The sequence below is a fragment of the Carcharhinus amblyrhynchos genome, chromosome 11, assembly GCF_965287045.1.
Source record: "Carcharhinus amblyrhynchos chromosome 11, sCarAmb.v2.hapA, whole genome shotgun sequence".
Taxonomy (NCBI): domain Eukaryota; kingdom Metazoa; phylum Chordata; class Chondrichthyes; order Carcharhiniformes; family Carcharhinidae; genus Carcharhinus; species Carcharhinus amblyrhynchos.
Genome location: NC_137334.1, coordinates 33,908,300 through 34,052,478, shown reverse-complemented (window position 1 = coordinate 34,052,478; position 144,179 = coordinate 33,908,300). Strand labels below are relative to the sequence as shown.

Genomic DNA, 144,179 nt, shown 5'->3' with positions numbered 1-144,179 from the left:
GATCTCTTTGTTCTTTAACTCTCCCCAACGCTCTACCATTAACTGAATAAGTCCAATCTATCAAAATGCATTACCTAGCATTTATCTAAATTAAACTCCATCTACCATTCATCTGCCCACTGCCCAATTGATCAAGTTCTCGTTGCAATTGGAGATAACTTTCTTCACAGTCCACTGTGCCACCAATCTTGGTGTCATCTGCAAACTTAGTAACCATGCTTCCTATATTCTCATCCAAATCATTAATATGAATGACAAATAACGGTGGACCTAGCACTGATCCCTGAGGCACACTGCTGGTTACAGGCCTTAAAGCTGTTGTTTATCATTTTAGAACATTGTGGATTGTCTCAGTTACTGTAGTGCAATTTTTCACAGCTGTCACAATGTGCACAGAATTTTCAGAGCAGGTTGTTGGATGTAGTTTGGCCAGAATTCTCGTCAGTGTGATGGAAGCTCATGTTAAAAAGATTTTTTTTCTCAGATTTTTAATTACAGGGCCTCAAAAAGGAGTTTCATTATTGTAATAATCTTGAGTTAAAACAGTGCAGCAAAGGCAGGCACTCTTCATGTTTGTGCATTACTCCACATTGCGTGCCTTCACCAAAGGCAGTAATTTGAGAGTGTCCATGTGCAGATGACCACATCCCAGCCTCCCACAAACAGAGAGACATCCAGACATATGGCAAACATATCCTGTTCAAACTTTTTGGTTTAAAAATCAGTATCTCCAAAAACAAATATAATGAGGTACTTCTGGAGACTTCATTAGCAGAAGATAAAGGGATTTGTTTACAAGCCAGTTGCAGGATCCATGTGCTCACAACTAATCCAACTTGCCTCTGCACAAGGTAAATTCCTCTCCCTGGAGAGATTCTCCACACTGAGTCCTGATTGGTCACCCAGACGATGTGACCCTCACTCAGTTGTGTAGTTTTTAAAGGGGCAATCACCACATCCCTCCTCCTTTAATTCCTTGAAATCATCTTCGGTGACTAATTTACTTAGTTCTAAATTCTGACCATGCATTATATAAATGAGTCAGACAATCTTAAATCACGTCTTTATGGGGTTTACTGACTCTTGTTGAGTGGCACAATTCTATTATCTGAAATGCTTCTCCAGTATTGATGTTGAGTACAGTAACAGGCACCTCTTTCTGGTACAGGTAGTTCATCACTAGTTGTTGCCAAGGAGACATCAGCTATGTCTGTAATGGGTCAATCAGAAACTTTGGTGTTTACAGGCTTGAAAACCCTTCTTGATGGCAACACTGACATCTCTCCACTCCTCAAGTCGTCCTCATGTTCATGGACGATCCATCCCTCCATGTCCACTTTGTATGAAAGGCGTCCAGTCCTGGAGATAATAATTCTGGGGATCCAAATGATCCACGAGTGAACTTTCTCGCACATATGGCTTCAATAACCATAAATGTTCATGCTGTACCCATCTGAGTCATGGTTTGCTTTCTGATTACTTTGACTGTCCTCTATCCTCCTCAACAAGCTTGGAAACAGGAGACTCAGCCTTGTTCATTAGCAGATCTGCTAGTGGAAATCTGTTGCATGTGGAGAGGTACAATAGCTGTGGAGCAGTCATGAGACTCTGATTTCCAAGGTTCTTCCTGACATTTTCTTTCGGTCAGACTTGAAAGTTTGGATGTTCTCTCAGCTCCTCTGGTGCTGGGTGGTAAGGTGCCATTCTAATGTGTTTCATGCCATTGAGAGCAGTGAAGTTTTGCAATTCAGTTCTAGTGAATCCATTCTCTGATACAATGACTTCAAGAAATCTGTGAATTACAAATCATTGTGCAATCTTTCGATGGTAGCAGTCGATAAAGGTGACCTCACCTCAAAAATCTCCATCCACTTGGCGTATGCATCAATCATGAACAAAAGCCATGTACCAGGAATGGACCAACATAGTCAGTATGGATCTGTACCCATGGCTGGCCAGCCTATTCCCAAGAGTGCAGTGGGGCTGTAGCAGACACCTTTTGTTGCAGTTGGTGCTGTTGACAGTGCTTGACTAGCTTCTTGATATCAGCATCAATACCAGGCCACACATACAATTCTTAGCAAGCAGCTTCATCTTCAAGATGCCAGTATAAGCGCTGTGTAATTCAGTTATAAGTAACGCTCTGCCTGGTACAGGAATATCTTGCTCCCTCGAGTATGATGCCATCTTCACAGCTCACTTCACTTCTGCGGGTAGAGAATAGTTTCATTTCCTCGAAAACTGGCTCATTTACCCATCCTAGAATCCCTACAGTGCTGAAGGAGGCCATTCGGCCCATCAAGTCTGCACCGAGCACAATGCCACCCAGGCTCCATTCCCATAACCCTGACATTAGGGTCAATTTAGCATGGCCAATCCACCTAACCCGCACATCTTTGGAGTGTGGGAGGAAACTGGAGCACCCAGAGGAAACCTACGCAGATATGGGGAGAAGGTAGTGACCCAAGGTCCTAAATGAACCCAGTTCTTTGGTGCTGTGAGTCAGCAGTGCTAATCAGTGTGCCACCGCGCTGCCCAAATCCTATAAGTATCCTCTCCCTCACACTGGGTGGAAGTAAATCTGAATTCTCCAGTTCCTGACTTGCTTCACACAAACTCTCGAAGTGTCTAAAATATTTGATGTCAAGACGATTTCCTACGCTAATGGAGTACGTGATATTTTCTTGCAAGGGTAGGTGGTAAGTGCATGCACACTTGCTTTGTGGTTGGTGCTTGAAAGTACATTCGTAGGTGGACAGAATTAATACCCATTGTCAAATTCTTGCCAAGATTTTCAACGGGATAGCTTTATTCTCTTTAAAAAGGCCCGTGTAGTAATTGAGCTAAATGCCATTTTCCCATTACCAACACTCTTTACGATGCACTAAAGGAAAGGGCCACGTTTGCGGCCTACAGCAAAGTAGTCTCCAACTCAGGATCTACGACAATGATCCATGTAGAGTAACAGAGTAACAGCATCCCAGCGTCTGTGTCAGGACACCATCTGTGTACCATGGAGCTGGCTTTCTTGCTGCCATCCTCTTGGCTGGATTGTGAGCCAGTCCTGTGGAGCCATTTAATTGATTGATCTGTTCAGCTGACCCTGGGGCATCTGACACTTTGCACGTGGGCACAGCATTAATCCCATGAAAACATTCTCTCCCCCGAGTGACCTTACAATTATGGTCCAGATCATGCCAGTGGGGCTGGTGGCATTCACTCTGTTTTCACACCAAAAATGACACAGCCAAATTTTGGGAAGATTGTGGCCATGGTGTGTGACCTGCAGAGTAGTGGTGTTAGATAAACTCCAGTCTCCTGCCATTCCAGCTGTAAGATTAATGACGTGTCTACCGTTTTAAAATTAATTTTAAAATTGTGGGCTGCATTTTCTGGGTCCTTTGGAGGTGGGCTCCAAGGCAGAAGGGGGTGGAATAGCTGAAATAGAAAACATTCACTGTGCCACTGCCAAATATTTCCAATGGTTGTCGAGATGGCAGGAGGACATTGTGCACGAATACAGGGAAATGTAATTAAGCCAAATTAATTGGTGAATTAATTCCAATATTATGGTGAAGGGGGGTTGAATTTCACAAAGTGTGCAAGGGAACCCATAATCTGGTAAAAGGAGGTGGCAAGCTTGTTGGTTTCCTCTAACACCCATTGAGAAAGAGCCAACATTGCAAGCCAATGGGGATGAGACAACAAGGGCAGAAGCAAACAAAGTTAGGGAGTAGGGTTGGGGGATTCCAGTGCTGTGGGCACTTGATGCCAGTTTCCCATTTGTTCACTGGCACTCACAACAATTTGGAGGAAGGAAAAAGGAAGGTGATTAAATAAGGGGCCCTGGAACTGAGAGAGGCCATCTGCCATGGGCTTCATACACCCACATTGCGGGGGGGGAGCAGCAGTGGAGAGGATCGGAGAGCCTGTTACGAGATATTGTAGATAAGCAACCTCAGCGTTAACAGAAAGACCTGTCTTGAGGTGGGGGACAGAAGAGAAGGGCCATGAAAGGCAAATGAAAGATCTCCTGTGCACAGAAGATATTAATCTCCAAAGAGGCTGTACCTATCCTAGGGCCAACTACCTGCCGTGTTCCATTGACAGTGTCTCCGAAGAATGCTCCTCTCCAGAAGGTATCATTGATCAGTGGGATGTGCTGAAGGATAAATGGAGCCCATGGGAGGTGCTAGCCCCCAAAGCCAGTAGCACTGAAGATCACTATGGTGTTCAGCCTCTATGCCTCCAGATATTTCCAGGGATCTACCAGAAGTATGGGTTAGAGTTCACATCCTGTGACCCACTGATGCATCAAGATGGTGATGGATACTCTTTAACAAGAGGGCCAGTGAGCCTGTGCGTTACCGCCCCATGGGAGTCATTGGGTTTAGCATCTTTACCAAACAGAACAATGAATGTTGGGCTTCACATTTTGACACTCTCTCTTCATGAGAAGTAAGAGCATTTATGAAAAAATATCTGGAATTAAGAGTCTACTGATGGCCGTGAAATTATTGTCTCCTGTTGAAACAACCAAAATGGTTCACTGATGTCCTTTAGGGAAGGAAATTTGCTGTCCTTACCTGGTCTGGCGTACATGTGACTCCAGAGCCACAGCAATGTGGATGACTCTCAGGTACACTCTGAAATGGGCTAGCAAGCCACTCAGTTCAAGGACGACTAAGGATGGATAATAAGTGCTGGTCAGCCAACGACACCCATGTCCCATGAACGAATAAAAAAAATGGAAAAATTGGATTATAACACAATACACATTCCTCCACTCCCCCACTTTATCTGAACAATTACACACAGGTTTTAAGCTTAATATGGATTAATGCCCCTTGACATTTACTAACTTGCTAGCAATACAGCAGCAAAATCAGTTGCAGTTTCAATGCCACTTTTCCTGCCCGCTGTGAAACTCTGCCTCAAAAAGGGGAAAATTCCACTCTCAGGTCCGAACTTTACTGTCCTGTCCGCCACGGGAATTGGAGCGGGCAAGGGGCAGACCATGGCAGGATTTTCCGGTTGTGGGGTGAGCGAGGCTGGAAAATCCCGCTCTTTTTTATTATTTTGATTCTAAGTGCTAAATCTGGCGCAATTCAGATCCGACTTGGAAACCTGTTCTCAGGTGCGCCCATACACATTCAGCCTGATCAGAAATTGCAAGTCGGAATCGCGCCGTGGGCAGGGCTTAGTGCACCCGGAACACTGCTGCTCCAATCGGAGCCTCCAACTGCACATGCGCAGTTAAAGAAAATTTGAAAAGTGCCCACCTGCCACATCACCCCCGGCCACAAAAAGCAAATAAAGTGGCCCAGGAACGATGGCTCCCATGGACATTGCCCCAATCCCACAACATAACTATCCCCCTTATCATTTCAACCTCCCGCTAGCCAGACTGATTGCGACCCTTAGCCCCCTTTCCCCCTGCCAATTGCCCACAGAGTGGCAGTGTACCCCCTGCTCCCTCACTGATTGCCTGCAAAGTGGCAGTGAATCCCCTCGCCTCCCTCCCCGCTGCCACCAGAGAGTGATCTGGCCCTCCCACAATCCCCCACCAGAGAATGATATGCCCCTCCCTCCTTCCCGCCCCACCAGAGAGTGACTGGCCCTCTCTCCTTATCCCCCCCACTAGAAAGCAATCTGGCTCTTCCTCCTTCCTTCCCCCCACCCCGCCCCACCAGAGTGTGATCTGGCCTTCCCTCCTTTTCCCCTCCCCCCTCCACTTCCCGCCAACCAGCGAACGATCTGGCCTCCTCCTCTCCTGCCCCCAACGGCTGAGATGTATCTGACCCTCCTCCTCCTCCTCCTACCTCCCCCTCACCAGAGAATGAGCTGGCACCCTTCCCCTCACACCCCTCTGCCCCAGCACTACATTGCACACCAACCACCCCCCCCCACCCGACCCCTCAACCACGCACCCCCGACCTGAGTTAGAGAGCCGTCGGAAGCTCTGAACATACCTCTTGCCGAGCATGTCTACTTTGCGCTGAATCTGGACAGGCAAACGCAATGGTAAAGGGGGAAATGCCAGTAAGATTGGGTGTCCAGCTCATTAAGACAATTAAACGTTGCGGGTGCGGTTCTGATTGTGGTTATGTTTGAGCCCTGGTAAAGTGGGAATCTGTGCGGACGCAAGCACAGATCATGCCACTTGCCTCACGCCAGGCTTTACCAAGTTTTTGCGCCCAAAAACAGGTGCAACGCAATGGTAAGATCGGGTCCTATGTCTCTATAATTCTGCTGTTTAGCAAGGGATTTATATTTAATCTTGCTTGTGAAAGAGCAATGACCTGTATTGCTTATCATTTCCCTCTGCACAGATGCATAATTAGATGTTAATATTCCACTTTTTATTCATATAAATATATATATTGAAATCAATGTATGCACCATGCTTAAGGATATTATTTTTCAAATATAACTTCACCAACCTGTGTTATTAATTTCATTACCCCCGCTGCCAATTTATGTATATTGGGAATCATCTTTAATCAAACAATCAATCAGAATTATAGATACATTCACATACATTATATATGCAGCTGGTATCTTGGCTTCTTTCATATAGATACTGAATTATATTGCCAAAAATTATGCAGTTATAAGAGATTAGCTCAAGATATTTGGACTCACGCAGATGTTTGTGTAATAATTGTAAATGTTCAGACTTTCCTCCTTATGCAATAATTGTGGATCTGTCGCCATTAATTCTGAAGGTTGTATGAATCACGCAATCCAACCTTCCGTTGGTGTTCTGAGTTTAATGTTTCCATCTTTCCTTTCTAGATTCCTCATGCGTTCAGGATGGCAACGTGTATTATAACCAAGATATTTGGAAACCTGATCCCTGCAAAATCTGCATTTGTGATAATGGAATTGCCATGTGTGATGATATATTTTGTGACGTGGTAGATTGCAGTGACCCTTTCATACCCGATGGGGAATGCTGTCCTGTATGTCCAGCCGCTACTCCTACGCCCAACCCTGTAAGAACTTGGTGTTTTAATTGCCATTTCATTTTGATGCCAAGAGTAATACATTATTGCAATTTACTGTGGGTTATAATGAGTAAATGCTGTCTTATAGTAGTATAGTCAGTAAAGTAGGCCAAGGATTTTGACAATGCAGAGTATGTTCCTCAGGCTTCTTTTTCCCAAAAATATATTTTGTTCATAAAAATCTGTGAGAGCGTTATAAACATTCCAAAATGACCATCACTCAAAAAAGCAACATTATTCTGGTTCTTTATATACATCAAGTAACATTCTGAGATGCTTCAATCCAGTAAAGAAAACATTTCAGACATTTCACAATGGTCTTACGAATGCTGCAGTTATTTTAAAGGTTGTCCACATAGAATAACTTGCACTCTGAGGCACTTTGCTACAACAGAGATACATGGAATATTTACCGTATGCACTCTGTGAGTCATTCGGCCTGAGGAGGCTCTGCTCCCTTTGGTTCACTGTAGCTGAAAGATCTTAAACAGTGACTTTCCCCATTGCATCTGTTCCTCAGGTATTAAGAAGTGTGTGCTTATAACAACCTGCCCATCATATTGATTAAGACCATAACTGTTTATATGTACCGATAATATATACCTTTAACGTACATACTTAAAGTGCTTTGCATTTGCAAACGAAGGGTCTAATGCCTGTCCCCCACTGCAGTATTCCTTTGCCACCAGCTGACCAAACTTCACCTATAATTCTATGAGTCTATGCAAAACAGGACCCAGGTCCAATATTGGAGGCATTTCAATTCTCACTATTCTGATGGATCAATACCTGCATCTACTTTTCCAACCTGTGGCGCCCACTCCCATCCACTCAACATGAGTATCTTCCAGGCAATTGCCTTTTAGCTCTACACATTGGAAAAAGCTCATCAGAACATCCCTGGTTGAATTTCAATTTTATTTCTTAACTTGTACACCTCACAAAGCTGGCTTAAAAAACTGATGATTGGCATAAATCCTTAAGGTTAATTTGAATACTTTTAGTGTTGACTAAGGCACATTATCGTTTGAGGCCACTGAGGTTTAGGAGGATAAAGTTTCTCTTGCTTGTCCTTCATGACTTCAGCAGAGAGCTGCAGGGATCCCAGAAAAATGGCATAAACATGGCTTTGTGAATTTAATGCCATGTTTCCGGGTTTTTTTCTCCAAAGATACACTGGGTGAGGGGGGAGAGGGGCGATTAACCACAGCAATTACTCCCACCCCCACCCACCTTTCTCTATCATTGTATTGTCGGGTATTATAATCCTCTTGTTAACATGGATGTGTGTATTTTGTTTTATAGATTCATTATGTTAAATGTATTTAAATCTATTTGACAGAACACTCAGGGTAGTTTGTAGTTTGGATGGTTTGTTTGAGCCACACCAGACGATTTCAACTCCTACTTTCAAATACCAAGGCTGCTCAAAATAGCTCTCCTTCAGAGTTGGACACCGAATTAATTGACCGAGGCCAAGGAAATTGGGCCTTTTTAGTTTCATTGAACAAAGAAATCCACAATATGCAATGTTGGGCCAATCAGATATTTGCAAATTTGTTCTTTCAATGAAAAGAGTGCTGCACATCCAGAGAAAAATGCTTATTACATGTCTATGAGTGCTAACTGTACCTCACATTATGTATCTTCAGTTTTATTAATGTTTTGACCCACTGGTCTGCTAATTTCCCTTCAGCCTTCAAATTATCAATGGAAATGTGGGCATCATTACGCCTTCAATCTGGGAAAGGGCAGCTGGTCCAATCTAGGCCCTCCCTGTTCCACATAAAATGGTGGGAGATCAGGACATGTGGGAAGGTGGCAGGGTAGCCAGCCAGGATTATTTACAGGCCCCTATGCTGCAAATCTGTAAATTTCTGCCCGATGTTGATTCTGCCACATATTCTAAATGTCCTGCCACTAGCTCGTTCATAATGGATTCTTACATTTTCCCATTGACAGTTGTGAGACATACTGGCCAATAGTTTCCTACATTCTGTCTCCCTCTTTGTTTAGAGTTACATTCACTATTCTCCAATCATATGGGACCTTTTCAGAGCCGTGGGAAGTTTGAAAGATTACAAGCATTGGGGGGAATCTTACCAAAAAATGGCAGTGTGTTGTTTCCATTTAGAAAACTGACATGTTTCTCTCCAGATCTTAGAATAGAACTTATAGAATCCTTACAGTGCAGAAGGAGACTATTAGCCCATCGAGTCTGCACTGACTCTCTGACAAAGCATTCCACCCAGGCCTATGACTGTATTTACGCTGCTAATCGCCTTAACCTGTGCATCTTGGGACACTGAAGGGCAATTTAGCACTGTCAATCCATCTAAGCTACACATATTTGGACCATAGGAGAAAACCAGAGCACCGAGTAGAAACCCACACAGAAACGGGGAGAATACACAAGCTCCACACAAACATCCAAGGTTGGAATTGAACTCGGGTCCCTGGAGCTGTGAGGCAGCAGTGCTAACCACTGTGCCACCTTGCTGGCCTACGTGCCACCCTATCTCCTGATATTCTGCCAAACGAAAGGGAGGTGTTTCAGTTATCATGCAGGGAGTTGGGGGGGGTGAGGCCTCAATATGTCAGCAAAACCCAGCTGTACAGTGATCAGGGTGCTGTCTTTAAAGGCCCCTTCCCCTCCCCTTAAACCTCAACCCAGCCCAATTGGAGTTGGTACTTCTCTGTCCCCCTCTAATGAGGGGAGAGGGAGTTGGGGCAGAGGGAGTGATGGGTTAATGATGTTAAACTCTATTGAACTCAATGTGGATCAGGATAAGGCCATTATAAGTGAGGGGAGCTCGTTAATAATATTGAAGTTTATTTAAATGTGGTTTTTGATGAGGTTTTTGCCCTTTGTGGGCAGAAACCTCGATATATCATTAACGAGGGAAAATTGGGAAATACAATCTTGCCAGTGAGAATCGCGTTTCCTCGCTCTCACATCATTTTGTGCCTGCGTTGCCATTCTCGTTGATGGCTAACGCAAGCACAAAATCACCCCCAGAATTTAATGCTCGAAGAAACTGTCCCGAGTACTTTTAATGAACCCTCCTTCAGGGTATCCTTGCCAATTTTAATAGACGAATCTATGTGAAGATTAAAATCTCCCAAGGTTGACGTCATACCTATCTTACAATCCCCCACTGTTTCTTGATGGTAAAATGTGCATTTATCTCATTACAGAATAATGACAGAAACCAAGGACCTAAAGGAGATCCAGTAAGTGTAAACCTTTTGATTTAAAATAACTGAGTAGCCTTTGATGTACTTAATCTATTTTTCATAGTTTATGCGAATAGAAATGTGAAGAGTCAAACCCTATCATCAAGCCAGTGATATCATTCCCAATTATAAGAGGGCACCTGGGCACTGCCCTTCAGGTATGGGACAGTTCCAAGAGAGCGGTGCCAAAAGGGACATGGCCTAGGGAGTGATTGGTGAGTGTTGGGGGGGGTGTTCCCATTCTGCATTGGGATTGAATACAGACAGGAGGGAGACAAGCGATCAGGGCGGGCTGGGGGTGGGGGGGGTGGGGGTGGGTGGCCTGCCTGAGGGGGTGTCTGCTCTGCGAGGGGTTGGGAGATTGGCACTGTGGGCGGGGTTGGAGATGGAGATGGTGGCAGTCCGGGATGTGGAGGGAAGATCAAGGTTGGCCCGGGAATGATCAAGGGGGCTGCGATCGGGCCATGGAGGGATTCGGAGGATGTGGCAAAGGGTCAAGCTGGCCAGTAAATGGGAGGATGGCAATTCGGGGCTACTGTGCGTGTACAGAGGCCCGCTGGCTTCAGCCTTCTGGGTGGGAATAGGCCCCGCCATCTGAAATCTAATAATATTCACGCTGGTGGCCTCTGCAGTGCATAGAATATGGGAGATTCTAGTGTGAACGCCCACTGAAGAAAACCAACTTGAATTACTCCAGTTTTACCACAAATTCAGCACTTAGAATGTTTCTGGGAGAATTCCACCCAAAATATACACTTGAGCATTACAGGCTGAATTTCAGTTTGTAATCTTGGACAAAAGATGTTCTTGTATTGTTTTTCATTAGGGGCCACCTGGTCGCCCTGGAATCAATGGCATCCCTGGCATCCCTGGACCACCTGGACCACCTGGACCACCTGGGCCGTCTGGTGGTGGGGTAAGTTAAACAGCCCATGTCACATGGTTTGGGTTTGGGCTTATACTGTTTCATCTATAACTAAGTAATCAGATGGTCAAAGATGTTCATTATAAAAGTCATCTTTTCAGGTAGTTATGACCAGATTAAGAGGTATGAACTTTCTCACTCTTGGATTTCAAGTTTGGATATTGCCAATTCAGTATGTACTTAGCTTCGTACAGATTAGAGTGAGGAAATAAATCCACCAGATTCTTTAAGCTAATAAGTAGAGTTAATTTCATAGTTAAAACTCATGCAAGTAAAAATGCAAAAACTATTGACAAAAGATTTCAAATGAACGTTTTTGTCCAACTACCTACTAATGCAACAACACCGCGAACAATCCCACCCCCAAAAGCATGCATAAAAAAAGTAAATCTCAGTGGAGCATTGGGTGTTAAAATTTGGCCAAGCAAAAAGTAAAGTCAGAAAAAAAAACATGTCGGTGGCACAGTGGTTAGAACTGCTGCCTTACAATGTCAGAGACCGGGTTCAATTCCGGCCTCGGGTGACTGTTTGTTTGGAGCTTGCACAATCTCCCTGTGTATGTGTGGGGTTCCTCTGGAAGCTCTGGTTTCCTGCCACACTCCAAAGAAGTGCAGGTTAGGTTGATTGGCCTCACTAAATTGCCCCTTAGTGTCTGGGGATTAGCAGGGTAAATATATATGGGGTTACAGGGAAAGGGCATGGATGGTTTTGTTGTTGGTACAGACTCGATAGGCTGAATGGCATCCTTCTGCACTGCAGGGATTCTATGATTTCCTGATGCTTGTCAACAGCTGAAGGATCACTTTATACAGTAGCTTCTGGTGATTGGGTTTCTCACCACAGTCACGGCCGATGGATTTTCTTTTCTCTTGGAGACTCTGGAGTTATAAGAACATAAGAATAAGAACATAATAAGAAATAGGAGCAGGAGTAGGCCATCTAGCCCTTCGAGCCTGCCCCGCCATTCAATAAGATCATGGCTGATCTGAAGTGGATCAGTTCCACTTTCCTGCTTTCTCCCCATAGCCATTAATTCCCTTGTCTATCAGAAATCTATCTACCTGTGACTTAAATATATTCAACGAGGTAGCCTACACCACTTCAATGGGCAGAGAATTCCAGACATTCACCGCCCTTTGAGTGAAGAAGTTCCTCCTCAACTCCGTTGCACCCCCCCTCACCCCCTTATTTTGAGGCTGTGCCCTCTAGTTCTGTTTTCCTTTCTAAGCAGAAAGAATCTCTCTACCTCTACCCTATCTAGCCCCTTCATTATCTTGTAAGTCTCTGTAAGATCCCCCCTCAGCCTTCTAAACTCCAACGAGTACAGGCCCATTCTATTTAATCCCTCCTCATAAGCTAATCCCCCCTTCTCTGGTATCAGCCTGGTGAACCTTCTCTGTACTCCCTCCAAGGCCAATATATCCTTATGCAAATAAGGGGACCAAAACTGCACACAGTACTCTAGTTGCGGCCTCACCAGTGCCTTGTACAGTTGCAGCAAGACCTCTCTGCTTTTATATTCTATCCCCCTCGCGATAAAGGCCAAAATTCCATTCACCTTCTTGAATATCTGCTGCACCTGCAGACTTGAGTTTTTGCGACTCATGCACAAGGACCCTCAGATCCCTCTGCACAGTAGCATGCTGCAGCTTTTCGCCTTTTAAATAATAATCCCTCTTACTATTATTTCTTCCAAAGTGGATAACCTCACATTTGCTAATGTTATACTCCAACTGCCAGGTCCTCGTCCACTCACTCAGCCTATCCAGATCTTTCTATAGACTTTCCGCGTCCTCCACGCAATTCGCGTTCTCACTCATCTTCGTGTCATCAGCAAATTTTATTCCTCTACACTCAGCCCCTTCCTCCAGATCGTCTATGTACATGGTAAACAGTTGAGGCCCTAGCACCGATCCCTGTGGCACTCCACTAGTCACCAACTGCCAACCAGAAAAGCATCCATTGATTCCAACTCTCTGCTTCCTGTTAGATAACCAATCCTCAAACCACACTAACACTTTACCCCCAACTGCGTGTACCCTAACCTTCTGCAGCAACCTTTTGTGAGGCACCTTATTGAACGCCTTCTGGAAATCTAAAAACACCACATCCACCGGTTCCCCTCTGTCTACCGCACTAGTCATATCTTCATAAAAATCCAGTAAATTCATTAAACATGACGTCCCCTTCACGAATCCGTGCTGTGTCTGCTTGATCAAACCGTTCTTTTCCAGGTGTCCTGCTATTTTTTCTTTAATGATGGATTCTAGCATTTTTCCAACTACGGATGTTAAGCTAACTGGCCTGTAGTTCCCTGCTTTTTGTCTGCTACCTTGTTTAAACAGCGGCGTAACATTAACTGTTTTCCAATCCAATTCACTGGCACTTCCCCAGTGAATTTTGATAAATAATTACGAAGGCATTTGCTATTACTTCTGCCATTTCTTTCAGAAACCTCGGATGCATTCCATCCGGTCCTGGGGACTTGTCTACCTTCAGTCCCATTAGTCTACTAAGCACTACCTCTCTAGTAACAATAATTGCATTAAGGACCTCATTCCCTACCAACCTCTATCTTTAATATTTGGTAAGCTATTTGTGTCCTCCTCCGTGAACACCGACACAAAAAAATTATTTAAAGTCTCAGCCATTTCCTCGTTACCCACCATTAAATCCCCCCTCTCGTCCTCCAAGGGTCCAACATTCACTCTAGCCTGTCTCTTCTGCTTTATATATTTGTAAAGACTTTTACTATCATTTTTTATATTTAGAGCTATTTTAGCTTCATACTCTATCTTTCCTTTCTTTATCGCTTTCTTAGTCATTCTTTGTTTTTTAAAACTTTCCCAATCTTCTAATTCCCCACTATTTTTAGCCACTCTGTACACATCGGTTTTTAATTTTATACTCTCCTTTATTTCCTTCAATATCCACAGCTGGTTATCCCTTTTCTCACAGTCCTTCTTTACCATTGGAATATATTTCTACTGAGTACCGAAAAAGATCTCCTTAAAAAGCCTCCACTGTTCCTCAGCTGTCCTACCAACCAATCTGCGCCCCCAATCTACATTAGCCAATTCTGCCCTCATCCTATCATACTCCCCTCTGTTCAAACAGGTTTGGGACCCTACTTTCTCACCCTCCATCTGCATCAGAAATTCAACTACATTGTGATCACTCGTCCCAAGAGAATCCCTCACAAGAAGATCCCTAACTCTACCTGCCTCATTACACAGTACCAGATCTAAGATAACTCGCTCCCTCGTAGGTTCTGTTACGTACTGTTCAAGGAAACTTTCCTGACAGCATTCCAAGAACTCTTTCTCAAGCCCATTGCGTCTGACTTGAGTCAACCAATCAATATGCAGATTAAAATCCCCCATAATTATCGCCGTTCTGTTTCTGCACGCATCAATTATTTGTTTGTTTATAGCCTGCCTCACCTCAAAATTATTATTTGGGGGCCTATAGACCACGCCTACCAGTGACTTTCTCCCCTTACTATTCCTTATCTCCACCCACGATTCCACGTTTTGCTCTCTGGACCCTATATTTTCTCTTACTACTGCCCTGACATTATCCTTTATTAACTGAGCTACCCCACCTCCTTTTTCCTCCTGTCTATCCTTCCTAAATGTCTGATACCTCCCTGGATTTTCAGTTCCCAGTCCCTGTCACCTTGCAACCACGTTTCCATAATGACCACTAGATCATACCCATTTGTGCTGATTTGTGCCATCAGCTCATTCACCTTGTTTCGAATGCTTCGCGCATTCAGGTAAAGTGTATTTATGCCAGCCTTTATCTGGACCCTATTTGTAGAAACACTACTAACCTCTCCCAAGCCCCTTACTTTTTTAATTAGTGGAATGTCCTCAACATTCGTACCCTCTCCTTTAGGTTTTGTAATTCCTCCTATCCCTGCACCCTCCCCTCCACTAATTAGCTTAAAGCCCTATCTATAGCCCTATCTATAGGACTCTAGTCCCAGCACCGTTCAGACGAAGACCATCCCATCTGAACAGGTCCCATCTGCCCCAATACTCGTGCCAGTGCCCCATAAATTTGAACCCATTCCTCCCACACCAATCCTTGAGCCACGCATTCATTTCCTTAATCCTGTTTACCCTGCGCCAATTTGTGCATGGTTCAGATAGTAATCCAGAGATTACCACCTTGTCGGTTCTGCTTTTTAATTTGGTTCCCAGCTTTTCATACTCCCTCTGCAGATCCTTAGTTCCTGTTTTGCCTACGTCATTGGCACCTACATGAACCACAACAACTAGATTCTTACCTTCCCACTCCAGATTCCACTGCAGCCCAGATGAGACATCCTGGACCTGAGCACCAGGCAGGCATAACCTTCGGGATTCTTTATCCTTGTCACAAAGGACAGTGTTTATACTCCTAACTACACTGTCCCTAATTACTGCTACATTTCTCTTTACTTCTTCCGCTTTGACCTCTCCCTGCACCACTGTACCGTGGGCAGCTTGCTCACCCACCTTGCAGTCCTCGTTCTTGTCCACACTGGGAGCAAGAATCTCAAACCTGTCGTGCAGATTCAGGGGCTGAGGCTTTTGGGTCTCCACCTCCTGTACCTGTCTCCCCTCCTTCTTCCCCCCCACTCCCCTCCTTCCTCCCCTTCTCACCCGCAGCTACCCCCTCTTGTTCCTGACCTCCATCAGAGTTTGTCAGTTTAGGGGGTGTGACTTTCTCTTGAAACACATTATCCAGGTAACACTCCCCCTCTCTGACGTGTCTCAGTGTCTGTAGCTCGGAGTTCAGCTCGTCTACTTTGAGCTGGAGTTCTTCAAGCAACCAGCACTTACTGCAGACATGCTCACAGGGAATGACCTTGGGGTCCACCACCTTCCACATCATGCAGAAACGGCACATCACATGTCTCTCCATCTCAATCACCTCGTTTATGCTAGACCCAGTGAAGAGATTAAACTTACCTTCCCTCTGCCTTTTCTCGCTGAAGCCCTGTGAGCCAAAGCTCTTACAGCTCACACTCTGCTCCCTTGGGTTGCAATTCCAACCCAATTGCAGTTGGGTTGAAATTCTCAGTTAAGGACTTTTGGTTTGCAGCAAGGAGGGCTTCTGGTGAGTTCTGAAATCTCAAACAGGTCAGCTTTGATGAGAGAGGTTTTTAAGGAAGGATAAGGTTGTTGCTCCTCTAACAGTCTCTTTCTGACTGTCAGTTCAAATCCAGAATGATTTTATACTCAAGCGCTGGATCGCTGGCTCTGCTTTCAATTTAGACTTGAAGTAGCCACTGTTTCTGAGAGCTTTGTGGAATCTGTATCTTCATAAAGCACTTTGTGTCCTTTGCAAATGAAACACAGTGGCTTTACTTAGCAAAAGTGTTATCTTTTTAAAAGTTCAATACATTTTTATATGTCCAGTCCATGACATGATAAATTTCCTATGTAACACATCTTCATAACACCTTCACCTCCATCAGAAGGTGTCAAAGAAAAATAAAAGCACGCATACACATCCACTCTTTAAGGTTAACTGATACAGCTTTGAACTTTAGCAATCCAAGGAATTCTGACCAGAGTTAAATTCTTAAAAAGTCATCAGCTATTACATTGTTTCTTCCAGCAATGTGGTATTATTCCATTGAAGTAGCCTGACATTCTAGGGTTTAAATTTTTCCACAAAGTTTAGAGGATTGTGGTCAGTATATCCTAAGGTCCCTCCGCATCCGTGGTGGATATATACTGCGAAGAGCCAGCAGTAGTTCCAGGATTTCCTTCTCTCTAAGGGTGGCATGGTGGCACTGTGATTAGCACTGCTGCCTCACAGTGCCAAAGACCCAGGTTCAATTCCCTCCTCTGTTGACTGTCAATGTGGAGTCCGCATGTTCTCCGTGTGTTTCCTTCGTGTGTTCTGGCTTCCTCCCACAGTCCAAAGATCTGCGGGCTAGGTGGATTAGCCATGCTAAATTGCCCCTTAGTGTCAGGGCCCCTAGCAGGGTAAATACATGGGGTTACAGGGATAGGACCTGGGTGGGATTGTTGTTGGTGCAGACTAGATGGCCTGAATGGCTTACTTCTGAACTGTAGGGATTCTATGATTCCACAGTGGACTATTTCAGTTTCCATTTAATCTTTGTGGAGAAGTATCTCATTGACCTCTCTGAATCTGACCCATCACCTTGAAGCAGGACAGAATCTTTCCCCAGGCCACTAACACCAGTAAATACCTTAAAAAGGCTTGTGGAAGTTTGAGGTGGCCAACATTGATTTGTTGATGAAGATGCTTTTCAGCCTCTCCAAACTTGCTTGTTGCTCCCCTGACAATATGACCTCTGTTTTTTTGCAACCACTTTGTCAGTGGGACAACTGTAGTGCTGAGCCACACATCTCTAAAAACCTCATGATTTACCATTTAGCCTTGAACATGGGGAATGCCTGCATTTGTATTGTTCTTGGCAACACCCATTCCTGACCTACTATCCTTAGCTAGGTTAGGTGTGCTTTTGCAAGCTCGTTCTTTGCTAGATTTACCACTAATTCAGCTGACTGTAGTCAGCTAGCAACGGCTTCCAGCTTTTCTAGATGTCACTGTACATCAGCAGGTCATCAAGTTAAGGAGCTTCTCCAGCTAGCTCCTTGGGATTTAAATTCTCCAAGGAGAACTACTTCTCTGAGGCATTCATAGGTGGTCTCTGATTTAAGTGCCCCACCCAGCAGTTAAAGGCAAGCTGCTTGACCTTCTCAAACTCGACATAAGTTTGCTCACGTGGTTTTCAGAGGGTTTGGAATTTCTGACTATAGGCACTAATTCCTGAGCACTCAGGATAACCTTTTGGCCACCTCATTATCTGTGGCCGTCTCTTCACAAAATATGGCATAAATTGTGTGGGTTCTGCCTGTTAGCCTGCTTTCCATGGGCCATGCTCATTTTGCAATGTTCAAAGTGAAATGAAAAATGCCTCTATATCCTTCCCTCAAGCTTTGAAATTGCTTGGACAAATATAAATATCTCCGCACTCAGCCCTGTGTTGGGGACAGGCCTTTCCCTATCATTGCCTTCCCTGGGTCCAAGGAGAGTCTTCCTTCTAATTTCAATAAATTTTAGTTAAAAATTTCTTCCTTCCCTCTGTTCCTGCCTCTTTTTCTCTTTGAAATCCCTTTCTGTTCTGTTTTCCCCATCCTGCCTCTCTCTCTCTTTCCTTTTCTCTCTCCTGTAATTCAAGCTTTAGCCAATTCTATTTTGGTAAAGTTTATCTGTTTCCGGTTCTACAATTATCTCTTAATTATTCCAATTCAATTTTTATATTTCTAGTATTTGTATTTCTTGTTTCCTGGCTTTCAGTCAAGATTCGTGCTTACACTGTTGATATATACTTTTCAATTTGTTATGGATAGTTTGCCTTTAAACAGTTCCATGTTATTTCAAACCAAAAGAAAAAATGCTGGAAAATCTCATCAGGTCTGGCAGTATCAGTAAGGAGAGAAAAGAGCTGATGTTTCGAGTCCAGATGACCCTTTGTCAAAGCTTTGGCCCTTTGAGCTAAGGAGAGGCATGACCTTTCCACTAGAGAGTTCAGTGAATGCCAAGATCTTGGCAGCAGTGCAGCTGATGGACTACACACTCACCTTATCCTACACTTTGGAAAAAAAACACAAAATTCCACTCAGAATGTTTGGTTCCTCCTGTCATAGGAGCTAATAAATATTATTCCTTCATTCCAAACTTTCCTGTTTCTGCTTCTGGTACGAAATACTTAGCTCATAAAATATGCTGGTTCAGTTCATTCCTTTGTGGTTACTCTTTTCACAAGGTGTTTTGCAATCATTTTCTTAGATAGGGGGACATTAGCTTTCCGTTATCATCAGAATAAATTGCATGTTGATATATATTGTTACAATTTCCAAGATGTTGTGCCAGCCTGCATTTGTTTTTAACACTTCGTTTACTTTGATGTGTGGAATACAATTGCACAGATCCTATGTGCTCAAACATGTATTTGGAATATTTAATGTTAGACCAACAAGGATTTTTGTATGAAGCAGTAAGCATTTTAGAGAGACTTCCAGCAAAAACAGTTACTGTGTTGATTACCACTTTTGAAAGAGATTGATATCCCCACCTGGCTAAAAAAACAAATGAAATTTGTCTTCAAAGTTTAAATAAGGGTGATGAATGAGCTGTGAAGTATAATGATTCTGAAGCCGCAATAGATATGTGACTCCAAGGGAGCTAATCGGTCTATAGTGTGCAATGCCAGGCAAGAATTGAGAAGTGTGCAAGGTTTATCTTTGAAATGCTATGAGAAAGATCTCAGGAAAATTCCACAGAAGATAAGTTGAGCAGAATCCAAGGACAGATTGTATGACGTCTGTGGAAAGAACCAACTGAATAGCTTTCCCTTGTCTCACACTTTTACATTCTTATGAATATTAGTCAGGCTTGAAACCAATGGAGCAATGTGAATTTTGTTAACTCTTTCCATTTCAGAAATGGGGTGTGGGTGGGTGGGGTGGGTGGATTTTTAACCCAAACTCACTGTCAGAGGACGGTGATGCCAGCTGAAAATCCGGAGAAAATCGAGAAAGCGACCCGTTCCGTGATTTTCCTTTCCCTTCATTGGAAAAATCATGAGGTTCACTCCCACAAAGGGAGAAAACCTAACTTTAATATATTTGAATCAATTTTTATATAATTATCAGCTTCCGCTGCCATATTTCCCCCTTTTGCCACATTTTCAAACCTTGGCAACATGAGATTTACGGCAAGTTCACCTATCATGGGGATCCCTCCAGGGGAGCAATGGTGAGTATAGCCCTCGGTGGAGAGGGACATGCCTAGTGCCCCCCCAGCATTGCCCCCTGGCACTGCATCTTGGCACTGCCCATAGCAACTGACTGAAAACTGTTGTGTTTCTCTCCAGAGAAACAGACAGGTTTTCTCTTTAGATCTAATGGCATTTGTCAAAAAGAAACAGCGGGCAGGTGTCATGCCGTCATTTTTAGGGGTGGGATCTAAAATTGTCGACAAAGCCCTGCTCCATAGAGATCTGTGCACTGTTTTTAAGGAGCAAAAGATAACCTTCTCATCCCCCCACCTCAGAAGTGTCAGGGGCTCAGAGGAGAAGGAGAATGGGAAGTCTCAGGTCCGTGAAGGAGCATTCTGATGGAGGCGCCCCACCCCACTTCCCACTTGAGATTGAGGATCAAGATGTTTTTTATTTCCCACATCAGGTGCCCGCCAACCTGAAAATTGAGGCTGGGCAGAGAAAGCCCGTAAGTGGTCATTAAATGGTCGGTAAAGCACTTTAATAGAAGCAAGGTTGGGTTTCCTGTCTGAGGCCCTGTGTGGCTCCAAATAAAATCAAGTCTGGTCAGGATGGGAGAGACTCCAGAGGGAATCTTGTTCATACAATGTCATGTCCCACCCTCCCCATCTCAAAACCCGCCAGGAGAAAGTACAACGTCATTTAAAATGTTAACACGGCTTTTTTATGTGCCAGTTATATTCTGAACTAATTGAGATGTTGAGCAGGGTGGAGGTGGGAGGGGCGGGGTGGGGGGGGGGGAGAGAACTGCCATTCCCATGGGTGTTGGAGGAGCCATGGCAATGGGGCGAGATGTAAGCAGACCCCTCGCTAAACTGGGAGATCGGCGCATGCACAATGACCTCCAGGGCACTCAGCTGCCAACCTCTCGGGCGGGTTTAGGCTCCCTATTGGTGTGAATCACTTGATAGCCTCGGTAGTGAACAAAGTGCCGTAAATAACTGAGAATCAGCTCACTGAAAAAAACAGGCAGGAAAACATCCCGTTTTCCCACCTATTGGACACTTAGAATTGTTCTGGGAAAATTATTACCATCCACTTTTGAAGCGAGTATGATTTTCGAACCAAGTGGAATAACTTGGATAAAAGACATTTATAACTTGGATAAAAGATATTTTCCAACATAGGATAAAAGTGCTGGAGGTAGGTCCCACCATGATGGCAGGGCAGATTTTGGAAAGCCCCACTAGCCAAGTCAGCCTTCTAGAGAGCAGGCACCGTTTTAAAGGGCACTCCGATTTAACAGAACTAAAAATGAAAATAAAGATCCCTCTATACAAACAGAGGTTCCCCCACCTCCCCAAAGCACAGAAGGAACACCTCCCCTCCTTTATACATAGGAAACTTCCCAGCCCCATGGATCTCCTCAAATGAAGTCCACACCCCCAATTCTGCCCCTTGATACTGCCCCCTACTGCCAGGAGGCAGTGCTAGGGCAGTGCTAAGTGGCAGTGCTAAGGGGTACTACCCAGACATGTCCCTGCCCCTGAGGAGCTGTATTTACCTGTTAGACCCCCAACGAGTTCCCTTTGCCTCGTTCATTGTTGTCCCAGACCTGTTCTAAACCTTGCTGATGTGATCTCATGCTTGGTCTCCATAACCACTGCGTTACTTTAAAAGCGCAGTTACTATTGCTATATGAGCAAATTAGTTAATGTCCAGAAGATGAATTTTGCAAGGGTCTTAGTTAAGGGACCAATGTTGATCACTGCTCTTTAGTTAATCCCATTTGGCCTTTTACACTTACTTAAACAAGCAAACGTTATATTTTATTCCATTCTCCACATGCTACAGTGAAATGCCAACCTAAATTATGCATGTGGTTGCATTGAGTTTTGAAGCTGCAATCTTTGGTTAGAGTAGCAAGAATGCAATGAACTGAACCAAGCTGGTAAAGTTCAACTCACCTTTCTTTCAATGATACTCATTAATTCCTAACAGCTAAACATCCATTTCTCATGGCTATCAAAACGTAGGGTCCAATATTTTAGGAGTACTTGCCAAGCTTTTCTGAATATTTTCCATTTGAACTGCCTAATTTTGAAGTGTTCAACCTGCATAGAATTTTTTTAGTATTGCAGCATCAAAGAGCTCTATAAAATTGGAATGAATGCTTCATTTTTATGAAAAGGATCGGAGAGCTCTATTTCTGGAAAACTTTTACATTCATTTAGCTCCAATGATAGACACACATCAAAATACACATGTCAACCTGATGAGAACGATCCAGAATTCTTGCCATTCCTTTCCCTTGCTGAGCGAAATGACTTTTGAATGGATCTATCATATATTAAGCTGATCTTTCTCCTGATGATTTTAAGCTGATGATTCTCTAAGCTGATCACCCTAGCTATGACTGTAACACTGTATTCTGCATGCCTTCCTTTCCTTCTCCCCATTCACTCTGTGAACAGTATGTTTTGTCTGTATCGCGTGCAAGAAACAGTACTTCTTACTGTGTACCAATGTTGTGGGAAAATCGCCACTTGGAGTCACATCTAAGATTCAACATGTAGTTTTATCAGACAAAGCTTTGGGAGAAGTGCTGGGCTGTCCGCAGTTCACGCAGTCACATTCTCAACTTTAAAATGGCAGTTGAGAATCTTTTATACATTTTCAAATAATGGACAAGTTCGGACGTTAGCCGTTAGCACATTGTTATACATAGAGAAGACAAGTACAGACATCGACAATTAGCACATCATTATACATAGACTAGATACACTTATGCATTTATGCCCTCCATCAATGACTGATCTCATTATCAAAACTCATTGTTTTGGCTTTGCTTTATCTCAGGCTAAGGTGTCTCAAGGTCTGATCTACTTCCTGCTGTAATGTAGACAGGTTTTAACTCTTTGTTGTGCAATGTCTATGCCCACGTCAGTACATCTTATCGTCTTTTCCCAGAGTCCATTTTGTGCCAGGTAACCATCTTGTATCCTTTAATTTTGATTTTACTTCAACACCGATACATAAATGGAACTGAATAATGGGCAGCACAGTGGTTAGCACTGCTGCCCACAGCACCAGGACCCAGGTTTGCTTCCCGTCTTGGGTCATTGTCTGTGTGGAGTTTGCACATTCTCCCTGTGTCTGCGTGTGTTTCCTTTGGGCACTCCGGTTTCCTACCACAGTCGAAAGATTTGTGGGTCAGCTTGATTGTCCATGTTAAATTGCCCCTTAGTGTCAGGGGATCTAGCAGGGTAAATACATAGGGCTACGGGAATGGGGGTTGGGTGGGATTGTGGTTTGCGCAGACATAATGGGCTGAATGGTCTCCTTCTGCACTGTAGGATTCTATGTGACAATAATAAATCAAATATCAAAAATTGTTGGTGAAATGAATTTCCATGATGTTATTCCCCCAATAAGTAAAACCTTTCGGGAAAATGATTCTGTCAATTAATGACAGCAACTTTTATAGTTAATTTATTTTGGTTTGTAAATGCTTAAATAAGGATTGAGGTTTGTGATCTAAAACATTCAATTTTTTTCTTCTTTGTAGAGCTATCCTTCTCAAACTGGCTATGAAACACAAGTGAAGTTCAGTGGCAAGAATGGATATTATGGTCCTCGTCCAGACATACCAGCTGTTCAGGTATCGTGATCCTGTTTTGGCGTTCACGTTATATGAATTATGCATGAACAAAAATTAAATTACAGAAACAGATTTGTTTTCATTTTGATATATGTCTCATAATTCTGTAATGTTTTAGGGCCCCCCAGGTCCCAGAGGTCCACCTGGCCCAATTGGACGACCTGTAAGTATCTGCTTCTGTTAGGTATTTGCTTTTATTTTCAAGTTTGCATGTTCTCTCAGTGAGGGGGTTAATTAATTTAAAACAAACGTCTTAGTGGATAGCGTTCAAAATAACCACACGTTATTGTCCAAATATTTTCAAAATGGTTATTGTTCCTCACCTAAAATTCAGGCATGCCATGTGAATGGAAGTAAAGTGATGCATGCTGCAAAACAGAGGCAAAGGTTATTTTGCTTTATTTAAAAATGCGTATTTATTCTGCCTCAGTAAATTGTTAGCAGTGAAAACAAACACCAACAATTAATTAGGCCTATATTCTCTGGAATGTAGAAGAATGAGGGAAGATCAAATTGAGATATATAAGCTGATAAAAGGTATGGACATGGAGCGGATGTTTCCCCCTGATGGGGCATTCAAGGACAAGAAGTCATAACTTAGGATATAGAGTCACAAATTTAAAACAAAGTTGAGGGGAAACTACTTCTCCTAAAGGGTTGTGAATCTGTGGAATTTGTTACCCAATTGTAGTGGAGGTTGGGACAGTGGGTAAATTTAAAGAGGAACTAAACAGATTTTTAATTGGTAATGGATTGAAGAGTTATTTGGAGAAGGCAAGAAAATGGAGATGAGGAGCATATCAGTCATGATCAAATGGCAGAGCAGACTCGATGGGCCAAATGGCCTAATTCTGCTCCTATATCTTACGAACTTATGAAATTTCTCAACCTGCAACAGTGCAGGCTCAGAATCAATGCTTCAAATAGGAACAAATTCAGAAATTTTTAGTTAGGGTGACGTACACATTCTTTTTCAGAATGCACTTTCTCCCCTTCTAAAAGTTGCGTTAGCAAGTACTTGCCACTAATATAAAATTCATATTTTAAAATCAAGCTGGTACCTTACACTGTGGCCGCTACGTGCAGGAGGTTATCGACAAACGTGAGGTCATCCATTTTGGTAGGAATAACAGCAAATTGGACTATTATTTAAATGGTAAAAAATTGCAGTGTGCTGCTGTGCAGAGGGACCTGGGTGTCCTTGTGCAAGAACCTCAAGGAGTTGGTTTGCCGGTGCATCAGATAATTAAGAAGGCAAATGGAATTTTGTCCTTCATTGCTAGAGGGATGGAGCTTAAAAACAGCGAGGTTATTTTGCAGCTGTATACAGTGCTGGTGAGCACATACCTAGAGTATTGTGTACAGTTTGGTCTCTTTACTTGAGAAAGGATATACTGGCACTGGAGATGGTATAGAGGAGATTCACTAGGTTGATTCCAGAGTTGAAAGGGTTGGCTTATGAGGAGAGAATGAGTAGACTGGGGCTATACTCATTGGCATTCAGAAGAATGAGGGGAGATCTTATAGAAACATATAAGATTATGAAGGGAATAGATAAGATAGAATCAAGGAAGTTGTTTCCACTGGCAGGTGAAACTAGAACTCGGGGGCATAGCCTCAAAATAAGGGGAAGCAGATTTAGGACTGATTTGAGGAGGAGCTTCTTCACACAAATGGTTGTCAATCTGTGGAATTCCCTGCCCAGTCAAGCAGTTGAGGCTACCTCATTGAATGTTTTCAAGGCAAGGATAGATAAATTTTTGAACAGTAAAAGAATTAAAGGTTATGGTGAGCAGGTGGGTAAGTGGAGCTGAGTCCACAAAAAGATCAGCCATAATCTTATTGAATGGTGGAGCAGGCTCGAGGGGCCAAATGGCCTACTCCAGCTCCTAGTTCTTATGTTATGTTCTAATGACACCACACTATATGACAATAAATATTAAATGATTTACAATCCAGACATAAGAACATAAGAACATAAGAAATAGGAGCAGGAGTAGGCCATCCAGCCCTTCGAGCCTGCCCCGCCATTCAATAAGATCATGGCTGATCTGTCGCTGCTCAGTTCCACTTTCCCGCCTTCTCCCCATAACCCTTAATCCCCTCTCCTATCAAAAACCCATCAACCCGCGTCTTAAAAATATTTAGCGAGGCAGCCTCCACCACTTCAACAGGCAGAGAATTCCAGAGATTCACCACCCTTTGAGTGAAGAAGTTCCTCCTCAACTCCGTTCTAAACCGCCCCCCTTTTATCTTGAGGCTGTGCCCCCTAGTCCTATTGTCTTTTTTGAGCGGGAAGAGTCTTTCCACCTCTATCCTATCCATCCCATTCATCATCTTATACGTCTCAATGAGATCTCCTCTCATTCTTCTAAACTCTAACGAGTACAAGCCCAGTTTATTCAGCCTCTCCTCATAGCTCAACCCCCTCAACTCCGGTATCAGCCTAGTAAACCTCCTCTGCACTCCCTCCAAGGCCAAAATATCTTTGCGCAGGTGCGGCGCCCAAAAATGCACACAGTACTCCAGTTGCGGCCTCACCAATGCCCTATACAGCTGCAGCAAGACCTCCCTACTTTTATATTCAATCCCCCTCGCTATGAAGGCCAGCATCCCATTCGCCTTCCTGACCACCTGCTGCACCTGCAAGCTGGGTTTTTGCGACTCATGCACAAGGACCCCGAGGTTCCTCTGCACCGTCGCCTGCTGCAGTTTTTCGCCTCCTAAGTAATAGTCCTTCCTCCCATTTTTCCTACCAAAGTGGACCACCTCACACTTGCCAACATTAAATTCCATTTGCCAGTTGGTGCCATCTCTGTTCATGGTATTAGTAGGTACCACATGTTGCTGTGTGACGGTATGAATACATTCTGTCTGATTTATCAAACATTCAAGCCTGTTGTTTCAATGTGTGATTCAAGATCACAAATAAGACATATAGGCCTGCATTTTACTCTCCACTGCTGGCTGGTTTTAGGTAGAGAATGAGTATAAAATAGCATGAGGGTGCATCCCGCTGGGTTTCTGCCCACCCGGATCTCTCAATAAGGCCATCCATCCTTGCCCAAATTGAAGCCCTTACATGGCCAATTATTGACCATTTTAGGGTCATTTCCTGTCTACTCTCAACTGGCAGGTGTAGTTCCCAGGTACTGGGGAAGTCTGAAAATAAGTGGGTCTCGGGTATGAAAAGGAGTAGTTGCCTCTATCAGAATCTCCTTTTTAACCAGGCAACCCCTCCAAGGTCTGGTAACTCTGGACCTCCTCCCCCCACCGCCCTCCCACATCCCTTTCTCCCCATCACCTCATGCATCCAGCCTCTCCCACGACACCCCAAATCATCTGTGTCCAGTGTCCCAGGTCTGCCTGCCTTGGGACCCACAAAACTTACCATTTCCTGGTATCCCAGGGTTTGGCCTCCGGGGGCTGCTGGCAGATCCCAGTCCTGGCCAGTCCATCTTCTGGAACTGTATGGACCAGAGAATTGCCTGCCAATCAGATCGGCCAGCACATCTCAAACGTGGGACTTCCTCCCTGAGTGGGAGGCGGAAGTCCTGCCCGAAGCCAGTTAATGTGGTTTGAGCATTAATTGATTGCAGGACAGGCAGTGATATTGGGATTGTATTCCCTGCCAATTCTCACCATCCAAAAAATCCTGGCCCTCATAAAAACAATAGATTTTAGTTATTAATAAATTATAAAGTAGTACAAAGCATTTACAACAAAGAAACAGGCCAGAAGATATATTCTGATGTTTATGCTGCAGACAAGCCTTGTCTGCTCTTCATCCAACGCCATCAAAATATCAGATAAAAGCAAATTACTACGGATGCTGGAATCTGAAACCAAAAGAAAAATGCTGAAAAAATCTAAGCAGGTCTGACAGCATCTGTAAGGAGAGACAAGAGCTGACATTTTGGATCCAGGTGACCCTTTGTCAAAGCTAAAAGGCATAGACGGTGGGAAATATTTATACTGTAGGGTGAGGGAATGAAAGATGCATCATAGCCACAAAAACAAGTGGAGAGGCTGCTAATGGCAGTCCATGGAGAGAATAAAAGGTGTGATTGGCCAAAAGGCAGAGAAGTTGAAATCAGAGGGTAAGCTGTGAACATGTTGGGGGAGAGGGGAGAAATGGGCAGGACAGGGATAAAATTGAGAAAAAGTGGGAAAGGGGAAACAAAGGGGGAGAAAAGGTAAGGAAAGGGGGATAAAATAGGGGAAAAGAGTGGGAGGGAGAAACAATAAAGAAATAAAAAGTCGAGAACAGTTAAAAATTAAATAAAATGAAAACAAAGGGGTCAAATTGGGGTCGAACTAATCATCCGAACTTGTTGAATTTGATGTTGAGACCGGAAGGCTGTAGAATGCCTAACTGGAAGATAAAATGCTGTTCCTTCTGTTTGCGTTGAGCTTCACTGGAACATTGCAGCAAGCCAAGGACAGATATGTGGGTATGGGAACAAGATCGTGTTAAAATGGCAAGCAATGGAAGGTCAGGTCCTGAATGCGCACAGACTGATGGTGCTCAGCAAAGCGATCACCCAGTCTACACTTCGTTTCTCCGGTATAGAGGAGACCACACTGGGAGAAGCGAATACACCAAATTGAAAGAGGTGCAAGTGAAACACTGCTTAACCTGGAATGAGTGTTTTGGACCTTGAATGATCCCTCTGGGATAACTTAGCCTGCTTCTCCACTATGCCCAACACTTCTCTCATCACCCGTGGCACCTTCCCATGCAATCGCAGAAGGTGTAATACCTGTCCCTTTACCTCTTCAACGCTCACCATCCAAGCAGCATTTCACTTGCATCTCTTCCAGTTTGTTTTCATCAAAATATTCTTCTCTTCCTTTCTCACTCATGTGGTCATCTTGTCTCTCCTTGATGGCATCTCTGGTATTCATCTCAACGACGCCTTGTAGCAACAAGTTCTACATTCTAACTGCTCTCTTGGTCAAAGAGATCACCCCTAAATTACCAATTGGTTAATCTAACCAGAAGTTTAATGGACATAAACCTTGCAAATATTATCAGCAATGTGAAAACTAAAGTTTATAGAGAGGCTTTATATGGCAGCATCAAATTTACTAGTTCTTTTAATGTGTGGTCATTATAAATTAATAGCTATGTAACAAATTTTTGAGTAACTGTTTTGCAGCAATCTTATTCATTTAGAATAGGCTACAGTATGCAGTTATGTTTCTCTGCTTGAAAAAGCAAGCTCAATGATTTTTCAAAAAAGTATTTTTCTTGTGATGTTCTCTGATCAAAATGTTGATTCTTTGTCTATAAAAATCATTATAGTATATTTCAAGTTGTGATTGCCTAGGTGAATGGATCTAGTTATTCAAGAAAATAGCTTCAAGCCTTTAATTGCATTGGACAATGTACTGTGCAACATACTGTTATTCACAAAATATATTGATTTTTTTTTCTGCTGTGATAATATATATCAATTTTGATTGCTCCTAGGGTCCTCAAGGTTATCCTGGTGCAACTGGTGAGACTGGACTGCCTGGCTCCAGTGTGAGTACCTTAATAAAGGTTTACAACTGGTATTGTCAATGTGAAACTGGATTGTATTTTTTTGCTGAAACAAACACTCGGTTCGCCATGGTTTTTAAGATTGCAAACCTTTTGTCTTCTTCTTGAGTTCAACTTAATTTGATATTTGGAGTAATATTTTCTTCAACGTTCTGACTACATTTTCCTGATGTAGTAGTTGTACATATCAACAAACTCGTAAAGAAAAGATCCCTTAAGCATCTTGGCCGGAATCTCATCACTGTTCACGCTGGCAGGATTTTCCTATCTCGTTGTAGCGAGTGGAGATTTGGTTGGCCACCAAATTCTCCAAACTCGCTGCAGCGGGAGTGTGGCATGAATGTAGGTAAAGTCGTGCTCCTAGGGTAAATCTTCCATTTTCTAATGCCCCATTACGTATCTTTACACAAACTATGGCCATCAGTTTTCATATACAATTGTTGCAGCGAGAGCCCGTAAAGTTGTGTTGCCAGCTCAATACCAGGGTTCAGGGCATCGACTGAAAAGGAAACTGCAGTGAGAAGGGGAGCTTCCAGTTGTCACAGTCCATTGTAGGTACCAACAACATAGCTAGGACGAAGTTAGAAAGTCTACTTCAGGAGTATGTGCATGTGGGGCTAAACTGAAAAACAAAAACATAAAGGTGAGTCACAAGAAAATTGGAGAAGGTAAATAAGATTAGAATTTAATGAGCCACTTAATGATGGGCATGGGAGAAATGGGTTTCAATTCATGGGACTCTCACTCCAGTATTGCAGGACATGGGAGCTGTATTATTGGAATGGTATTCACCTGAATTGGGCTGGGACCAATATTTTGGTGAGTTGAATAACAGAGATGGTTTTAAACTAAATAGTGGGGGTACATGATAATATGAGGGAGTTATAGTAAAGGGAAAGAACAAGGCAAGAGAGCAAGGTAGAGATAAAGATAATGATAATAACAGCATAACAGGAAGGGGCAGAATGCACAGACTTAAGAATGCATTAGTAGATAAGGCTGTAGTTTCTAATCATAATAAAAAGATGAAACTAAAGATTCTGGTCAGAACTTTCCTACCGTTCATACTGCTGGCATCTTCAGGTTCCACTGTTGGCATACCTCTGCCACAGGTTTCCAGGCAGCATAGGGTGGATTCAATGGGAAATCTAATTGACAATGTTGGAACCAAACGGTGGTGAATGGTGTGCTGCCTCCTGTCACAAGAAACACGGTGGGGAGGCCAGAAAATCCCATTCTCTGTGTGTGAATGCCTGTAGCATTCTTAGCAAAGCTGATGAATTATCAGCTCAAATTGAAAGAAATGTTTATGTTTTAATAGCCATTACAGAGATATGGATGCAAGGTGACCAAGGTCTGGAGTTGTATATTCAATGGTACTTGACATTTTGGAAAGTCTGGAAGTAAGGGAAAGGCAGTGGCAGTGTTCTGTTAATTAAGGCTGACTTTAATACAATAGAGAGAGAGAGACCTTAGTTCTAAAAATCAAGATAGAGAAATGGTTTGGATAGTGTAAAGAAATAGCAAAGGTAAGAAGTGTGAGTAGTTCATAAGTCCTTGAAAATGATTATGTTGTAGGATAGAATATTGAGGAAGAAATGATGGAGGTTTGTAGGAAAGGTATGGTAGTAATTCGGGTGATTTTCACCTACATATAGATTAGGTGAATCAGATTGGCAAAAATAGCCTGCAAGTTGAGTCTATAATGTGTTTCCAGGACATTTATTTAGAGTAGCACATTTAATAGCCAACCAAAGAACAGGCTATCTGAACCTGATAAAGTGTAATGAGACATGATTAATTAATGGCCTCAAGTGATTTGAGATATCACTGATCATAATATGATTAAATTTCATATTCAGTTTGTGGGAGAGATGAATGGATCTAAGACTAGTGTTTGAAAATTAAATAAGGGCCATTATGAGGGCAGGAAGACAGAGTTGACTGACATGAACAGGTTAATGGATAGTTCAGTTGGGTTGCAATGATAAACATTAGGAGAAAACTCTTGGAGAAGAATGCAACATCCATTATTCACAAAGAAAGTTAAAAATAGCATCAAATTGAAGGAGAAGGCATAAGTCAGAGTTAACACTTAGTGGTAGGTCAGGAGATTGGATAGAATTTAAAACCAGCAAAGCATGAACAGACAATAAAAGAGAGAAATTAGGGTATGCAAGAAAGCTAGCTTGAAAAATAAAAACAGATAGTAAGAATTTTCACATTTAAAAGGGTAAAGAATAACTATAGTGAGGTTTGGCCTTCCAAAGGACATTGTGATCAGGTGAAAAGGAATGAACTGGCTCTCCTCCAATCAACATCCTCACCTGCTTACAACAAAGATTTAAATTTATTTTTTAAGAGCGTATATCTTTTCCAAATCAGAATGTTTAACTGTTTAAGTTGTGAGCAGAAAAGTACCAAGAAAAAGTTTTCTTGTGTTAATACAAGGGCAAATTTATTAAGCATTAACATGACATCAAGCATTTAGCATCACGCAGCTTAGGCTCACACGCTCATGCTCGCTTTCACATGTGCTCTCACACTCGCCCTCACACTCGCCCTCACACTCGCCCTCACACTCACTCTCACACATGCTGTCACATTCACTGTCACATTCACTCTCACATTCACTCTCACAGTCGCTCTCACAGTCGCTCTCACCCATACTTCACACTCGCTCTCGCTGTCACACTCGCTGTCACACTCGCTGTCACACTCGCTCTCACGCATGCTCTCACACTCGCTGTCACACTCGCTCTCACACTAGCTCTCACACTCGTTCTCACACATGCTTCACACTCGCTCTCGCTGTCACACTCGCTCTCACACTCGCTTTCGTATTCGCTCTCGCTCTCGCCCTCACTCTCGCACTCACTCTCACACATGTTCTCACAAGTGTTCTCACACTTGCTCTCACACTTGCTCTCACACATGCTTCACACTCGCTCTCGCTGTCACACTCGCTGTCACACTCGCTCTCGCCCTCGCTCTCGCACTCACTCTCACAAGTGTTCTCACACTTGCTCTCACACATGCTTCACACTCGCTCTCGCTGTCACACTCGTTCTCCCGCTCGCTCTCATACTTGTTCTCACACATGCTCCCACACTCGCACTCACACTCGCTCTCACACTCGCTCTCACGCGTGCTCTCACGCATGCTCTCACACTCGCTCTCACGCGTGCTCTCACGCATGCTCTCACACTCGCTCTCACGCATGCTCTCACGCATGCTCTCACACTCGCTCTCACACTCGCTCTCACACTCACTGTCACACTCACTCTCACACAGTCCAAAGATGTGCGAGTTAGGTTGATTGGCCATGCTAAAATTGCCCCTTAGTCTTCAGATGCATAGATTAGAGGGATTAGTGGGTAAATGTTTAGGGATACGGGAGTAGGGCCTGGGTGGGATTGTGGTCAGTACAAACTTGATGGGCTGGATGGCCTCTTTCTGCACTGTAGGGTTTCTATGAAATTCCCCTAGTCGCCACAGTCTGGCATCTGTTTGGGTCAATGCCCCTAACCAGCATGTCTTTCAGACAGTGGGAGGAAACTGGTGCACCCAAAGGAAACGCATGCAGATACAGGGAGAACATGCAGAGTTCACATAAACAGTGACCCAAGTGGGGAATTGAACCCGGGTCCCTGGCGCTGTGAGGCAGCAGTGCTAACCATCGCGTCGCCCATGTTGCAATTGTTATGAGATCTCAGTTTACTGCAATTAATGACAATCTGCTGTCATTGGACTCAGGTAGGCACAGTAAGTAAGTAGTTTCACCAACACCAGGTTAAAGTCCAACAGGTTTATTTGATAGCACAAGCTTTTTAAACACAAACTCCATTACAATTGTGTTTATGTATGCCCTGTTTGTGAACCCAACTCGTCACTCACCTGATGAAGGGACAGCGCTCCGAAAGCTCGTGCTACGCTGGACTTTAACCTGGTGTTGTGAGACGACTTACTGTGCCATCTCAAATTGGGTGACACACTTAGAGACTGAGGGAGAGACAGCAGCCTTCTTCAGCCTGTTTCCTCTGCTGAAGGCCCACTTGAATCTGCCTGTGTCATTTAAAATCTCTCTCCAATAGCTGGGCAGCCTTCCCTTGAAATAATTCAACCAGTGTGTATTTCAAAGGTATTTGCATGAGTCTGTCTGGTAATCATTGTTTCAAGATGCAGTACTTTGCATTTCTAACGCCTCTTGGACAGTTATGAGTTTGGATAGATATCTGTGATATGTCAAATGGTGCTCTCCATACTCCTCTGAGGGCGATTTGTTTCTGACTTTCCTCTTGGAATAAGGCCTTGCACTTTTATGCAGTTTGCTCTCCCAGTTCAAATTGCAAAATTTACTTTTAGTTTAAAGTCAAAAAAGCATATTTTCGAAAGTGAAGGGTCACAACCTTGTAACAAGAGTGAGTCTAAGGAATTAATAATAAAATGAGGAAAGGGTGAGAGCATTGAACAGATATTTTGTGGTTTGTATTCACTGTAAAAGACACAAATAGCATCCCAGAAATACTTGTAAACTGAGAGGTGAAAGGGACAGAGGAACTGAAAATAATTACAAATGTCAGGGAAAGATTATTGTGAAAACTGTTACAACTAAAGACTGACAAGTCACCAGCAACTTTTGCACTTCATTTCGAGTCTTAAAAGAAGTGGCTGTTGAAATAGTAGATGCAGATGTCCAAAATTCCCTATTTCTAGAAGGTCCCATCATTGGAAAATAGCGAATGTAACTCCTCATTTCAAGATCGGAGGGAGACACACACTAGGAATTATAGGCCAGTTAGCCTAATTATAGCCAGTTATAGGAAAAATATTAGAATCTGTTATTAAGGAACTTATCGCGAGGCATTTAGAAAATCTTAATGCAATCAAGCAGAATCACATGATTTTATGAAAGCCAAATTGTGTTCGACTAATTTATTAGAGTTCTCCGAGGAAGTAACAAGTAATACAGATAAAGGGGAACCTACAGATGTAGTGTACATTAATTTTCAGAAGGCAGTTGTTAAGGTGCCATATCAAAGACTACTATACAAAATAAGAACTCATGGTGTAGGGAGTAACTTATTAGCTTCTATTGTCTTGCCTTTTATACGTTCTCATTCCAAGGCTTGACCCCACTATGAACAATCTTTCTCCACTGATTTTTATTCTCTGCTGACCTCACTGCATGTCCCATTAAGAAGTCAGTCCATTTTCTGAAATTATCCATCCACACCATCTTTGGCCTTCCTTGTACATGTGTTCCACATGTTTTGCCATGTTTTTACATATTACCATGGATAATTGGTTAACTGACAGGAAGCAGAGAGTAGGAATAAATGGATCACGTTTGGGTTCACAAGATATAACCAGTGCCACTGATACCACTGCTGGGGCTTCAATTATTTGTAATCTCTATCAATATGCGGGTTAGGTGGATTGGCCATGTTAAATTGCCACTTTGTATCAGGGGGGCGAGCCATGGTAAATGTATTGAGTTATGGGCATAGGGCCTTGTTGGGATTGTGGTTGATACAGACTCGATGGGCCGAATTGCCTCTTTCTGCACTGTAGAATTCTATGATTCTATAACTTGGATGAAGGGATCAATTGTATAGCTGCTAACGTTGCTGATGACATTATGGTAGGTAAGAGAGTAAGGTATGAAGAGAACTTGTGGAGTCTGCAAATGGATATTGATAGGTTAAACGAGTGGGTAAAAATTTGGCAGGTGGAATATAGTGTGAAAGAATGCAAACATGACTAGGTTGTCAGGAAGAATGGAAAAGCAGCACATCATTTGCATTGAGAGAATTTGTCAAGCTCTGCAGTACAGATCGATCTGCACATTTTGGTACCTGAATCACAGTATGAGGTACAACAGTAAATAAGAATGCAAATGGAATGTTGTGTCATGTGTTGCAAGGAGAATGGAATAGTTGGGATGTTTTGTGACAGTTGTAGGAGCTGTTGGTGCATCTGGAGTTCTGTATACAGTTTTGGTCACCTTGGTTAAGAAAGAAACTAATTGCATTAGAAACAGTTCAGAGAAACTTCACTCGATTGATTCCTGGGGTGAATGGGTTACCTTATGAGGAAAGTTTGGACAGGTTGAGCCTGTATCCATTGGAGTTTAAAAGAATATGAGGTGATCTTATTAAAACATGTAAGATTCTCAGAAGACTTAACAGGGTGGATGCTGAGAAGATGTTTCCCCTTGCATGAGAGATAAGAACCAGGGAATTGGATTTTTTTTCTCTCCGAGTGTCATTAGTCTGTAGAATTCTTCTTTTTGGAGGGCAGGAGAAACAGGGTCATTGAATTTTTTAAGGCAGGGTTGTATTCTTGATTGACAAAGGAATCAAATGGTCTAACTGGTAGACTGGCAAATACAGTTGAGGCCACAATCAGATCAGCTACGATTTTATCAAATGGCGGAACAGGATTGAAGAATCAAATGGCCTGTTCCTACTTTGTATGTTCTTGTGTTCATATACGCTTTCCATAACCTTGTCCATTATATAATAGGACTCCCAAAATTGCACACAACACTCAAATTGTGGCCTAATCAATATTTTGGACAGGTTTACCATATTCATTCTTTACTTTTGTACTAAATGTTCCTATTTATAAAACCAAAATATTGTTGGGATGTTTAATGACTTTATGTGCATATTCCTTTTTTGTAAAATTAATGACTTGTGCCTCTAGTTCTCTCATAAATATACATGTTATTAGAGGATTCACACCCTTGTATTGCGTGTTTATTTCTATTGCTTATTTTTCTCCCAAAAAGGTAGGCCAGAATTTTCTGCACCCTTTAACAGCAAAGCTGGCAAAATGACAAGGCAAGGTGTAAGGGTTGGGGGGGTGGTGGGGGGGGGGGGGTGGTGCGGAGTGGAAGGGGGAGCTCAACATTTTCCCACCACCATATTTGGGAAATTTCACAGCTCAGACACCCATGGGAAGCCAATTGAGCGGTTAAAACAGCCAATTAAGGACCACTTCCTTCCGCTGTGGTCAATTTCCCTACATTAGGAGGGCCCATCACTTTGTGGGGATATGGGCAGGTGAAACCTGACAGCATCCCAGTGGATCTGGGGGGATGCTATTCCTTTAGGAGCAATATATGGCCCATGGAAGGGCCCCTAACAGCAATGACTACGTATGATTGGGCCAGTAGGTCTTAGGGATTGATTGCCATCCTGAATTGGTAGGTAGCCCTTGGTGAAGGCCATACAATTTTTTCTTGGCTCTCCACCAATGGGATTTCTGTTCTCTCTCATGTTAGAGTCTCTTTGTGGGCACAGAGCCTTTCTCCAATGTATTTGTTGTACTGATGTCTGTTAAGTGTTCTGAGCATGTGCAGATTTGGAAGGCTTTTTAGTCTGCAAGACAGTGTTCTACAAGTAAGACCTGTTTTACTAGTGCTCCTGTTTGCATAGTTATTACTGTTTTGTTGAGTTACTGTTACTGTTAAACTTCATTGTTTTGTTATATAAAGAAGATCCTTCTTTTAAACAATGCATTTGACTACTTTATTGTGGTCTCAAATTAGCACAGTCCACAAAAGTTAGTGTGCACTACCTCACATTTACTCTGGTAAGCAGCATCAATCATCTTTTTGTTGATTCCATTAACTGGTGGATATAATTCTGAAGTTTTTACAGTCTTTCTTGCCATTTGCCAAATCTTTTATATTGTGAGATATCAACAAATTCCAAGTCAATATTCAATATACCCAATCCAAATTAACAACATATGCTGAGAACAGAAATGAACTCAGTGCTGATCCTTTAGCTACACAGCTCCTAACTCCTCTCCCATCTGGATTTTTGGAAGGTCATACATGTCATCGATATAGAGATGTAGCTCACATGGGAATATGTGCCACATTCACCGAATCACAGACATGTTTAAGCCAGAAGGAGACCATTCAGTCCATCATGTCTGCACTGGCTCTCTGAATGAGCAATTCACTTAGTGCCATTCTCTTGCTTCCTTGTTGTAATCCTGCTCATTCCTCCTTTTCAGATGACAGTTTAATTCCCCTTTGAATCCCAAGATTGAACCTGACTCCACCACATTCTCAGGCAGTGCTTTCCAATCACTCAGTGTGAAAGAAGTTTCTCCTCATGTCACTTTTGCTCCTTAATGTATGATCATCTCATACATGATCCTTTCATGAGTTGGAACAGTTTCTCCCTATCTATGCTATCCAGACTCTTCATGATATTGAATACTTCCATCAAATTGAATCAGAGAATCCCTACAGTGCAGGAGGAAGCCATTTGGCCCATCGATCCTGCTCAGAAAACGATCCTGCCCAGGCTCTATCCCCATAACCCTACACATTTACCATGCTAATCCCCCTGACATCAAGGGGCAATTTAGCATGGCCACTCCACCTCACCTGCACATCATTGTACTGAGGGAGGAAACCAGAGCACTCAGAGGAAACCCATGCATACACAGGGAGAATGTACAAACTCCACGCAGATAGTCACCCAAAGCTGGGATTGGATCCACATCCCCAGCACTGTGAGGCAGCAGTGCGAACCACAGTGCCCACCCAAATCTCCTGTCAGCCATCTTTTCTCTAAGAAAACAATTCAAACTGCTCCAATTAATCTTCACACCTGATGTTCCTCATCACCATTCTCGTGTACCATTTCTGCAATCTCTCCAATGCCTTCACATCCTCCCTGAAATGTGGTGCCCAGAACTGGATGCAATACTCCAGCTGAGGCTGAAATAGTGTCTCATCCAAGTTCAACAGAAGCTTGTTTTTGTAATCCATGCCTGGATTCGTAAAGCCTAAGATACTGCATGCCTTACCCTCTCAAGGATTTATGTCCCACCACCTTTAAGGATTTATGTACATATACGCCCAGGTCACTCTGGTCTTGTACTCACTTAGGGTTGTAGCCTTTATCATAGAATCATAGAATACCTACAGTGCAGAAGGAGGCCATTCGGCCCATTGAGTACGCACTGACCACAATCCCACCCAGCCCCTATCCCTGTAGCCCCACGTATTTGCCCTGTTAGTCCTCCTGACTAAGTGGCAATTTTAGCATGGCCAATCAACCTGACCCACACACCTTTGGACCAATGGGAGGAAACCGGAGCACCTGGAGGAAACCCATGCAGACACGGGGAGAACATGCATACTCCACACAGACAGTGGCCCAAGCTGGATTTCGAACCCGGGCCCTGGCGCTGTGAGGCAGCTGCGCTAAGCACTGTACCACTGTGCTGCCCTTAGTTTATATGATCTCTCATGTTCTTATTTATGAATGGATCACTTCCCATTTCTCCACATTGAACTTCACCTGCTGCCTGTCCATTCATTCCACCAACTCATCTACGTCCTTCGCAGTTCTACACGTTCCTCCTTTCACAATTTTTCTATATTTTGTATCACCCACAAATGTTGTTTTTGTGCCCTGTGCAGTATATTGCGTAGCACGTTGTTATAACATTATCACCAAATGTATTTTCCTTTTTCATACACTTTGTAGCATGTTCTAGCTCTGAGTGCATAGATGTATTTACTCGCTAGTCTTAAATATGAAGAACCCCGGTTAATCCTGAGAACATTTTTGTGTTACAGGGTTCAGCGGGTCCTCCGGGCAGACCGGGTCCAGCTGGATTACCTGGAAAAGATGTAAGTAACTCGTCTGCTATTCTTCACCAAAATGGTTAAATTCTTTTTGGCAATTTTTGTTTCTGATGGATGGTTCACATCCAAGCTCAAAGAAGCATGACCCATTCCAATGCGATGCAAGTAAATGAACTCATTCATTTCAGTTCACTTTGTCGTCACGTTTTGGTCAACATTTGCATCGGAAAATACATTCAATCATTTAAAAAACATGGTGATAGTCACCATTTATGCTTAAGTTTATACTCTGAAACCACGTTCAGCTCATTTCTAATTCTAGATAACCAATTTGATTAACATGTAATGAGGGAAGCCACTGTTTTGTTCTGAACAGAAGTAAACACTAATCAAAATTATCATAAGCATCGTTTTTATAGAAAATAATTACAAAATTATGGAATTTTGTTCCTAAAATAGTTAAAAACATCCTGGAATGCCATGTAATAAAAATGTAACTTGACTTTGATCAATGATGATAAATTATAACCATAAGATTCACTTAATGCTTACTAACATTTACATCATCAAATTGTGATTTGATTAATGATATTGATCCCTACTTACATCGTTATTTATACACTGTTAAGTATATTTGAATGTAAATGTTACTAATCTCTGTGTGGCATCACAGTGGGTTCAATGAACATCACTCAAGGCTGCAGTTATAGAACAAAATAATAACATCACAGTCACCTGTGTTCAGGTTACAGTTCTGGAACAGCCTAATGCTTCTTTACTTCAAAAATGGTTTGTACCATCTTCTTTCTTTGACAGACAAAGTTCTGTCAACTGTTCTCATGACTGGAGGCTCGGTGGCACAGTTAGCACTGCTGCCTCACGATGCCAGGAATCTGGGTTCAATTCTGCCCTCAGGTAATTAGCACTCCAAAGTTCTGGAGGTTGGCCAAGCTAAATTACCCTTTAGTGTCAGGGGATTAGCAGGGTAAATACACGGAGTTATAAGGATGGGCGTGGGCTAGGAATGTTGTCAGTGCAGGCTCGCCGAGCCTCCTTCTGCATTGTGGGGTTCAATAATTCTCTAACAATGACATCTGCATGTCATTTCTCTCATAACTTCTTTCTCCCTGTTCTGCTTTCCTGATTACTTTCTTATTCATTTTTTTCATCTAATGTAGCTGTATGCCCTACCGCCTGCTTCACACTCAGTCTGTTTACTGAATGTGCTGATTTTACATCAATACATTCAAAATTCAGTGAGGATACCACAGCAAGCTATACCTCAGAAAGCAACAGGTGTCACAGGGAAAGATCAGGCAGGACTAAAAACAGGCAGACTCCTAGATGGCAAAGAAGGTACTGAGCATGTGGATACAATATCCGGGTAACTGTGACAAGCTATGATTGAAGATTGATGCAGGAGTAAGCGCCATTATTTTACCATGGTGGATACTCAAAGACATTTTTAAAAATTATTTATTAATGGGATGTGGGCATCGCTGGTTGGGCCTATATTCATTGTCCATCCTGAACTGCTCTGAACTGAGTTGCTTACCAGGCCATTTCAGAGGGTATTTTTAAGAATCTCTGGATCTGGAATCACATGTAGGCCAGACCAGGTAAGGACAGCAGATTTCCTCCCCTAAAGGTCATTAGTGAACCAAATGGGTTTTTACGACAATCGACAATAGCTTCCTTGGTCATCATTAGACTTTAATTCCAGATTTTTTTATTGAGTTCAAATTTCACCATCTGCTGCAGTGGGATTTGAACCCAGGTCCCCAGAGCATTGCCCAGGATCTTGAGATTACTAGTCCAGCGACAATACAGTGAAGCCATTGCCTCCCCAAATCTGTTGAAGTGGGAGTCTATTTTAGAGCCAACAAGTACGAGACTTATCACATATATCGGTTTCCCAGTCTACTGCATGGGAGTGTTAACACTAAACTGCAGATTTGTAAGTTCATCGATTTGCCACAGTCTTCAACACTTTTGTTACCAACGGATCAGCGTGCTTTGAACTCCAGATTGTGACAATTCACGAGATGAGAAAATCACAACGCTATCTGGACAAGACAACGGTGAGAAATTTCAGACCGGCATTTCCAGAAATCTTGACCTCAGGCCATTGTGGCAGATCGTCATCACTGGATCACATAGATAAGCTGCAGAGCTGGGCCGAGAGGTGGCAGATGGAGTTTAATGCAGAAAAGTGTGAGGTGATTCACTTTGGTGAGAGTAACAGGAGTACAGAATATAGGGCTAATGGAAGGACTCTTAGTAGTGTTGACAAGCAGAGAGATCTCAGGGTACATGTGCATAGATCCCTGAAAGTTGGCACCCAGGTTGATAAGGTTGTTAAGAAGGCGTACGGTGTGTTAGCTTTTATTGGTAAAGGGATTGAATTTCGGAGCCGTGAGGTCATGTTACAACTGTACAAAACTCTGGTGCGGCCGCACTTGGAGTATTGCGTACAGTTTTGGTCGCCGCATTATAAGAAAGATGTGGAGGCAGTGGAAAGGGTGCAGAGGAGGTTTACCAGGATGTTGCCTGGGATGGTGGGAAGGTCTTAAGAGGAAAGGCTGAGGGACTTGAGGTTATTTTCATTGGAGAGAAGAAGGTTACGAGGTGACCTAATTGAGGCATACAAGATGATCAAAGGATTGGATAGGGTGGACAGTGAAAGCCTTTTACCTCGGATGGTGATGGCTAACACAAGGGGACATAGCTTTAAATTAAGGGGTGGTAATTATAGGATGGATGTCAGAGGTAGGTTCTTTACTCAGAGGGTAGTAAGGGCGTGGAATGCCCTGCCTGCAGCAGTTGTGGACTCACCAACTTTAAGGGCGTTCAAATGGTCAGTGGATAGGCATATGGATAACATTGGAATAGTTTAGGTTAGAGGGTTATTAGATTGGTTCCACTGGTTGGTGCATCATCGAGGGCTGAAGGGCCTGTACTGTGCTGTAATGTTCTATGTTCTATCACTGGAGTGCTGGATACAGTACGAGAGGTTTCCACAGACCTCAGAACCTTGTGGCTCTGTTGTGATGAACTTGGCATTTGAAGTGGAGCCGACAAGGGCTGATACCAGAAAGGCTTCAACAAGATAGCCATGTCCAAGGTCACATGGGCATTGAAAAAACAAGACAACTTGTGGGTGAGACCGTTTATTGGCCGATATAGACATAGAACAAACTGTCAGGAACATCAGACAAGTCACAAAAAGCTAATCTGTTCTTATGATGTTCCATCACATCCATGGTCAAGAATAGCTACTAACTTGTGTGCTACAGGGTGATGACTTCTTAATTGTTCCTGATTACTTCTCCAAATTTCCTGTCATTCACCAGCCAAGGGCTACATCAAGTGAATCAGTGGCAAATACGATGAGCACAATTTTCAGTCTTCTTGTTTCCCAGAGGAGATGTGTCGAACAGTCCACAGTATTGTGGTAAATCCTTCCAACACATCTGTGCAATTTGGACAGCGAACTAAATTACGTCAATTGCACACTTTCCAAGGTCAAATAAACCAGCAAATAGGATAGTGTGCATTGTAAAGTCAATGATTTTGAAATGAAACTGCACCAGTCAAGATCTTCAAGTAGCAATGTTACACAATGAGGTTTACCTTTCTCACAGTCTCATCAGATGTCATTTGTGACTTGGATAAGAGCTGTTTTGATACAGGGATTATCATCCTTAGCGGAAATTATATTTAGAGAGCAAGTCAGGATAACTCTTAAGAGTCACTATCTGATTTGATTTGATTTATTATTGTCATATGTATTAGTATAAGAGTGAAAAGTATTGTTTCTTGCGTGCTATACCGACAAGGCAAACTCATTCATAGAGAAGGAAACAAGAGAGTGCAGAATGTAGAGGTACCGTCATAGCTAGGGTGTAGAGAAAGACCAAATTATTGCAAGGTAGGTCCATTCAAAAGTCCAACAGCAGCAGGGAAGAAGCTGTTCTAGAGTCGACTGGTACGTGATCTCAGACTTTTGTATCTTTTTCCTGACAGAAGAAGGTGGAAGAGGGTATGTAAATCAAATCAAAATCAATTAAAATCAAAGTAAATCAAATCAAATCAAAATCACAGTCCAAAGATGTGCAGGTTAAGTGGAATGGACATGCTAAATTGCTGCTTAGTGTCCCAAGAAATGCAAGTTAAGGCGATTAGCACGGTAAGTATGTGAATAGGGCCTGGGTCAGATGCTCTGTCAGAGAGTTGGTGCAGACTCGATGGCCCAGATGGTTCCTTCTGCATTGTATGGATTCTAACTGTCTTTAATCTTCCAAACAACTGCCTTGATAGCCAAGAAAGGCATTAGTTATTTGTTCAACCAAGTTGAGTATTAAGTTGTAAATCCTTCCAACATATATGAGTGGCAGACAGTAAGAGCTGGAGAAATTCCTTGTGATGCAAAGAGATTAGAGCCTGGATGATTGTGTACAGTTTTGGTCTCCTTATCTAAAGAAGGATATATTTGCCATCCCTGAGATGGTGGGATCGCCTTATGAGGAAGGATTGAGGAAAGTGTGTCTATATTCCCTAGAATTCAGAAGAACGAGAGATGATCCCATTTAAGCTTACAGAATTCTTACATGGCATGACAGGATAGATGTAGATAAGACATTTGGCCTGATTGGTGAGTCTAGAACCAGAAGAAACAGTCTCAGAACAAGGAGACTGAAATGGGGAGAAATTTCTTCACTCAGAGGATGGTGAATCTTTGGAATTCTCTTTGCTGTGGAAGCATAATCATGGAACATGTTCAGGCAAAAATCAATAAATTTCTGGATACAAATGTCATTCAGGAATATGGACTGTAGCGTGGGAAGGTGGTGTTGAGACAGATAAGCAACCATGGTCAAACTGAATGATGGAGCAGGCTCAATGGGCCAAATGTTCCCCTCTGCTCCTATGTTCCTAAGAACCAAAACTATTTACCCTGTCCATTTCGCTCAGTACCTTGAATTCCTCTATCTAATCTCCTGTCAGCCTTTTTTTTCCCGAGGAAAACCTCTCCAATCAATCCTCATAGATCCACTTCTTTATTCTGGAATCATTCCTGTGAATCTCGCCTTTTCCCTGTCCTTTGCCTTCACATCCTTCCTCAAGTACTGTGCCCAGACCTGGATGCAGAATTTCTGATGAGGCCTAACTAGAAAGCTGTCCAAAGCTGGAAAGCTCATCAACTTTCTTCAAATTTCCACCGTTTTTTTGCCTGGATATGGTTCATCTCCAACTCTTCTCTTCCTTGACATTTGGAGATAAAGAATATTGGAGTGATATTCACTGTAAGCTACTGACTTGTACGACTATTTTGATGACATTTTCTCAGAATTTTATTTCCTCCAAGGACTATTCCACTGTCAGTTTCTCCATTTTCATTACATCTTTTCGAACCTATCACCTTCCATATTAGGGTTTTCAGTCTATCTTTTTTTCTCTTCAATCCAGGACTGCCCCTAACCCCTGTTACAATGTAACCAATGGCAACATGCTGTGATGATCAGCTGACGCAGTAGAAATAGGAGGCAGATGGGGATTGGGGAGAGCATTTCTTCATTCAGCCTTTACTTTGGGAAGTTGTTTTTGTTTATTATTACTCGCTATTGGAGGATTCTTACTGCTGAATGTACCACCAGTCCCCTCCCCATCATGGTTGACAGGTGTTCAACTGTGTCCATTCCATTTCATGCTGCTTTCACCTCTTCCCCTTCCTCCCAAAACCATAATAGGGTCCCCCTTTTCCTCACCTTCCATCCCACTGCACTCCACATTCAATGGATCATTCTCTGCTATTTCATACACTTCTACCACCAAACACACCTTCCCCTGCTCTGGCAGCATCCTGAAAGAACTAACCCCTTCTGTGATACACTGGTCCACTCTCCTTAGTCACAGCCCCTTCCTCCCCACAGCACCTTCTCAGGCAAATGTATCAATTGCAAAGCTGTCCTTTGGCCTATTCTCCTCTCTCCATCCTAGGCCCCAAACTCTCCATCCAGTGATTTACTAGTATTTCTTGCAATTTAGTATGATGCAGCCACTGTCGCCACTACACTGGGGAGGCTAAATACAGATTAGCTGACTGTTTTGCAGTGGCGTGGTGGCTCAGTGGTGAGCACAGCTGCAGGAACTCGGGTCACTGTCTGTGTGGAGTTTGTACGTTCTCTCCGTGCCTGCGTGGGTTTCCTCCAGGTGCTCTGGTTTCCTCCCCATGGCACCTTCTCAGGCAAAGATATGTGGGTTAGGTGCAGTGACTATGCTAAATTGCCCCTTGGTGTCCTGGGATGTGTAGACTAGAGGTATTAGTGGGGTAAATATGTGGGGTTACGGGAATAGCGCCCGTGTGGGCTGAATGGCTTCCTTCTGTACTGTAGGGATTCTATGATTCTAACATCCCCAATCAGTCCACACATATGTTCCTGAGCTTTCAGTCTCCTGTCAGTTTAATTCTCCACTTTGATAAATGAACTGTTTTTATCCTTGGCTTCATGTAGTGTCCAATCAAGATCAGCTTAAGTTTGCGGAACAGCACCTCGTCTTTCAGATGGAACTTTACACCGTTCAATAAATGAGTTCAACAATTTTCAGTCTGAACTTTTGCTCCACGTTGTTTCCCTTTCTCTTTGCTGAATTTTTTTTAACTCGCTTTTCTCTCTATCTTTCTTTCTCCTATTTTTGTTTTCAAGTGGCAACTGTTCACCATTCTGTGGTTCACACTTCCTCTAACCACATCTTTTGATTCTTTACCTGTCCAATTACCGTTCACTTTGGCCTTGTATCTTTAATGCTTCTGTCATTTTATCTCAGCTGTCTTCAACCTTTCCCTTTGGTTCTGTTTCCTCCCGTCCCCCTTTTTATTGTGGTTTTGACTAACACCAACTTACAAAACTTTAATTATAACTAGACTGCTTATTAAAAAAGGAGAGAAGAAGAACCTGAGATTTCTCAATGACAAATTTTGAATCATATGTGGCAGTCTGATTGGCCCAGGCAATTTATTTTATTGGCTCTTATAGAACATTTCTTACTACTTATTATGTTATGCTTGCATTGTGTGGTGGGTTACAGTGGACCGTTCTTAGTGCTGTTTGATGGTGGATGAGTTGTGACACCAAACTTTCAATATTCAAACGCAGAGACATCCCTTAGGACAATCATGTAACACTTTAAATCCTGAGGGAGATTCATTCACATCAATAAATCAGAGCTTTCCAACACCTCTTGGGTTGCTTCTACGCTTATGAAAGGTTCTATCACCGAAAGAGAAGACGCTGGAAAATCTCAGCATGTCTGGCAGCACCTGTAAGGACAGCAAAGGATCATCTGGACTCGAAACGTCAGGTCTTTTCTCTCCTTACAGATGCTTCCAGACCTGCTGAGATTTTCCAGTGTTTTCTCTTTTGGTTTCAGATTCCAGCATCCATAGTAATTTGCTTTTAGTTGAATTCTGTTCATCATGGCAGTTTGAGACACACACAAGAATTAATGCCAGTATTGGTGTAACACTTATTTGTGGCTTTTGAGAACCTTTCATGAGCGTAGAAGCCACCCAAGAGGCCGAGGTGTTGGAAAACTCTGATTTATTGAGCAGTCAGCAGATCCATTTGATGTGAATGAATTTTCCCCAGGGTTTAAAGTGTTACATGATTGTCCTAAGGAATGTCTCTGTGTTTGAATATTTCAGAGCCTTTATGATTTAAGTTATTACCTTGGCTTGTTGAAAACTTTAGACATATTGCTCTTTTTTATTGGTTAATCTCCACAAGTTATTTCTGGTCCTTTACTTCCCTCAATTTTGGTGGATGTAATTATTTTAATAGTATAATAGCTTAATTCCTGCCCTACCCAAAAGATAGTTTTCCTCCAATTTTCACATTTCTTCTAAACAGTTTCCTTCTAATTAGAAGCATTGAACATGAAATTAGTCTTCATCAAGAGTGTAAAATGCTTTCGTAGCAAATCAAGAGCCTGTTTTCCATTGTAATTAGTGGAAATTAAATCTAATTACGGTGTATTACAGGATATTGATTTACTATAGCAATCCTGTTGCCAAAACAATTTTTTACTTTGTAGTTGGTTTTTGGTCTCTGAAGTTCAAAATCAGCCTACAATCTGCTGATCTCATTAATGTACAACTCAAAATCTAGCAATTCCCCAATATGGAAATTGGAGCAGCTTTTTTATAATGTTAACATTTTGCCATTACGTTTTTATTATGTGCATTTGGAATGACTGATTTTACAATGCTTAACATTAGGGTACGGTGGGAAAACAAGGCAGGATGGGCGATCGTGGACTACCAGGTCTTCCGGTAAGTGAAGATAATCCAGAGCAGCTGGTGAGCATTCGATTTCTCAGTGTTCTATTTATTTAAACCATGTAACAATGAATAAATATGTTTTGGAGTGAGCAGAAGATTGACTGAGCTGTTGGTTCTTGGTTAGGTAGGTCTTAGACCATCTTAGAAGCTCACCATCATGTTTAAAATGGTTTTCCAAGCTAAGTTGACCATCATTATTGTCTAGACATGGTGTAACTACAGAACTTTACTCTTATCTGTTGATTGTAGGATTGCTTAATTGTGTCAATAGTTTGCTGCTGTCTGTAATCTGTTTAGTATTGAGGGAACACTGCCTAACTTCATTAGATTTGTAATTTGTTCAAGGATATTGGTGTTGGCCTGACACTCCTTTCTATAAGACCCGTTCAACCCTCGCAGCATCAGTTAAATTTTATACTCACCAATCTACTTCAAGGACACATCTCCCAAAACATTTGGAGTAGGGGTGGTCTCCAAGCATGATGGTGATCATGGAGTGAGAGATGGACCGGCCCTCGGGGTTTTTGGTGATATACAATTCTGTTGATGGTAACCAACAATGTCCAGTTTCCAGCCTTTAGACTTGTCCTTGCTTTTCCTACCTAGTACATTAAACAACGGAGGATGCCATTCATTCTCTTTCAGAGAGCCAGTGCAGACTTGATAGGCCAAATGGCCACCTTCTGTACTGTGGGAATGCTCATGCCTGATATTGAAGATGAGACTTTGTCATCTCAGGATAATGTAGTAGTCACTTCTAATAATTCTGCTAAAGCTATTGTAAATAGAAATGTCCAAGACACCCACATTAGCTGAGGCCCTGTCAATTACTTCCTCACGTTGGTTTACATGACACAGGCATCGTCTAGTAATTATGTTTTTAAGGGTTCTGCCATCTTGACCAATGAGTAGTACAATGAGATACTCTTAGTATGCCACTATGAAAGTGTCCTTACTTCCCTCAGTGCTTTCTTTGAGTGATATTCATTGTGAGGAGCAGTGATTTATCAATTGAGGGGATGTAGAAAGCATTAATCATGTTCCTTTAGTCGTGTTGATGTTAAATCACGAAAAGACTGGAGGCCAGTGTTGAAGACTTCCATGGCCAAAACCATTGTGTTTGCCACCTTGGTAGGTCAATTCCACGAATGGGGTAGAACTATCCTGTTAATGGGGCAGGATTATCCTGTAATGGTGTGGCACGGTGGCACAGTGGTTAGCATGGCTGCCTCACAGCGGCAGGGACCTGGGTTCAATTCCCAGCTTGGGTCACTGCCTGTGTAGAAGTTGCACATTCTCCCCATGTCTATGTGGGTTTCCTCTGCTTGGGTTTCCTCCCACAGTCCTCAGGTGTGTGGGTTAGGCAGATTGGCCATGCTAAATTGACCCTTAGTGTCAGGGGGACTAGCCAGGTAAATGCATGGGGTTATGGGGATAGTGTTGGTGCAGTCTTGATGGGCTGAATGGCCTCCTCCAGCACTGTTGTTTCAATGATTCTAACTATCCTATTAATGCGCTAAAACTACCCTGCTAATGGGGTAGGACTGTGGGATGTTGGCTGATTGCTGTGATTCTGTGGTTATATCAGGTTGTTAACTAATCTATGGGACAACTCTCTGAGTTTCAGCCCCAGTTCCCAGGCGTTGGGGAGAAGGACTTTGAAGTGTGACTGCACTGAGATTGTGTTTGTCTTAATTCAATATAATGTTCAATTCTCAATTTCTTAAACTTTGTAACAATTGTTTAGTGATTTCCTAAATCATTTCATTACCTGTAAAGTGCCAGTCATATAGTATGGGCTACACCTGGTTACCAATTGATTAATTCCACTTCTTATGATGAGATTTCAACCCATGACTTCTGGGTTCCTAGTCCAATACCATAACTTCTGGTCACCAGACAGATATGGTCGGATGTCCCCGAGGGCACTTTCCCAGCAGCATAACAACTAATTGCTTATTATGTGGGTGACATGAGCAGATTTAAGACCATAAGACATAGGAACAAAATTAGGCCACTCAGCCCATCGAGTCTGCTCCACCACTCAATCATGGCTTATATTTTTCTCAGCCCCATTCTCCTGCCTTTTGCCCGTAACCCCGATCCCTTTATTAATCAACAACCTATCTATCTCTGTCTTAAAGACACTCAATGACCTGGCCTCCATAGCCTTCTGCGGCAAAGAGTTCCACAGGTTCGCCACTCTCTGGCTGAAGAAATTCCTCCTCATCTCTGTTTTAAAGGATTGTCCCTTTAGCCTGAGTTTGTGTCCTCTGGTTCTAATTTTTCCTACTGGTGAAAACATCCTTTCCACAGTAATTCTATCCAGGCCTCGCAGTACCTTATAAGTTTCAATAAGATCCCTCCTCATCCTTCTAAATTCCAACAAGGACAGACCCAGAGTCCTCAACCGTTCCTCATATGACAAGCTCTTCATTCCAGAGATCATTCTTGTGAACCTCCTCTGGACCCTTTCCAAGGCCAGCACATCCTTCCTTAGATACAGGGCCCAGAACTGTTGACAATACTCCAAATGGGCCTTATAAGCCTCAGAAGTACACCCCTGCTCTTGTATTCTAGCCCTCTTGACATGAATGCTAACATTGTATTTGCCTTCCTAACTGCTGACTGAACCTGCATGTTAATGTTAGGGGAATCTTGAACAAGGACTCCCAAGTCCCTTTGTGTTTCTGATTTATTAAACATTTCCCCATTTAGAAAATAAACTATGTCCCCGTTCCTCCATCTAAAGTGCATAACCTGACACTTTTCCACATTGTATTCTATCTGCCACTTCTTTGCCCACTCCCCTAACCTGTCCAAGTCCTTCTGCAGCCCCCCTTCTTTCTCAATACTACCTATCCCTCTATATATCTTTGCATCATCTGCAAACTCAGCAACAGTGCCTTCAGTTCCTTCTTCCAAATCGTTAATGTATATTTGAGCCCTTGTTGGTCTCAGAAGCACATGTCCATAGAAATGTAAACACATGTTATTGTGATCTGTCCATGCTGTCTTTAGAGGGATGATGGTACAGTAGTCAGATGAAGAGCTCAACAGGAAATGTATGATTATACAACCTTTTTTTTTCAAAAAATGTTCCTTTCTCAGAGTTACAAGGCCAATATGCAGAATGGACAGGATATTAATCAATACCCTTGCTTGCTCCAAAAACAATTCAAGTTCAAATTGAATCCAATTCATGATCCTCACAAGATTCAAGCTGACAAGAAAAGACATTGCATCTGTTTTTTGATCTGATGCTTAATCTTAGCCAAAAAGCTGAAATAGAAAGACAGCGTGGATTTTAACCTAATCGCTGCACTAGCTGATTGGACAGAGTTTCAGACCATCTCTTTGTCTCACTAACTGTAGGTTGCAATGAGTTGCAGATGGGTACATGCACATGCTAGCACTTAGGCTCCACATAAATGCTTCAGTCTGCATCCAATGTTTTGTTATCAGCTAGATGTTGGAGATTTATACTTTAGCTTGGCAAAATAATCCACAGAAGACAATTTAAAGTTCCAGATATCCAATATACATATCAAGCTCAATTCAGCTGCAAATGACTGCCTATTCTCGTGCTCCTGTGACAGACTTTGTGAAGGTGTGGCCACCATGATGACATTCCCCTGTCCAATCAGAGGTGCTGTTCATCATGATAACAACCTCCATTTGCAGGATCCTAAAAAGATTGTGCCAGGAACATGGAGTTCGTCTTTCTCATCTTACTGTGCGTTTGCTGGCAGTGCTGCCATCCACATCATTCTTAATAGTAAAGTGCCTTTAAAGACAGAATCTCATTTACTTCCTCAGGGTTCCCCTGGACGACCCGGAATACCTGGAATGCCGGGGATGAAAGGTCACAGGGTAAGTCCTTATTATTGTCCATTTCAGTGTTTCTCAAATTGTTTTCCAATGTGATCCCATTTTAATACCTGAAAATTAATCTGACCCCATGTGCCAGCACACACATACACCAGCAATAAAGCAACATAGTAGCATTCAATATATAATCATTAAAGTTTGCGAGTTATAGATCAACATAGATAATACATCATATATAAATGAAAATCTGTGATTTTAAAAGCAATTCATTAAAATGTTTTTATTTTGCGAACTCATAAGTTACAGCCAAGTGCTCCATATTCCTTGGTGACAAAATGCTCAGTGAGTCCCCATTCCCTTGGAGCCAGTGTAATTACCCATTCTTCCCCAGCCACATACACTCCTCTTCCCAACATCCTTCCGCACACACACATCAGTTCCACTTTCCACCCCACCATCTCTTCACTCACTCTTTGCTGCCTCTCTCACTCAGCAGCCCTTCTCCTTTAAAACTCATCTACCCACTCATTCAGCATCCTCTCCACTGCACCTCTACTCCCGCCCTCTCCCCTCCTCTGCTTCTGCTCTCTCTCCCCTCCTCTGCTCCCCCTTTCTCTCTCCCCTCCTCTGCTCCCCCTTTCTCTCCCCTCCTCTGCTCCCCCTCTCTCTCCCCTCCTCTGCTCCCGCCCTCTTCCCTCCTTTGCTCCCCCCCTTTCCCTCCTCTCCTCTGCTCTTTCCCCTCCTCTGCTCCCCCCTCTCCCTCCCCTCCTCTGTTCCCCCTCTCTCCCAACCCTCCTCTGCTCCCTCCTCTTCTCTGCTCCCCCCTCTCCTTCTCCTCCTGTGCTCCCCCTTTCTCCCTCCCCTCCTCTGCTCCCCCTCTCTCTCCCCTCCTTTTCTCCCCCTTTTCTCCCCTCCTCTTCTCCTCCTGTCTCTCCCCACTCTCTGCTGCCCCTCCTCCACTCCCCCTCTCTCTCCCCTCCTCCTCCACTCCCCCTTTCTCTCCCCTCCTCCTCCAGTCCGCCCCCCTCTCTCTCTCGCTCTACCCTCCCCCCCTACCTTCTACCTCTCCCCTCCCCTCCTGCCCCCTGCCCTCAGCCCCCGCTCTCTCCCCTTGCCCGCCCTCCCGCCCGCCCCCTCCCCTCTCTGGACTCCCTGATCCACCCACTCACCCTCCTGCCGCTCTCCTCCCTCGCTTTTGGCCTAGTTGCCAGTACCAGTGAAGCAGGGTTATTATCTTGCAATAATGAGCCTGTACAAAAAACAGAAGCATCTCAAAAGTTTAAAGTCTCCTTTCACCTCCCCGGCTCAACCGCACTACCTTCAATTTTTCCCACATTTGGGACACTGCTGGGTCCCCAGCTGTATCAGGTCACTGCACAGACATCCTGGATTTGGTGTGACCTCTGACCTCTATCTGGGATCATGACCCACAGTTTGGAAGTCTTGAGTCTACTTTGTCTTTTAATTGCGTTATTATCATTACAAGAGTGCAAATGTAATTATTAACAATTCCTTAGCATACTCAAAAGAAATTAATATGAGACATGCCTTATTATCTGTGTCTTTGCTAGGGTTTCAATGGACGCGATGGTAGTAATGGTGAACCTGGTGCTCCAGGTCCAAAGGTAATTGCTTGTTTATCAAGTCATTATTTTTTTCAGAAACAATCGTTGGCCTTTTTTAGTAAATGTAACTACACGTCAACTGGACTGGATGTTACTACCTTATTCTTAATGCTTTTATTTTTGTCTGATTCTAAAACAGGGTGAAAATGGCTCTCCAGGGGGCAATGGTTTGCCTGGCCCAATGGTAAATAATTTTACAAAATAACTAAGTTGTAATGGGCGGGAAGGGTGTGACTTTTGGCACAAGTCCTTCATAGTCCTTCCCACTTGGCCGGTTTTCTCTGTCATGCCCCAGTTAGTTGGCATTAGCCTGTGTGCATTGATAGTTTGGAGAGGGCTTGCCCAGTGGCTCTGCCCAAGGTGGAAATATATATTCATGTCGCGCACCCTTAGAACCAGGTCTTTCTTTGTCACAACTATAGAATGCCCATGGATAAAACTGGATTACTTATACATTGGGCCACCATTTGCATACAGGAGATGCAGTTCTGTTTAAACAGTTGCTGATCATGTTTTCAAATTAGGTTTAATCCGACATGTATATATTTACTAGTCAGAATTCTCCGGTTTTGTATGTCCCACCACCACTGCCAACAAGAACGGAGAGATTGGCACTCAGCCAAATCTTCATTCACAGCAGGGGGACAGGAGAATCCCAGCCCACATTAAAGATCAAATGCTGTCTTCCACACATAAGGCTGAATTCTCCAGCTCCCTGGCGGCAGATTTTCCCATGACGGAGGCAGCTGGCCATCAACATCTCATGGTCCTGCCAAAGTTGATGATGACTTACCTTTCTTTCCCGTGTCATTGTCGGGAAACCCGTGGCAGGGGTCAACCTCAGCGGGATCAGAACATCCTCCCGGTGGGTAAGGCTGGACAATTCAACCTAATGTCTATTTAACATCCGGACAGTGGAATGATTACATAACTTCTATATTTTGTGGAGCTTTAGTGGGAGAATGTTCCAATTTTGTGAGTGGCCACAGTTTTCATATCCAGTACCTGAATATATACATATTATACATATATTTAACATATTATAATATGTTAAACAGTTTGGACAAGCGACCAGCCAAAGGCTTATTCATCTAACAATGAAGCTGTTGATGACTGCTGATGCCACACATTGTAGAATTGGCCTTATTTCCCTAAATTGGTTAAAACTGTCTGTGACTAAACTGATGATTCCAAAGTTTTGCATTAACCACCACATTAAAGCCATCAGGATAATTCCCTCATTAGGTGGTCCCAGTTGGAGAAGTGCATGAACAGAGCCCACGTTGAAAAGTACAGATGCTTGGGTTTTCTACCCATTAATTTAAATAGACAAAAAGAAGATCAGCTCTGTACACATACAACATCTCCCAACCAGCCACTCTGTGTGAGATAGGTGGTTAGAACTGCTCCCTCACAGCGCCAGAGACCCGGGTTCAATTCCAGCCTCGGGGCACTGTCTGGGTGGAGCTTACATGTTCTCCCCGTGTCTGCGTGGGTTTCCTCCAGGTTCCCGTTTCCACCCACAGTCCAAAGATACGTGGGTTGGGTTAATTGGGGCAATTTACTATGACCATAGTGTCAAGGAGAAAGAGCAGGGTAAATATGTGGGGTTGGGCTGAATGGCCTCTTTCTGCACTGTAGGGATCCTATGAGTAAGGTGCCCACTATGACAATCAACCCTTACAACTACCCTGGGAAATCTCTAAAAGAATAAAGCAAACACTTTTTTTAACATAGCTACTTTATCAATTTCTTCCTTCATTGCATCCACAAGGTTTACCAGCTGATTGCATTTATAAATATGATTTTTTTAGATGCACATGTCTGATTTTGAAGCAACAGGCAATGTTGAAATGGATTCTCATTTGATGCAGTGAACTGAATTGACTCTTTCTGTTCATCACGCATTCTAGGGTCCTCGTGGTTTGCCGGGCGAGAGAGGACGAAGTGGTGCCCCCGGAACAGCAGTAAGTGCCATCGTTAACACTCACATAATGCTATTGAATAATTTACCAAATTACACCAACATTTTGCTGCAGACAATATATGAGAATCCTGTGCATTAAAAATGAAAGGAATCCCATTATGTGTTATAATGGTGAAACACCAATAATAATTATAGCAACAGTTAAAGAATTGGGTAAAAGCAAATTACTGCAAATGCTGCTGAAGGGTTATCCTGACTTGAAACAATGACTTTATTCTCTCCCCACTGATGTTGCCACATCCACTGAGATGTTCTAGCATTTTCTGTTTTTGGTGTAAAGAAGTCTTGCCTCAGTTGTATAGAGCCTCGGTGAGACTGTACCTGGAGAATTCTGTACAGCGTTTAGTCTCCTTATTTAAAGAAGAATATATTTGCCATTGAGGGAATGCACCAGACGAGAGTTCGGATTGATTCAGGGTCTGGAAACTGGTAATATGAGATTAGCGTTAATATTTAATATTTTGAGCAACCTCAATTTTCGCTTTGATAATTTTGGATTTGCACTTCTACCTGATTATTTCCTTTAAAATCATTTAGATTTGCTTTTATCCTAAAGGGTTTTCAAAGAAAACAGTCTCTGAGCATGAAACTTTTTTTTATATATATAGGGTAGCCGTGGTCACGATGGCCATCCTGGCAAAGATGGCGCACCTGTGAGTAAAGTGTTGTTTTCCGCAATAACTTTTTAATTGCGCCAATTTGATGGATTCTTCATTTTCTAAAGTCTTTGACAGCTTCATGTACATATAGCTTTCTTTTCTTCCATTTAGGGCCCTCCTGGACAGCCCGGCACACCTGGTTTTCCAGGTCGTGCGGGAGCTAAGGTATGTTGTCCATTAAGCATTTTGCACGCTTGTAAAAGTGACACCTTCACATTGTATTCCAAGTGATCATCTGGTTCTTTCAGATTTCCAGCTGAGTTAGATTATCAATGTTGCACTTAGAATCTGTTCCTGTGGGGAGGCACCAAACTGTGACTTCTCCCAACACAGAAGCAAAAACTTAAGAAATATTCCATTTTAATAAGGCTTAACAATATCAAGTCTGAGTTGGGGATATTTGATTTGGTGTGCAATAGAAAAACAAAGATTCTTGAGAATATGCTGAAAAGCAGAAACTTGTATTTATACAGCACTTCTCAAGAGCAATAAAATACTTGTCAGGTAGAGTCACTGTACTAATGAAGAGAAATTAGCCATCAATTGTACAGCTTCCACAATCAGCAATGAGATAAATGCCTAGATGATACACTTGTATAACCTCTATGAGTGGTACTGGTTGAAGGATAAATATTGGCTATCACATGGAGAAAACTCCCTTGCTCCTTTTTGTTTAGTGCCAGTCAACCTTGAGGAGGGAGACACGTAGCTAGACACTTTGATCCAGAAAGCAGTCATATCCTTTATTTTAGGGAGGGATACATGTTCTGGTAGTGGTCACAGGCAGAAGGGTGTGACTGCAAGTCAGGGAGGAAAGGGGACCCAAGGCACAAGGCTTTTGAAGACTCATCCTCTTCCCCTATTGAGCAGGCATGAGATTCTGGCCGCCTGCATGGGTGAGGGAAAAATCTGCAAGGTGGGTGAGCAAACCGGCCACAGCACTGTGGTACAGATGCCATTCGGGTGGGAGAAGTGACAATTGATGTGGAGATAGGTAATGTTCTCTGCAATTGTGAGACTGAGAATTCACAGCCGAAGTTATCTCTGCGCTGTCTGGGTTAAGTACATCTCCTCATGGTGTAAAAGAATTTGGGCGTGGAATGGGTAGATCCAGTTAACGTGGCCCATGTAGGAACCAATACCATAAGTAGAATGAGATGCGACTAAGGACCTGGGCTCCAAATGAATAAATACCTTAAAGACAATCTCTGGATTGTTACTTGAGTCATGTGCAAACTTGCAAAAGATCAAAGATATTGGAGAATTTTTAGCTGACAGTGTGTGAGAAACAGGGGTTTCAATCCATGGAACATGTAGTGCACAATGCCAGAAACTCAGAACAAAATATTCTAGTGCGCTTGAGGTTATAAAAAGACAGATAAAGGAGGGCTGGGAAGAGGGGCTGTGCATAATTCTGATAATAACAGATAACTTAATGATAGTATTGCTAAAGGATCCTGATTGGAAGAGCAGGAAGCAGAATCAGAATGGGTGAGATGAGAAATAAGATGAGCAGGAAACACTGGTGGCAGTAACTACAGACCCCGTTATCATCGTAACTATTCTGTTGGGGAAAGCATTACTTAAGAAACAAGAAGAGCTTGTAAGAAAGGAATGCAATAATTGTGAAAACTTCACATTGATTGGGTGAATCAACAGATATAGCATGGAGAACAAGTTCATGGAAGGTAAACAAGACAGTTTTCTACAATATATCATGAAACCAAACCAAGAAAAGGCTACCTCATATCTTGACACTAAAATAAACTCAAATTACATCAGCTTCAGTGATGAATTGCCTAAGGTAGATTGGGAAACTAGATTAAAAGGCATGATGATGTGGTCAATTTGGGTTCTACCAGGTTCAATCGACTTCAGACCTCATATCAGCCTTAGTCCAAACATGAGTGTAACTGCCCTTGACCTCAAAAAAGTATTTGACCTCGAGTGCGGCACGAAAGAACTGTTGATGGGCTACAGCTAGCCTGTGGGGTGCTGCAAGAATTAGTTTGTGGCCCTTAACTATTTATAATCTTAGTTAATGATGTAGTTGAAAGGGTCAAGTGTAAGTATCCAAATTTGCTGACGATACAAAGCTAGTTGAGAAAGTAGCTCTCAGGAGGACGATACAAAGCTAGTTGAGAAAGTAAGCTCTCAGGAGGACGTTACAAAGCTAGTTGAGAAAGTAAGCTCTCAGGAGGACGATACAAAGCTAGTTGAGAAAGTAAGCTCTCAGGAGGACGATACAAAGCTAGTTGAGAAAGTAAGCTCTCAGGAGGACACAAAGAGATTGCAAAAGGATATTTGCGAGAGAAGCGAATGACCAAGAAGGTGGCAGGTGGAGTATAATGTGGCGAATTTGTGAGGTTCACATTGGTAGAAAGAACAGAAAAAGAATAATATATTTAAATTGGTGAGAAAATATTTAATGTTAATGCTCAAAGATATTTGGCGATATGAGTATCTGCACATGAAATGTGAAAAAGGTCTTGGGTGCAGTGGGCAGTATCGCTGCCTCTGAGACAAAAGCTCTGGGTTCAAGCCCCACTCCAGAACTTGAAGGCCACAGAAAATGCGTTCATAATGTAGCCAAACAAGTTGATTACCAACCTGAAAATCCCTCCAATACATACACGCCAATGGAAGGTGGTCAGAGTGGGAGAGTTTCTGATCAACCATGTGATGAAAGGAAGTTGTAGTCTCTACCATCACTATCATAGCTCCAGACAACAACATGCATGTAAAGGTGCATGTGGCCACAGCAACTTGGAATCCCTAAGTGAACTGTAACACAGGAACACAAAGTTGACAAACAAGGACAGCAAGTAATTGGGAAGGTAAATAGCATGTTAGCCAATGGAGAGCGCAACAGATCACCTCAATGACAGACTCTCTTGCCAGAGATAATGGGGAAGGCCACCTGACCGGACCAGGCACCAGAATCATATCTTCAGAATTCTGATAACCTGCTCAGTGCTTGTCCAAATGACCAACTGGCAATGGCCATATCATTGTGGTCTGGTACTCCTGGAAAGGTTCCATGGCCATTTCTTTAAGGGCCTCTAGGATCCATCCATGCACTTTGGGGGCTGGAATAAAGATCTAAGATTGGCTGGACTGGTGGAGGATAAATGAGTTACAGGAGCTGCCGAGAAAGCGAGTGCAGCACACCTGGAGGAAGCCCTTGTGGTCGCAGGCCAGTTGTATGTTGAGGAAATGGAAGCCTTTCCTTTGGACAATCTCACTCGCCAGGACTGGATGTCTTATTGGCCTGCATGGGTGCAATTGATGATGTCCTACATTTTGGGCAAAGCCAGTGTTAGGCACCCACCACACAAGCCTTGCGAGGCCATGTTTATCATTAAATGAATGTGCTACCCAGCTCTGACAAAGAGGGCATCAGTGATTTGTGGAATGCCGTATTGTGCAGCTGCTTATGAGATGCCACCATGGTTTACAGACCATCTGTGGAAGAAGCCAGCAATGAGGAAGTTAAAGACCATTGTAACTTTAATAGCCACTGATAGGACATGATTACCAGTGCTGCAAAATGTGAGGTCTTCAGTGAAGTGGGCACAGATATCAGTTACTATCTACCTGGAAAGCTGCAGTCTCCTGCAGGCGCTGGGTCTTGGCCATTTCTTTGACAGTAAATCCTGTGGCAGGGGCTTGCTATCTAATATTTTCCTGCTCCTCTTTCCTCTGTGGCTTCTGATGCTCTGGGTTCAGTTCTGTCCTTCCTGCAGAAGATGCTGCTCCACTTTACCGTTCATCCCAAAATCCAATTGTTTCTGCCCCCTACGCAATGCCAGGTGAGTGCAGACTCCGTTCAAAGCAGGGGTGTTGAGTGTCTATGCTCCCTGCACCCACTTTTTCAAGCCCAGTTATCCTTTGTCCTGCTAATCTTCTGGAATAGGATGATGCTCAAATCATTTGTTCAACCCCATAAATGTCTGCATTACAGATAATGAAATAGTGTTACCACTAAGCCAGCACGTTTACCCAAAAGGTGAGAGATTTTAGCTAGACAAAAGTAAGAGTGATTTCTCTAAGAGGTCGGTTAGTTATCTGAAGTAGTGAGCTGTAGGTGGAAGTGGATAATATCTCAAAATGGACAAGTTCTGGAAGAAAAATATTGGTTTTAATTAGTACGTTAGCAAGGTGGACTGGCTGGGCTCTCAATTCAGTTTAACAAAGCATATCTCAGTTAATGCAAGTGGCGTGAGAAAAAAAACCCCTAACCCTCTGGAGTTAATGTTGAGACCCACATGCAATGATTTAAATAATCAAGCTGGAGGGATCAAAGACGTGCATTGGTTCATTACCCACATCTTCATCATCTTAGGCAGTCCCTCAGGGTCGAGGATGACTTGCTTCCAGACCAAGGACGGGTTCTCAGGTGACTTGAGGAGTCTAGTGTGTGACCTACAGTCTCTGTCACAGATGGGGCAGACAGTGGTTACAGAAACCGGTGGGTAGGGGGATGCCCGGGTTGCCATGCACTTTTATTCGCTGTTGACACTTGGTATCAGCTTGCTCTCGGTAATTCAAGCCCTATGATCCAATAGGGGAACTCAAGATTTGACCTGGACAAAATAAACGCATTATGCTCTTATTATAACTGCTGCTTCTGAGGGAAAATCTCGGTGCATTTTAAAAGAGATGGATCCTACTGAGAAATTTCTGGAATTTCTCTTCAGGCCTCAGCTGGCTTGAGTTTCGATGAATATTTGGGGGTGGAATGGGGAGAAGTTCTTAGGAAGTCCTGGGAATTCACTGGGTGTGGCGTGATGGAGGATGGTGCTACAGTCCAACTTTCTCAGCCTCCCCAGGGAAATTGCAAATGATGCTAAAAGTGGAGCAGGCTCGTGGTGGAACTGGTTTCTGCTCAGAATGAAACAGGCCCTTTCGTATTTTACTGGCTCACTGCAAGCTGATCTCATGGCCATTGCTAGCACCAGGAATGCCAGCATTCAGTCTCACTCCTGTTAATAATTGCTCCAAATAAGGCACCGAAGAGGAATTCTGCCATGGACTTAGTCCTGAGGGGGGGAATACTTTGGAAATGGCAGAGACCCAGCACACTTGCTTTCTGTGCAGTTGTACTGATCTTCTGCCAGAGTTACAAGGAAACCAAACCCTAGAGTGATTCCAACTTCATACCATGGAAGGAGGAAGGAGAAAACTCGGCTAAATGTTATTGAATGTCCCTGTTTAAGAATGAAAAAATAATCTATCTTTATGCCTTGCATTTTTAATTAAGCTGAATGCATCGAATAGGTCATTGTAGTAGCTCGGCCCTCGAAGTGGGGAGGAGTGGGGAGGCACGCATTCTGAGGGCCACGTGTTTGGCAAAATCCCAATGGATCACCCTGGCGGGAAGTTCAGCCAATTGGCAGGAGGGAGCGAACCAGGGATCAAGGAAAGACTGGCATTTAGAGAGCAGTCACATTCTAGTCGAGTCTTACCTTGTACATGTATATAATCATTCTGTTGGCAATAAGGCCTTTATCGTTTAAGAAGCAGTGAGTTGCCCTCAATCTATTCGCACTGTTCTCATTGTATTTTCTTTCCTTTCAACAATGTATCTTGCAGGGGGAATCCGGTGAGAGAGGTGCTCATGGTTCCAATGGCACCCCAGGGCTAAGGGGTGAACGAGGTTTCCCGGGCCTTGCCGGGAGCCCAGGACTTCCTGTATGTAAATAATTACCCACTGAAATCCTTTACATCTGCCTTTCAGAAAACTATTGATAAGTGATAGCATGTCCGGATTTTTCTATCTGACGGCCTGCTACTGATTTATATTTCAGGGAAACTCTGGAAAAGACGGATCACCAGGTGCTCGAGGTTTACAGGTAAGCCAGAACCAAATTACGTACTTGTTCATCGTGAGAATATACTGCAAATGAAAAAGTAAGGAGTTCATTAAAGAATTGGAGAGCAAATGAATATTGTCTTGCCTCATAAATTTAGCCTGCCCCTATTGGGTAAACATAAGTAAACAAATGCCAAGCCACCTCGTAGTTTTCAATTACGTATTTAGTCCTCGATGGAATTAATTGGCTAATGAATATATTACAACCGCCTTTATTGAAAATAAAAAGACCTGATGAAAATATGTAACGAAACTCTTTTTAATTTTGTTGTTCAGTTTTCAATACTTTGGACATCTTTTGTTAAGCGTGACAAGTCAAATGTATAATTAATATAGACTCCTGACTAGAAATTGTATTCACACCACTTTTTAAAAAATATTTTAGGGTCTTCCTGGTATGCCTGGCAACCCTGGCAGTCCAGGTACAATTGGTCTTCCAGGCCCAGCAGGCACTAACGGCATTCCAGGTTCCAAAGGTTTACCAGTAAGTGTTTGCAACGGTTATATTTTTATTGCACAAGTGAAACCTCATGTTCTTCATATAGTCAAATATAAGACAACAGAAAATGAAGTAGCGTGGATCTTTAGAAATGTTTCCATGGGATGTGGGCATTGCTGGATGTTTGTTCCCCATCCCTAATTGCCCTTGAGAAGGTGGTGGTGAGCCGCTTTCTCAAATCGCTTCAGTCCATGTGATGCAGCTGCCCCTGAAATGTTGCTAGGAAGGGAGTTCCAGGGTTTTGACACTGACAGTGAAGGAACAGTGACATAGTTCCAAATTAGGATTGAAGGAAATCATAGCTTGAAGGAAAATTTCCTGGTAGTGCCGATCCCTTGTTCTTCGAGGTAGCGGTCACAGATTTGGAAGGAGCCTTAGTAAATTGCTCTGGTGTATTTTGTATGTGGTACATGCTGTTGCTGCTGTGCATCAGTGGTGGGGGGAATGAATGTTGAAGATGATAAATGGAGTGGCAATCAAGCTGGCTCCTTTTTGCCCTGGATGGTGGGAAGTTTCTTTAGTGCTGTCGGAGTTTCACTCATAGAACACCTACAGTGCAAAACGAGGCCATTCAGCCCATTGAGCCTGCACCGATAACAGTCCTACCCAGGCCTATCCCCATTACCCCATGTTTTTGCCCTGCTAATTCCCCCAATGCTAAGGGACAATTTACCACAGCCAATCTACCTAACCTGCCCATCTTTGGGAGGAAACCTACTCATTCAGGCAAGTGGAGACATTCCATTTTACCCCTAACTTGTGCCTTGGATATATATGTTTTGGTGAGTCAAGAGATGAGTTACTCACCACATTCCCAGTCTCTGGTTTGCTTTTGCAGTCACAGTACATGTATGGCTGGTCCAATTCAGCTTCTGTTAAATGGTACCTCTCAGGATGTTGATGGCAGAAGATTCAGTGATGGTAATGCCATTGAATGTCAAGGGATGGTCAGATTCTCTCTTAGAGCATAGAACCCTACAGTGCAGAAAGAGGCCCTCCAGCCCATCGAGTCTGCACTGAACATAATCCCACCCAGGCCCTACCCCCATATCCCTACGTATTATACCCACTAATCTCTCTAACTTCCGCTACTCTGGACACTAAGGGGCAATTTCTTAGCATGGCCAATCAACCTAACCTGCACATCTTTGGACTGTGGGAGGAAACCAGGGTACCCGGAGGAAACCCATGCAGACACGAGGAGAATGTGCAAACTCTACACAGACAGTGACCCGAGCCAAGAATCGAACCCAGGACCCTGGAGCTGTGAAGCAGCAGTGCTAACCACTGTGCTACTGTGCCGCTAGAGATGGTCATTTCCTGACATTTGTGTTGCATGAATTTAACTTGCCACTTGTCAGCCCAAACTAAGTCAGTCCAGCCTTGCTGCATATGGATATGTTTTATTTCATTATCTGGACTGGTTGATGATTGCTTAACAAACAAAGCCACCAGATGGAAATAAATGGGTCATTTTTAGGTTGTCAGGCTGTAATTAACAGGGCAGCACATGGTCAGTGCTTGGGCCTCAGCTATTTACAATCTATATGAGTGATTTAGAAGATACGACATCATATGGGAAATTCAGCATGTGAAATTGCAAAAAACTCTAGAGGGATGTAAATAGATCAAGTGAATGAGCAAGAACATGACAGAGGAATGCAGTGTCAGCAACAGTAAAGTGGTAATAAAAATATCAAAGCAAAATCCATTTTGAATGATAAGAGACTTGGAAATGTTGGTATTCAGTTTGAGCTGGGTATCCTTGCACATAAATCACGGGAAGTTAACATCCCAGTGCAGCAAGCAATAGGAAAGCAAAGGGAATGGAAGGTGAAAGTGAAGAAATCGAAGCATAATTGTGTGGGACCTTGGTGAGACCACACCAGGATTAGTGTGTGGAGTTCTGGGGCATGATCTTACTGGCTGTTCATGTCATGCTCCTGCTGCGGCGAGGTCGGAGAATTTGGTGCCCAGCCAAACCTTTGTTCATAGCAGCCGGATGGGAAAATCCTGCTGGTGTGAATGATAGTAATGTACCGATCCTGTTCTCCTTTCCTATGAGAGGACATAAGAGTCTGGGAAGAAGTACAATGAAGGTTCACTAGGATGCTTCCTTGGATGAAGAGCAATTGAGGAAATTGGAACTATATTCCCTGCAATTTGGAAAAATCAGTGGTAACCTTAATCAGGCAAAATTCTTAAGAGGTGATAGGGCATTTACTGAAAAGATGTTTCCCCTGGCTGGTGCTGACAAAATTGGGGGAAACCATTTCAGAATAAGATATCGATTAGGACTGAGACGGCGGGGAATTTCTTCAGTATAGGAATTCTCTAACTAGGAGAGCTAAAAAAGGAGATCAATTGATTTTGGATACCCAGGACATTAAGGAATATGATAAAGATAGTGGTGAAGTAAAAGATCAGTCATAAGCACACCAAATGATGGAATGTGTTCGAAGAGAGATTGGTCAACTCTGTTCTCACTGACTACATTTTTACGTTGAGCGTGTGATTTGGGCAGGCTGATTCAAATGGCCTTGGAATTTCACAACGTACAAATTAAACATCGGCAAACAATATTACAAGATAGTGTTGAATAATTAAGACATAATGGTATACATCTATGGATAACATTAATGTAGCCTAGTGCAAACTTGCCTAGTAGCCTAGCCTGTGTGGAGTTTGCATGTTCTTCCCCGTGTCTATGCGCATTTGCTCCAGGTGCTCTGGTTTCCTCCCACAGTCCAAAGATGTGCGGGTTAGGTTGATTGGCCATGCTAAATTGAGCCTAGTGTCAGGCAGATTAGCGGGGTAAATGTGTGGAGTTACAGGAATAGGGCCTGGGTAGGATTCTGATCAATACAGACTTGATGGGCCGAACGGCCTCTTTATGTACTGCAGAGATTCTATGAAATGTTAGACAATGTTGAGAGTTACACTCATTTGATGATAAGTTCATTAAGTTTGGTCTTAGGGTGCAGAGACCATGTGTAAGGTGATGGAGGCAGCATGCAAACTCCACGCTGTCTATTCATCTCCATGATTGCAGCATGAAACCCACTGCTAAATATGTTGCTAAGTGGCTGCAATCTCAGGGGGGCATCCAGCTGCGTGCAAAACTAGCATGAACTGAAGTTAACCTGTGCTTCTTAAACCCAAACCTAGCCTTCTCCAAGGGGAGCCACACTCTGGCTGCAGCAGGTACAGAGACTCTTAGTGAGAATGCTTCGCACAAGGAAAGCAGGATACAAATGGAGCAGCAGATTCAGGACAGGGCTCACAGGTTCTTCCTTGTAGTCCTGAAAGCTTTAGGAAGGGAGGAGAACACAGAGGGTCATATGGCCTTCCAGGAGCAAGCTATGAAAGAAACCGAGAGAAGTATCCACGGAGATTAATGTGAGGAGGGCCTTGAGGATCTGGCTGCAGATACACATGAGTGGTAAAGATCAGTGAATTATTTTTCAAATGCCACCTTACACCATATTAAACCACCAAGGTATAGATTTAGAGTTCGGTTCAGCATGCTTTAAAGAAATCATATTTTTAGATGTTCATCATCTTGTACTCTTATTGCAAGGTCGCCCCTTACTTTTCTCAGACATCACTCTTTTTAAAATGCTCTTTTACTTCAAAATATCAAAGAAACCCATTATTCATAATTTTATTTTACTTAGCTGCTTTTCAAACAAGAAAGAATTTTTCTTATCGTTGTCAATACATTTTCTAATTGGTTACATTTCTTTTTCTTAGGGCGAATCTGGAAAACCTGGAGCACCAGGTGAACGTGGTCCTAAGGGTGAAGCCGTAAGTCTTTATACTTTGCCCCTTTTAAATTGAATGAGGAAAATCAATTGAGTGACCAAACTTTTAAATTGGGGTTATTTTTACTGAGACATTTAAATAGTGGGTCAGCATTTTACAGTGAACTTTGGAGGTGCGCGTCTGACCTGGAATCACACAAGAAGATGTTGGGCATGCATCCCAATGTCATCACGCTCATACACAAGATTATGGTCAGTGGGCAAGTGCAAGAATCACAAGCGTGCCCACCAACAATTAAGTTGGCAATTAAACCCCTTAAGGAACCAATCGTCAGTGATGCTAGTGGCCCATTCATTTGTAGGGTTGATGGATGGTCCAATTAGTCAGGCAACCTTCACATTTTTGCCGTGAACTCCATCCGGAATGGGTATAAATGCCCAAGGTTAAATAAAATAAAAGATGTTTGGTGGGGGTGGGGGTGTGCTATGTGATCTGCTGTCAGGTGCTTAAATTTGCAGTTTTATCGAACTCGGTCCATTTTTTACTGTCCTGCAGCTCTCAGAGGCAACTCCACAGCAGCTGTCAGCCTTCAAGTGGTGCCCACCCGCATTGTCTCATAACCTGCTCTTCGCTCACAACAGTGCTGGGTCTTTCTCAATGCCCGTTTCACGCTGACTGCCAGCTAATTGGGCCAATCAAGAGCAGAGTAGATACTGCGTTGGCCCACTGATCGCACACAAAGATTCAGGCCATAGTTTTAGTAAACCCTTCTTTTTGTGCCAATCTTAATAGAGTAACGCAGCTCATTGGCAACATCCAAGTAAAGGTTGAAACAATAATTTTGCTTTTTTAAGCATTTTTAAAGTCTAAAATCTTTGGTAGTAACAACAGAAAATATTTATGTTAACCCTCCAATAACCACGTCCAATCTAGCAGTCCATTTTTCCTTTTGTTGGGGAATGATGGAAAGCAAAGGGTTATGTGCTGTAATGCTTATTATAACGGAGAGAGTGGGCCACATTGCAAAGCAGGAAGAATTAAGAACCAACAAAAGAATAAGTTGCCAAAGCCTATTACACACTTTAAGCGGTATCTTTACCTTCTTGCTAGGGAACAGCTGGAGGTCCCGGTCCTCCTGGTCCCGCGGGTGAAGAAGGCAAGAGAGGTGTACCTGGTGAAGCAGGACCAACTGGCGTACCAGGTCCTCCTGGCGAAAGAGTAAGATGGAACCTATACCATACCATAAATACACCACAGCAGATCTTCAGAATATACGCAACAGTTGATAAATAAGGATAGACTACTGCATAGCGTTAACAAAATTGGAGCTTTCTATGTGGCTATGGACATTATTGTACAAATCTGTTTGGGGAGAGAATTCCAGATTTCCATTGCACTATGTGAGCCAAACTCCTTCCTAAATGTTCTAGGGTTAGTTATACTTTGCCCTCCTGCTGTTGATGTCCCACTAGAGGAAATAGTTTGTCTGCACCTACCCTATGAATTCCTTGTATTCTTTGAATAATCTCAGTCATTTCCTGTCTCAATCTTCTGAACTTAATGGAATACAGGTCACATTCATGTAATCCATCATCTTAATATAACTCAATAAGCCCTGGTAACAACCTGGAGTTTCCTCTCCGAGCCCACCGATAGGGATTTCCTGAGAGGGCCTAAACATCCACAAGCATTGCCACACCTTGTCCCCTCTGCCAATACCCTTGACAAAGCATTAAATGAATTATTTCAGCGTTCACCCCCTCCCTACCCCACTGATTTGACAGCGTGAAGCATGTCTACCTGTTTCTTTCATGGCAGTGTAGTAAGATCTGGAGAGAAACACGCCTTTCTCTCGTCAGAACCAACACTCATGTTGTGAGTGTTCATACCCATGGGATTTTTTTATCCTACTGCAGGGAATGCAGATTTGGCTGGGTGCCAAATTCTCTGACCTTGCTGCGGCATGGCATAAGTGGCCGGTAAGATAGTGCCCTCTGCCATTGTTTGGTAAGATTTCACTCTCCGTTTCTCATGATGAATCCTCGTATTTTCCCACAATTTATGTTACATTAATAATTTCCAAAAATATACCTATGTTAAAGTTGATGTTATCCTTGCTATCTTTTACAATTTCTTTAAAATTCTTTTATGCACCTCTCATTACCTTTTCATATCCCTTTGTTTTAGTTTACAGCTCTCCCTGTCTGTTAGATTATCACTTTTCATGCATTTGTTTAAGTTGTAACTACCCTACCATAATTATTAGCTAACTACACAAGTGGAGCCATTTTTTTTTAGGAAATAAAATGTATCATTAAAACAAAATTGTATTGTCCCAAGTCATAATGCTGCACAATTAAGTAGTTATAGTTTTTGTGGCTCCCTCAGCGATATCCATGATTAAGTTATTTTAAAAATCAATGGTTGTGCATATTCCAACAATACTGGTAACCTAACTTGCAGTTCCTATTTCTAGGGGCCTCAGGGAGGAAGAGGGATTCCAGGTGCAAGTGGACCACCAGGTGAAAAGGTTAAGAGATCTCATCATTTTTAAAATCAGCTTTGGTAAATACTGACATTTCTTTTTCACATTTTTACTTGGATAAAAGTTTCTAAATCCCGAACTCTATATTAACTTTATGTTAATAGGGTCCTGCAGGAGAAACTGGACCACCAGGTAACATTGGGCCCCGAGGTGCAAATGGCGAACCAGGTCGTCATGGAGATGCCGGTATCCCTGGCCAAAGAGTAAGAAGCAGAATTTCTTTGGAAGAATAAAAGGAAAACAATTGTTGGAAAATTTGTTTCGCTGATAACACACTTACCTGGCTCAATTTCCAATTGCCTTTCTTTGCTTTAGGGTCTTACAGGCAACCCTGGGAACCCTGGACCTATTGGTAAACCTGGACCACAGGTAATTTTCAAAAAAGGTGTTCATAGAAAAATACATTTTCCTCTTTCATCTGCAAATTTCTATCTCAGTAAAGTCTGCAAGTGAAGAGTTTAATTTCCTCTTGTTGGGGGTCTTTGTTACTGTAAGTAATGAAATCGCCCAACAGAATGCTACCCAGTTGATCAGAATGCATTGTTATTATCATAAGATCCCCACAGTACATAAGGAGGCCATGCGGCCCATGGAGCCTGCAACGACAACAATCCCCATCCCTGTAACCCCACGTATTTACCTTGATAATCCCCCTGAAACTGAGGGGCAATATTTTAGCATGGCCAATGATCTTAATCTGTACATCTTTGGACTGTGGCAGGAAACTGGAAAATCCAGATGAAATCCATCCAGACGAGGAGAGAATGCACAAGCTCCACACAGTCACCCGAGGCTGGAATCGAACCCGGGTCCCTGGCGCTGTGGGGCAGCAGTGCTAACCACTGTGCCACCATGCTGCCCCTATAATGTGTTTCTACCTATCAAGCACCACTAACTAATAGAGATTGACACATTCATAAATCAGTGATTTTACTAGAAGTGAGATGGAAGGTCAGATGTTTACAGGAAGCCTCCATATATCCCATTAACTTCTTAGAGAATGCATACATTTTCTTTCTTGTAAATATGTACAACCCTGCACCTGCCACCATCTTTCAGCTCAACTCTCAAAGACCATCAGCTGACAACGAATGACAGAAGTCAAAATCAATGGAATAGTGATTTGACTTATCGGTTGAATCAGATTTCCTCTTTCCGTTCAACTGTCCCTGAGAAAGGATTCCCTCCTCTCCAAATTATATTGACATATTGGAACTTGCAGCTGACAAACCAGTCAAAATGAAGAGGAAATGAAGAATAAATGTTAGTTTCAGGCGTGAGAATAGATGAATTAATGACTAGCTGAAACACATATGTAAAATGGTTGACAAGTCACCCATTATTTAATTGATATGGGCTTTCATTAGGGAGCTCAGCTTTTAGCTGTCGTGGTGGATTAAACTGAGAGCACTCATGATGTGTTATACTGAGAGCTGTCATGGTGAATTAGACTAAACACTGTCATGGTGGAGTTCAGCTCAGGGCAAGTGATGGAATGAAGTGATGGCTAATATAACAAGACAGCACATCACACCAGACAGGAACACAAATTGTAGATAGGAAACTCTAATGCTGCTTTACATTCCTGTCAAGTGAGGTTCCAATTTGAAACCAATCTAGCAAAATTTCCACTCTTACTCTGATGTGGGGATGCTGGCGTTGGATTGGGTTGGGCACAATAAGAAATCTCCCAATATCAGGCTACAGTCCAACAAGTTTATATGGAATCACGAGCTTTTCAAGCGCTACTCCCCCATTAGGTGACTCACCTGATGAAGGAGCAGCGCTCTGAAAGCTCATGATTCCAAAGACATCTGTTGGACTTTAACCTGTTTTGTGAGACTTCTTACCATTCCTTCTCTGCAATAGAAACATAATAATGTACAGCCAAATTAATTGACGTATGTGTGGCCTCTGTATGTTGCAACAGGAAGATTTGACTATTGCAAATATGTCACCAATTTTGAGATTGCAATGGAGAGGGGCTCAAATGATTCATGTAAAAGCTGATACATTTTAAATCTGCCTTATTTGTTAGTTATCAAGATTCTAAACATAATTACAACTTGGCTTCTGGTTTTGCGTTGTTTACTATCTACTTGAATGTGTAAATGCTGATGATTTCTGTTATGGTAGGCACAGTGATAATTTCTCACACTTAATAAGGCATGTTAACCTTTGTCTCTGATTTATTTGTTTATGTTGACTTATTTCTCCCCCAGTCGCATATGTTCATGTGAGTGTAGGTTTATAGGGATGCATTCTATTCCTTATCAAATCATCCAATTTTTATCCTCAGGGTCTTTCTGGAGATCGGGGTCCTCCAGGCCCAGTTGGTTCACCTGGACAGAGAGGCTCACCAGGTGTTATGGGTTTTCCTGGTCCAAGGGGCAATGATGTAAGTGCAAGGCATCCATTCAATTTGCATGCTTCTATTATTGTTGGCTTCCATATTCTGGTTCATTCATAATGTGCGAGTGATAACATGACCCTGGAGTCATTGTAGCAATATGGCTGAAATCTATTGGCCTGTGAACACTTTTAATTAGCGGAACTCTATCCCAGTGCAAAGTCGAATTTTAAGAAGTTTCCAAGTGGTCAACTGTGCTGCAAGGGCCTTTTTAACATTCAGACTTCCCACATTTGCAAAAAAGACTGGACAAGTGGACATTGTTACTTGATGCAAGAGCAGCAGATAGCTCTCTCAAAGAAGCGTTGCAGGAATGAGGGGCTAAATGTTTTCCTGTGTTGTAAGAATCTATGATTAGCTCGACTAATATTAAAAATTAGGAAGCAGAACAGAAACACATGCATATCTCGTATAAAATTGTTGGAAGTTATTATCAGTGATCGAAGTAATACTTACATATGGTTTCTTTTTGTTGCTCCATCCACTCACCCTTCCCCAACAAGGGACAACCTGGTAAACTTGGTGCGAAAGGACCTCCAGGTAGTCCTGGCCTACAGGTCTGTACATATTGTAAATATTTTATTTAATTCTATTGAAAGAGACTGTCTTTATCAATGCAAAGATTATTAATACTGAAACTATATTGGCAGGGTTTACCAGGAAAACCTGGGGTACCTGGCCCTCTTGGTGAAACTGGCAAAACTGTAAGTATAGTTTTCAATTCATGTCTTTTGAAACAAAAATGCTTTCTCTATGTTGTAAGCAGGTTTCTTGAAGATTTTCCTTAGATACTTATTTCTATCAAGCAAAGATTATCTTTTGAATCTATTGTAACAAATAACCACTTGACAACACAGGCAAAACCACATTTATTACCCTTCTCTAGCTTATCGGAAAGGTTGTTGCTGGGCTTTCTCCTCTGATGATGATTTTCACCATTGATCAGTTTGCTAGGTGACTCCAGAATGCAAAATGAATCAACCATATACCACGGTCACGTGACACATTGGGGAGCATCCCTGCCTCTGAGCCAGAAGCTCTGGGTTCAAGTCACACCCCAGAACTTGATGGCCAAGGAAGGTGCATTCACAGTGCAACCAAACTAGTCAACATGCAAAATCTCAACTTGCAGGCGGTAAAAGCAGTAGCCATGCTTGATGTGGAGTGGCGCCCCTCGAGCTAAAAAACCCTGATGACAGATTAGCGAATTACTAGCTATGTCCTGCTAGGTGCAGGAAGGGAAAGAAGGTATACATGGGAGTAACTTTTTTTTTACTCATTGGATGTGGGCGTTGCTGGCTGGGCCAACATTAATTGCCCATCCCTAATTGCCCGAGGGCAGTTAAGAGTCAACCACATTGTTGTGGAGCTGGAGTCATATGTAGGTCAGGCCAGATCAGGGTGACAAATTTCCTTCCCTAAAGGACATTAGTGAACCAGATGAGTTTTTTCAACAATCGACAATGCTTTCACGGTCATCATTCGACTTTTAATTCCAGCTTTTTTTTATTGATTTTGAATTTCACCAATTGGCGTGGAGGGATTTGAACCCAGGTCCCCAGAGCAATGGCCTGGGTCTCTTGATTGCTAGTCCAGCAACAATATCACTATGCCACTACCTCCCCTAATCAGGTGGGAGCCAAAGCAGGTAAAGATCTTACTGAACCACCTGGGGTTCTACAACAAGCCAGCTCCTTTCACAGTCACTGTTCATCTCCTGTCAGTCATAAAAACTCCTTGATTTAGTAAATTAAATTTTATGATTCGCTATGGTTTGAATTGTGCTGCCAAATTCTGGGTTATTTGTCCACGCCGTTATCCTTACACAGCTGAACTAGGGTTGTTTGTGCAGAAGTTGGAACTTCCCAAGTTGAGGTGTGGACCAGAGCTGGCTGCTATATGAATCTGAAGGGGCAGTTGATCTACTAGCCTTAATTGTTTACTATCAGCTATCTGAGGGTGCCAGTTGCAGCCATTGGTGCAGTTTTCCAGCTGTGTATATGGTAGGATCAGGGATTAGGTGTGATGGAGCTTTACAGGGCTGCAGGTGATCAGCAACACCTTGAGGACCTGAGGTGTGGCCAGAGGGATGGGAAGGAAATGAGGATTAGGGATTAATGATGGATGGTAGTTATGTGTGGTTTTAATGAGGAACCAGTATAGGCAGCAGGGCTCCTTCTGACCCATATTAGGGGACGTGTTCTTAAAAATAAAAACTTGTCTTATGTCCCTTTAAGGACATAAGGCGCGTATATTTGAGGTAATCTGAACGCAGTGTGGATTGACAGGCAAATACATTGCTGGCTTGATTCTAAATCAGGTATTAGGCCACTTATTAACATACTGCTGCTTTCTGTCACTCACCGGAGGAATTTGGGTACATATAGTGAGCCCCATATAGCACATGTTTGCATCTGTTTTCTGCCTTGTCCAATTTTACCAGTAATGTTTACTGTGAATTCAATTGTATGGTAGCCCCTTAAGTCTGCTTCAGTTAAACCATTGATCCATGGCCTCCTTACAGTGCAGAAGGAGACCATTCAGCCCATCAAGCTGCACTAGCTCTTCAAAAAAACATCTTACCTAAGCCCATTCCCCGCCTATTTACAATGACTAATCCATCTAATCTTTGGACGGTGAAGGGGAAATTTAGCATGGGCAATCCACCTCACCTGCACATCTTTGGACTGTGGGAAGAAACCTACAAGGACATGGGGAGAATGTGCAATCTCCACAAAGACAATCAGCCAAGGCTGGAATTGAACCTACATCCATGGCACTGTGAGATAGCAGTGTTAATCACGGTGCCACTAGTTCATTGTTTCAGTTAGTCTCCATGGCAGCAATAGCAGTTGACCAGATAGTACCCAATAACAATCGCCTCATTGTGTTGACTTTCATTTGATGCTCTCTAGTTATGGAAAATTCCACTTAGTCTATATAGAACCATGATTTACAATTATAAAACAGCATGTTGTTAACAACTGACGTGGAAGTGAAATTTAATAAAAACCCATGCCATTTATTGAATAATGTAAGGTTATTGGTTTGATTTTAACTAATGTATTCATGTAGTTCTTCTCCGAAGTGCGAGTGCTGAGTGATGTGTCTTTTCTCAGGGTGCATCTGGTGAAAGAGGAGAGCCGGGTCCACAAGGATTTCCTGGTGTTCAGGTACAATTATTTTGATGAATTAGTCATCTTCAATAGTTATTCCAGTTATTTTGTGAGTACAACAACTGTTTTTAATCCTTCAATGTGTTGACAAGCTTCTTGCAAGAATGTTCTCTTTACAAGAATGGTTCCAGGTATGAGAAGCCTCTGTTATGAGGATGATTTGGAGAGGTTGGGGCTGTTCTTCTTGGAGAGGAAAAGGCTAAGAGGAGCTTTGATAGAGATGTTCAAAATCATGAGGGGGGTGGACAGAGTAGATTGGGAGAAACGGTTCCTGCTCGTTAAAGGATCAAGAACGAGACGGCGCAGATTTAAGCTGACTTAGAAAAGAAGCAAATGCAATGTGAGAAAAAAGACTTCTTCGCACAATGAGTGGTTTTGGTCTGGAATGCACTGCCTGGAAATGTGATGGAAGCAAATTCAATTAAGGCATTAGATGATTATTTAAAGGATGTGCAGTGGTACAGTGAATAGGCAAGGGAATGGCACTAAGCCATGATGCTTGCTTGGAGAGCTGGTGTAGACATGATGCACCAAATGGCCGCCATCTGCACTGTAAGAATTCTGTGATACAACATGTGACTGGTGTCTGAGATCTAAGTTTAAGATCTACAATGTGTTACGTGCAGGCAGTGTCCATTAAGTGTACTATTCAGCTGAAGAGGATGGGGGAATAATTGGATCTAGGCTATGGGAGTGATTGTGACATTGAGATTGGGGCAAACTAGAACAGGGGAGGGTGGTTGGGGGCTGGCCCAGGAATGGTCAAGGGGTGGGGAGGGTTGGGGGGGGCCCACGATCGGGCTATGGGGGAGGTTTAGGGAGGAGGGGGGGGCAGCACTGCAGGTGTCCAAGGTCTATCCAGTGATTGAGCTGGCCAGCAAATAGGAAGATGATAGTTCGGGACCAATGCGCATGTGCAGAGACTCATTGGTTTTAGCCTCTCAGGTGGGAATAGGTCCTGCACCCTAAAATCTAATGATTTTCATGCTGGTAGCCTCTGCCGTGCACAGAGTGTGGGAGATCCCAGTGTGAACACCCACTGGAAAAAGCAGCATAAAGTACCCCAGTTTTCCTGCGAATTTAACACTTTGAATTTTTTTGGGAGAATTCCACCCATCTTCCATTTAAAAATAAATAAATAAGAATTTTGTATCTCTAACTTTAAATCATAAGTCCACGATTTACAAAAATCTAATTTACCCAAGTCCTGAATTTAAAAAGTGATATTTACTTGACTCGCAAAATAAAAATAATTGTTTTGATAGGGTGCACAGACTGTAAAGAGATTGGAGCATTCCAGTCACGGAGAGATTGTGAGAGGGGCAACCAGTGGGGCAGAGAGCACACAGTAGGGTTAGAAACTGCTAAGCACCAAGGAATTGGAGACCAGCTGTCTGGACTGGGAACTAAGAGAGGCTTGGTAACAAATATGGTAACAACTTCTCAATTTAAAATAAACCAAAACTTTAAGTAATTAAATCATTTTAAAGAGACGGGGAGGGGGGGATTCTCCCAGACCACTGCACTGTCTGGGAGACTCAGGAGGAAACCATTTAGCGGGCTTCCCACTGGGTACCACTGCCTCATAAAGTTAGAGAGGTTTACAGCATGGAACAGGCCCTTCGCCCAACTTGTCCAAGCCACCCCTTTTTTAACCCCTAAGCAGTCCCAATTGCCCGCATTTCACCCATTCTCCTCTATACCCATCTTACCTATGTAACTGTTTAAAAGACAAAATTGTACCCGCCTCTGCTACTACCTCTGGCAGCTTGTTCCAGACACTCACCACCCTCTGTGTGAAAAAATTGCCCCTCTGGACCATTCTGTTTCTCTCCCTTCTCACCTTAAACCTATGCCCTCTAGTTTTAGACTCCCCTACCTTTGGGAAAAGAAATTGACTGTCGAGCTGACTTATGCCCCTCATTATTTTATAGACCTCTATAACATCACCATTAAGTCCCCGTGAGTTTCTGGTGCCACCAGCTCTGGGCCAGAAATTGGCACAAAGCTGTATAACGTATTCAAATGCTCATTTAGGTGGTGCCAAGGGAAGAGGCCAAATGGGGGCAGGGCCTATAGGTGTGGGGCTTCTAGGTAGGGGTGGGGAGTCCCGCTGCCATTCTGTATTCAGCAATGACAGAGGGAGGCCAACGATCGGTGCTGACCACTGGGGTGCGGGGGGGGTGCGGAGAGGGGGTGGCCTGCTGGGGGGCAGGTTCAGGACTGTGGTGGGGGGAGGGGGTTGGGGCTGCTGGAGGCGGGGGAGGGAGAGATTGGGACTGCTGGGGATGGTGAGGGGGGAGGGAGTGGGGTGAACCGTGACAGGCCGGGTTGACGGAATTGTCAAGGCTGACCTGGGCACGCCTGGGGGTGCCGGCGATCAGGCTATGGGGGCTGTGTGCCAGTGACGTGGGGTCACAGGGCTAGCCAGCGATTGAACTGGCCAACAGTCAGGAGGCCGGCAGTGCAGAGCGACTGCGCACGCCCCGATCTCCACTACGACATGTGCACGTGCAGTGGCCTGCTGCGGGAGGTCACCTTCGGCGGGACCAGAAGATCCCATCAGCGGGAAGGGCCAAAAAATCTCACCGTAACACTGAGCAGTGCCATCTTTCAGATTAGTCATTGAACTGAGACACCGACTGCCCTCTAGAAGTGAATAGAAAAGATTGCCTGAAGAAAGAGGAGTAAAGTTCTCCTGGTGCTCTGCCGGATATTTATCCCTCATCTGACCTTGCTAAATCAGATGACCTGGTCATTTTTCATTGCTGTTTGTGCTCATTTGCTGGGTGCAGTTGACTTCCCTTCATTACAGTGGTGACTACACAGAGGAATTAAAAGCAGACCATTGGTCCCTCCATTCACTCTGCCATTCACTCAGCTCATCTGCATCAATACCTGCGTCAAGCTAACTTGGTTCGTAAAGCTTGTATCATATTTACAGGTTTGAAATTTGGAAATTTAAAAAGGATTTTATAGGCTGTAAAGTGCTTGAGTCTTGAAAGGCATTACATAAATGTAAATCTTTCTTTCTTGTGTACTCCAGGAATAGCTATGATACCATTCAGTCAGGACAAAAAGGATTAAATTGGGATGTATAAGCAAGTACTATTTTATAATCAGTTGGCCTGAATGTACAGATTTAACCATCATCCTTTATTTGTTGTACTTTAGGGTCTGGCTGGTAATGCAGGTCCCCCTGGTGAAAATGGCAAACCTGGTGAGCCGGTAAGATGTTTAATTTTGTCACTCTCTACATCTTCATCCACTGTTGTCTGTGGCAATATGTTATAGAGACAGAGATCTGAAGTAAAATAATCTGTCCAATGTGATTGTTTACCCAGGATAAAACCAGAAACTAACACACAGATCAGTGGAAAATGTATCATAAGACAATTCCTCCTCATTCCAAAATCTCCAAAATCAATAATAATAGAAACCGTCTTGAGGATAGCAGAGCAAGCTCTCAAGTTCAATCTTCACAGTGTTATTTAACCATTGAATAGGTGACAATACTAACAACAGCCCTTTCCAGAGCTCCTGATTCATAAATTCAAATGTGATGAACCAACAAGAAGTAAAAACACAAATATGATTGACATGCCTTCAACTTCTAAACGAAACTGTCCAGTAATTGTCTGAATTTGGATCCTCACTACCTACCTTCACACTTGACAAGAGTTGCCAGTTTAATATTGCTTTTCATGAAGGCAGCCTTGCCTGTGAGTACACCTTTCAACATGCAATGTGAATCAAAGTACATATCTAACAGCCTCCAGCTGAGCATCTATGGGCTTTGTGGGCCATTGGCAACAACAGTACTCTAAGCTAATATGATCTATGGACTCATGGCATGATTCCCCTCCTAGTCTTCAGACAATAAATATAAAGTATCAATGTGAACCATGGTCCCCATTGACCAATATGGCACTTGTTCTGTTACGACCACAACTTTGCCTTTCGCAGGAAGCTTCATCCCTTTAACATTGCTGCTCGCCACATGATTTCATAAAGGACAGCATGAAACTTGACCCATCAAAATCCATATCCTGAGATGACTGCTATGTTTTTTTTTAAGAGTGTAGGTGCCCTGACAATGTGGCTGCTCATTGTCCAGGAGAATTTGGTAACAGAGCTTGGATATTGGACAAATTGTCATGAGTGGAATAACCTATTAGTTTGATCAGGGCACTCTTGCAGTGTTTTCTGAATGTCAAGACTGAATTGAGAGATGAATTTCGTGGGGGGCTCCCACGATTCCATCAGTGGAAGGTTGATGGAAACCCCATTTACACACACAAACCAAATAGCCGTTAATTTCCACCTATATCTTGGAGCATAGAAGGAAACCAGAAATGGATGTAGGACATGCAGCATATACCATGCTGAGAGAAACCCAGTATTATTCTCTGTGGGCTCAATAAAACAGGAACTAAGGATAATCCAGACAGTAGGATAGTCAGCCAACCCTCTGCCCTGACATTTTATGTTGAGCAATTGTTTTCACCACTTTGTAAGTCATTAATAGTCCAAATTCTTTTATGTTAATAGCCACAAATAATTTTGATCATTTCCTTTCTGCTAGGGACCCCGTGGTGAAAATGGTTTCCCAGGACCACGTGGTTCAAAAGTAAGTTCCATGTTGACTTGACTTTCAGAAATTATTGCAGATCTTTTGAAAGATTTAGTGTTGTTTAATATTTCATCTTCAAAATCTAGGGAGAGGCTGGTCCAGCAGGTGAGAGTGGACGCATGGGTCCTACAGGGCCTCCGGGGCCTCGGGGCCTTCCTGGTGAAAGTGGCTTAGAAGGAGCTAAAGTAAGTAAATTTGCAGTTTGTTTTTATTAAGTATATATATATACAATACAAGAGCCACCATTCAAATGTTGTTGTTATTTCCTCTTTGCACATACAGGGTTCTCCTGGGCCTCCAGGTCTTCCAGGGTCAATGGGCTCTTCAGGAATTCAAGGTATGCCAGGCGAAAAAGGTTTGCCAGGTGACCAAGGTCCTAAAGGTGAAAGAGTTAGTATGGCTTTTCTTTCCATTTTTCCTTTTGGTGTCTATTTGATATAATTTTTATGTAATATTTTGAATAGTTATTTCGCTTTTCATCTAATCAGTCTGTATTTTCTCTGACAGGGAGAGATTGGTCCAAGGGGTCCTGATGGTACCCCAGGCAAAGATGGCTCTCCGGTAAGCACATAATATGCTGTCTACATTTGTTCAGCATTTTATCTCATATATATAATCTGTGCTTAAAATATTGACTCTTTTCCAACCTCTCTCAGGGTCAACGAGGAATTATGGGTCCACCAGGTCAACCAGGAAATCTAGGAGGCCGGGTAAGTTTAAATTTTCCCAAACTTCAAATGTTTATTATCTAAGAAAGATTGGTTGCCATTTAGCATCAATAGGAAACAGAAAAGATTCAACAGAATGAGCCAGATTTTGCTTGGAGAAAACAGCATATTAACAGCACAATACTACTAAGCAATTGGCAAGAGGTACCCTCAAACTTGTAAATAATAGTCCACCATAAGTGTTGCAAAAATGACATTGCGTGTTTAATCGCCTTAAGATTTTCATTAAGTTGCTGTACTTGCTCCTTAACTTGCCACAGACAGTTAAGCCTTGTAATTCATAGCATGCGTACCTTTTAATGCTTTTAGTTGTTAATTACTGACAATCAACTTCTCTCACCCAGAAAAAAAAATGTGGCGTTTCACTTTCTGAGGTTGTGAATCGTTGCGGGAGATTTTAAAAATGTAAATTTTGTCTCTTGTTTTTATTTCTTTATTTCTCTTGCTGTGCCCAAATTGACATTGAATTCATAAGAACATAAGAACATAAGAAATAGGAGCAGGAGTAGGCCATCTAGCCCTTCGAGCCTGCCCCGCCATTCAATAAGATCATGGCTGATCTGTTGTGGCTCAGTTCCACTTTCCCGCCCTCTCCCCATAACCCTTAATCCCCTCTCTTATCAAGAACCCATCAACCCGCTTCTTAAAAATATTTAGCGAGGCAGCCTCCACCACTTCAACGGGCAGAGAATTCCAGAGATTCACCACCCTTTGAGTGAAGAAGTTCCTCCTCAACTCCGTTCTAAACCGCCTCCCCTTTATCTTGAGGCTGTGCCCCCTAGTCCTACTGTCTTTTTTGAGCGGGAAGAGTCTCTCCACCTCTATCCTATCCATCCCATTCATCATCTTATACATCTCAATGAGATCTCCCCTCATTCTTCTAAACTCTAACGAGTACAAGCCTAGTTTATTCAGCCTCTCCTCATAGCTCAATCCCCTCAACTCCGGTATCAGCCTAGTAAACCTCCTCTGCACTCCCTCCAGGGCCAAAATATCCTTGCGCAGGTGCGGCGCCCAAAACTACACACAGTACTCCAGCTGCGGCCTCACCAATGCCCTATACAGCTGCAGCAAGACCTCCCTACTTTTATATTCAATCCCCCTCGCGATGAAGGCCAGCATCCCATTCGCCTTCCTGACCACCTGCTGCACCTGCAAGCTGGGTTTTTGCGACTCATGCACAAGGACCCCGAGGTCCCTCTGCACCGTCGCCTGCTGCAGTTTTGCGCCTCGTAAGTAATAGTCCTTCCTACCATTTTTCCTACCAAAGTGGACCACCTCACACTTGCCAACATTAAATTCCATTTGCCATTTCCTGGCCCATTCGCCCAGCCTATCTAGATCCTTCTGCAGACTCTCCACACTCGCTTTTATTTACACTCTTCCTCAGTCCTTTCTCTATTTATCCCTTAATCCTTAAATTAACAGTAATTAATGATGGACAACAAATGTTGGCCTTCCCAGTCAAGCCCACATTTTTTGAAAGGTGAGAGGCCATGTGACACCGGGTTATAGTCCAATAGGTACATTTGAAATCTCTAGCTTGCTCATTTGTCAGGTGAAGTGACAAAGGGGCAATGCTCCAAAAGCTTGTGGTTTCAAATAAACCTGTTGGTCTATAACCTGGTGTCATGTGGCCTCTCACTTTTCACCCCAGTCCAAGCCAACATCTCCACATCTTTTGAAAGAACATAGCTTTTTAAAATCTTATTTGTTAAGGAGATATAGGTCAGGAATTTCCAGCCTTTCCCACCAGCGGGATCTTCCAGTCCCACCAATGGCGCAGTTCCATCACGGGTTTCCCAGCGGTGGGTGAGGGGGAAGGGGGTGGATTCAATGGGAAATCCCGTTAACAGCGGAACTAGAAGATCCTGCTGCTAACCAACAGCAGGCTGCCTCCCACTGCCAAGTAACACACTGTGGGAGGGACCAGAGAATCCTGCTCTCTGTGTTTGTCCTATTGTTCACCAAAATCTCTGATGTCCTGTTGCAGCCACTGTCCCACTATCAGGTTATGCTTACAGCAAACGTTTTTGCAAAATTGTTTATTTAATATGCACGAGCAAGCCAAATTGACAGCACTCACAGTAAGATGCCAAACTCCAGCAAATGCTGGCCTAATATGTCTGAAATGTTCCTGTCAAATAACATTGAGAAAGGAATCTAGCAGCAGGTTAAATTCAGTTCAAACATCTGTAAAGTCCATGCCCGAGGTTTGTCACTCACTGTACACTCCAGTCTGTATGACTCAATGGAAAGAACAATTAGACAAAGCGTATAAGAATCAGCTGATCCACTATTGCCTATTTTGCACACCCATATTAAAATACATTTTTCTAAATTGGTTCATATGACATTTCTATTGGTCCTCACAAGAGAGAGCTGTCATGGATCTGACAGCTATAAATGAATGCTTGAAATAAACCTTATTAACACTCGTAATGGTGATTTCCACTTTAATGCTGTTATCATTGCCAAGAGTCAATCTGTGAACCTTTTTTTATTATTCATTCATTTTCTGATCTTAGGGTGAGCCTGGTCCTGCTGGTCCGCCTGGCCCTCTTGGTTCCCGTGGTCTTCCTGTAAGTACCTGAGCTTTAACAGAATGAGTGTTCCTGCAGTTAGAAACAGGAAAAGTAATTAACGACTGTCGAAATACTTCACAATGATTGCCTTCCAGACCCAACATTAAGTTCCATGGAATATTGCCTGCCCTTTGTGGCAGAAGATGACCTTGTTTCAGGTGACTAGTCCGTCTAGTTATGTTGGACACAGACATAAGGGGTGCTTGCAGCCCTGGACTTGCAGAGTTCACATTTCCAGTCAGCCAATGCAACTCTGGTCTGCCGATAGGTGGTGATGTCTTTTCTGATGAGAATGCACCATATGGAGTAATCTTATACAAAGCTCTTCCATGTCTCTGGGGAAATGTTGAACCTCTTCCATATGGCCTTCTGGGAGATCCTGAAACCCTTCCATGCTCTCCTTTTGAGCAGTTCCCTTCAATTAGCTCGCTGTAAAAAAAGTGAGCACTCATCCTATATTCTGAGCAACACTCCCTGCCCATCTCTATCTTCAGCAAAGTGCCGATGCCAGGCACATCAGTCAGGAAGAGAATATCAGTGTTCAGAACCACTGCAAAGTTCTCTCTGCAAAGAGGTTACGCGAACGCATTTAATCTACTGAGAGTAAATTGACCATGCCTCATTCGAAAATGAAAAGGACAGTCGCACTGTTTACCTTCACGTTTGTTTCGAGGCTAATTTTGCCGAGCATGTCTGTTTCACGCCAAATCTGGATGCACGAATGTGATGGTAAAGGGGGAAATGCTGATAAAGTTGAGCGGGAAGTTCATTAATTCAATTTAAATACATGCAAATGCATTTAAATCACCATTGCGCCCGTTTCGGGAACAAATCAGATCAGGCCATTCCCAGCCCTCGATTAAAGTGGGCATCTGTGTGGACACGGGCACAGATCATGTTAATGGCCTCATGCCTGACTTTACCATGTTTGCATGCCCAGAAATGGGTGTGACGCAATGGTGAAATCATCTCTCTGGTAATCCAGATTTTCTGAGAAGCTTTGCTTGATGAGATCCTTTTTGAGTCTTGAGATGTTGATTTGGATTTTATAGGGTGTCATAATCCTCAACCACAGAGCTACAGAGTCGGCAGTGAACTCAGTCACCTCACTGATGGTTAACCTTCAGCAATTTGACGCTGGGGAGCAGTGTTCATTGCTTTAAGGCAAGTCTTCCGCCCCTATCTCAGGAAGACGCCCCACCTTAGAGAACTGCCAGTCAATGGATGGCCAGTTACTCTGTTATCTCATCAGCACTGGGTCGGAGCGGTGGTTCTGCTGAGACTAAGGCCAGTCTCGACCTGTCCAGGGTATTTCTGGGGTCAGAATGGCAGGCCTTGGGGAGGGCTCAGTTTGAGAAGCCAGTTGAGGAGAATAAAGGAGAAAGTATGTGGGGGTGTCTCCAACTGCCACAAGGAGCCCACGAAAGACCTGGGAACCTGCTAAGTTCAAACTGTAATCCGATAACATCGATTATGATTGTATCCTTTTATGATCGGAAGTCGAATAATTTAAGTGGAACATTATATTAATCAATGTGATTTCAAACATATTAATGGCAAACAAAAATCCCTGATAACGAGATGCTAAAATATTCTTAAAATATGAACTTTAGTTTTTCATACTGAACCAGAACTGCTGGGCAATAACAGACCACTGCTCCTGTGTAGCTGACACGTGGATCAGTCTATTTTCCCCACCAAGGCCACTGATGACCTGACAAAACTCCTACAGACTGACATGTGCTCAATGAATCTAACGTAAAACATGGGAGCTGGATAATCATGGTAAGAAGTCTCACGACACCAGGTTAAAATCCAACCAATTTATTTGATAGTAAACTCACAAGCTTTCTGGGTTTGCCCCTTCGTCAGGTGAATGGAGAGTTCTGCTCTCAGACAGAGCAAATAACCGGACAGACAGTTTACAGAATACTGATCAGAATGCGAATCTTCACAGCTAACCTGCTATTCAAGATGCAGACAATGTGAGTGGAGAGAGCATTAGGTTAAAGAGATGTGTATTGTCTCTACACAGTACAGTAAGTGAGGTTTTGCAAACCCAGGCAAGTCATCGGGGTTACAGATAATGTGACATGAACCTAAGATCCCGGTTGAGACCGTCCTCATGTGTGCGGAACTTGGCTATCAGTCTCTGCTCAGCGACTCTGCGCTGTCATGTGTCGTGAAGGCCGTGTTTGCTGTTATATGCTCTGTCAGAGGCCAGAACTCTCCATTCACCTGACGAAGGGGCAAACCCCGAAAGCTTGTGAGTTTACTATCAAACACATTGGTTGGACTTTAACCTGGTGTTGTGAGACTTCTTACTGTGTTTACCCCAGTCCAACGCCGGCATCTCCACATCATGGATAATCATGGACAGGTCTACAGCTACTCGAGGGGGCAGGGCATTCAGACTTGTGGGCCTACACTTTGACATGTGGGTGCTGATTTCATTAGCCAGTAATTCCTGATTAATTCTCAACATTTCACTGGGGACACGGGTCTAATAAAGACTGTAAGGGTTTATCACTCAGTAGTCAGCTTGCCCTGTGACCTCTCTAAGCTCTCAGCATCAGAGAAGCTTTGACAACGTGTACCCAGTAAGCTTTTCCGATGAGAAATCAGGCAGGCGGGTGGGAATTCCTAATTTATATGATGTGGTGAGGCCCATACTTATTTCAAGTTCAATATGTGCAACTTGATGGGGTTCTTATGGTGCATTGGGTAGCATTCCTACTTCTGAGCCAGAAGCTCCAGGTTGTGTCCCACTCTAGGACTTGATGGCCAAGGAAAGTGTATTCATTACATAACTCTAATGGCACTCCTCAATATATACAGATAAGATTGCCTTATTGGGCAGGCAATCATGACCTCAATCAGGGAGTTCATACTCTAAGAGGCCAACCTCACTGAAGTCATTACAGTAATCAAACAAATTGAGCAGCAACTTGTAAATCCTTCCAATATATGCAAATGGCAGGCAATAAGAGTGGGAGAAATCCCTAGTGATGGAAAGAAATTGGAGACTCTATCATCATTATTCATAGCTCCGGGCTACAATACAAAAGTATATGTCGCCACAAACTGTTTGGGGAGTAGTTGCCTGGAGTGCCTGTGTGGATCAGATTGATGCCAACAGCATGGGATTCAATCCTCATTCCAGTTGAAACAGGATCTGCCAACACCCCCTGCACGCGGGGAAATGGTGGTGCTGAGTCAGACCTAACTTTGGGCAGCAAACTTCATAAGATGTTGCAATACCGATGGGGATGGGCAGATTTGGAACTTATAAAGACCAGCTGAAGCAAAGTTGTAGCTGTATCACTGAGTATTGATTTAGATTGTGATATATTTGGAAAGTGACTTAAGAAAATTAATTTTCTGTTAGTCTGGTAACTTGCAACATTATTTCTTCCAGGGTGAACGAGGGGAGACTGGTCCCAAAGGTCCTAGTGGATTTCCTGGCCCTCCAGTGAGTAGACCCTTAAAGACTTTACAGAATATTTCAAATATAATCATTGGAATTGACAGCTTTTAGTTTATCTCAGGCAAAATTAGAATTAGTGACAAATGATCAGAATGCCATTGTAGATTGTGGTGGAAAGAATAAGGAGGACACTTATTCCTTGGAAAATTAGGATTGGTGAAATAAAAGGTATGAAAATACAGCACAGAACTTTCCGCACCTCCCAACTCCCACCCGCTGTGTGACATGCTTTGCAGTAGCAAAGGCAGCTTGCCATTTGCTGTCTTGACAATGGGTTTTCCTGTTATTTCCACCCTCCACCACCAGGGAACTCACAGCGGAGGACTCGCAATTGGCGGGAACAGCTGGAAAGTTTCAGGCACAGATACACAACTCACCAAAAGAAGCGATAGTGGTTAATAAAGCATTCAAAAAGCAAAACAAACACAGGGTTTTGTTTCCAGGTGGATAGAATCGAAGTACAAAGAGGTTTATGTTAATTGCATGTTTATGCAAAACAAACACAGGGTTTTGTTTCCAGGTGGATAGAATCGAAGTACAAAGAGGTTTATGTTAAATTTGTATTGAACCTTGACTACAATTGGAGGCTGGGAATCACCTGACACGAGAATCGTAGCGGGCAGGAGCTGACTGTACAAAGGTCCATTGATTTCAATGAAAGTTTCCAGTCTTGGGGCGAGCGTGGCTGGAAAATCCCAGCCCCCAGTCTCTAGATTATGAAAAGGGTATTAAAGAGGAGGTGCCAAAAAGAATGGTGCCAGAAATGAGATGTTACAAATATCAGAAAAGATCAAACTGCTAAGGGCTGATCACATCACGTCAAGAAAACGAAGACACAGGGGTGAACCCATGGAGTGTTTAGGATTGTTGAAAGGCTTTGATGAGATAAACATTAAAAAGCTCTTTTCACTTGAGGTTGGATACGGTCACTAATGGATCCATTAGTAAATTCAGGAAATCTTTACCCAGGAAAAAAGACAAAATGTAAAACTCAGTGCTAGATTTTACAGTGCCACTGTGACAGGTTTCCAGGTGAGGTTGGTATGTAAAATGCCGTGGGCACTGTGCCCACTGCCTACCACCTGTCTCCTTCTGCCCCCACAGTAATATAACATGCAATGGGTGAAGTGTCGGGTCACCCAATTGGCGTGCTTAAGGGTCTCATTCCACCCCGGCTGCCAGTTTTCACGTGGTGGGGGGAGGACAGAGACAGGTTGCAAACCTGGCAGGTAAAACAGTTGGAGTTCTTCAGACAGGAAAGGGGGAGGTGCTTCCTTCACCAGTTCCCTCTTTCGATAGGAGGCCCCCTTAAAGCAGAAAGCGTCTTCGTATTTCTTCTCCCCCTTGTCTATCCTGGTTCCCCAATCTCCTCATTACCATCTCCCCCCGCTCTCTCCACCCCCTCGCCGAGTCTTACTAACCTGGCCCCAGCGATACCCATCCCCCCGTTTACGTTGCATCTGACTCCAGCAACAAGCGTTGCTAGAGGTTGAATGCAGTTTCAGCTGTGGTTACTGCTTCTGATGGCGAGGCTGTGTCCAGAAACATGATTTGCATGCAACTCTTGAAAGCTAGACTTCTCTCCCTAAATGGAAGAGAAGCCTCAACATGATTAATGTTACATTGCTGAGGGGCCACCGGACTTGGTGGCAGCAGGAGATGCATTCTCTTCCACTTCCATCCACAGTACCCACTCACTGGACAGAAAATCCAGCCCTTGCAGAATCATAAAATCTACAGTGCAGAAGGAGGTTATTTAGATCATCGAGCCTGCACTGACAACAATCCCACCCAGGTCCCATCTCCGTAACCCCACATATTTACCCTCCTAATGCCCTGACACTCAGGGGAAACTTATCATGGCCAATCAGCCTAACCCGCATGTCTTTGCACTGTGGGAGGAAACCAGACGCGGCGAACAATGTGCTCTGGAATGTCTCAGAGCACTTTACAAAGCAACCAGTTACTTCTGAAGTGGAGTTACTGTTGTAATATAGGGAAAACAACAGCCAATAGTCAGGAATCTCTCATCTCGCTTTGTAACTATAGTTGTCTATATATAAGGCAATCCCAATGAAGCTGGACTGCAAATTCTGCCTGGTTTTAATCTCCTTGTTATAATAATACTTACTAATCTGCACATCCAAATGTGATCTAGCAAATGTTTTTCTTAAACTCATCATTACTCATTTGTGCTTAATTCTTGAGCTATATTTCCCTATTTATGGATTCATTTTCGACAGAAGCAAGGCTGATCATCAGATGAGACAATGATCTATTATTTAAAAGGCATTAATGAATTATACAGTTTTGGAATCCGAGATAGTCAATTACTTTGCAGTTCTTGGTGGTTCCCTGGAGTTCATTAAATGATGTTATATGATGTAACTTGGCTTGAAGCAAAATTGAACACTGGCGTACTGTTGTGTGGTGAAAATAAGATGCGAACTAAGGCAACCAGCAGCAGCTGTTGTATTCATTGGCCTTAAATGTAAAACTGCAGAGCAAAAACAAAACAAAATGAGAGGAAAATATTGCATTCAATGCTAATAGGTATGAACGCTCTTTCAATCTATTAAAGCCCAATATATTTCGAAAACAACAGTGTTGACTTAATAGATTAACTGTCACTTTGTGACCTCCCCTGATTAGTTATCAGATGGAATAAAGCTTGCTTTCTCTCGGAAATATAGACAGGATCTTTAATTTCTTTTATTCAAATCAGCAATAATAACAGAGCAAGATCTGCATTTATATGGCACCTTTCATAACCACCAGATGCCCTAAAGAGCTTTAGAACCAATTAAGCACATGTTTGAAGTGTTCTAATGGCAGATACACTGCAGCCAATTCATATACAGTAAGCTCTCTCAAACAACAATGTGAAAATGACCAGTTAAACTGTTTGTGATGTTGATTTGAGGGATAAATGTTGACCAAGACACCAAAGATATCTCCACTACTCTTTAAAATAATGCTATGGGATATCTGTATCCATTTGAAAGTGCGCACAAAGCCTTGGTCTGATGTTTGATCTGAAAGTTGGCACCCTGGGCAGTAAATGCTAACCCTGATTTTGCACTCCGGTGCTGGATGGGACTTGAGACTATAGCATTCTAAATTAGAAGTAAGAGTTTGGCCAATGAAGCCAAAGGTATGTCTCTCAAAGAGAACACATTTAGTAATAGTTGTTGTGGTGTGAAGGGAGAGGGAGACAGAAAAAGTGCTAAATGTGGTGGACTTGTATTTTTGATATTAAAAATACAAGTCCACCACATTTAGCACTTTTTCTGTCTCCCTCTCCCTTCACACCACAACCTTTTAAGATTTCTTGTACATCTCCAATGATTTACTCCTTTTTCCCAGATGTGGGAGGAGCCACAGATTTAAATTGGCACACCTAAAAAGTGTTGGCATAGATATTTAAAGACATGAAGAAACTGTCGTATAAATTTCATATAGAAACGTAGAAACTTAGGATAAAGAAGGAGGTTGTTTGAAAAATGCTGAAACAGAGCAATCCAACCTACTCCACGGTCCAGTTTTTGGTCTGTAGACCTGCAGGTTGTGGAACTTAAAGCGCATATCAAAGTATTGTTTAAATGTAATGAAGGTTTCTGCCTCTATCACCCCTTCACAGAGCAAGGGTCGGATTGTCACGGAGGTGAGAAGAGTCTGGGAACCTTTTAAAAATAGTGGGCGGAGCCAAATGCACAGGTTCCACCCGAATTTCTGGCCAATCCCAATTTTAACGAAAGGGGAATGAATTTCACAGGGTGGGGAAGCCCAAAGCTTAGTGCTGAGTTCAGACTGACCCCACCTTGGCTGTTACAAAAGCTTCAACTGGAACATGGGAGTCACAGGTTTATGGAGTAGATGTAAATGTTTTTGAAGAGTGGAAAATGTCTGTTTAACTGTCATACTCTGAAACTTCTTTAAAGACCTTGTTCTTTAAACTGTAAAATAAATGGCTGCATTTTAGTGATTGTTTAAAAGAAACTCTACTAATCTACTTTGATTGACAGACCAGCTACTATAGCAGCAGATCAAGCAGTTTCAATAGTTCCTTTGCTGATATTTCCCTGAGGGATATGAAAGCTTTGCTGACTTTCGAATGTTTGAGTTATTTTAAAAGGGAGCTCTAAGATTGCAGTTGATTGATAGCTTAAAGAAGTTATTATAGGATTAGGGTCATGTATAGAAGTATGTTTGATCTGACAAGAGATTAACCACTGAAATTTAAATTCTTTAATGTTTTCATGCATGGGTGTTTTTTTCACTGTTAGGGACCAGATCAGAAACTCCAAGGTAAATTATGAAGTTAGCCTAGACCCCAACTTCTACTTTTGATTTTGGCATGAGGATGAGTGTTTCACTCCAGGTATGATTCAACTGATGCACTAAGAAACTTTTATCAAACAAACTTTATTAGTTAGAAACAGTTAGAATATAACAAAAAGAAATGGCATAGCTTTTACCAATTTAAAAACTTAAGCACAACAGTTTACAATTCTTAATAGCTAGCTACCTCTACAATTCCAATTGTAAAACAGCATCCCACAGCTATAAATCCTTCCTTCAGAACTAGTTAGCACCAAAAATCAATATGCACACGTGGATATTGATTTCCAGCCTTTTAACACATCTGCACATAGATCCAGACAGAAATTTCTGGAGAAGGATATATCCTCAAATAGCAGAACTTCAGAGAAATAAACCTAGACTTGGGCAGATTTGAGTCTCCTGACTTCAGCGACTTAGAGCTACTTCTTCTTTCTACATCTCTCCTAAAAAGCAATTGGGCTTGATTTCTCTGTAAACCCAGCTGCACCCAGTCATATGTCCTTATCTGTCAATCAGCCTTATCAAGTCCTACTCTGCAAAATCCCAGGGGAAATCACCAAAATAGAAAAACAGTATTAAAACAAACATTATAGCAACAAGGAGCAATTATGCTGCTGCAGTAACAATATAGGGCTACCAGATATAGAACCAGTTAATAAAACAAACTACAATAGAAACAAGACAAAAGTAGATTTATTGAAGACACAATGTTATCAGTAATATTAGGTCTGTATAGTGAGAGCTATATTAATTTTTTACATCTTCACATTCACTATGGGCAATCAGAAGCAATCAGTGATTGACTGAATGGTTAGGGAGTTGGAATGCGGGGCATTAGGAAGTGGGATAATGAATGAATTGGCCTTGAGTTGGCAAGGGGCATATGAGGGGCCATGGGGAGTTCAGTGGTGAGGACTAGAGGGCTAAAATCTTCTAAAACAATTTGGATAAAGTCCTAGGGAAGCCAGGCTGACCTTCTAACAAGCCCTTCTTGCCATCTCTAAGGGGCTGCCTATGCTCTGCTTTTGAGGTTGGTGGGCTGACTCCATCCCACACCCATCAACCTGGAGTGAAAATCCCACTACTCAGTGCATTTCTACCTAAGCGGATCCAGTGCATTGGGAAATATCCAAATCAAATTCTCTGCTTTGGTAACCAAAATCTGGCCCTGGGTCCCTGACCCCGACAACCCTCTGGTGATTAAAAGCAATCGGTGTTTAACCAGCCCCCTTCCATCCTTCTAACGATTAACTATAAATCTCGGCCCTGTGGTCATTGTTGTCTCTGCTGAGGGAAATTAATCCATCCATTCTATCTAGACATCCCCTAATTTTTTACACTTAGATTAAATTTTCCTTCCTTCTCTCCTATTCCAAAGAAAATTAACCCAGCAATCCAGTCCAGGCAATATCTTTGTAAATGTCCACTGTACCTTCTCTAGTGCATACACATCCTTTCTGCCAAATAGTTATCTAGCTGAGATTGTCTTTGTATTATTTTTAAACCTGTAAGACGGGTGCAAGAAGGATCAGTTTCTACCCCTGTAATATGTGGACCTTCCCCAAAATTGAAGTAGATTGGATCTTAATTATATTACAGAAGGAACCCAGTTAATCAGCCTGAAGATTCAGAATATTGAACTCAGTCAGCACATGCTATAAGTCACACTGGCAGACTTGATTGATTCAACGCAACAAATCTATTCAGATTGCCTTATATTGGTGCATTACCCTAGTGTAAGTACAGCAAGATAGACTTAAACATAATGAGGATGATTCTCTGGCTCGATGCACTGCTGAATAGTGCAGTGACTGGCAGACATCAACAGGGTGGCCTGTGGCAGGACTTGAGACTGGTGTCTGGCCAATCACAAGTCTCCCAAGTAATGTTTTTATATGTAATCAGCCTTGTGCCGGAAATCAGTATGAGGCTGATTACCATACTGAGATTGCCATTTCAATATGATTAGCAAGCCCGGGACGGTAGTCTCCGGGCCCGCGAGTGTGTTCCCACTCATGCAGATCGCAACTGGTCTCCATCAATGAGGAACAGACTTGCTCACCCTGTTGGTGGGGATAGAGGCCATTGAAGCCCTCTCCCTATCCCTCAACCCCCGGGAGGTCGGGGCAAGGGGGTACTCCTTGGGCAATGCCAGCTTGGCACCCTGGCCCAATGAGCACTGGGCACTGCCCGGGGGATAGGGCCAGAGAGGCATAGGGCCTCCTGGTGTGTGGCGGGGGGGGCAGTCGATTGGTTGCGTGGGGGGTGGGGAGACCAGCAATGCACTCTGCAATGGGATCAGAGAGATTGGGAGGAAGGAGGCGATTGTGGCTAAACATGGGGAGGCTGGTGTGGTCGGGGGGAGAGAGCGGGGGGAGAGAGCAGGGGGAGATCGGGACCATTCAGCACACTGATACCGGCCTCTCCAGTGGGGTGAGGCCCCACCTTCCACTATCCAGCGTGATTCCCCTGAGGCATTCTATGGGGCACTGAGTGCCAGAAATCCATTCCTCTAAGTACGCCCAAATAACGTGTGGGAAATTCTCCCATTTTCCCGTCTGTTGGACACTTGGCTGGGATTCTCCCAAAAACAGCTAATATCCAGAATATCAATGGCAATGGACATGATGTAATTAAATATATTAATAGTAACCAAGGAAGTTCAGCACATCATTACGCTCCCACGATGATTTTCTTGTTGAGAATTTGATATTTTAATGTCCCTTTTAATTCTATATAATCTGATTAAACTTGATAGAAATTTGAGCTTGGAGGTTTCCATTAGCGCAATTGATTTCCCTGGGGGATTCATGCAAGCGAAAGCTGGGACACTGCAAATCTTTCGGACCTGTACTTTGTGCCAAAGTCCTGATCTGGTTGGCTGCCAGTGGTAAGCATTCTTGCACAGATGAGAACCCTTTACATTTCTATCAGTGGTGCTTCACACACGAGCCATCCCCGGGCTAGCCCACAGTACAAGTGGGAGGTCTAAGAGTCAGAATAATTTATCCAGAACATGAATATCCTAAATAAACCCCATAGCCAACGCAGCTGATACTGCGCACGCTTCAAGCTGGGCAGCCAACTAGCAAATGGTTCAAACCATTTTCAATTGTATAGAGTCAGTTGCAAAGGCAACAATTCTCACACATTAACATGACTGAATAATTTGGACAGAGCAATACTTACTTCTTTCTCCTTACTCATTGTAAAAGGCTCTTTTGTTTTTCAATAGCAAATGCTGAAGTCTGTGATAAAATGCAAAAATGCTGGGATACTCAGCAACTGGCATCTGTGGAGAGAGCAACAGTTAATATCTATTGATCTGAGTTGAGGCAGTAGTCAAGCAGTTTCAATCTGGTACTTGCACCTTATTATTGCCTTAATGATTAGATTCTGGATGGAACTCCTTACAATTAGGAAAGGTCACTAAATGGATGTTTGGTTACAACACTCATTTACCTCAAATGAGTTTAGAGCAATTGAATGTTTTTTTCAAGTTTATTCATGGGATGTGGGCATTGTTGGCTGGGCCAGTATTCACTGCCCATCAACTGAATGGCATGCAAAGCTATTTCAGAAGGCGTGCGGCTGATTACCATAATGAGATTGCCATTTCAATATGATTAGCGAGTCATTGTTGTGGAGCTGGATAGGCTAGATCAGGTAAGGATAGCAGATTTCCTTTAATTAGTGAACCAAATGGATTTTTATATCAAGCATCAATGGTTTCATCAGACTTTTTTAAATAAAAAATTCCAGACTTTTTACTGAATTTGAATTTCATCATCTGCCGTGATGGAGTTGTCCTGGATTTCTGAATTACTAGTCCAGTGACAATACCACTACGCCAACGCCACCTTACCAATAATGTGCACGCAGAAAGCATTTATCTTACTGAATGGTGGAGCAGGCTCGAGGGACCAAATGGCCTACTCCTGCTCCTGGTTCTTATACTCTTATTAATTCTGTACTGAACTAATGCACTTAAGTCTAAATGCTAATTTCAACAGTGTGATTAATGCGACTGAGGTCTAACAGATCTCATTCGCAGATCTCATTTGCACTCTGTCCACAGGTTGACCTCTGATCGTGTGTTGAGATTGTGCTGCATGTTCGATATGAAAAACAAACTGGTGCAAATTCAGTTTCTTGCCCTCAGAATTGAAAGTAGGCAATTGTATCCATTTTAATTTGGTGCGTGACTAACCTTCAATTTCCTCAACCAGGGTCATGACGGGCAGCCTGGTCCGAAAGGCTCAGATGGCAGCCCTGGTCCAGCAGGTAACTCTGGCCCGCCAGGTCCTGCAGGTCCAGGTGGTCCTCAGGGTCAACTGGTAAGTAAATATTCCTGCCTGAGTGACCATTAACAAAGTATTCATAATGCTGATCATTCCGTATGATTAACAAGGTCATCTATGCGCAGATCCACAAGAGATGGGTGAGATCCTAAATGAATATTTCTCATCCATATTTACTGTTGAGAAAAGCATGGGTGTTTGGAAACTTGGGGAAATAAATAGTGATGTCTTGAGGAGTGTACATATTACAGAGAAAGAGGTGCTGGAAGTCTTAAAGCACATCAAGGTAGATAAATCCCCAGGACCTGAAGAAGTGTATCCCAGGACATTTTGGGAGGCTAGGGAGGAAATTGCAGGTCCCGTAGCAGAGAAATTTGAATCATCAATAGTCATGGGTGAGGTGCCTGAAGATTGGAGGGTGGCAAATGTTATGCCTTTGTTTAAAAAGGTCTGCAGTGCAATGCTTGGGAACTAAAGCAGTGAGTCTCTTATCTGTGATGGGTAAGCTGTTGGAATGTATTTTGAGGATCTACAGGCATTTAGAGATACAAGGACTGATTAAGGACAGTCAGCATGACTTTGTGAGTGGAAGCTCATGCCTCACAAATTTGATTGAGTTTTTTGAAGGCATAACCAAGGAGTTAGATGCGGATAGTGCAGTTGATGTTGTTTACATGGAGTTTAGCAAGGCTTTTGACAAGGTACCGCATGGTATATTGAGGTAGCTAAATGGATACAAAACTGGCTTAATGACAGAAGCCAGAGGGTGGTTGTAGAGGGTTGTTTTTCAAATTGGAGGCCTGTGACCAGCGGTGTGCCTCAGGGATCGGTGCTGAGTCTACTGTTATTTGTCTTTTATATAAATGATTTGGATGAGAATGTAGGAGGCATGGTTAGTAAGTTTGCAAATGACACCAAGATTGGTGCACAGTGGACAGTGAAGAAAGTTACCTCCGATTGCAATGGGATCTTGATCAATTGGGCCAGTGGGCTGGCGAATGGTAGATAGAGTTTAATTTAGATAAATGCAAGGTGATGCATTTTGGTAGATTGAACCAGGGCAGGACTTATTCAGTTAATGGTAGGGCACTGGGGAGAGTTACAGAACAAAGAGATCTAGGGGTACATGTTCATAGCTCCTTGAAAGTGGACAGAGTGGTGAAGAAGGCATTCAGCATGCTTGGTTTCATCAGTCAGAACATTGAATACAGGGGTTGGGCTGTCTTGTTGAAGTTGTACAAGACATTGGTAAGGCCACACTTGGAATTTTGTGTACATTTCTGGTCACCCTATTATAAAAAGGATATTATTAAATTAGAAAGAGGGCAGTAGAGATTTACTAGAGTGCTACCGGGACTTGATGGATTGAGTTATAAGGAGAGGCTGGATAGACTGGGACTTTTTTCTCTGGAGCATAGAAGGCTGAGGAGTGATCTTATAGAGGTCTATAAAATAGTGAGAGGCACAGATCAGTTAGATAGTCAATACCTCTTCCCAAAATCTAATACTAGAGGCCATAGGTTTCAGGTGAGAGGGGAGAGATACAAAAGTGTCCAGAAGGGCAATTTTTTCACACAGAGGGTGGCCAGCATCTGAAACAAGCTGCCAGAGGTAGTAGTAGAGGTGGGTACAATTTTGTCTTTTAAAAAACATGTAGACAGTTACAATTGTAAGATGGGTATAGCGGGATATGGGCCAAATGCGGGCAATTGGGATTAGCTTAGAGGTTTTTAAAAAAAGGGCGGCATGGACAAGTTGGGCCGAAGGGCCTGTTTCCCTGCTGTAGACCTCTATGACTCTATGATCTTGTGTGTGCTTTGATTTCTGAAAAAATAGACTGTGGTAGCAAATTTTTTTGAAATTCAAATTTTTTTGAAATATTATAGGGCCCTCCTGGAATGAAAGGTGCAAAAGGTGAACGTGGATTACTAGGTCCTCCGGTAAGTATTGATAATATTACTGACATATTTATGAGCAAGCTACTATAGTTCACTTCATACGCAGATATTGCATTTATTTGATTTCCACAAGAATACAATGTCCATTTTATAACTTTGCTTCTCAGCATTACATGCACAAAGCGTTTAATATCCAAAGTTCAACTGAAAATTTTATGTAACATTCTTTTAACTCTTGTCATTTTTTAATACTGTGCCCTCCCTCAAACCCACACGCTGGAAAACTCTAGGTAGGTTGAATCATTCGTAAAGATGATTCTGTTCCTCTCCCTCAAAGAGCTGTTGAGGTTGGATCATATTAAAAGGTAAAAACTGAAACTACTGAATTTATGTTGGTATTAAGGTGTTCAGAACTAAAGTGGGATTCCTGATCTGTCATGACAGGAATCATCTGAAGCTCTCACTATAAATCCATGCTGACATGAAACTGATCATTGGGCCCCCTGCCAAATTCTACCCCTCACCTTCCACCCCCCCATTCCCACCATTGGTCCTGCATGAGTGAATTCTGCCCTATCATTCCACCAGATTCCACAGTCAGAATTGAATGTTCCCAAATAATTTGTTTTGATACATTGTTAATTATACAATGCAGAAGTGGATGGCACAGTGGTTAGCACCAGGGACCCAGGTTCAATTCCCAGCTTGGGTCCACCTATCTGTGCGGTGTCTGCATGTTCACCCCTGTGCCTGTGTAGGTTTCCTCCGGGTGTTCCAGTTTCCTCCCACAGTCTGAAAGACGTGGTGATTAGCTGCATTGGCCGTGCTAAATGCTCCCTCAGTGTACCCAAACAGGCGCCGGAGTGTGGCAAATAAGGGAGTTTCACAGTAACTTCATTGCTGTGTTAATGTAAGCCGATTTGTGACACAAAAAAGAATTAAAACTTATATTAAGCAGAAAGAAGTTCGCACCTAAATTCACTTATTTCAATAGCACCTCCCAACTCTACAACTGTGAAGGACAAGAGTTGCGACAATTTGGGAACAGGGTCACCTGAAATTTCCCCATCAAATCACACACCATCCAGACTAGGACACATACCCCCATTAGAACTGGGTCAGAATTCTACACTGTCCTGTATAAACCATGGTGTGAACCTTAGCATGACAAAGGCTGTAGCAATTGAAAAAAGAGTGCCCCCCACCCCCCCCACATCTCTTTAGGGTTAGTGGGGGTGGGAAATAAATTTCACTATGTTAGCATTGCACATGTCTCCAAACAAATCTTTTTCAATTCTTGGCTTCACATTCATTGTTTTGTAGAAAAATGTTTAGTCCCAAGGCTTTTTCCACCATATGGAGAAAAAGAACAATCACCACATATTGTTCGCATTAATTCCTTCATCTTCCATCTGATATCAAAACTGTTGATGAGTTAGATAATGGTCATTCATCTAAACACAAGAGTTAAGATTTCTGGTTTCTGGAAAGTGACTGAAAATTGCTTTAAAAAAGTCACAAATTCATGTCCTTTCTGCTTCCAAGAAAACATTTGGTAATTTTCCTAAACTTACAACTGTCTGAAGGATGTTTTTTACTTTGTGACTAATTTAATGAACCTTGAACCAAGAAACTTAACACTTTGCATTATTCATTAGAACTGGGGAAAGGTTTGCACAATTTCGCTTCCAGGCTCCAATGTCAAAGTTAAAATCAATTCAAAAATCAATGGTCATTTTACACATTAAGTGATTTTGAATGAAAATGGAATGTACAATTGCTTCCTGGCAGTATGTTGAAGGGGCCAGGTTCCTGGAGCATTTAATGTGGACTTCCTAACTACTCTTGGCCCATTTAAATTTACAGTTAAGTGACCCCTTTTATTATTTAGATGCATGAGTATCAAAGAACCAGCTAGTGACAAAAAAACAGAAGCATCAAGCTGCATTGACTGAATATTGCAATTTTCCTATTCATTTATGAGGTGTGGGTGTCGCTGGCTGGGCCAACATTTATTGCCTATCCCCAGTTGCCCTTCAGAAGGTAATGATGATCTGCCTTCTTGAACCGCTGCAGTCCTGGAGGTGTAGGTTCACCTACAGTGCTGTTAGGGAGGGAGTTCCAGGATTTTGACACTGAAAGAACTCTGATATATTTCCAACTTGGTGGGAGGGTGGGGTGGACCTCCACATGGTGGTGTTCCCATGTGTCTGCTATTCTTGTCCTTCAAGATGGTAGCGATCATGGGTTGGGATGTTCTGCCGAAGAAACCTTGGTGAGTTCCTGCAGTGCATCTTGATAGATGGTACACACTGCTGCCAGTGTCATTGGAGGGAGTGAATGTTTGTGGAAGGGGTACCAATGAAGTGGTTGCTTTTCCCTGAATAGGGTTGAGCTTCTTGAATGTTGTTAGAGTTGCAGTCATCTAGGCAAGTGGAGAGGATTCCACCACAATCCTAGCTCGTGACTTGTAGATAGTCGACAGGCTTTGGGGAGTTAGGAGGTGAGTTACCCACTGCAGCAGTCCTAGAGTTTGACTTGCTCTTGTAGCCACAGTATTTATATGCCTAGTTCTGTTCAGTTTCTGGTCAATGATAACCCCCAGGGTGATTATACTCCGGGTGTCAATGGTAGTAATGCCATTAAATGCCAAAGAACAATGGCTAAATCTGTCCTGTTGAAGACGGTCATGGCACTTGAGTGGTGTGAATGCTGCTTGCCACTTCTCAGTCCAAGTCTGGATATTGCCCAGGTCTTGCTGCTTTTGGACATGGACAGCTTCGCTATCTGAGGAGTTGCTGAACAATGTGCAATCATCAGCAAACATCCCTACTTCTGACTATGTGATGGAAGGAAGGTCATTGCTGTAAGAGCTGAAGATGGTTGGGGCCTCGGACAATCAGAGAGTCATAGAGGTTTACAGCATGTAAACAGGCCCTTCGGCCCAACTTGTCCATGCTGCCCTTTCTTTTTTAAAACCCCCAAGCTAATCCCAATTGCCCGCAATTGGCCCATATCACTCAATATCCATCTTGTAATTATCTAAATGCTTTTTAAAAGACAAAATTGTCTCCACCTCTGCTATTAAATCTGGCAGCTTGTTCCACACACTTACCACCTTCTGTGTGAAAAATTGCCCCTCTGGACACTTTTGTATCTCTCCCTTCTCACCTTAAATCTAAGCCCTCTAGTTTTAGACTCCCCTACCTTTGGACAAAGATATTGACTATCTAACTGATCTGTGCTCCTCATTATTCTACAGACCTCTAAGATCAGCCCTCAGCCTTCTATGTTCCAGAGAAAAAAGTCCCAATCTGTCCAGCCTCTCCTTATAACTCAATCCATCAAGTCCCAATAGCATCCTAGCAAATCTTTTCTGCAGTCTTTCTAGTTTAATAATATCCTTTCTATAATAGGGTGACTAGAATTGCACACAGTATTCCAAGTGTGGCCTTACCAATGCCTTGTACAACTTCAGTAAGATGTCCCAATTCCTGTATTCAACGTGCTGACCGATGAAACCAAGTTCGCTGAATGTTTTCTTCACCACTTTCAAGGAGCTACGAACATGTATCCCTAGATCTCTTTGTTCCGTAACTCTTCCTAACGCCCTACCATTGACTGAGTAAGTCCTGCCCTGGTTCAGTCTATCAAAATGCATTACCTCGCATTTGTCTAAATTAAATTCCATCTGCCATTTGTCAGCCCACTGGCCCAATTGATCAAGATCCCGTTGCAATTGGAGATAACTTTCTTCACTGTCCACTATGCCACCAATCATCTGCAAACTTACTAACCATGCTTCCTATATTCTCATCCAAATCATTAATATAAATGACAAATAACAGTGGACCCAGCACTGATCCCTGAGGCACACCACTGGTCACAGGTCTCCAGTTTGAAAAACAGTCCTCTACAACTGTCCTCTGGCTTCTGTCAAGAAGCTAATTTTGTATCCATTTAGATACCTCACCCTGGATCCCGTGGGCTTTAACTTTATGCAACAACCTATCATGTGATACTTTGTCAAAGGCCTTGCTAAAGTCCATGTAGACAACATTAATTGCACTGCCCTCATCTACCTACTTTGGTTACCCCTTTAAAAAACTCAATCAGATTTGTGAGAAATGATTTTCCACTCACAAAGCCATGCTGACTGTCCCTAATCAGTCCTTGCATCTCTAAATGCCTGTAGAATTCTGAAGAATCCTCTGAAGAACTCCTTCAGTGATGTCCTGAGCTGAGATAAATGACCTCCACCATTACAACCATCTTCCTTTGTGTCAGGTAGGACTCCAACCAGTCGAGGATCTTCCTCCTGATTCTCATTGACACCAGTTTTGCTTGGGCTCCTTAATGCCACAGTTCGTCAAAAGCTACCTTGATATCAAGGGCTGTCACTCTTATCTCAGATCTGGCATTCAGCCCTTTTGTCCATGTTTGAACCAAGGCTGCAATGAGGTCAGGAGCTGAGTGACCCTGGCAGAACCCAAACTGAGTGTCACCGAGCAGATTATTTATAGATGACTAACTGCTCTTGATATCCCTGTTGATGATGACCCTTTCCATCACTTTACTGATGATCGAGAATAAACCGATGGGGCGGTAATTGGCTGGGTTGGATTTGTCCTGTTTCTTATGTACAGGAAATATCTGGCTAATTTTTCACATTGCTGGGAAGATGCAGAATTGTAGATGTACAGGAAGAGCTTGGCTAGGAGCACAGTGTTCTGCAGCACAAATCTTAAGTATGATTGGTGGAATATCGTCGGGGCCCGGAGCCCTTGCAGTATGCAATGCCTTCAGGTATTTTTTGATATCATGTGGAGTGAATTAAATTGGTTGAAGCTGGGGGTCTTCAGAGGAAGCTGAGATGGATCATCCTTCTGACTGAAGATTGCTGCGCATACTTCAGCCTTACCTTTTGTACAGAAATGCCGGACTCCTCCGTCATTGAGGATGGAGATATTTTCGAGCCGCCTCCTCCAGTGAGTTGTCCACCACCATTCATGCTGAATGTGGAGGACTGCAGAGCTTAGATCTGATCCATTGGTTATGGAATTGTTTAGCTCTGCCTATTATTTGCTGCTTCTGCTGTTGGGCACACCGGTAGTCCCTTGTTGTAACTTCACCATGTTGACACCTCATTTTTAGATATGCCTGGTGCTGCTCCTGGCATACTCTCCTGCACTCTTTATTGAACAGGGTTGATTCCCTGCCTTGGTGATAATGGTAGAGTTGGGGATATGCCTGGCCATGAGGTTACAGCTTGTGACTGAGTACAGTTTTGTCACTGCTGATGTCCCATAGTGCCACCTGGATGCCCAGTCTTGAGTTGCTAGATGTTTTTGGAGTCTATCCCATTTGGTATGGTGGTAGTGCCACATAATATGATGGAGGATACCCTCAATGTGAAGACAGAACTATGTCTCTACAGGACTGTACGGTTGTCACTCCCACTGATACTATCATGGACAGATGATTCTGTGGCAGGCAAATTGGTGAGGATGAGGTGCCTCACACCTACTGCAGTCCCAGTTTGGCAGCTGTGTCCTTCAAGGATTCGACTAGCCCAGTCAGTAATGGTGCTACTGAGCCACTCTTAGTGATGAACATTGGAATCCCCTAACTAGAGTATATTTTGCACTCTTGCCACCCTCAATGCTTCCTTCAAGTGTTCAACATGGATGAATACTGATTCACCAGCCGAGGAGGTACGTTACGTGGTCACCAGCAGAAGGTTTCCTTCCCAATTTTAACTTGGTATCATGAGACATCATGGAGTTCAGAGTTGATGCTGAGAACACCCACACAACTCCCTTCTGACATTATACTAGTGTGAACAGCTCTGCTGGGTCTGTCCTGCCAGCGGGAGAGTCCATTTCCAGAAATGGTGATGACTGGAACATTATCGGTAAGATACAAATCTGTGAATATGGCTATGTAAGCTGTGCTTGATGAGACACTTCTCTCAATTTTGACACAAACCTCCAGATGATAGTAATGAAAAATTTAGGTCGACAGACTTGGGGTTGCCATTGTTGTTTCTGGTGCCTAGGGTGGTCCATCCTATTTCATTCCTTATTGGTATCTTTAGAGTGGTTGGTATGGTTGAGTGGCTTGATAGGCCATTTCAAAGGGCATTCAAGTTAACCAAATTGGTGTGGGTCTTGAGTTGCATGTAGGCTAGACTAGGTAAACTAGAGAAGGTTCCCTTCCCTAAAGGACATTAATGAACCATATGGGTTTTTATGACATTCAACAATGATTTCATTGTCATCATTAGATTTTCATTAGGCATTCATCACAATGATCCTTGAAAGGAACCTGTGATCATTTAAGGGAAGATAACACAGTTTAATCATATCTAAGGTCTTGGAAATGGGTATGAATTCACAAAATTGCTGGGATTATCAAATTTGTATATTACAAAGTCAGAACAGAATTCATCTGTTCCACAAAACTATCAATTTTATCATGCATTTAGGGAAGATCTAGATACTGTTCAAAAATGCTCCATCTAAAAGATTTGTCTATTCCTACAAGTCTTTTCTCGTGTTTCATGTTTAGATCAAAGGTGATGGAATTTGGTGTGAAATGAAGCAGTTATACTCTCTAATGCTATGTGTGATATTATAGTGGAAATCATACATCATCTCAGTGCAATCTGTTGCTATCTGCATCATCAATATAATGGCGGCACAGTGGTTAGCAGTGCCAGGGACCCGGGTTCAATTCCGGCTTCGGGTTACTGTCTGAGTGAAGTTTGCACATTCTCCCCGTGTCTGCGTGGGTTTTCTCCGGGTGCTCTGGTTTCCTCCCACAGTCCAAAGATGTTCAGGTTAGGTTGATTGGCCATGTTAAATTGACCCAGGTTAATTATGTGGGGTTATGGAAATAGGGCCTAGGTAGGATTGTGGTCAATGCAGACTCGATGGGCTGAATGACCACCTCCTGCACTGTAGGGACTCTATAATGTTCTGTTGTAATCCAAAACCATTTTTTTAAAATTTCACCATAACTGTAAGATCATGTTTATGATAAGTAAACTGTACTTTAGGTGAGAAGATTTGAGACTTGTCTAATTGAGATTGATTTCCTTTTTTAGGGTATTTCTGGTTTACCTGGTGCTCCAGGTCCAATTGGTGCAGTTGGACCAGCAGTAAGTAGTGTTTCTAGTCACACCTACTTCATTGTGAAGGAGTTTTCTTGTTACATTACCCTAGTTGTTATCTTTAGACGTTTAACATTTCTCTGAGCATAACTATAATCATTTTTATCTTTAAACATTTATTACCGAATACCATTATTTGGTTGAAAATTCTGAGCACGTTCCTCGATAGGTTTACAAGTAATCAAACCTTAATTATATATGGAACTGTGTTTTTCTTCCAGTTTCTCAGAGGGCTGATAGTTTATTAGCAACCTCTTGTTCCTCTTGTTTCTAATAACTCTTTGTTATTAGAGATAATAACAAAGAGGCGAAATCATTTAAATTTAGGGCAGCACAGTGGTTAGCACTGTTGCCTCACAGTGCCAAGGACGCAGGTTCAATTCCAATCTCAAATGACTGTCTGTGTGGAGTTTGCATGTTCTCCCTGTGTCCACGTGGGTTTCCTCTGGTTTTCCTGTTTCCTCCCACAGTCCAAAGATGTGCAGGTTAGGTCCATTGGCCATGCTAAATTGCTCCTTAATGTACGATGTGTATATTAAGGGGGTAAATATGTGGGCTTATAGGGATAGGGCAGTGTTTGGGCCTGGGTAACATGCTCTATCAGAGAGTCAGTGCAGACTCGATGGGCTGAATGGCCTCCTTCTGCACTGTAGGGATTCTATGATAAAACAGCAAAAATAAAACCAAAGAATGATAATCAGGGCAAATAAAAGCAATGTAACCACATGAGGAATTGAATAAAATAATTCTTTTTAAAGTGAAAAAATGATAGTTCCCTGTGACCTTCAACTAACTTCTTTTCCCAGTACACCAGACATTATATGCTTTGATTAATGTTATTTGTATCATTGGTCAATGCATGAATAACCTCTGTTTAACAAACACTGACTCCCATAAAGAAGTTCCTTGGTTTAGTTTGTAAATATTGCTGAACAAATGGTGTGAGCATAAATAATTCTGAACTGACAAGAAAACCTTTAACTATTCATTATCAGATGTATTTAAAATTGCAAACATGTTCCAAGCACATTTCTAAATTATTAATTTATAGGCTAATAATGCATCAAATCCCTTTGAAGGGTGCAATGTGTAAATCTAGTGTTTTAGTCCTGCAGCCTTTATTTCACTACTGGCTATCCATTTCAGAAAAGAGCTTTTAGGATATGTTGCAAAATAAGAGCAATGAAGTGAACCCTACTCTTTGCAATAATTCATAGACAGCAACGAGATCATAAAATATCAAAGATAAACTTACCCCATGTCCAAAGTATAATACTGAAAGGGAAACTGGAAAACACAATGTATTTATTTCATGAAGTCTTCAATAATTATTCCTAGTCAATCAACTGGATTGATGTCAGTTTTTTCTAAATATTGAATATTATATAATTATACATGTTTACGGGAAATCCTAAGAGAGCACACTATAATCACCATTAATGCAAATGATTATATTGTTGTTTCAGTTAAATATCATGGTCTTTTTTGAGCTCTGTATGGCCTTTCTCGCCCTTCCCTTACTGGAAACCACTCATGCCACATTCCATTTCTCTGTGCTCAGGGAATTTTCATCCCCAGTCTATGCCACCGTGGATCACTTGTCTTGTTGCCCTTCCGTGCTGTCACATTCCAAAGCTTACCTTCCATGGGCCTATGGCCTCACTCAGTATTCTCCAGTTGAGCCATGTACTTCCTTACCAGTCTCTTCCATCTTCTTGAGGACTCCAGACTAACTTTGCTTACTTTCTTCCTATTCCAATCATTCCGCCACCCTTGAGTGTTGCCAATAGCTCAAGAATTAACACCCCACTTTGCATTTCTCTCAGTACATTTATTCACAAGAAAGTGCCTTGTCTTTCATAACCTCATTCAGGATGATTGTATCCTGTGTTTGCCTGAAACTTCAGTCGTGCTTCTTCCTGGATCTCTTCATATCACTCTACTTCCTACTGCCTTTTATGGCCTTTATCAATAATTTGATATGATACCATATTCCTCATGTAATTTCTGTATCTTTGAGTTCCTCAATCTTTAAGGTGTTAGTTATCTGCTAACATCCCAAATCCCACCTTGAGTTTAGCCCTGAGACAATCTCATTTCTTTCCTTCCTCATCCTCTGCATCGAGTAACCTCTCAATCTCAATAATTGTTCTTCCCATCTTAACTTGCCCTTATTCTCTTCTTTCTGAATTCACCATCTAATAAGAGCAGGGGACCAAAATTTTTCCCACTGTAATTTCTACACCCTCCTGTTTTCGATGATAAATGTGATAATTTTACCATGTGCATTAGATTGTTCGTTACTAATAACAATTGCTCAGAACTATTTTTGATCCATTGCATAAGCGGGGAGCAAGCACATTTTGCTGTCAGTGCCGTCAGGCTCCGTTATTCATGTTAGTCTTTTTGAATACTTTGAAAATGTCTTTATGATACTTAATGGAGAATGTGAAAAGATGACATAAGTATATGTCCAAGGCCACTCATCCCTGTGAGGTGGAATTAACCATTGCCTCCTGCAGCTATGCTGTACTCCACTCCACGTTAATCAATGTTCAGCGTTGCAGTCTTCAGGGTTTTTTTTAAGTCTATCCCTTGTCCTGTTGTATCGCAGTCTCTCTTTACAGATGTGTTTTTATTCACCCAAAGCAAACAACCTTTGTGACAATTGCAGATGTAAATTGTGAACTATACACCCGGAGAATATTAATTCCTTGTCATATGCGATTGTGTGAACAGTCGTGTCAAATTTCTCTGGCTTCTTCCAAGATCCTGTTGTAATCTACGTGACAGATTAGCAGAACAATGTTTGTTTTTTTTTTGTCTCCAGAAGTTTCCAGAAATTCCATTGTCCTTTTCGACTTCCTATTGATGTTTGTTTTAACAGGGGAGCGATGGTTCCGCTGGTCCTCCCGGCCCCCCTGGAAAAGTTGGTCTCCCTGGTCCAGCTGGTAAAACTGGCCCAGGTGGTGGAATTGGACCTACTGGGCCCAAAGGCGAACCAGGTAACCCTGGCAGTAAAGGCCCACGTGGCGAATCTGGCCCACCAGTAAGTAAGACATTTGGCTGCCATCTCAAACAGAACATTCTGAATGTTAATACTGAGAAAATGTGATACTGGAGCTGATTTCTGAAATACAATTTAGAGTGGTTAATTAAAAATTATTGCACAGAACATCATCATTTTGGACAATTGAAGTTACATCCCTCTGATTCTAAGCATTGTAAAACAGATTTGCTGTGACATTGACACATATCCCCAATGTATTTTTGCAGTCTTATGATGAAAATGCGGCACGTTACACAACCCTTTAGCTTTCACTAATGTAAGAGATGATTAGAAAAGTAAGCAAATTGATTTTGTCGAAACAAATTGGGCTTAACACCAAATAGTACATCTAATTTTCTTATTATTGACATTACTTATTATTCTTAACAATGTTTTGGTTCAATTATTACGCATAGGAAATTCCAATTCCAATTCTCTTCCTGCACCGAATAGTGTACCAAGGTAGACTTTCACCTGTTTCCATAGTTAGTTATTCCTCATCGCTAGTCTGTTGCCAGCGGCTTATAGCTTAAGAGATGCCACCCCACATCCAATGTGGCTGACCAGGAGTCTCTTCCTGTCTTACTGCCTGCCATTGTTGGAAAGATTTTGCAGGTTGACAATTCAAATCTGCATTATGAACATACCTTTAATGGCCATTAAATCCTGGGATAGGATTTGAACTTGGAGCTTCTGGCTCAGAGGCAGGGTTGCTACCCACTGTGCCACAAAACCTTCTTCCATCGGAGACAACAAGCATTATTATTTTCTGAACCTTATTTTCTTTGATAGGGTCCTTCTGGTATACCAGGCCCTCCAGGTATAATAGGATCACGTGGCTTGGTAGGCTTACCTGGTTCAATAGGGCAACCAGGCCCCGCAGGTGCAAGAGGTCCATCAGTAAGTACTCATTCTCTTCGAAAATGTTTTTTTTTATGTTTTATGTCTTTAATCCACATTTATGTGATATTAATTATGGCTTCTGGATACTGAAAGGAAACTATTTCTTCAGGAAAATAGGAAGAAATTTACTGCATTATTCCTTCTGGAAACAAGGTTAGATTGATTGGCCATGCCAATTTGTCCCTTGGTCTCCCAAAATATGAAGAGTGAGAGGATTAGCATGGTAAATACCTGAATCTATAAGGATAGGATCTGGGCAAGATGCTGTCGGAGAGTTGATGCGGATCCGATGGGCCAAATGACCTGCTTCTGCACTGTAGAGATTCTATGATTTTCACTACCTTTTCTAGAAAGAGTCAGAAAGTAAAGAACATAAGAACATAAGGAATAGGAGCAGGGGTAGGCCATCTAGCCCCTCGAGCCTGCCCCGCCATTCAATAAGATCATGGCTGATCTGACAGTGTACAGTTGCAGCACGACCTCCCTGCTTTTATACTCCATGGGGAGTGGGCGGGTAAGTGGAACTGAACCCACTATCAGATCAGCCATGATCATATTGAATGGCGGAGCAGGCTCGAGGGGCTGGATGGCCTACTCCCCATAACCCTTAATTCTCTTATTGGTTAAAAATCTATCTATCTGTGACTTAAACACATTTACCGAGGTAGCCTCCACTGCTTCATTGGGCAGAGAATTCCAAAGATTCACTACCCTCTGGGAGAAGAAATTCCTGCTCGACTCTGTTCTAAATTGACTCCCCCGTATTTTGAGACTATGCCCCCTAGTTCTTGTTTCCATTGTAAGTGGAAATAATCTCTCTGCTTCTACCCTGTCTAGCCCCTTCATTATCTTATATGTCTCTAGAAGATCTCCCCTCAACCTTCTAAACTCCAATGACTACAGGCCCAGTCTACTCAATCTCTCCTCATAAGCTAACCCACTCGTCTCTGGAATCAACCTGGTGAACCTTCTCTATATCCCCTCCAAAGCTAATATATCCTTTCTTAAATAAGGGGACCAAAATTGTACACAGTACTCTATGTGCGGCCTCACCCTGTACAGTTGCAGCAAGACCTCCCTGCTTTTATATTCCATCCCTATTGCGATAAAGGCCAACATCCTATTCGCCTTCTTGATCACCTGCTGCACCTGCAAACTGAGTTTTTGCGACTCATGCACAAGGACCCCCAGGTCCCTCTGCACAGTAGTATGTTGTAATTTTTATCCGTTTAAATAATAGTCTATTTTACTATTATTCCTTCCAAAGTGGATAACCTCACACTTGCCAACGTTATATTCCATCTGCCAGACCCTTGCCCACTCACTCAGCCTATCCAAATCTCGCTGCAGACTTTCTGTGTCGTCCACACAATTTGCTTTCTCACTCATTTTTGTGTCATCCTCAAACTTTGTTACCTACACTCCCCTCCACCAGATCATCTATGTATATGGTAAATAGTTGAGGCCCCAACACCGATCCCTGCAGCACTAGTTACTGATTGCCAACCGGAAAAGCACCCATTTACCCCGACTCTCTGCTTTCTGTTAGATAGCCAATCCTCAATCCATGCTAACACTTTACCCCCGACTCTGTGTACCTTTATCTTATGCAGCAACCTTTTGTGAGGCACCTTATCAAATGCCTTCTAGAAAGGCTGTGTTATGCTATTAAATAATATATAATAATATTTATACTGCAGATTTACTATCAATGCTCTTTGTCAGCCCTATAACCTCCATTGACTTCCCCGACCCTCACTAAAACATTGCCTCCATTCAGTTCAGCTTTCAGAGAGTCTCTGATATCCACATCAATCTTTAATTGTTTTCTTAGCTCCACTGGAAATTGCAGTTATTTTCTGAGAACCCTGGCCCTTTTACTGTTTTTTTTGCTTCTCAGCAGCTCTAGTTGACGCTGTCTTTTGGGGTTCAAGTTTTCCATCAGGTGAAAAGGGGTGAACTTCTAGCTGAGGTCCTCAGTTGGTCACAACAAACGATTAAGTTTCTTTTTATATCAGAATGTGCCTTTTCCAAATGGGAATGTTTTTCTCATTTAAGATGTGGGTGTTGCTTGCCCATCCCTAATTGCCCTTGAGAAGGTGGCGGTGAGCCGACTTCTAACAGTGCTGTTAGGGAGGGAGTTCCAGGATCTTGACAAAGTGACAGTGAAGGAAGTGTGATCTATTTCCAGATGTATTGAACTATGCTAGCTGTGAGCAGTAAGGAACCAATCAAATAAGATTTTTATGAGGCAAAGAAAGAACAAATTTATTAACAGCTAAACCAAAGAAAAATGATAAAAATGCCACGCCAAGCATTCAGCCCGCATGTTGTCACTCAGACTAACACATACATGTATGCATGCAAATATAGAGAGAGGGAGCAGCCCTCAGTCCATTTACTCTGCATCATTTTCTTGACACCACCTGTGTCACTGGCAATCTCTCTGAAGCCTGGATAATCTTGTTTTGAAATACATCACCCATGTGTATTTCTAAGGGGTTTTGAATGTGTGGCTGTGGCAGCCATTGTTTTAATATCCGATGCTTTGCATTTTTAATATCTCTCCAACAGTTAAGAGTTTTGATGGGTGTCTGAATTAAAGGAACTGTCTCTCTCTTCATGTTACCCTGAGGGTAATTTGTTGGTTTCTTCAACTTGTAATACGGCTTTGTGTTTTTAAACAAATTTCTCTGTCTCAGTTTAAATTGCAAAATTAATTGTACTTTCAAAAAATAGAGGGGCATAGGATTATGACATAATTGCTCACTTTTGAATACCCCCCATTTAGAAACCATACACTGCAGAAAGAGGCCATTTGGCCCATCAAGTCTGCACTGACAATAATCTCACCCTGGCCCTATCCCCATATCCCTACATATTTTACCTGCTAATCCCTCCAATCAACGCGTCCTGGGACACTAAGGGGCAATTTAGCTTAGTCAATCAACCTAACCTGCACATCTTTGGACTGTGGGAGGAAACCCACACAGACACGGGGAGAACATGCAAACTCCACACAGATAGTGACCCAAGCCAGGAATTGAACCCAGGTCCCTGGAGCTGCGAAGCAGCAGTGCTAACCACTGTGCTACTGTGCCATCCCACTGTGGTTTGAATCATTTCAACTGATCTCCACAGTAATTTTTGTGCACACTTGTTTCTTGGCTAATCTCATAGACTTGGCATAGCCTGCTGCATCTGTTTTTGGGAAGAGTAGAGAATGATTTGAAACAGTTGTAGGCACAGGGCAGAAACTAGGGGCACAATTTTATGATTTGGTTTCAAGCGTTGTCTCTGGTGGGAGAGAAGGGCAGCCCACCAGGAGGCTTGCCAGGTTTTCCTACTATATTTTCAAACACTTTCAAACAAAAGAAGTGAAGAAGTGCTTTCCATAGGCTCTGAATAATCCTGCAGCAACCTCAGCTCCTTACAAATTGGGGTGCTGTTTTTAAAAGGTGCCTGATCTAAAGAAAGATGAAGTCCCCGCTCTGGACAGGGGATCTCCTCTGATCCCTCCTCTGATGACACACAAGCTCTCCTGCCCCCGGGGAACCTTCCCATGGGCACAGGAGTTCAGCCCCAGGAAACCCCTCGCTCCAGGGAACCCAAGCACCCATCCCAAACATCCCAAACAGAAGCGCCCCCCTCCCCCTAAGCCCTGGCCCCCGACACTGCCCTGCCAGCATGCTGCCTGGCCACTTACCTGTACACCCCCAGCAGGTTCTAGTGGACATGTCCCTATTTTACTAAACCTGTGACGTCATGCCCCCAGGAAGGGGTGGGCGGGTCAAGGGGCAGGGGGGGAAGAGTTCCCTAAAAGGGGGTGATGATACAGTAGGAGACTTGTGAAGTGTATGTTAATGTATTAAAATGGCATTCCTGCCATTGCATAGCGAGAACCCCATTACGTCACAGGTTCAGATGGGGGCATTCGAACCCGGAAATATCCCCCTGAAAGCCATTTTGGAACTCTCCCTTGCTCCTTCACCTCTACCACCTCCTTTCATGCCCACTGAAAATGGGGTGGAAATTCCCCCCGAGAGACATGAGATTTGTTTTTGGGATTTCACTGGCAAAATAGCTAATCTGGTAGGTTGCCAGACAGCTGCCTCCTATAATTTGTGACAGGCTTGTTATTGTAAATTTTGTTTGATTGTCACCCATTTTGGGGACTGGCTGAGGACTCGCATTTCCGATTTAAAAGCTCTTCAAGAATTATTGCATTCTACTCAAGAAAGTATGATATATCAGTAAGGATGTTTGCTCAAATGAATACAATTGTGTGTTATTCAGGGTGAGCCTGGCAAACAGGGTCCCCCTGGTAATCCGGGCGAACGAGGTCCTTCCGGTCAAGCTGGACCGCCTGGCATGACTGGACCAGCTGGTCAACCTGGTAGTAATGTGAGTGGCTTTATTCGTGTTTTACTTTACGCTTAAATGAAACAGCTGATACCATAGCGTTATTCCATATTCTCAATACAGTCATTCTCAGATAAAAGCAAAATGCTGTGGATGCTGGAATCTGAAACAAAAACAGAAACGTGTAACCTCCACACAGACAGCGAGCCAGGAATCGAACCCAGGTTCCTGGAGCTGTGAAGCAGCGGTGCTAACCACTTTGCTACAATTATTTGAATCATTTCAACTGATCTCCACAGTAATTTTCTTGCATAATTATTTCTTGGCTAACCCTATCGACTTGGCGTAGCCTGCTGCATCTTTCTTTGGGAAGAGTAGATAATGATTTGAAACAGTTGTAGACACAGGGCAGAAACTAAGGGCAGGATTTTATGATTTGGTTTCAAGGCGTTGTCTCCGGTGGGGGAGAAGGGCAGCTTGTCAGGAGACTTGCCAGGTTTTCCTACTATATTTTCAAACACTTTGAAACACTTAGCTGTACACTCCCAGCAGGTTCTATTAGACATTTCTCTATTTTTCTAAACCTGTGATGTCATGCCCCCAGGAAGGGGCGGGCGGGTCAGGGGGTAGAGGGGGGGAAGAGCTCCCTAAAAGGGGGGGATGTTACAGTAGGAGACTTGTGAAGTGTATATTAATGTATTATAATGGCATTCCTGCCATTGCATAGCGGGAGCCCCATTACGTCACAGGTTCGGAGGGGGGCAGTTGAACACGGAAATACCCCCCCGCCTTCAAACACTTTGACACGCACCTGTACACCTCCAGCAGGTTCTATTAGACATTTCCCAGATCTGACAGCATCTGTGGAGAGAGAATAGAGCCAACATTTGCTCTGACAAAGGGTCATCCAGATTCAAAACATTGGCTCTATTCTCTCTTCACAGATGCTTTTCGATTTGATTTATTATTGTCACATGTATTAGTATACAGTGAAAAGTATTGTTTCTTGTGCACAGTACAGACAAAGCATACCATACATAGGGAAGGAAGGGTGAGAGTGAACAATGTAGTGTTACAGTTATAGCTAGGGTGTAGAGAAAAATCAACTTGAGGTGAGGTAGGTCCATTCAAAAGTCGAATAGCAGCAGGGAAGAAGCTGTTTTTGTGTCTGTTGGTACATGATTTCAGATTTTTGTATCTTTTTCCTGATGGAAGGTGGTGGAAGAGAGTACATCCGGTGTGCGTGGGGTCCTTAATTATGCTTAATTAATTAAAAGGATAATAATTATCCTTTTATGACGCAGCGGGAAGTGTAGACAGAGTCAATGGATGGGAGGTGGGTTTGACTGGGCTTCATTCCTGACCCTTTGTGGTTTCTTGTGGTCTTGGGCAGAGCAGGAGCCATATCAAGCTGTGATACAACCAAAAAGAATGCTTTCAATGGTGCACCTGTAGAAGTTGGAGAGAGTTGTAGTGGACATGCCAAATTTCCTTAGTCTCCTGAGAAAGTACAGGCGTTGGTGGGCTTTCTTAACTATAGTTTTAACATGGGGGGGGGCGGAGCTAGGACAGGTTGTTGGTGATCTGGACACCTCAAATCTTGATGCTGGCAGACCTGCTGAGATTTTCCTGCGTTTTCTGTTTTTGTTTCATTCTCAGCACACGATCCCTCATGTCTAAACAGTAACTTTGGGTTAACAAACAACCATTGAAAGTCTGCTGTTTAGACCACTGTTCATAAAGATGTTCTCCATTCCCAGTCGTGATGGCGGTGTTATCTTACGAGCGTTTTAAGCTACATTATGATGAGGGTGTCCCTTGTCACATTTTAGGGTAATCCGGGCTCTGATGGTTCTCCTGGCCAAGCTGGAAACCCTGGTTCTAAGGTAAGGGCAAAGAAATTTTAAATGATGTACCATCCGCACGCTTAACAAATTAACAAAGAATTTAAAATAAATGTTCATTTTTGTTCCATCAATGGCGACTGCTAACGTTTTGTTTTGGCAGGGTAATCGTGGCGATCCTGGCCCAATGGGTCAACGAGGTTCCTCTGGACTTCCTGGACCTCCAGGTCAGCCTGGTCCATCAGGCAAACCAGGTGACCGAGGTTCATCAGTAAGTTTGAAAATTAATACTTGTCGCAGTTGTTCTACAGTTTATCAATTTGTAAATAGCTGTCCCTTATTAGACAATTGTAATTGGCTTCATCAGGCCCTTGTTAAAACTGTTGAAGGTATTTCGATTCATTTGAGAATAGATGGGCAGAATTTTCTGTTCAGGCAACGGAGGCAGCTCGCCATTGGCCGCTGGTGGGGTTTTCCAGTCCCGCCAGTCTCTATGGTGTATTTTTTTGTGGGCTCACATGTCATGGCACTGGGGGTCCTGCCAGGGGGGTCACCCTCCTTCAGCAGGAATGGAAAATTTCATTGGCAGGAAGGGCTAGAAAATCTCAACCCTAGACTTTGTCTCTCGCAGGGCTGGAGGAACTATGGACAGCAATTCCTTTGCACTAGCCCAGGTAGTGTCCTGCTCTTGAAGGTCCTCCATAATATACTTGAAATGTACCAAGAAGGACCTAGCATAGCTTTGCTTGGTTAATAATTGGTCAATAATACCGTGGGGTGGCATGGTAGCAGAGTGGTTAGCGCTGTTGCTTCACAGCTCCAGGGTCCTGGGTTCGATTCCTGGCTCGGGTCACTGTCTGTGTGGAGTTTGCACATCCTCCTTGTGTCTGCGTGTGTTTCCTCTAGGTACCCCAGTTTCCTCCCAGAAACAGTCCAAAGATGTGTGGGTTAGGTTGATTGGCCATGCTAAGAAATTGCCCCTTAGCATCCAGGGATGCGTAGGTTAGAGGTACTAGTGGTATGATATGGGGATAGGGCCTGGGTGGGATTGTGTTTGGTGCAGACTCGATGGGCCGAAGGGCCTCTTTGTGCACTGTAGGGTTCTATAATTTTGAAATAAGAAAACAACAATTCAAATAAATGTGTATTTAGTGAACACATCTATCTATCCAATGCATATTATTATACAACTGATAATCATTGCTTTCAAAAGAGAATAGTACTGGAAGGGGTAAATTTTCAGGGCCATGGAAATAAAATCAGAGGAATGGATGAAATGGAATAACTTGACCAAAGATGGGAATAATGGGTTTATTCAATCGTTGCCGGATACAATTTTAATTAAGAACAGAAAATGCTGGAAAACCCAACAAATTTGGCAGCATCTGTGGAGAGAGAAACAGAGTTAATAAGTTGAGTCCGTATTACCCTTCTACGGAAGAAAGATAGAAAGAATTATATAGTTGTAGAGGTGGGTGGAGGAGTTGAGCCAGAATAAAATGAGGATAAGCTGGAGCAAAGGAGTAATTGACAATGGTCATGGATATAGGACAAAGGGGTGTGTTAATGGTGTCATTAAGGACTAACTAGTGCCAGTAGTGGCAAAAGGTGAGTTAGTTTTAAATAAGTTTAATTTTTTTTTTCAAGTTGTACCAGTGTATAAATTGCCATTCAAAGAAGCCACCTCATGGATGGAGATCCTTCTGTTGGCAAGAAATGCTTTCACCAATTGAATAAATCTGCATGAGGAAGTCTATGACGGACTGTAAAACGTGTCCATCTGTTTCACAACAGGGAAGTCTTATGACTTTCTTGGAGAGTCTATACTAGAATTTTACTGCCTCTCCCAGCCGAGGCTTATAAAGATCCCGCCTGAGGCCAATGGAGAATATCGTTCTGTGAGCCTTGCCAGTAAAATTCCAGCCCTATTGTCTAATTTATCCTAGTTCATAAATTTAACGAGACAAAAATCCTTCTAAATCTGTTGCCATTACTCAAACTAATTTTGTGTCCAGCATAATGTTTGAGCATGACTGTTTTTAACTTTTTTTTTCTCTTACAATCAATACTTTTTTTAGGGACCGACAGGCTTGCGGGGTCTTCCAGGCCTTCCTGGGCCTGCTGGACGTGTGGTAAGTTGATGATGGTCTGTTTCAGGAAATCATATCCAAATGGTTTAAGCTGTTACCAATATGTCCTGTAATGAAACTGAAGTTAGATAATACTATTACAATCTCCATGGTTTCATGTATTTTTTTAGGGCCTACAAGGCCCACGTGGCAATAAAGGCGAAGATGGACAACCTGGTAACAATGGTATCAAGGGTCATCGCGGATTCCCTGGTGCACCTGGTCTGCCAGGACCGCCAGTAAGTATTTTATGTTTAAGCCAGAAAAACAGGAGAACGAACCCAGGCTTTCAAACCCCTTTAATTTGCACTTAACATATTTATACCCAGCAGACTAGACTATGTATTAATGTCACAAATAGGTTTGCATTAACACTGCAGTGAAGTTTTATGAAAATCCCCTAGTTGCCACACTCAGGTGCCTGTTCAGGCACACTAAGGGAGAATTTAGCGTGGCCAATGCACCCAACCAGCATATCTTTCGAATTATGGGAGGAAACTGGACTGTCTGGAGGAAACCCACGCAGACAATAGGAATAACATGAAGACTCCACACAGACAGTGATCTAAGTCTGGAATTGAACTCGGATCCCTGGCGCTGTGAGACATCAGTGCTAACCACCAAGCCACCCTGTGCATATCAATTGAGTGCAAGTTCGTTATTTGAAGTTTAGAACCGCAGACGAAATGCATATTTAAATCTTATATCCTTATTGAGATGGTTTGTAGTTCCTAGGGTGGCAGATTACTTCTGAGGAGAAAAAAGAAATGGAAAGGAAAAACAGACTTTAAACATCTGAAATATTCTTATTGAAGAGCTCAGAGTCAGAGTGGCTCTTAGTTGTTTGCAGAGTCTTGCAAAATGAATGTTATGTTTGCTTAGGTTGGATGTATTTCCTAATTGAAACACTTTGAGGGAACACGTGGCACGTTGATACTCGGAAGATCTGGGAAACAGATGGTTGTGAGTCTGGGAGAGATGATGACAGTGTGAATTCAAGGCTGATTGCTGAGGTGACAAAATTGAGTGTGAGAACTTGCTGAAAGAAAAAGAATGTGAATCCACATCTTAAATTACAATAATCTTATTACTATTGAGTTTTTGTCAGCCCACTGCTGTCTCTAAATTGGGAACATTCCTTTTGGCCTAACTCACACATCTGCTGAACAGGAAGATCATAATGAGAGTGCTTTCCTCAAGTGATCCTGTTGCATCATAGAATCACAGAAGCAGGCCATTTGGTCTCAAGTCTGTACCAACCATAATCCCACCCAGGTCCTATCCCCACAACCCCACACAGTTACCATGCTAACCCCTTGACATTAGGACCAATTTTAGCATGGGCAATTGATCTAATCCACATATCTTTGGACAGTGGGAGGAAACCAAAGTACCCGAAGGAAACCCACACAGAATGGGGAGAAAGTGCAAACCGCGCACGATGACCAAGGCTGGAATCGAACCTGGGTTGTTGGTGCTGTAAGGCAGCAGCACTAACCACTGTGCCATTGTGCCATTTGTACTTATGTACTTGCACTGAATACTGTACACCTCCCTCAACATAAACTGCTAACCAATGCTCACTTTTTTCTATCCCTCAGTGTATTAGATATCCATGCAGCCAATCTTCCTTTGATCCCATAGGTTGCATTATTACTATTATGAGGTACTTCATCAAAAATCTTTTGAAAGTTCATCTAAAAAACCTCAACTGCATTATGCCCATCATCAAAGTACTGAATCAAGTCAGTGAAGTACAATTTGTTCTAACAAATCTGAGTTGACTTCCATTTATTAGGTAATACTTTTCCAAATGCCAATTAATTTTGGCCTTGTTTGCTGTCTGTGACTGTGAAGTTCAGATCACGGTGCCTCATTAATCTGAGCAATGCATTGGAGAACAGGATGTTTCTGCTATGACATCCCACAAGCTCCTTTGCACACTGTAATCTGTAGTGATCTGTAGTGGACAATCAAGATGCACTCATACTTATAGAACAGAATCATAGAATCACTACAGTGCAGAACTTGGTCCCTTGAGTTCTGCGCTGACTCTCCCTATAACCCCATGAAGATAACCTGCTAATCCCCTTTATACATCTTTGGACACTAAGATGGCCAATCTTAGCATGGCCAAACCACCTAACCTGCACACCTTTGCCGTGTGGGAGGAAACCAGAGCACCCGGAGAAAACCCACTCAGGCATGGGAAGAACGTGCAAATTCCACACAGTTACCTAAAGCCGGAATTGAATCCAGGTCCCTGGGACGGTGAGGCAGCAATACTAACCACTGAGCCACCGTGCTGCCCACTTGGGAGAGTTGGTAACATAGTGGTAAAGTTACTGGACTAGTAATCCAGAGGCCCAGGCTAATGCTGTCAGGACATGGGTTCAAATCCCACTGTGGTAGTTGGTGGAATTTAAATTCAATACATAAAATCTGGAATTGATAATCTAGTCATCTGTAAGGATAGCTGTGAAATATTCATCAATTGGTGTGAAAACTCATCTTGTTCATTATGCTTGCAAACCTGCTACCCTTACCTGGTCTATTGGCCCACATGTGACTCCAGATCCATGGAAACGTGGTTGACCTTTAACAATGGCCTGGTGATATTATCCCTGGACTATTAAACCAGAAACCCTGCTAATGTTCTGGGGACCTGGGTTTGAATCTTGCCATTGCAGATGGTGGAATTTGAATTCAATAAAAATATCTAGAATTAATATTTTATTGATGACCATGAAACCATTGTCGATTGTCAGAAAAACCCATCTGGTTCACTAATATCATTTAGGGAAGGAAATCTGCTGTCCTTTCCTGGTCTGGCCTACATGTGACTCCAGAGGCACAGCAATGGGATTGATTCTCAACTGCCGTCAGGCAAGTGGGGATGGACAATAAATGATGATCAACCAGCAATGCCCACGTCACACAAATGGATTTAAAAAAAATTGCCCCTCTGAAATGACTTAGCCAGCTACTTAGTGGCACAATTAGGGATGGGCAACAAATGCTGGCTTTGCCCACATCCCATGGAAGAATAAAAAGAACGCTGGCACAGGAATCTGCCTGACATGAGATTTACTGTAAACTCCAACCTGATCTCAGATGGGGGCCAGAAGTAAAGGTCATGCCTGCCTGCCATGCCACACTCTTGGTTATGGAACTGGAGTGAGGAGTTTTAGAGCCCTTTTCTCCAAACATTTATTTGTGTGATTTGTTCCTTTGTTTTATTATGAGAAGTAAATCTTTCCTTTCTTTCCAGGGTGTTAGTGGGGAACCAGGCACATCCGGAAGTCCTGGAGCTCGAGGTGAAAGAGTGAGTATAGTGAACATTATTGCGAAACTCTGTAAAATTCAGAGAATCAGGTGAAATGTTCTACTCTCAATGCGGGGTGTCACAGCGGGCAGGGAAGATGGCATGTCGGCAGCGTTCTCTGCTGTGTTGTAAGGAATACTGAAAACAAAATCCAAGGGGATGATCCCATGACATCACCTTCAATCAGAACAGAGCCAGCCAGCAACTTGGCTTTCCTAGAGATTGGGCAGGCATTTATAAATACCAACACCTTCCTCCCACGCAACACCCCCCTCCCACGCAACACCCCCCTCCCACGCAACACCCCCCTCCCACGCAACACCCCCCTCCCACGCAACACCCCCCTCCCACGCAACACCCCCCTCCCACGCAACACCCCCCTCCCACGCAACACCCCCCTCCCACGCAATACCTCCCTCCCACGCAACACCCCCCTCCCACGCAACATCCCCCCATGCAACACCCTCCTCCCACGCAACACCCTCCTCCCACGCAACACCCCCTCCCACGCAACAGCCCCCCTCACACAACACCCCCTACGTGACACCTCCTCCCACACAACAGACCCCCTACGCAACAGCCCCCACCATGCAACAGTTGCCCCCCCCCCATGCAACAGTCCCTCTCCCAAGCAACAGACCCCTCCCACGCAACAGCCCCCCCTCCCTCACAACAGCCCCCTCTCCTACACAACAGCCCCCTCTCCTACACAACAGTCCCCTCTCCCATGCAACGCCCCCCCCCCATGCAACTCCCCGCTCTCCCACACAACACCGCTCCCCCTGCGTATTTAAATTTATTCCAAAGGGTTCCCAAGGTTGAATGTTGTGAATTCCGTTGTCACTAGTGGGCGGCGGGGTGATCGGTACTGGACCTCCTGCTGATGTATAACGAGTGTTGGACCTCTCGTGACATTTTGCGCTCATGTCGACATTCATGCCCGCATAATTCCAAGGGATCATAGGATTATCACAATATATGTTGAATATCACAGGAAAATAGACATGGACTGATAATTTCATTATTGTACGTAAAGATTAGGATTTTAGCAATCCTTGGGCAATGCTGTGGGAGATGGTTGGACCAGTGAAATGCCAGGAAGTTTAGAAACAGCGTGAACAGCAGTGTCCCAGTTGCCCGCTAGCTGGATGTGGGCGACTAATTTCAAAATGGAAAGGCTCAACCAAAGCCCATCTTCTCGGCCACCCACGTTTTTCCAGTGGCAGAGCAGCTCCATGTCTGGTGGTCTCCCAGTGGCTGCCTGGGCTGGAGAGGAGCATCAGGCTCAGAGGTCTCATGCACCTCCAAAAAAAATACAATTCTTTGCCACACCTGTGAGGACACTCAAAATCGACGTACCATCACATTTCCTTTGCTGCCTCAGCAATGGCCATTTCTCTTGTATGAATTCCCACAGCTGCAGAGCTGCTAACCTGGTTGGGCTGGCAATGTGGAAGGCCCACTCGCCTTCCATAGTAGGCCATCTGTCTGCCTGTCAGCTCTTAATTGCCTCATCCTGCGAACATCATGGTGGAATTCTGGCCTCCTGTGCTGACCACTGGAAGGACACTGTAGGCTCAACTACCCCCTTTTATTTTGGAAGATACCAGTCAAGAATTATGACAAATAGTGAATGATGATTACATTATTATCTAGAATCTTAGGAATGTAAAAAGCAACATTAGTCACAAGCATTAGCTATTCAGCTCCTCAGATTCTTCTTCAACTTTCAATGACATTAGTTCGTGATAGTCAGGAACAAAGTTTGAATTAGTCCTAACTATTATTTTAATTATGTTATTGCCATTCCAAGGTACCAGCCTTGTTTATTTGACCATCATTGCCAATGTTCACAATCACTAAGCTCTATATTTCTGATACATGTTGACATTCACACATACACGGTGCAATTCTCCCAGCCAACTATGCTGCTTGAGTAGTGTAGAGGGCCAAGAAACATCAGCGGGTGGGCTGAAATGAGAATCGCAACCAACATCCAGTCAACCGTGACTTTCCCAGGGCATTTTTTATGACATAATCAGCTTTGCATTGGGAAACAGCATGAGGCTGATTACCAAATTGAAATTCACAGTTCAATGTCATTAGCAAGCCTGGGACAGTATTGTCTAGGCTCACTAATGTTTCTGACCTCGCTGGGAGTTGTTCCCAATAGTGGGGATTAAAGATGGTCCCCATCATTGGGAATCAGACATAATGGCCTTACTGTTGGTGGGGGGTGGGGGGGGTGGTGTCAGAGGCCAATGATGCCCACTGCAGGAGGTCAGAGGCATGGGGTGGGATGCCCCTTGGGCAGTGCCAGCTTGGCACCCTAGCAGTGCTCATTAGGCACTGGACAGTACGAGGAGGGCGGGGTTCTTCTGGGGGCAAGGCCTGACTGGGGGTAGGCCGATTGATGGTGGTGCTAGGGGGATAGCGGGAACTGCTGTGCAATCTGCCACAGTGATCGGTGGGGGAGGGAGAGGGGCAGCTTTGCCATAGTAGGGGGGGGGTCTGACTGCTGTGGGGGGTGGGGGCGATCGGGGCTGGTCATGGGGGGATGCAATTTGGGCTGGCCATCCTGCTCATTGGATATTTAGGTTTTTTTGGGAGGATTGCCCCCAAAATCTGTGGAAGCCACAGACGCCAGCTTATTATCTAAGGATTCTATAGACAATATGTGAATACGTTTTCTTTACGTCTTTCTATTCATGTGTGCCTGGCAAACATTCTCTCTGCCTGAAAGAACCCATCCTTACTGCTGCTTTCTGGCCATTCCAATCATTGATTTGATTTGGTTTATTATTGTCACATGTATTAACAGACAGTGAAAAGTATTGTTTCTTGCATGCTGTACAGATAAAGCATATCGTTCATAAGAAGGAAATGAGAGAGCGCAGAATGTAGTGTTACAGTCATAGCTAGGGTGTAGGGAAAGGTCAACTTAATGCAAGGTAAGTCCATTCAAAAGTCTGACAGCAGCAAGGAAGAAGCTGTTCTTGACTCGGTTGGTACGTGACCTCCAGACTTTTGTATCTTTTTCCCGAAGAGGAAGAAGGTGGAAGAAAGAATGTCCAGGAAGAAAGAATGTTGTATGGGGTCCTTAAGTATATTGAGGCAGCAGGAAGTGTGGACGGAGTCAATGGATGGGAGGCTGGTTTGTGTAATGGATTGGGCTACATTCATGACCTTTTGTAATTCCTTGTGGTCTTGGACAGAGTAGGAGCCATATTAAGCTGTGATACAACCAGAAAGAATGCTTTCTATGGTGTATCTGTAAAAGTTGGTGAGAGTCATAGCTGACATGCCAAATTTCCTTAGTCTTCTGAGAAAGTAGAAGTGTTGTTGGGTTTTCTTAGCTATTGTGTTGGATGGGGGGACAAAGACAGGCTGTTGGTGATCTGGACACCTAAAAACTTGAAGCACTCAACCCTTTCTACTTTGTCCCCATTGATGCCGACAGCAGCATGTTCTCCTTCAGACTTCCTCAAGTTGATGACAATCTCCTTTGTTTTCTTGACGTTGAAGGAGAGATTATTGTTGCTGTACCAGTTCATCAGATTCTCTTTCTCATTCCTGTACTCTGTCTCATCATTGTTTGAGATCCCACCCGCTACAGTAGTGTTGTCAGCAAACTTGAAAAGTGAATTGGAGGGGAATTTGGCCACACAGTCATAGGTATATAAGGAGTGTAGTAGGGGGCTAAGAACACAGCCTTGTGGGGCACCAGTGTTGAGGATGTTCGTGGCGGAGGTGTTGGGCATTCCCATGTTGTAAGACCTTCCCTTGGATTAGCTATGCATCCTAAATTCTGAGATGAAGCCTAGTCATATCAACAGGCCTGCAGCAATGGTACAGCTACAGGATTGGAGGCCTCATGTCCGGGTCCAAGGATAGAAATTAGACAGCTTTCAGTTCCTTGCATTGAAAAGCAAAACACTATCTGTTTGGAGTTGAGAGAAGGTTGCAAGCTGCTTTTTTTTTCATATCTTCAAACTGAAGGAGCTGCATGCAACATTTAAGCTCATTCTCAACAAAGAAAAATCAGCTATTGTATCTCTTGACTAAAATTTACCCAGGACATATTTCTGTAAAAATAAGCAAAATGAAATAACATTCAATAGATATTAATTAATTCTCAGAAGCTTACCTATTTATATTTTTCATGACCTTTTGATTCCTCCACTCTCTCAGGACCATGAAGAAATTTTTGTTGCATTTTGTACTTCCATACTCGATGATACTATTTATGACATCTAAAAATCAATTGACCATTTTTGTGGCTTTTTCTGTCTGGACATACACTGTCAAAGAACAATGCATTTGATTCTTTAAGTCTCTTTACTTATCCACCCTCTTCAAGGTCTTTCTACTGATTACGTAGTCTGATTCCTATTTTCCCTCCTGAAATATACCTCATGCTTATTCACAGAGATAAGAGGCTCTGCACTGTCCCCAGAAATGCACTACATTTTGGTGGATTCAGTGCAGTGTAGTGCCTGCACACAGAGAAAAACTCAATGGGATTTCTTTTGGTTCGTGGCGTCTGCTGTAATTCTAGCTGCCACAAGAAAATTAGACATTACGTACAATTGGCATTGAATGATGCCAATTCTCTCCCGAACACTCATGGCCAACATCCCAAAAAATGCTAATCTAAAAGAGCAATTGTTCCTTGCCACGGTCAATATTGAGAGAAGATGATAATAAATAGCTGCTTTGTCATTAAATTTCCACTCTTACTCCTTGCTTTTTGCCATTTTCTGTGCCTTCATCTTGCCAAAAGATTTAGTAATTCTCCTGGTGCTGTTGCTTTACCCTGAATAGGTTATTAAATATCGTCCATGCTGTTCCCCGTTGACATTTCCCCCTTTGTTTTTTGGCTACCCTGAGAGACCGAGGGATAGAAATTGCATTGCCTTGCTTGCATTTGTCAGATGTAAAATGGGTGGAAAGCATCCCAAATTGGTCCTGGAACAGCCTTCACTTAATCTGTGCAAGAATCTGTCCCACGTTTCAAGTTGCGGGGCCCACATTTCAGGTGCCCTGAAGACCGGCATTGGACCTTTTGAACATGTTCTTGAGAAGTAAAGGACCCCTTTGCAAAATCAGTCAGCCATAAGCAAGGCAGGTGTCAGGCCTCACAGTTCTTCAGTAACCTCTGCTGGAACCAACAAGAGGGAAGAGAGAAAGAAAAATGTTTGAAGTGGAGTAGCTACTTTACAATTTGTAGACAATGTGGTTTTTTGCCTTCGTTAATTACATTCATTAATTTACTTCATTAATTACATTTTAATTTTTTTTAAGGGTCCTCCAGGTTCATCTGGCTCCCCTGGCAAAGATGGTAGCAGTGGTTATCCTGGCTCTATTGGCCCTCCTGGTCCACGCGGTTCACGAGGAGAAGCTGGCCCCACCGTAAGTAAATAAGAGAAACCAACTAATAATGGTGATAATTAAGAACTCCCATGTTTGTCGTTCACGTTGTAAAGTAAGATACAGAGGAGAAAAAAGGAGGGGCAGGTGACATGATGATCAAAGAAACTATTGTAGCTTTGGAAAGGCATGGTATAGTTGAAGATACAAAGAGGCCAGCCACTCTAGTGGGACCTTGCAGTCCTGCCCACAGTGCACCCAAGTTTCCGGGCGGCACGGACAGAGTGGTTAGAGTCAATGGGAAACTCCATTAACAGTGGCGGGATCAGAAGATCCCACTGCCAGTGAACGGCATGCCGCCTCCCACCCTGAGAAACACGGAGGCCAGAACATCTCACCCAGAGTCTATTTGGTTAAAATTGAAGAGGAGCGATTAGGCTGCAGGATGTAAATTACTGATCACCAAATAATGAGAGGGAGGTGGAGGGACAAATCTTCAGGAGAATGACAGAAAGGCGGAAGCGTGGCACAGTCTTGGTAATGGGGGAGTCAGTGATCCTAATGTAAACTGGTATGACGGGAAAAGGGGGCAACAGATTCCTAGAAAGTGTGCAAGAAAACTTTCTTCCTGTGCTTATCTGGCATGTTGAGGCAGGGAGCAAGGCTGGGTTTAGTGCTGAAGACGGAAGTGCGCCAGGTAGAGTATGTTCCATTGGGAAAGCATTTGGGGAACATGTTTACAACATTTTCAGGTTTAGCTATGGAAAAGGGCACAGTGCAGCCAAGTATAAAAATACTTGAGGAGAGCCAATGCTCAGTCAAAAAGGAATCAGATTGGAATCTAAAGGCAATAGGCAAAACAGTAATAGACCCAATGAGAGTGCAATAAAGAAGAGGTGGTTTGATTACAGAGTAGGCCTATCTCCATGGTGGGGAAAGGGTGCACATACAAAGCTAGAGATTAAATGGATAACTAAAGATCCAGAAGTCAAATTGAAATGGCAAAAGGCATTTCATGATATGATAGAGAAAAAAACTGAACAAATGAGAGTAAACCTAAAAAAAAGGGAATACGAGGGACAAGGAGAGAATGAGAATGCAAAATGCAAAGTCGTTTCCCTAAATTATTTACTGGATCTACTTGTGACCATTTTATATTTTTGGTCCCCAATTCTGGTCTTGCCCGCAAGTGGAAACAGATTTTCCATGATTTGATTCGATGTATTATTGTCACTTATATTGGTATACAGTGAAAAATATTGTTTTTTGCGCTGCACAGACAGAGCATACCATTCATAGCGTACAGGTGGAATTTTCCCATCCCGCCTGCCATGGGAATCGTAAAGGGCAGGTTACACAACATGCAAAAATCTGTTGACCTTAGTGGGATATTCTGGTCTTGGGGTGAATGTGGCTGGAAAATCCCACCCTGCATAGGGGAGAAGGAAAGGAGAGGGTGCAGAATATAGTGAAAGGTAGAATTAGAGCGCATGCTGGGGATAGCTCACAAGAAGTCATCTCACACCGACGCCATCTTGGATTCTTCCCTGATGGATATAAAGTCTCAGTTCTGATATCTTTCTATTGGATTATTTTGGCATCTTTTCATAATATGGAGGTTAGCACTGTTTACTGTACTTCAAGTACGGTTCAACAACGTTTCACAATTTTCACATAACCTTCATGCTTTTAAGTTCTATCAATTTTAACAATCAGCCCCTGTGTTTTTTTTATGGCCATAGTAACCTGTGCAGCTACCATCAGTGATTTGTGTATCTGCACCTCCCGATCAAGTTGGTTACCCCATTTCAGGACTTCAGATAATTTTAAACTTAAAAAGGTTGTGCATGCAGTAAGTACACGCTTATCCTGATAGCATCAGGCCTCACGCTCTATCGAAAATCTCATCCCTGTCAGCTGACTAACCTGAGGGGGTTTGCTGGGTAGCATATTGGGGGCCCTTACTCATCTCATTAAATCCCTGAGCCACCATACAATCCCAGTGGGTGGAGGGATAATTGGATTTAAGTGGCTCATTAACAAACCAAGTGGATATCCTGACTTAGCAGAATTCTCAGCACTGGGAGTCAGTCACATGGCCTCCTCTATGATTCTTTGGGCCCACCTCTTCAACAAACTCCAGTAAATTTGCTCTATATTTAACTCCCGCGCTCTGTTTTCTTTTTTGACGCCTCCTTGCGCCCATTCTGCCATTTTGTCTCCCGGCTCGTTATGTTCTAACTTTAGTCATGAGCCCACTGTGTAGTTCCTCATTGTGGGCACAGCGCACAATGGTTAACGCTGCTGCCTCACAGTGTCAGAGTCCCGGGTTCAATTCCAGCCTCAGATAGACTGCCAGTTTGGTTTCGCTTTGGATGGAAAATGGAAATTACCATTTTCTGTCCAGGCTGAAAATTAATCTCCAGAAACAGTCCTTGTTACAGCAGCACAGTGGCTAGCACTGCTGTATCAGTGCACCAGGGACCCAGGTTCAATTTCGGATCACTGTCGTTGTGGAGTTTGCACATTCTCCCTGTGTCTGTGAGGGTTTCCTCTGGATGCTCTGGTTTCCTCCTACAGTCCAAAGATGTGCAGGTTAGTTTGATGAGCCATGTTAAATTGTACTTTAATGTCAGGGGGATTAGCAGGCTAAATACATGGGATTACGGGGTAATGGGTGGGATTGTTGTCGGTGCAGGCTTGATGGACCGAATGGCCTCCTCTGCACTGAAGAAACTCTACAAAATTCTTCTATTCCATGAAGGCTTTTTGGAAAACTAAATATATGGTTGGAACTTTTGGCTGATCGTGCCTCACCTCCGCTGTAGGTAAGCACAGAGAATTTGGTGCCCAGTCAAATCTCCATTCACTGTAACAGGGCCAGAAAATCCCACCGGTGTGAATGGCTGGAAAATTCTGCCCAGGATATCTATATCATGAGCCTTACCTCTCCACTCAGATATATCCTTACAGAATTTAGTAAGGTTGGTCAAAAAGACCTTTCCCTTTGCAATTCATGCTGATTGCTTTTAATCATTAGTCTCTCCATATTTCTGTATTACAACTCTGATTAAGAATTCCATTATCTTTCTTACCACAGATATTATGAATAGATGAACAGCTAACATAAAAACAAACCCATAAGTTTTATACAAACGCAAACATTACGGTGGCACAGTGGTTAGCACTGCTGCCTCACAGCGCCAGGAGTCTGGGTTCAGTTCCAGAAGTGTGGAGTTCATACGTTCTCCCTGTCCCTATGTGGGTTTCCTTTGGGTGCCCCGGTTTCCTGCCACTGTCTTAAGATGTGTAAGTTAGGTGGAAATGTATGGGGTTACGGGGATAGGATGGGAAAGAGGGCCTGGATAAGATGCTCTATTAGAAAATCAGTGCAGACTTGATGGGCCAATGGCCTCTTCTGCACTGTGGAGATTCTATGATTGTATGAAAATATTGGCCAAAGGAAGGGTGGGGCTGATTCAAAACCAAGAATGCGATATTTGAAGAGTTAGAGGGAATTGTTGCATTATTAAATGAGCACCTTGCATCTGTCTTCACCAGAGAAGAGGCTGTTGCCAATGTACCAGTATGGAAGAAGCATTAGCAATCTTTGATAAGGCAGTGGTGTAAGTGGTATCATCACGACTAGTAATCCAGAGGCCCAGGGTAATCCTCTGGTGACCTAGATTTGAATTCCATCATAGCAGATGATGAAATTTGAATTGAATACAAATCAGGAATTACAAGTCCAATGTCGATTGTTGTAAAGAGCCCAACTGGTTCACTGATATCTTTTAGGGAAGAAAATCTGCCATCCTTACTTGGTCTGGCCTACATGTGACTCCAGCACCACAACAATGTGGGTGACTCTTAAATGCCCTTTCAAGGACAATAAATGTTGGCACAGCCCAGCCAGCGATGCCCACATCCCATGAAAGAATTTTTAACATGATAAGGAGGAGGTTGAAAAGGTTGGCAGTTTTTAAAGTAGAAACCTCATTTGGTGCGGATGGAACGTATCCTAGGTTACTGAAGGAAGTCAGAATGAAAATTACAGAAGTAGTGGGCACCATCTTCCTAAGCGCCTACAAGATGGAAGTGCCAACAGGCTGGAGGATTGCCTCTTTTCAAAATAAGAGAGGGATAACTCTGGCAGTGTCACACCCGTCAATCCAACATCAATGCTGGGGAAGCTTTTAAAAACACTAATCTGGAACAAAATTCATTGACGTTTAGGAAAGTGTCAATTAATAAATGAAAGGCAGCATGAATTTGTTAAAGGGAAATCATGTTTGAGTAACTTTTTTGAGCTATTTGGCAAATTAACAGAGAATTATGATAATGTTCAAAGATGTATGAGTTAGGTGATTGGCCATGCTATATTGCTCCTTAGTGACAGGGATTAACAGGGTAAATGAGTGGGGTTACGGGAATAGGGCCTAGGTGGCATTGTGCTCATTGCAGAATCGATGGGCCAAATGGCCTCCCTTCTGCACTGTAGGATCCTATGATTCTATGATAATATTGCAGTGGTAAGTACAAGACTTTCAAAAGGCATTTGGCAAAATGCCACATAATTGAGCAAAATGAAAGCTGGTGGGATCAAAGGGAAGGTAACCATGCAGATACAAAGAGATACAGAGTAGAGGTGAATGCATGGTTTGCAGACCAGAGAAAAATATTCCCCGGAAGTCAAATTTGATATATCTTTTTGAGATATATCAATGACCTTGGATTTAGGTATAAGGCAGATTTTCAAAGTTTGAGGATGACCCAAAACTGGAAAGGAGAATAAACAGTGACAAAGATAGTAACAGCCTCTGCGGGGGCATAGGCAGACAGTTGAAATGGGCAGACACATGGCAGAAGTAAACTGTGGGAATTTTGGCAGAAAAGCGAGAGCATAAGCTAAATATTGCAATTTTAAAGGGGAGACAGGAAGTGAGAAATCTGAGAGTGTGTGCACAAATTCGTGGAGGCGGCAGGACAAGTTGAGAAGGATATTAAAATGTATGTGTGATTTATTAATAGAGGCACAGGGCACAAAAGCAAGGTTACACTAAACTTTATAAAACACTGGCTTGGCCGCAGCTGGTGCATTCTGTTCAATTTTGGGCACTACACAACTGTCCAAATTTCAGAGAATGTGCTGAGGAGATTAACGAGATTGGTGCCAGGAATGAGGGATTTCAGTTGTGTGGAAAGAGCAGGACAGTGGGATTAATTGAATAGCGGTGCCAAAGAACAAACCCTAAATAAGGGCATTATATCTGACTGAGATTCTCAAGCAAATTCCTGTGAGTTTATGAATTGAAATGCCAATCAGTTATACTTTTATCAGGGAACACTAACTATGAGTTATGTACTTCGAACTCCACAGGGTCCTCCAGGTAACGATGGCCCGGCTGGCATACCTGGCTCCCCTGGCCCTCCTGGTCCCTGTTGTGGAGCAGCATCATTTGGCGGTGGAGAAAAGGGTCCGGCGTATCCAAGGAAGGGCTACTTTGGTGATCAGCCTATTGAATCTGCAAATATACAAGGGGAAGAAATAATAGCTGCCCTGAAAATCCTTAACGGCCGAATGGACACACTCCTGAACCCAGACGGATCACAAAAGAGCCCTGCCCGTAGCTGCCGTGACCTCAAATTTAGTCATCCAGAATCCAAGAGTGGTAAGAAAGCCAGCTGAGAAGAAAATTTCTATTGGATTAAATTTATTGTAACTGGCGATGACACATTTTGGGGTAGTGTATAACGTGCTTTATAAACCTCAAAAAATGTCAGGCAGGACAAAACCAGCTGGATGATCAACACTCATGATGGGTGGAACATCTTCATTAGATAATCCTTCTTGTAGGCGTATTACCTCACAGGAAAGGCAACAATAAGATTGAGAGGGGAAACCCAGGGCCAATAGTGGGGGAAACATCTCGACAAAACTCCTCTCCACTCCCCTCAAGCTATCAAAACCAGAGCAAGAGGTCACACGGACAATATATTAGTTATTCACAAACCCAGTCATTAGCATTCAGTTAAATGCGTCCTTTCATTGCAAATCAAGATTGGGCAAAATCTCACCAAAAAATGGCAGTTTTGGATCCAGTGAGAAAAATGGCAAGTTTTCCCTCCAGATCATAGCATTCTGCTATGAAAAGACAAGTGGGCATGTTTCACGTTTGTCAGTTAGGCCCTCAACACGCTGGTAAAGCTCGATTATACTGAAATAGGGGCGTCATGTTTAAAGGGTGCCCTGATCTGACCAAACAATGACATCGACCCCCTCCCCTGCCCACCACAGAGCTCTCTAGGCCTTCCCTCAGCCAGGATTGATGCTGGCACTCATCGTTTGCCCCCACCAACAAACTGGAGACAGCATTTCTTTTCCCCCACCCCCATTTTCCCTCTAAACCTTTCACCTCTTCTGCCCCTCCTGACAGTCAGTGTCTGCAACCCCCCCCCCCCCCCCCCGACCCCAAGCATCGGTCCCCTTTGCCCCCCCAAACCTCCACCTGTATAGTCAATGCCGGCATCCACCTCTATTCCCCCCAAATGGCTGTCACCTGCATCCCCAGTTCCTACATCCACCCCCCTCCCCCCAAAACAGCAAATAAATAAATCCCCCATCCACCATGAGGGTCCAACTTGGGTCCACTGTGCCCCTTGACACAGATTATCACTGTCAGGTTGGCATGGTGTCAAGTTGTGCCAAGGGGCAGTGGGCAGTGCATGAGTACGTATGTTGTTTGAGAGATTGCATTTTTAGCCACAGTATAAATGAAGCTTGCCAAATATCTAAGCTTGCTGTGCCTTGCAAACTGATATATGTATTTTGAATTACATAGAATCACATTGAATAGAATTAATCTGAACTATTCTCTGATTTAAATTACAGTTGGCCTCAGTGCTAATCCTGTCCCTCTCCCTTTATTCTTCCCTTTGCAGCCCCCGGGAGGGAATCGGTACTAAACGTCAGGGCATATAGTGCGGGGTGGGATTCAATATGCAGCAAGGAAAGTTGTTAATGACATGTAAATGTCGATGAGGAGTGGTGAAATTTGAAAGTCGTGATCTCACTGCTGAGATCAGCGCCTTCTGGGGTTTCACCGAATCTTGAGCACCTGCTGCCATTGCTGCGGATGGCGAGTGTGGGCTCAAGTTCACCCCCAGTATTTCCCATTTCTGAGTGAAAAATGGAATACTTCCAAACCCAAGACACCTCACCTTTTTACAGAAGGTTAGTATTGTTAGAGTTGTTAACATACAAATAGCAACATGTTTGTATCATATTCTCCAAAATTGAGTGCTAAAAAGAAATTAGTCAGATATTATGTCTGTTCAAGTATCAAAGAGTGGGATATATGCAAACATATTGATTTATATACTTAAATCTCAACTTTTATTATCTCCAAAGGCCTTTCTACTACTAAATTCTATTAAATGGTCAGAAAGTGTCCCACTTTTGAATTTCACATCTGTCAGACAACAAACTCCTTCTGCAGACTATGCCTTTGGCAGCAAAAGAGAGATATAAATTCTTACTAAGTAAACAGGGCAACTAAAGGATTTAGAAAGGCCAGCTTACTCGTCAGCTGTGTTACTTCATCAGGCAAGATTTGTACGTGTCTGTCTACAAAATTACTTAACCAACTTTTCGCTTTTACTGAATTATTGAGTAAAACATAATGAAACGGTGGGTCTCATAAAAAAGTTCACTCCTCTTGATGCTTTGTGGTCAAGAAGAAGATGAAAAGTGCAGGCATGTAGCAGAATGTCAGGGTAATTATTCCATTTCACTAAATGAAATAACCCAGCCTTCCATCATTAAAATGAATGAGCGGAGAAGCTGTGCCCTGTCAATGTGGCATTTCTCAATCTACCCAGCGTAGAAGCAGAAAATAAACTGCACCGAGCTATGATTTTCAGAAATTGGTGGAAGCGGTTGAGGAATTCTAAACAAATACAACATGAGAAGGATTTGTACAGTCACTTTTTAGGAATACGGTGACTAAATGAAATAAGAAAAATAAATCTCTCCATGTGGCAAAGATAAGACCCAAATATTCCCAATCAGGCAAACATTATCTTTATTCTAATCTGTAATTGAACTACCGAAATAATGGCAAATATTGCATGAGTAGATATGTTGTTTGAGATGTTGCAATTTTGGTTATCGTTAGCCACAGTATTAATGAAGCTTGCCAAATTTCTAAGCTTGCTGTGCCTTGCAAACTGATATATGTATTTTGAATTACGTAGAATCACATTGAATAGAATTACTCTGAACTTTATTCTAATTTAAGTTACAGTTGGCCTCAGTGCTAACCCCAGCATTGTAAATAGGATTTTGTGACTTCTTGCACTTAGCTCTGCTGTTGGAAAAATATCATTGTGGAATTAGGCCAGTCCTGTGTCACAAGGATGACATTGTTTTGTGGAATACTTCCTCTTGCAAATACTGGATCTTGTATCCGTGCCCCACTTCAGGCAGTTGGGGGAAAAGTAACAAAACGGAAACTCATTGTCACTCTTCAAAAAACAAAGTTGGAGAAATATTGTTGAAGCCATTCGGTTTATAATTGAACTTGATGTTCCAAATGCATCTTTCTTCCCTTCCCCCACTAGTAATCTTGAAATTTTCCTTTGCTGCTTTAATCAAAGTGGATAATTTTTTGTTGAGTAATTAGAATGATTTGGGGAGTTGAACGCGGAACATCAGAAGAAAATTGCTGAAGGCACAGAGGTTGGAGACTTACCAAACCGTCAGTAGGTTTGGAAACGACTTCAAGAAAATATATGTAGGTTGGAGAAATAAATGAACATGTGGCAGACACAGTGGGCGAGATTTTCCAGCTATTCCCACCAGTGGGATCTTCTAGTCCTCCTGACAGCAAACCCCACTTTGCCCACCATGAGTTCCCCAGCAGCGAGCGTGCGAATAACGGGAAACCCTGTTGACAGCAGGCGGGACCGGAAGATCCTACCACTGCTCAGTGATAAAACATACCGTGGTTTTGGGGGAGAGGGCGTCATTGTTGGAAAATTATGATACAGCCAAACCCGAAGTAATGCATTTCGTGATGGAAAGCGAGTATTGGGAAAATACACCATGGCAAGTTGCTCAAGGGAACGAAGAAGCAGATTCTTAGTGGTTGTGTATCAAGGGCATTATATAGATAGCCCTGAAATTGGGTGTGGAGATCATGATAGATAATTGTCCCATGTCCATTCAAACTGGTAGTCATGATGTGGAGATGCCGGTATTGGACTGGGGTAAACACCATAAAGAGTCTCACACCACCAGGTTAAAGTCCAATAGGTTTATTTGGTAGCAAATGCCACTAGCTTTCGAAGTGCTGCTTCTTCGTAGGGTAAGTAGGAGTTGTGTTCACAAACAGGGCATATAAAGACACAAACTCAATTTACAAAATAATGGTTGGAATGTGAGTCTTAACAGATAATCAAGTCTTAAAGGCACAGACAATGTGAGTGGAGAGAACGTTATGCACAGGTTAAAAGGATGTGCATTGTCTCCAGACAGGACAGTTAGTGAGATTTTGCAGCCCAGGCAAGTCGTGAGGGTTACAGATAATGAGACATGAACCTCGTGTGCAGAACTTGGCTGTCAGTCTCTGCTCAGTGACTCTGCATTGTCGTGTGTCATGAAGGCCGCCTTGGAGAACGCTTACCCGAAGATCCGATGCCAAATGCCCGTGACCGCAGCAAACTACCCAGTCTTCAGGAGAATAGTGACCACGAAGCACACAACCCTGGCACATCAACCTCTGCAAGACGTGCCGGATCATCGACACGGATGCCATCATCTCACGTGAGAACACCATCCACCAGGTACATGGTACATTCTCTTGCAACTCGGCCAACGCTGTCTACCTGATACACTGCAGGGAAGGATGACCCGAGGCATGGCACATTGAGGAGACAATGCAGACACAATGAAAACGGATGAATGAACAGTGCTCAACAATCACCAGGCAAGACTGTTCTCTTCCTGTTGGGGAACACTTCAGCGGTCACAGGCATTTGGCGTCTGATCTTCGGGTAAGCATTCTCCAAGGTGGTCTTCACGACACATGACAGTACAGAGTCGCTGAGCAGAGACTGATAGCCAAGTTCCGCACACATGACGAAGGCCTCAACTGGGATCTTGGCTTCATGTCACACTATCTTTAATCCCCGTGACTTGCCTGGACCTGCAAAATCTCACTAACTGTCCTGTCTGGAGACAATACACATCTCTTTAACCTGCGCTTAACACTCTCTCCACTCACATTGTCTGTACCTTTAAGACTTGATTACTTGTAAAGACTTGCTTTCCAATCACTATTTTATAAATTGAGTCTGCATCTTTATATGCCGTTTTTGTGAATAGAACTCCCATTTATCTGATGAAGGAGAGGCACTCTGAAAGCTAGTGGCTTTTGCTACCAAATAAACCCGTTGGACTTTAACCTGGTGTTGTGAGACTTCTTACTGCATTCAAACTGGGGCATGCTGTGTTCAATATGCTGCAGAACGGCTGCACACCTTAGCAGGGGACCCAAGTTGTTATGACGATACCACCAATTAAAGCTATCCTGCGTTATCTAAATCCAAACCTTACCTCTTGAAGGCAAGGTTCATCCCAGCAGGGGCTGCAAAGACTGGAGCAGCAGGACGAAATGACAAAAGTGACTCAACAGGCCAGAGAGTGTGACCCAAAGTTCCCAGGTTCCACACTAGAAGTCTTAGTGCAGGAGGAGAGAGATCTGTTCCGTCAGGGGGCTGGGTGACCTTGCAGTCAAATACCACAGCAGAGTATTCTAGCAGTTTAACCCTGAAGATCTGAATGCTCCCTCATGTGAGCTTCCTTTCATCTATGTAAAATAATGGCCAGTGTCAAATACATTGGTGAAGGGAGAGCATTAAATGTGCTTTTTCTCATGGCTGAAGAGCCCAATCCATGAGAGCCAGTTCCTGCCGATCGTGCCAGATATGAGGTGGTTCTCAGGTATCGTTATGTGTTGTTGCTTTCCGTTTATCAGCTGTTACCTGTTGTCAGGCTTCTATAACAACTGATCATCCTGGTGTTTTATGTCGGCCTACAGATAATGTTACAATTTCCCTCTGTTATTGACTAGTGTGAAAATTAATGGTTTGGGCTGCTTTGTCTTACTTGGAAACATCCTTGATCTTGGATGTCCTACTGGCCTGGCACCAGCTGCCTCACAGAACAGAATATCTTCAGGAATACATCAGTCTTCCACCCTGCGAGCATGCCTGAACCAGGGGAAGTTCCTTCTGCTTGATAAATGCTAGGATACTTGGGAACTTTTGCCCTTGAGAGGATGCCGCATTTGTGACTTTTGCCTTCCATGAGGTGCAGGGAATGTGTCATTAGACATGAAAGATGAAAATTGTTGTGCTTTCTTGTATTCTGTAAGTCATTTTCTCTGCTTCACAGCCCTACAGCAATGTGCTGAGAACACAGGCTTTGTAAACCCGCATTATGGTTGTTAGCCTCACAAATCTGCTAAAGGCGGTAGTTCCCTTTCCAATGTGTGTGTGAGTTCTGCGTCTAAATAGTTACATAGACCAAAGCAGCAGAATTTGCTAACCACATCTAGCAAAATGTTGATTAGTGTGACCGAGGATGGATATTTTATCATATACCAGGGTTTTCTTGATGCTTTTACAGCTTGAAGCTATAACCTTCTTGATGTAGGCTGCAGACATAGGAGAGAGACAATCCATGAGTCTTTGCAGCTGACTTTCGGTGTAAGTGACTAAAGTGGCATGATCAGAGTAGAGGAGCTCTTTTTTGTCTTAGCTGTCGGCCTGAATAGATTGTAGAGCTTGCGTCAGAGCTAGCATGCAGGTAAACTCCTTCCATATCAGCAGGAAAAGCAATGGTCAAGAACATGGCAAAGGAAATACCAAACAAAGTGGGTGCTAGGCCTCAGCCTCCAAACTTTTACCCTGCTTTTCTGAAGGCATTTGAGCCTCCGTTGATGTCTCCCGACCTACTGCACTGCTAAAGTAGCACAGTGGGCTGGGAGAATCACCCTCAAGGTGCTCTTCCTCTAACTTATCTTGAGCTTCACTTAAACAGGGCAGTAGGCCAAGGACAGAGATGTCAGTGCAAAATGGAGATTTAAAATGACAGGCCATTGGGAAGCTCAGGGGCCTGTCTGAAGGCTGAACAGGGATATTCTACAACCTGCGTTTGGTTCCCCTAGTTTGGAGGAGACCACATTGTGAGCAATGAATGCAGTTTATTAATGCTTTCCTGAAGTCTACAAAGAAGGCAGGTAATGCCAATTCCCTACACGTCTCTTGTAGCTGGTATGTTCACTGTATATCTGTCAGCATGGAAACCAGGGTGTGCTCCCAGCTACATTCAGTCCATGAGCAGATGGATTCCTAATAATGTTAAGGGGTGAAAAGGCCCTGTGGCAATTTCTGCCACCTTTTTGTATAACACAGTGATTGTTGTGTTAGACATGATTTCTGGAAAGGATTGTAAAAGTGTGGCAGTAAATGGGATTTTGCCCATTTAAGCAATTAGGCTTAGAGATTGAATAGATTGGGCCTGTACTTGTTAGAGTTTAGAAGGCTGAGGGGGGATCTTGTAGAGACTTACAAGATAATGAAGGGGATAGATAGCGTAGAGGTAGAGAGATTCTTTCCGCTTAGAAAGGAAAACAGAACCAGAGGGCACAGCCTCAAAATAAGGAGGGGGGGGGAGGGATGCAGTTTAGATCAGAGCTGAGGAGGAACTTCTTCACTCAAAGGGTGGTGAATCTCTGGAATTCTCTGCCTATTGATGTGGTGGAGGCTACCTCGTTGAATATATTTAAGTCACGGGTAGATAGGTTTTTGACAGACAGGGGAATTAAGGGTTATGGGGAGAAAGTGGAACTGATCCACTTCAGATCAGCCATGATCTTATTGAATGGCGGGGCAGGCTCGAAGGGCAAGATAGCCTACTCCTGCTCCTATTTCTTATGTTCTTATGTTCTTATCTCATCCTTACCACCTGCCTTCCTGCTGACTAAGGAATCAAAAACTCCAATTGCTGAGGTTTAACAAGACACTTGGAGGAATGCATTGACTGGAGACTGGGAGCTCAAAAAGCAGAAAACCATGGATGCTGGAAATTTGAAACAGTAACACTATTAACAGTAATACTCAGCAAATCAGGCAGCATCTGTGTTAATGGGCCCAATTCTCTGACATCGCCCACAGCTGGGATTCTCCAGCCCCGCTGACATGAGCGAAGATTTGGCTGAGAGCCAAATTCTCCATTCTCACTGGCAGCTGTAGTGGAGCTTGCGAGTCAGGAGAATTCCAGCCAATATTTCAGTTTGTTGATCTTTCGTCAGGATAGAGAAAAGTTGGAGAGGAAAGAGGATTTGAGCAAGTGGTAAGTGGGCAAGGAAGGCAGGAGAGAGTGAATGATAGAAGGGGCTCTTAACTGGACAAAATGGAGTGGTGATGGGGCAAGAAAAGGAACAAAGAAACAAAGATGTGCCGAGGGCAGATGTGCTGTTGTTTGAAAGCGAAAATAAAGCAAAGCAGGTTGTAAAGCCTAGGAAGCACAATAAGGAGAAGAAAGAGTACACTCTTAATTAGGCTGTAAAGTTCCTAATTCTTGGCCAGCATTCGCCCCAAAAGTCCCAAATTTGTGTGAAAACAGGAGTAAATCTCACAGATTTTTGTGTTAACGTGATTTTCAGAATGGATCTCCCACATTCTGTGCATCACAAAGCACCCTAACGTGATTCATCCTGAAAATCTGCAGCAGGGCCTATTCCTGCTGGAGAGGCTGGTAGCATAGCGCTGAACAGGTCACTGTGCACGCGCTGATCAGTCAGAGCGAAGATCGGTATATGTGCAGTGGCCCCACATTGCAGGCCTCGCAATTGCTCGCCAGCCCCACGGCCTCCCGATCACTGGCCAGCCCTGCAATGCCCCGTCGCTGGCCTTCTGTCTCTCCCACCCCAGTCACTGACCTTCTGACACCCCCCACCACTGCCAACCTGGGCCTCCCTGGGCCAGCCCCGATCTCTCCAACACCATCTCCTCCCCTCACCCCCATCCAGTATCAGCCCCAGCCCCTATCTCCTGAATTCCTCCTCCCCCCACCCACTTCCAGAAGTCGTGAACCCCACCCCCCCTGCAGACTGACCTTGCCCTGGCAGCCTAAACCCCCGCCGTCAGCTTTGATCCCGCACTCCCTACCTGGATGGCCCCTTCCCTCTGCCAATGATCCCAAATGCAGAGTGGCAACGGAACCACCTATCCCCTCAATAGGCCCTCCCCCCTCCCTCTGAGCCCACACCCATGGCACTGCCTGATGCCCAGTGGGCAGTGCCAAGGCACCTCTTGGGCATTACCAGTTTGCCCCTTGACTAGTGCCAGGATGCCAGGCTGGCACTACCCAAGTAACACCTCTCCTTACTGTTGACCTCCCGAGAGGGGCTCAATGGCCTCTGTTCCATCCAGCGGGCTCATTGCTGGCCATGGGGAGGGGTGGGGGGGAGTGGAGGAGGACATTAATGGGCCTGGAGACTTCAGTGCCGGACCCACTAATTAAATGCAAATGAAGATTTCCATACCTAAATCAGCTCTGCATTGATTTCTGGTGTGGAGCTGTTGACACTGGAAACCTTCAGCTAGGAGATGCATGGAGGCCTGGGCGCCCAGCAGGAAACCCATGAGACAGCGTCCACCGATGTCTCCCAGCCTGCTACACTGTTGGAACAGCACAGGGGGGCTGGAAGAATTGCCCCCAAGGTGCTGTTTCTCTAACTTACCTTAAGCTTCACCGAAGGACAGAGATGTCAGCGTGTGAGCAAGGTGGAGATTTAAAATGACAAGCCATCGGGAAGCTCAGGGTCCCACTTGAAGATTGAACAGTATGTTCTATAATCTGGGTTTGGTTTCCCCGGTTTAGAGGAGACCACATTGTGAGCAGCGAACACAGTATACTAAATTGAATGTAATACACTTAATTTGTTGCTTGACTTGGAAGGAGACCCTTGGACAGTAAGGAGAGAGGATGAAAAAGGACACATGTACATCTCCTATGTTTTCATGGGAAAGAACTGAATGTTGGGGGTGAGTGAAGAGTGGACCAGGGTATCACGGAGAGAACGTTCCCTTTGGAATTCTGAAACACATTTTTCCCTCCTCTTTCAGCATCCCTGATCTGGGCTGCCATTGAGAAATGTAGGCTAGTTATAAGTTGTGTTAATGCACAAATAGCTGGGGCTCCTGCATGCAGCCAAGTAAAAGCACATTTTGCACTGTACTACACAAAAAAAATTATTTTTCCCATTACAAGCAAAGTATTATGAAGCCGCTGTAGAAAATCACTAAGGATTTTGCTTTGATGTCATTATTATAGGAGAATACTGGATTGATCCTAATCAAGGCAGCACATTGGATGCCATCAAAGTACACTGCAACATAGAGACTGGAGAGACCTGTGTGTCTCCCAACCCCAAAAGTATTCCACGCAAAAACTGGTGGACAAGCAAAAGCATTGGTCGAAAGAAGCATGTGTGGTTTGGTGAGTCCATGGACGGTGGTTTCCACGTAAGTACCATGACACACGGTAGCACAAAACAGAATAGTAGAATAGTAGAATTCCTACAGTGCAGAAGGAGGCCATTCAGTCCATCGAGTCTGCACCAATAACAATCTCCCCTTAGCCCCACATACTTATCCCATTAATCCCTCTAATCTACGCATCCCAGAACACTAAGGGGCAATTTAGCATGGGTAATGCACCCATGTAATGGGTAAAATAAGATTGTAATAGTAATGGGTAAAACAAGATGAATAAGGGAAGAAAACAGATTAGAACTAATTAAAACATATTTAACTGTCCACCATAAGACAACTGGTGCAACGTTCACTGAATTGGAATTCACAAAATGATTGACTCTCTTGACTAGATGTCATAATTTGATGCTCAAGCCACATTTCTGAAGCTATGTTTTAAGACTTATAGGCCAGAATTCTCTGGCCCTGCTCATAGCTGGGGATTTCCAGTCCCGCTGTAGTGGACAGCTGAGCACCAAATTCTCCATTCTCATTGGCAACAGCAGTAGGCTGTGTACAACTGGAGAATTCCAGTCCTAACCATCACTTTTGTATCAGTACAGATCTCTAGACTGTCAGATACTTTTTCCTTTGGGTGCCCTTGCTTTATTCAAAATCAGAACTAATACTTAAGTCCTGTATCATATGGAGAGATCGCCATTGGAGACCAGAGGGAACTGGTGAAATTTTCCAGTTCCACAAAATACTCTCACACAGATTCAGCTGACTATTTAACATATCAATAAAGAAAATCAGATATGGTGTTAACTCACTGGCCTGTTCCACACTACTGCTGCTGACCAATTCCATCTCTGGGGTATTTAGAAATGTAATTGTTCTATGAAACCTTCAGAAGATATATTGCTGAGTGGTTCAAGATAAAGGTCCATCACCATCACCTTAACTGGAGATGAGCAATAAATACAGGCCTCTCCAGTGACGCGCATATCATGAGAATGAATAAATAAAAGCCTTCTTGAAAATAATGAAATAAATGTAGTAAAAATTTCTATTTCCTCAGTTTGGCTATGGTGACAATGCGATATCAAAAGATACCGTTGAAATCCAAATCGGATTCCTTCGACTGCTTTCCACTCAAGCATTCCAGAACATCACCTACCACTGTAAGAACAGCATTGCTTATCTGGATGCTGAGGCTGGAAATATGAAGAAAGCTTTAAAGTTGATGAGTTGGGTTGATGCAGAGCTCAGAGCTGAAGGAAACAGCAAATTTATATACAAGGTCCTTGAAGATGGTTGTACTGTAAGTAGCAAAAAGATTAAGACGACAAGAAATAGCAATATAAGGAGGCCATTTGGCCCATCGACCCTGCTTTGCCACTCATTAAGACATGGCTGCTTTGATTTGTAGCCTTAATTCCAATTTTCTGTCTTCTACCAACTTCCTTCCCCCGGCTCCCTTGATTCCTTTGAGGATCAACAATCTGTCCAACTAGATATGGAATATGTCCCCAGCCACCACTGTTTACTGTGGAAGAGAGTTCCAAAACTAATTGGCCTTCCGAGAGAAGAAATTTGTCCTCATCTGTCCCTATTTCTAGATTCCCTCACTTGGGGAAATATCCTCTGAGTCGATCTTGTTAAGCCCACTCAGAACCTGTCTTGTTTCAGTAAAATTATTTTTTATTCTTCTAAACTCCAATGAGAAGACAGATACAAAAGGTTTTTTCATTTGTTAACTGAATTCCCCAGTCTCAATTTTTAATGGGCCAACAGTCACTTTAACTACTGTTTTCATTTTATATACTTGTCAAAACTTTTACTGTCTATCTTTATATTTCTTCCTTGTTTTCTGTCATCTTCCAATTTGTCCCTCTTTTTTTAGTCATCTTGTTTTCTAAAATGTTCCCAATCTTCTGGCTTAAACTGTCTTATTGACATTACAGGTATTATTCTACAACTGTAGGTTTTGGGCTCATTTTAATTCAGTTTAATTGAATATGCTCCAGGTTGACAGCATTTTGTTAATACAAAGAATAAAGAAAGTTGTGGCACAGGAACAGGCTCTTCAATCTCCAAGCGTGTGCCGATCATGATGCCATTAACTAAACTTAAAAAAAAACCTTCTGCCCTTACTTGTTCAGATTCCTCTATTCCCTCCCTATTTATGTACTGATCCAGATGCCTTTTAAATGTTGCTAATGTACCACCACCTCTGGCAGCACATTCCAGACATCCATCAAGCTCTGCATGAAAAACTTCTCCCGCATGTCTCCCTTAAAATTTCCCCCTCTCACCTTGAACCTGTGCCCCTTTGCAATTGACATTTCCACCCCGGGAAAAAGCCTCTGACTGTCCACCCTGTCTATGTCTCTCATAGTTTTGTAGACCTCTATCAGGTCTCCCCTCAGCCTCCATCTTTCCAGTGAAAACAACCCTGGTTTATTCAACCTCTCCTCATAGCCAACACCCTCTAGACCAGGCAACATCCTGGTGAACCTTCTTTGCACTCTCTCCACAGCTTTGTGTCCTCGTGACCAGAACTGCACATAAAACTCCAATGAAAGTAAAAACTGAACTTTATTTTTGTTTACCTTCAGAAGCACACAGGAGACTGGAGCAAGACTGTATTTGAATATAGAACACGGAAGACTCTTCGCCTGCCCATTGTGGACATTGCACCATTGGACATTGGTGCTCCCGGGCAGGAATTTGGTGTTGACATTGGACCTGTCTGCTTCTTGTAAAGTCTAAGATTATTTGAACACCATCTTTTCCAGTGCTTAAACAAAATGGTCATGGACAAATTCATCTCTACACTGCACTCAGCCACATGCTTATATTTTGGATCTCCCAGGAGGAAATATCATCCAAATCACTATTCATCATTTTGACAGAAATTGTAGAAAATATCAAGATGGAAGATGTATAACAAGAGGATTTTGCCACATTAGTGTACAGATAACTGCTTCTCTATGGTGCCTAACACTGGGGTGAAATAAAGAAATATAATTTTATAAAGTACCGAACATTCCCGACACCAAATTTGACCTACTTTTCTTGCTGAGGTGAAAATCAGTGCGTGTGGAACTTGCCCAGTTTCATCTACCTCATCACGGACAGAAACTGGGATAGGGTTTGAGACTGCCAAGAAAATATTGCACTAATCATTGAAAGTTTCGAACTCTATTTGGAAAGGCGGCATTCTAGAAGCAGTCAATTTGAGGATCATTCAAGGACAAGTGCTTCATATGAACATGCATCAGGTTGTGATTGATGCTGGCAGCAGAAGTGAAATAGATGTTGTAACTACCCTGCATTCACTGTATGTTTGATCCGCTTATTCATTGGTGCTTGTGTTCTTGAATCAGATTTTGTCTTTAACTTGGTGCTATTTTATGAACAGACCTTCAAAAACTTAGCCAAAATCCTTTGCAGTTTGAAACTATTGCTGTTGTGGTAATTTGCTGGCCTTTCGATGACGCATTCCATTTTTATACATATTCATTTGCTGATCAGTGCTAAATTACCATCACTTTTATCAGCCTGATGCTTTCTGCCATTCATATGTCTAAACTTCAGCACATGGCTGAAGCCTATCAAAGGGTTCATTGACATTTAGTTATATAACAATCGGTTTGTCACTCGCCAAGATCAGGTTATTTTCTGTAATGGAATTTGAATGCTTATTTGTCGTACAAAAAACAAATAAAATGTACTGAAAAATTACTCGTTTTGATTTTACCATTTTAAACTGGGCAGCTCTAGGATGGAGTGACTGCAATATGCAGAGGCACACTGGATCTCCAGGTAAGGAATTAGGATACCCACAGAACTTAAAAATATTTGTACTGAACAATGGTAAAATAAATTATCTTCTGTTTACAAGGGAGAATATTACTAAATCGTGCCAGGAAGGATTGCTAAGGCTGTCCCCGCGTTGGACTGTATATGTGTCAACAACTTCAATTTATACAGTATCTTTTAAGACACTAAATCTCCCCTTAATCTGGTTTCCAATGGGGGTACCATAAGCATAGACATGGGTCAAAGGTGGAGGAGGAAAAACACATTGTTAAGATGGCGGTGCGGGCTCGTTGGGCTGAAGGGCCTATTTCCCGTGCTGTGTTGCTCTTTGTACTAAATTTGACCCAAAAAGTCACAGGAATTCAAGCCATTGACACAATTGACACTGAGCCAAAAGGTTCTTAGGAGGGTCATATAGTCTCAAAATGTTAATTCTGTTTTTCTCCCCACCGATGTAGTCAGACCCGCTTGGTTTATCCAGCATTTTCTGTTTTTATTTCAGATTTCTGGCATCTGCAGTATTTTTGATTTGGTGACTGAAAGGTTGTTCAAAAGATTTTTAAAGAGAGGCTTAAAGAAGGAAAAATGCAAAGAGATCTAAGCTGGGAGGGAATTCCAGAATTTAGGACCTAAACAGCTGAAGGTATAGCCAACAGTGCCTCAAGAACAGCTTCTTCCCTGCTGCCATTGGGCTTTTGAATGGACCCAGTTTATATTAAGTTGATCTTTTTCTACATCCCAGCTGTGACTGTAACACTACATTCTGCACCCTCTCCTTTCTTTCTCTCCTTTCTACTCTGTGAACGGTATGCTTTGTCTGTACAGCATGCAAGAAACAATAGTTTTCTCTGTATACCAATACATGTGACAATAATAAATCAACTCAAACAGTGGTAGGAACAAGAAAGTCAGGCATCCAAATCAAGCCAGAATTACAGGATCACTGAGACCTCAGAGGTTGTGGAACTGGAGCAACTCACCCAGAAAGGGGGAAGTGAGACCATGGAAGAATTTGAATTGTTCTGGACTGACAGCCAGCTTAGATCAGCAGGTACATCTATTATCGTAGATCTTTCCTTCTGATTGACTCAACATAAAATTCAATGTGTAGTTCACAGTTTCATGCAAGATTTTGTGGTGAGTTGTTGACCTGTACAAGCTGAAGTCTTTGCCAGCTGTGGAAGAAAATATCAAACTTC

At 43.1% G+C, this 144,179-nt stretch overlaps 1 protein-coding gene across 1 annotated transcript; it reads left to right on the top strand.

The window, feature by feature from the left end:
- Window positions 1-29,070: 29,070 nt before the first annotated feature.
- On the top strand, window positions 29,071-142,902 carry LOC145349809 (uncharacterized). Its single transcript, XM_080198353.1, has 45 exons — window positions 29,071-29,118; window positions 38,753-38,806; window positions 47,040-47,093; window positions 50,922-50,975; window positions 52,505-52,558; window positions 52,698-52,742; window positions 54,472-54,525; window positions 55,154-55,198; window positions 55,316-55,369; window positions 60,800-60,898; window positions 61,015-61,059; window positions 61,465-61,563; window positions 65,332-65,385; window positions 66,454-66,561; window positions 67,820-67,873; window positions 67,993-68,091; window positions 68,204-68,257; window positions 70,188-70,286; window positions 70,802-70,855; window positions 70,949-71,002; window positions 73,418-73,471; window positions 76,649-76,702; window positions 78,060-78,104; window positions 78,194-78,292; window positions 78,390-78,497; window positions 78,615-78,668; window positions 78,764-78,817; window positions 81,364-81,417; window positions 84,839-84,892; window positions 93,481-93,588; window positions 95,439-95,492; window positions 102,559-102,612; window positions 105,512-105,673; window positions 106,466-106,573; window positions 110,873-110,980; window positions 112,771-112,824; window positions 112,946-113,053; window positions 114,861-114,914; window positions 115,043-115,150; window positions 118,183-118,236; window positions 123,541-123,648; window positions 128,987-129,278; window positions 139,013-139,203; window positions 140,234-140,476; window positions 141,774-142,902. Exons 3-45 carry the CDS (start codon window positions 47,064-47,066, stop codon window positions 141,918-141,920), a joined length of 3,684 nt encoding a protein of 1,227 aa, XP_080054479.1. The 5' UTR covers window positions 29,071-29,118; window positions 38,753-38,806; window positions 47,040-47,063; the 3' UTR covers window positions 141,921-142,902.
- The last annotated feature ends 1,277 nt before the right edge of the window (window positions 142,903-144,179 follow it).

Excerpts from the sequence above, each read along its gene's own strand:
- LOC145349809 (XM_080198353.1), top strand. The coding sequence starts at position 47,064 with ATGGGCGATCGTGGACTACCAGGTCTTCCG. Across the intron at positions 55,370-60,799 it reads CAGGTCGTGCGGGAGCTAAG|GGGGAATCCGGTGAGAGAGG; the intron begins GTATGTTGTCCA and ends TGTATCTTGCAG. Across the intron at positions 102,613-105,511 it reads TTGGTGCAGTTGGACCAGCA|GGGAGCGATGGTTCCGCTGG; the intron begins GTAAGTAGTGTT and ends TTGTTTTAACAG.